The 144,179-nt window shown below is 37.7% G+C and overlaps 1 pseudogene; it reads right to left on the bottom strand.

Moving 5' to 3' along the window:
• Nucleotides 1–49,130: 49,130 nt before the first annotated feature.
• On the bottom strand, nucleotides 49,131–134,231 carry LOC100141023 (condensin-2 complex subunit D3-like; annotated as a pseudogene).
• Nucleotides 134,232–144,179: the final 9,948 nt, after the last annotated feature.

Genomic DNA, 144,179 nt, shown 5'->3' with positions numbered 1-144,179 from the left:
GAATTTATTTGCAGGGCAGCAGTAGAGAAATAGACACAGAGAATAGAATTATGGACATGGGGAGAGGGGAGGAGAGAGTGAGATGTATGGAGAGAGTAACATGGAAACTTGCATTGACATATGTAAAATAGATAGCCAACAGGAATTTGTTGTATGGCTCAGGAAACTCAAACAGGGTCTCTGTATCAACCTAGAGGAGTGGGATGGGGAGGGAGATGGGAGGGAGGTTCAAAAGGGAGGGGATATATGTATACCTATGGCATCCCACTCCAGTACTCTTGCCTGGAAAACCCCATGGATGGAAGAGCCTAGTAGGCTGCAGGTCCATGGAGTTGCTAAGAGTCGGACACGACTGAGCGACTTCACTTTCACTTTTCACTTTCATGCATTGGAGAAGGAAATGGCACCCCACTCCGGTACTCTTGCCTGGAGAATCCCAGGGACGGGGGAGCCTGGTGGGCTGCCATCTATGGGGTCCCACAGAGTCGGACCCGACTGAAGCGACTTAGCAGCAGTAGCAGCAGCATGGCTGATTTATGTTGAGTTTGGATAGAAAACACCAAAATTCTGTAAAGCAATTATCCTTCATTTACAAAATAAACTTTAAAAACTATATACCATAAAATTTGCCCATTTTAAATGTGCAATTAGATGATTTTTACTAAATTTAGCAACACTTTTTAGTAAATTTTGCACACACACACACAAACAAAATATTCCCAAAGTATTCAGTTTTAGAACACTCCATTAACCCAAATGCTGTTTATAATTAATCCTGCCTTGCCTCCCCATGCTAGGCAATTACTATCTATGTCTTTAGATTTGTCTTTTGCATACATTTAACATACATTTAATTGTACAGTGTATTTATTTCATGTTTGATTTCTTTTTTTTTTTTTTTTGACCTGATATCTCAGAGGTTTGTCCTTTGTCCATTAGCAGTATATACGACTATTCCATTTATTTTCATTGTCAAATAGTATTTCCTTATATAGAAATATGACATTATGTTTATCCAATCACCATTTGAATTATTTCCTTTTTTGTTGTTCTTTTTTTTTGCTATCTTGAAAATGATGCTATGATTATTGTAATTATTTTTACACAAATTTTTACATGGTGAAGTTTAAATTAGATTTTGGTAAAATAAATTAGGACTACAATGCTAAAACAATTTTTTAAATGAGGAATGTATATGATAAGGTATGATTTGTTCAGTTATTTATTAATGGGCTCGATGTCATCCTGGTGACTATGAAGTTAACTCAAACATTTTTATTAGCTATGCAACTTTGTGAGTAAAAAATGTGTTATTTTCTCAGAATCAAGAAAATGAATAAAATTTTTTTTCCTGAGGAGTTGTTTATAGAAGTTAAACAAACCTTAAGAAGCAATATTTTTTAAACTTTCCACACTCACCTTGTGAGAGTATTCATTTATCAACACCAGGAAGGCAGTACTCTCTATGTTACCTGATCCATCAAAACAAGGTGTGGAAGATAGAAGAGAAATAGAGAAATACATTTTCTTACTTCTGCTCTTTGAGCAAAAGGGAAGTTGAGGGGATAAATTAAGATGCTGAGATTTTTAATTATATGGATACATTTGTTATGGAAAACTATATATGTGAAAATATGTATTTCAGTTATAGCTTAAAATGTTATTCCATTTTTCTTATAACCTTTAGTCTTTTATGTGGAAAGCATCAACATTAAAAGTATACTTTGGCAAAACTAATACAATTATGTAAAGTTTAAAAATAAAATAAAATTGGAAGAATAAAAAAAAAAAAAGTATACTTTAAGTGAATGAAAGAGCATATAGAGCACAGTATTTTTTTTTCCATTTGGAAAATATTATTACATATTTATGTTGTTGTAGAATAAAAATAAACACACACAAACAATCTTCATGCTTCTGAAATATCACAGTGGACTATTGCAAAAAACATAAAATATTAATAACTTTTTTTTTTCAATTTCAGAGGTCATATTTGTTCTGGTCATTTATGAGGTTTTAAATTAATTGCTTTCCAGCTAATTTTCATAATGAAAGTGAAAGTGAAGTGGCACAGTCATGTCTGACTCTTTGCATCCCCATGGACTGCACAGTCCATAGAATTCTCCAGGCCAGAATACTGTAGTGGGTAGCCTTTCCCTTCTCCAAGGAATCTTCCCAACACCGGGATCAAACCCAGGTCTCCCGCATTGTAGGTGGATTTTTTATCAGCTAAACTACAAGGAAGCCCAATTTTCATAATAATCACTCTTAAAAAGGACTCAAAAAAAAAAAAAAAAAAAAGACTCAATTACATAGTAAACATTTAAGAACTCTTTCTTTGCAAATACATTTCATGACTTTAAATGTCACTCACTTTTTTAGCTGTAAAACATGGCATCTAAGACCTCAATAGCTGTGAAGATAGTGTGCTCATTTACTGCTCTGTATGGTTGTTTGGGCTTCCCAGGTAGCGTTAGAGTTGAAGAAACTGCCTACTAATGCAGGAAACATAAGAGAAATGAGTTCCATACCTGGGTCTGGAAGATCTCCTGGAGAAGGGCATGGCAATCCACTCCAGTATTCTTGCCTGGAGAATTCCATGGGCAGAGAAACCTGGAGGGCTACAGACTCAAACATGACTGAAGAGGCTTAGCATGCATGCATGCAGTTGTGTGCCCTCCATTTTACCTAGCTGGGCTTCCCTGGTGGCTCAGCCAGTAAAGAACCCTCCTGCAATGCAGGAAGATACCCTAGAAGAGGGCATGGCAACCCACTCTAGTATTTTTGCCTGGAGAAACTCCATGGACAGAGGAGCCTGGATGGCTACAGCCATGGGATCACACAGAGTCAGACATGACTGAACAACTAAGCACTTAGCTAAGAATTTAAAAAAATGTCTTTATGTAGATATTCCCTCCTATCCACAACTTCTACACTTATCTAGGAATACATGTGAACATAGTGTAAGAGTCTGGATTGAATATGTTTTAATGTGTGGAAGAATAATCTCCAAATATCAGTGGCTTAAAATAGCAAATGTTTCTTCCTGCTCTTTCTCGATGGCTTAGAATTCAGCTCTAGGCACTCATGGATCCTGGAAAAAATGTTCTGTCATATTGATTTCTGCTTTAGGTGCCCATAGAACTTCAAGTGAGAACTGGAAACATCCTCACTTCCAGTCACACTTCATGGTCATAACTTTGGTGGCCACATCCAAATTCGGAAGGTTGAGGAAGTTCAATCCTTCCTGTACGTAGAAATTAAGGGAAACTGAATACTAATAAATATCAGTACTTTTATTTATCCAAGTTGACAAATTTTACCTTTCTTATTTTCTAAAATTGGATTTGTGTGATAGTATTAAAAGAAAAAAAAAAAAAACAAACAATAAAAAGGAAGAACTTGATGATGTCCTGCTTGTCAAAATCATTTCCAGTAGTAAACAAAATTTAACAGTGCTGCCATTTGTAGCCACCTCATTAGCTAATTTCCTAGTTTTTCAACTTGGTCTTTAGTAGTTACTACAGGGTGACTGAAATTTATTAGCAAGTATGATGATCAAAGCACAAGGTGTATGTCAGCTATTTCTAATCATCCCTTTTGATTAGAATGGGTTTTGAAACAAACACAACATATGTTCTGAAAACCACTTGTTAAAAAGCATGAGGTATTCATTTAGTCCTTTATTCAGTCTTTCAGTAATAGATTAGTGAATATCTATTGTGGTAACTATATTGTATGATGTTGATAAAACAAAGATATGAAGAAGTCAGAGATTATCACCAATGGACTACATGAGTGAGGGAAAGGTTGGGATTATTTACATAATAATTCAATATTGAATGTAGTGTAATGGAGGCCAGAAGAGATATTCCTGAAGAAATATTTGATGATATCTAGTGTATCATGAGAAATTAACTGGAGAAAGAAGGTGGCAGGGAGATTTTCTTTGACACTTAGAAGGATAGACTATACATTTAATAAAAATGGAAAAAGCCATTGTGGATGGAAGATAGAGAGTAAAAAGGATTATGGAGCTTAAGTTCAGCTGAAAATGACTACAGTGAAATAGTGATTGGATTCCAAAGGACTTGGTAATAATTAACTGAGGGCTAAAAGCCAAGAATCACTTCTAGGTACAGTGGAAAGTGAATTGGTCTTAGATTCAAAAAGACTGTTCTATAATCTTCCAGCTCTTTTACTCTAGACAAATGTGCTCCTAGAGCCACAGTTTTCTCATTGACATGATTGTGATGATAACATTTACTTTATATGACTACTGTTAACATGACAGACAATGTCTTATGTGTCCAGTTCATTGCAGATTACTTTAATTTGAGATCTCCAAAATACAAACATCAAACTGGGATATGACTTACAAGAAATGTATGGAGGGAAACATTGGTGAAAGATAAAGAGGAGTGAGATAATAGAAAGAGCCTGCAAACTGTGATAATGTCTAACACATATGCAGGAGAGAGGGAAAAAAAAAAAAAAAAAGGAATTGAGTAGAAAGAATCTCGAGACTACAGTGCATTTCTAGGAAACATTCAGCCAGGTTGATGGTGGTCCTGGAGTCAAAGTTTTCCCATAAAGAGCCCATAACTTGCAGGAATAGACTTGTATTTGCATCTCCACAGTACTCAGTCAGTATGTGGGAGAAGACTATGAGAGCTGTGGTCTTAGCAAAAACATGATGGTGAATCCAGAGAGGCGGGTGCTTGGACATCAGTCAAGCATGCTACCGACAAGAGGTCTGATTTACATATTTTTCATGGCTGCCACTACTCACTCCTTGAATCATGTAGATTATATATACTCCACAAGTTTAGGCAATTGCTTCTATATGATTCCCATGAGTTTCTCTTTTTGAAGGAGAAGCCTTGAACAAGATCTGTAGTACAAAATACTCCCCTCTGCTAAAGTTGGCTGCAAGGCTTCAAAGTGAATGCAAAAAAAAAAAAAAAAACCTCAGCTATCTCCTTTGCAGATCTTGGTGGCTTACATGGTACTGTAACTCATTACTGAAGTGTCTGAGCTATTGGAAATGCCTTTTTTTTGGAATTCCTTGGCAATCCAGGGATTAGAACTCTACGCACTCTCACTGCCAAGGGCCTAAGTCTGGTCCCTGAGGGGTCAGAGAACTAAGACCCCACAAGCAGTGGGATGTATCTAAAACAAACAAACAAACAACAATAACAACAACAACAACAAAAAGAGTTTGATTCCCGAAAACAAAATGAAGAAGACCTAATGGGAAATACCTCAAAATTATCTTCTCAAAAATGTATTTTTCAAGCCAGTATTTCTGAACATGTCCTTTCACATTTCCAGTGGGGTAAGGGAATATGAGGAGGCACCCATGGGAATTATATGGATTGCATATTAATTTTTTCTTGTTTCCACTGTGTAAAATCATTCACACTTTCTCATTGTGATCAGGGTCCATTACTTTTGTTGTGATGATTAACTTTTCTTACTTGCTGGTCCCTGAACACGCGTACTCTAAAGTTCTTAGGCTATAGCCATAGAGAGTAGTCCACTGGAGCACTTGATGTGTCCCCTGGCAAGAGTACATTCTTCTGGGGACCAGGACTTTCAACCCTGTAAATTGTGAGTGCAAGAAGTACACACTTTTCCGTAGGTCATTTTGAGTGATGGTAAATGGAGTCACCTCTGGTTCCACTCATTGGTTTGTGGACCCACAATTTGTCTTGTGATTATCACCATAGGATGGTCCTTGAGTTTATACATAACACTGCATATTGAAAAATATCATCCCATTCTTTCAGAAAGTTGACTCTGAGTTGGCACTTTAGCTGTACAAGTCCAGTTTTCTAAAAAGTCAACCTTTTCTGGATGGTACAATACTTTATTCTATTGGTAGACCCCAGGACCCTATGTTTATGGATGCACTCACCTTTCTCAAGATGAAGCATTATCTGACCAGATGCTATGTTCTGTGTATTACATTCCTGTGGATCAGACATCTCATAATACCTCAAATAGTGCTGCTGGTTAAGGATCTGTAGGCAAGAAAGAGAAAGGCATTCAATATATGAAATAGTTGTCCATCCTCTGTATATGAACTGTTGGCCCTTCAGGTATAGAATGTATGCTATAATAGCTTTATTTTATGCCACCATGACCACTTTTCCCATGTGCTCATTGCGCCAGTCCAGACCAAAAAAGGGTGATGGCTCACTACTATTTATTGGTCAAGTCGTTTGCTGACTTAACAAAATGCCTCTTGTTTTCTGAGTGATTCTTGGTAGCCATCAATGTATGGTAAAATGCTTACTCTTTGTGCCCATTCCTAATGTCCATCCATATACTTCAGTTCCAAATATCTTTGTTGTCAATATTACATGCTTTTTACCTTCAGGCCCTGCTCTGATGACCATGCCATTGACCATTACCCAAGAATATATATCTATATCTTCATCTATATCTATATCATCTGTGGGCTTCCCTGGTGGCTCAGCTGGTAAAGAATCCACCTGCAGTGCTGGAAACCTGGATTTGGTCCCTGGGTTGGGAAAATCCCCTGGAGAATGGAATGGCTACCCACTCCAGTATTCTGGCAGGGAGAATTCCATGAACCATATATAGTTCATGGGGTCGCAGAGAGTCAGACACAACTGAGTGACTTTCACTTTTCACTTTTCACTTTCATAACATCTGTATATCTATCATGTCCCCATATTGGAGTACTTCCTGTTCTACATAAAGTATATGAACAATGCAATGCTTACAGCTCCACCTATTGGGAAAGTTGACATTCTCCATTATCTTTCAAGGTTACTTTTTTTTTTTTTTTTACATTCATATAGCAAGCTAAACTATCTGTAGATCAACTTTGTTCATTCCCCTCTCCTTTGGCTGTTTATAGTGGGGTACTACTTATTACACTAGTCTATACTTACTCTTCAGATCCTTCCACTTCTACAGAGACTAAAGCGCAAAATATATGTAGGTATGATATGTATTAGTAACTATGTGTCATTGACATCTTGAATCATGACATTAAGCTCCATCATATCTCTTTCTCCTTCCAGAACACTTCATGGTTTTGGATTTGCTACCTCAGTCAATGTGTGACAGAGTACAGGTTCAGAGATTTCTCTGTGGACTTTCATGCTATGATAGCTTTTACCACATAGGTCAAGAACAAAATGTTTAGGTTACTACCTTGCCAAGTGTATCAATTCCAATTATTCACTAAAGACTGGAAGAATATCCATTATATGGGTCCCTGGATGCATTGGGCCTAAACACCATGCTTTGTATGTCATGCCAAGGTGCCTGCCTAAACACCATGCTTTGTATGACATGCCAAGGTGCCTACCAATCATGCATCTAATAATACAGTAATGTAAATTTAAAAATTAAGAAATTTTATTAAATGAGTTGTGTGTATCTAAGTCGCTCAGTTTTATCCTACTCTTTGCGACCCCATGGCCTGTCGCCTGCCAGGGTCTTCTGTCCATGGTATTTCCCAGGCAAAAATTGAATGGATTGCCATTCCATTCTCCAGGAGATCTTCCCAACCCAGGGATGGAACCTGGGTCTCCTGCATTGCAGGCAGATTCTTTACCATCTGAGCCACCATGGGTAGCCCTAGTGGTAAAGAATCTGCCTGCCAATGCAGGAGATGTAAAAGATTCGTGTTTAGTTCCTGGTTGGGGAAGATCCCCTGGAGGAGGAAATGGCAACCCACTCTGTTACTCTTGCCTGGAAAATCCCATGAACAGAGGAACCTGGTGGGCTATGGTCCATGGGGTCACAGAGTTGGACACAACTGAAGTGACTTAGCAGGTAACAAATTATAGGCTCTCAAAACCTATTGGCTTTTTTCCTCTTTGAGCAGAAATTTATCTAATATGCCATTTCAACAGGAAGATAATTTGATGTGTGGGTCTTCAGGTATTATACTCTTTGTCCCTTAGTGTCTGACTATTCTCATTTTCTCACTGTAAAGTCACCTGGTTAAATGACCATAGGTCCCTTTGCGGGACACAGAGGGATTCTTGCAGTTGTGTTGCAGGGACTTTTCTTCTAAGGACCCAGATACTTCTTCAATCAGAGATTTTGACATAAAAATTGGGTCTGGTCTAGGTACTGAACAACAGATCATGTCTTTTCATTGACAGAACTGCCTTCATCCTCCTGATATTCTGTTCTTACTTTTTTTCTGGTTATAGATATTAAGGATCACAGTTGTTGACTGCCTATCTATTTTTTCCCCACTGACATCATGCTCTATTTTCCTGTTTCAAGACTTACCATGTGTCAATCTTCCTTGAATATCCTTCTACAAAGCTGATATTTAAGCTAACACAGAATTTTGGCTTTTGACAACTTACAGCTCTGAATTTTGTTACCTGGTTTCTTTTACTTTACAGCTATATTCATCTCCATCCGTATAATCATTGTTCTCTGGCTACTCTCATAACCTCAGGATTAGCTTACATAGTCACTGTTGACCTTCTTAATGTTGACAGTACTCCATTAATAAATGGATTATTGTAGTGCTGATGAACAGATTGTCTTCTGGGATCTCCTGTGAAAAATTATTTTCTGTGAGTCTGGCTTCACATGATAATCTATTAATATCTCACTATTTCTACTACTTTCAGTCCTCTATTTCTCTGTACCACTTGCCATGACAACTCAGGGGCTTATACTCCATTCAGTGTTGATCATCTATTTCTTCGCTTTTAAGAGCTACCCCAGCAGTGACTTTTCTCCAGCATCTTATCTGTTGAAGTCTGATGTCCCAAGAAAAAAAGTGTTTTCCAATCAATGACTTCTTAGGGACCCAGTCTTACATTCTGGTCCAAGTAATCAAGTATATTCTAAACTGGTCACAGAGATACTCTTGACTCAATATTTAGTCCCTGGCAGCTCTATTGGAATACAGTTTCTTCCTTTGCTTAACAGGCACTGAAAGTCCATAGCTGACTTTTCCTTCAATTTAACCTTAGCACTTAGGGACTCTAACCTAAGCACTTAGAGCACCTTAGCACTCTCCTCACTTGGAAACCAAGAGAGGAGATGGAGACAACTGAGCTGAATACTTATTGACTCTTGGAGACAGTCTTCCCTTGCATCTTCCAGCATGAGGGTGATGCTGGAAGAAGTGGGTTAAGCAAGTCTGTGAGCCTGAGGGTTAAAGATTTCTGTCTCCTATAAAATCTCATCCCCATATTACTAGGGTGCAGGTTTTAACAATAAGGGTCTGACTTTAGCATAATGAGCTACTTGAGCTGGAAATTGTCACACGAGCTCTGTTATTCTATCTGGACCTCAGTCTGCTGCTCAACTGTGTCTAATCATTCTAGGAGAAAATTGCCTCTTTGTAAGTGAATAAAAGATCCCCCATGACTTTCATATGTAGCTTTTACCTGTTTGGTAACAACCCTCAGTTTCTCATTATTTCTCCACAATGTGTTATCACAACTCAGCTCTAACCCTGAGATAACTACTATCGTTATAGACATTGTCCCCCCTCTTGTGATATTGTGATCAATAATAAGAAATATACATTTGGTCTTCATCCCAGTTCTTGGCTGAGTTCCTAAAACCTCTGGAATTCCCTAAGTGCTGAAAGCCTTGTAGGTGTCTTTTGTTATGTTATGAGGTGACCTTTGAACCCCACCTAAGGATGCAGACTGTTTGCCAAAGGAGGCAACCCTGTGATTAGAAGGTTGGAACCTTCAGTCTTAACCCCTTGACTTCCAAAGAGGAGAGAAGGGCTGGCGATTGAGTTTGAGCACCTGTGGCCAATTTTTTAATCAACCATGCCTATATAATTAAGCCTTCATAAAAACCCAAAAGGCTGGGGTTTGTAGAACTTCTGAGTTGGTGAACATGTGGAAACTTGGGGAGAGTCATGCTCTTGGAGAGAGAGGGCATGGAAGCTTTGAGGCCTTTTCCTATCCCCTGCCTTTTGCATCTCTTTCATCTGGCTGTTATCTAAGCAAGTGAAATATTTCTCTGTGTTCTGTGAGCCGCTCTGCTCTAGCAATTTAATCAAGCCAACGAGAGAGTGGGAATCCCAGTTTATAGCTGATTGGCCAGAAAAATAAGCTTGCATTTGCCATTGGTATGCTGGAGGTATTGTGGTGCTGAGCCCTTGACCTGTGGTGTGTGTTCAGTCATTCAGTCATATGTTCGACTCTTTATGATCCTATAGACTGTAGTCCACCAGGTCCCTCTTCTATGGGATTTTTCTAACAAGAATACTGGAGTGGGTTGCCATTTCTTTCTCCAGGTGAGCTTCTGACACAAAAACAAACTCGTGTCTCCTGCATTGCCAGGGGATTCTTCACCACTGAGCCACCAGGTAAGTCTGCAGAATCTGATACTATTTCTAGGTAGATAGTGTCAGAATTGGAGAAGGCGATGGCACCCCACTCCAGTACTCTTGCCTGGAAAATCCCATGGATGGAGGAGCCTGGTTGGCGGCAGTCCATGGGGTCGCTAGGAGTCAGACACGACTAAGAGACTTCACTTTCACTTTTCACTTTCATGCATTGGAGAAGGAAATGACAATCTACTCCATTGTTCTTGCCTTGAGAATCCCAGGGACAGGGGAGCCTGGTGGGCTGCCATCTATAGGGTCGCACAGGGTCGGACATGACTGAAGCAACTTAGCAGCAGCAGCAGCAGCAGCAGTGTCAGAATTGAGTGGAATTGTGAGACAGCCAGTTGGTGGCAGAGAATTGTTTTGTGGTGTGGGGTAACCCCTCCCCCACATCCACACACATTGGAAACTGGGGTCAGAACCCATTTACCCATGTATTTTTAAAATCTGACATCATTGTACCTAGGAGGCAATTCCCCTTGGGTATTCTTGGATATTCCTGGAATATCTTTGCAGGTCGCCAGCAGTGAACTCTTTAGTAATTAAAACATCACCAGTTGGGGTCTTGCCAGCTTTTTGTTATCCTGCCTGTTTTCTCAGATGGCTATTGGCAATGCCCTTTGTAGGGTTCCTCTGAGAAACATATGCAAAGACAGAATTAGACATATGAGTGAATGATTACAGGGAATGCAGGTTAAAAATAAAAAAGGAGAGAAATTAAGAAAGTGCAGAGAGCCCATAACTATAAAGATGTTGAAAAATAACAGGGAAAAGTAGGATGTTTGAAGATAAATAGTCTCAGACTTTCCAGAGCACATTCAAGAAAGTTTGTCAAGATCAGCTAGGAGTCCTAGAGCCAAAGTCACTCATCAGATAAGTCCTGCAATGCAAACCCATTTTTTTTTTTTTAATTGGTTTCACTGGATCTTCATGGCTGTTCATTGGCTTCCTCTAGTTGCTGTGAACGACATCTACTCTCTAGTTGCAGTGTGTGGGCTTCTCTTTGCAGTGGCTTCTCTTGTTGCAGAGCATGGGCTCTAGAGCACATGGATTCAGTAGTTGTGGCATGTGGTGTGCTGGCTTAGCTAGGCTGTGCTAACTTAGTTGTGCCAAGGCAGGTGGAATCTTCCTGGACCAGGGGTCATGTTCTCTGCCTTGGGAGGAGATTCTGAAACACTGGACTACTAGGGGAATCCTCAAAGCGTTGGTCTTCATTTGCACCCTCGGAGTGCTCATGCATTGGCTGCAAGGAGTGCACTACAGGCATTGCCTGGCAGTGGGTGTGGTGTAAATCTAGAGGGACAACAGATGGATTCCTCAGCAAAGTGGGGCATTTTCAAGTCTCCCCAGAGGCTTTCAATGCATAGTTGATAATAAGCTCTTAAGCATTCTCAGGTACAGCAATTTAGCAGGTCCTTAGAAAGCAAGATTAGCCTATTGAGTCATGGCTATATAGTAATTTAAGTAAGCTTCAATGGTAAAGTGGAGTTCGGCTTTTGACATATGTTTAATCAGTTCAATTGTTTCAAATATTTTGATCAAGAACCTATTCTTGACTATACACAAAATAGTAAGAAAACATTTAGTTTTATAAATATCCTACTGTTGAGTAAAAAATCACATAGGTCCTATAGCAAAATGATTCAATCAGCAAATGGGTACATATGTAATTAAGGTCAAATATCAAATAGTTTTTAGTGATACTTATTTAAATGAATAAAACAGAAATTAATATGAACACACATTTTTTCTTAGAAATATCACATATGCTATAGTAAAAATACATATTTCCATTAAAATAAATATAAATTTCTGGAGTTAATGGATCATATTTATTTTGCTTTATAATTGATAGTGATAGTGGATCCGTTCAGTTCAGTTCAGTTGCTCAGTCATGTCCGACTCTGCAACCCCATGAATCACAGCACGCCAGGCCTCCCTGTCCATCACCAACTCCCTGCATTCACTCAAACTCATGTCCATCGAGTCAGTGCTGCCATCCAACCATCTCATCCTCTGTTGTCCCATTCTCCTCCTGCCCCCAACCCCTCCCAGCATCAGAGTCTTTTCCAAAGAGTCAACTCTTCACATAAGGTGGCCAAAGTATTGGAGTTTCAGTTTTAGCATCAGTCCTTCCAATGAACACCAGGACTAATCTCCTTTAGAATGGACCAGTTGGATCTCCTTGAAGTCCAAGGGACTCACAAGAGTCTTCTTCTACAACACCACAGTTCAAAAGAATTAATTCTTCCGCATTCAGCTTTCTTCACATTCTAACTCTCACATCCATAATGTCTCTGCTTTTTTTTTTTAATTCATTTTATTTTAAATTTTATTTTATTTTTAAACTTTACAAAATTGTATTAGTTTTGCCAAATATCAAAATGAATCCACCACAGGTATACATATGTTCCCCATCCTGAACCCTCCTCCTTCCTCCCTCCCCATACCATCCCTCTGGGTCATCCCAGTGCACTAGCCCCAAGCATCCAGTATCGTGCATCGAACCTGGTCTGGCAACTCGTTTCATACATGATATTATACATATTTCAATGGCATTCTCCCAAATCTTCCCACCCTCTCCCTCTCCAGCAGAGTCCATAAGACTGTTCTATACATCAGTGTCTCTCTATCTAGATGGGTCATAACTTTCCTTCCAAGGAGTAAGCATCTTTTAATTTCATGGCTGCAATAACCATCTCCAGTGATTTTGGAGCCCAGAAAAATAAAGTCTAACACTGTTTCCACTGTTTCCCCACCTATTTCCCATGAAGTGATGGGACCAGATTCCATAATCTTCATTTTCTGAATGCTGAGCTTTCAGCCAACTTTTTCACTCTCCTCTTTCACTTTCATCAAGAGGCTTTTTAGTTCCTCTTCACTTTCTGCCATAAGGGTGGTGTCATCTGCATATCTGAGGTTATTGATATTTCTCCCAGGGATCTTGATTCCAGCTTGTGCTACTTCCAGCCCAGCATTTCTCATGATGTATTCTACATCTAAGTTAAATGTGCAGGGTGACAATATACAGCCTTGACATACTTCTTTTCCTATTTGGAACCAGTCTGTTGTTCCATGTCCAGTTCTAACTGTTGCTTCCTGACCTGCATATAGGTTTCTCAGAGGCAGGTCAGGTGATCTGGTATTCCAATCTCTTTCAAAATTTCCCACAGTTTATTGTGATCCACAAGGTCAAAGGCTTTGGCATAGTCAATAAAGCAGAAATAGATAGTTTTCTGGAACACTCTTGCTTTTTCGATGATCCAGCAGATGTTGGCAATTTGATCTCTTGTTCCTCTGCCTTTTCTAAAACCAGCTTGAACATCTGGCAGTTCACAATTCATGTACAGCTGAAGCCTGGCTCAGAGAATTTTGAGCTTTACTTTACTAGCATGTGAGATGAGTGCAATTGTGCAGTAGTTTGAGCATTCTTTGGTATTGCGTTTCTTTGGGATTGGAATGAAAACTGACCTTTTCCAGTCCTGTGGCCACTACTGAGTTTTCCAAATTTCCTGGCATATTGAGTGCAGCACTTTCACAACATCATCTTTCAGGATTTGAAATAGCTCAACTGGTATTCCATCACCTCCACTAGCTACTTGACTTCAAATTCCAGGATGGCTGGCTCTAGGTCAGTGATCACACCATCGTGATTATCTGGGTCATGAAGATCTTTTTTGTACAGTTCTTCTGTGTATTCTTGCCACCTCTTCTTAATATCTTCTGCTTCTGTTAGGGCCATACCATTTCTGTCCTTTATAGAGCCCATCTTTGCATGAATTGTTCCCTTGGTATCTCTAATTTTCTTGAAGAGATCTTTTGTCTTTCCCATTCTGTTGTTTTCCTTTATTTCTTTGCATTGATCACTGAGGAAGGCTTTCTTATCTCTCCTTCCTATTCTTTGAAACTCTGCATTCAGATGCTTATATCTTTCCTTTCCTCCTTTGCTTTTGCTTCCCTTCTTTTCACAGCTATTTGTAAGGCCTCCCCAGACAGCCATTTTGTTTTTTGCATTTCTTTTCCATGGGGATTATATTGATCCCTGTCTCCTGTACAATGTCACAAATCTCTATCCATAGTTCATCAGGCACTCTATCTATCAGAACTAGTCTCTTAAATCTATTTCTCACTTCCACTGTATAATCATAAGGGATTTGATTTAGGTCATACCTGAATGGTCTAGTGGTTTTCCCTACTTTTTTCAATTTAAATCTGAATTTGACAATAAGGAGTTCCTGATCTGAGCCACAGTCAGCTCCTGGTCTTGTTTTTGCTGACTGTATAGAGCTTCTCCCTCTTTGGCTGCAAAGAATATAATCCATCTGATTACGGTGTTGACTACCTGGTGATGTCCATGTGTAGAGTCTTCTCTTGTGTTGTTGGAAGATGGTGTTTGCTATGACCAGTGCGTTCTCTTGATAAAACTCTATTAGCCTTTGCCCTGCTTCATTCCTGACTTGATGGACGTGAGTCTCAGTGAACTCCGGGAGTTGGTGATGGACGGGGAGGCCTGGAGTGCTGCGATTCATGGGGTCGCAAAGAGTCGGACATGACTGAGCGACTGATCTGATCTGATCTGATCTACTTCATTCCGTATTCCAAGGCCAAATTTGCCTGTTACCCCAGGTGTTTCTTGACTTCCTACTTTTGCATTCCAGTCCCCTATAATGAAAAGGACATTTTTGGGGGGTTTTAGTTCTAAAAGGTCTTTTAGGTATTCATAGAGCTGCTTTTTTTTTTTTTTTTTTGGTGGGGGGGTGTCAAAAATACTGGAGTGGGTTGCCATTCCCTTCTCCAGGAGATCTTCTCATCCCAGGGGTTGAACCTGGGTCTCCCGCATTGTAGGCAGACACTTTACAGTCTGAGCCACCAGGGGAAGTCTGTCAGTGATAGTGGATAGTCATTAACTAATATGGCCCAGCTTTGAGGATAATTGTATAATAGAGACCAATGGGTTTCTTCCTAAGTGACTTGTGTGGACATTTTGGTCGGCTAATAAATGGACGGGTATGCTAATCATCCTGTGATTACTCAGAGGCTGTCCCTCCCTGGTTTAATTAAGGCATAATCACGACCATCATAAGTCACATATTCAGCACCATTATATATAGTTTGTATACTATAAAAGCTCCTAATCTAATCATTTCCTTTCCTCTCTGACATATTTCTTACAATTTTCCATAGTATAGCCATGTTTTTAAATTAGAATCTTATACTTAATCTAGTCTTGAACATATTGATACTTATAGTCTTGTGTGATGAAGACTAAAGTTCTTGACATTGTCTTCGTCTGATGAGGGCTTCTGCCTGTTTCTCTAAGTACATCTCACTCCTCTTTGTCTCTCCTTCCCTTTACATCATTCGCACTAGTCTTTCTGTGCCTATAAAATGTGCCATGTGCTGTTCTGTTAACATTTTCCACCTTCTCTGGTACCTTCATATAGTGCAGGGAGCATACTCATTTTTTGGAATCAATTTGTCTCTGGTCATTGCTGTCACTTTATCTCAATATTTTCTATAATACATTTAGGCTATAGTGAATCAAAAAGACTGAATCTTTTATTTCAATTATTGGGAAGCAATTTTAAAGTAGAAAGAAAATTAAGCATGGCAGGGGAAACTGTGGTTTTAATTTCTGCCTCTCCCTCTTTATAACTGTGTGACTGAATCCTTTGTTTTTTCAGTTGCACATTTGTTGAAAATAAAAGTTTATTTTGGGGGGTTCCAGAGTCCTGCAGATGGTGACTGCAGCCATGAAGTTAAAAGACACTTGCTGCTTGGAAGAAAAGCTTTGACCAACCTAGACAGCATATTAAAAAGCAGAGATGTTACTTTGCCTACAAAGGTCCGTCTAGTCAAAGCTATGGTTTTTCCAGTAGTCACATATGAATGTGAGAGTTGGACAATAGAGAAATCTGAGTGCCAAAGAATTGATGCTTTTGAAGTGTGGTGTTGGAGAAGACTCTTGAGAGTCCCTTGGACTGCAAGGATATCCATCCAATACATCCTAAACGAAATCAGTCCCGAATATTCATTGGAAGGACTGATGTTGAAGCTGAAACTCCAATACTTTGGCCACCTAATGGGAAGAACTGACTCACTGGAAAAGATCCTGATGTTGGGAAAGACTGAAGGTGAGAGGAGAAGGGGATGACAAAGGATGAGATGGTTGGATGGCACCACGGACTCGATGGACATGAGTTTGAACAAGCTCCAGGAGTAGGTGATGGACAGGGAAGCCTGGCGTGCTGCAGTCCATGGGGTCATAAGGAGCTGGACACAACTGGGCAACTGAACTGAAAAGTTTACAGAGTTGTAAAGGTTAAATAACATGCTTTATTTTAACATAATTTGTGAATTATTAATAGAGTTCAAAAAACTCTGGGTATCCTATTATCGAGGATGCTGAGTCACTTCAGTCGTGTCCGACTCTGTGTGACCCCATAGACGGCAGCCCAGCAGGCTCCCCGGTCCCTGAGATTCTCCAGGCAAGAACACTGGAGTGGGTTGCCATTTCCTTCTCCAATGCATGAAAGTGAAAAGTGAAAGTGAAAGTGAAGTCGTGTTCGACCCTCAGTGACCCCATGGAGGAGCCTACCAGACTCCTCCGTCCATGGGATTTTTCAGGCAAGAGTATTGGAGTGGGGTGCCATTGCCTTCTCCGATTATCCAGGATAGGACTGGCAAATGGTAAGCACATACTGAAATGATCTGAATGTTCCATTTAAGTGCACTCATGTATAAAAATGATCTTCCTGATTAAATGACAACAAATTTCACTTTGTTACATTTAAGGTATTCTTTAACCTATAAATTAGATGCCTACATGTACTATAGTTTCACTGCACAAATATTTAAAATACAATTCTTTAATTATATTCCATTCTAATATTTAAGAATTTCATTTTATTATAATGGATAAAAAACATAGGAATAATGAAGAGAATCTTAATTTTCCTATGACAAACATTCAGTATTTTGCTCTATTTCCTTCTGGTTATTTTCCTTTAATGCATATAAGTATATACAGTATTCATATATTATTGTGGAATTATTCTATGTATTTTGATCCACTATCTTAAAAAAAAGGATGAACCATATGGTATGAACCATATTGTTTCACCACCTTCTGAAGAAACTCAAATGCATTTCTTCTATGTCCTCTGATAGTTTGAGGATATTATGATTTTTCAAATAATATCACCTAATTATAGGGTATTTATCAGAGTATCATCCTCTCTAGCTGCTGCTATTGCATGAAACTTGTGCCTTTCATAATGTGGTCTGTTATTGAAAAGATTAAATCATCAATAGTCTCTTATGATTTCCTGATTATCTTACTTCCCCTTTGATGATGGCATACTGAATTTCCTGGAATTGCTCTACACGACAAAGATTGAACATTTTGAACTTGTATTGTGAAAAATGAAGCTCTTGTGTTCTATTCAAAAGTTCTTCAATTCAGTTATCAGAGTGTGTTCAGTCAGCTCAGAGGATCAGACATTTCATTTCCTCAGGGGATAACTTCCCCAGGATACTCAGGTGACCTGCTCTTTGTCTGAGGACTACCTAGCAAATTGGTTCCTGACATCATTTTGAAAATACCGTACTTTTTGCACCAAATCATGTTAAAGTCACTTGAGGGGAGCTAAGTCTTCTCACCTATTTCTGTACATCCTAAAGAAAGGTTCCTGTTCAGTTACTAAGTGGTCTACTCTGCAACCCTGTGGACTATAGCCCGCCTGGCTCCTCTGTCCATGGGATTTCCTAGACAAGAATACTGAAGTAGGATGCTATTTCCTCTTCCAGGAGGGTCTTGCTGACCCGGAGATTGAACCCACATGTCCTGCAATGGCAGGTAGATTCTTTACCAGTGAGCCACCAGGGAAGCCCATAAAGAAGGTGAAAGTGATAATTACTCAGTCTTGTTCAACTCTTTGTGACCCATGGACCATAATCTGTCAGGTTCCTCTTGTTCATGAAGTTTTTCAGGCAAGAATACTGGAGTCGGTTGTCATTCCCTTCTCCAGGGGATCTTCCAGACCCAGGGATCAAACCCGTGTTTCCTACATTACAGGCAAATTCTTTACCAGGAGGCTCCTGGTGGTTCAGACAGTAAAGAATGTTATGTTAATAGAAAAACAGGTTGTAAATCACAGGTCCTAAAAATTGGTATTCTGGACATGTCTTTTTCATTCAAAATATAAAGCCATTTTAAGACTAAGCTAAAACATGCTGGTATCTAGAATGAGTTGGGCCACCTTCTGCTTTCATTTATGTACATCTTGACTTCATCAGGAGTAATAGATACATAAGTAAAAACAAAATTTGGCCCAATGATTTTAAAGGCTGTGATCTTCCATCAAGAAGCAGAGTTAATTAACTCTTCCTGCCATCATCATACAGGCATCATTTTTGAAAAGATGTTTGCCTTCCTCAAAGATGTCCAAAGGAAGGGCCAGTTTATACACTACTAGCTCTCATTCCATGCTGACAGCCACTGACCTCATCTAGGTTTTAGGTTAAACACAGTGGATAGCTTTATATGCTAGTATCATGGGTGATTGCTCTAGGAATAATAAAACAAAGCCAGGATTTTGTGAATGCTGCCTGCATCTCACAGTGGGTAGTCAACCAACTGATATGAACATTGCCTTTATCACATGTAGCAACACTTAGTAGTTGAGCAAATAGGAAAGCAAAAATTTTATTTTTCCACTGTATGAGACCTACATTTGTAGCATTGATATTTGGTGTAGCCAAACCTTTTGAAAAAGGTGATGCCATCAAAAAAGTATGAACTGACTGGAAAAAATTAAACTTTAGGAAACAATGTGGTCCTGTCTTTCCTGCTTTAAACTTTTGAGAATCAATAACTTGTAAACTTAGGTTGTTGGTTTGAGCCAAGTGATCGCAATTTAAATATCCTAATTCCTAAAGCAATATTTACTGGGTTTTCTAACAGAACCCCTAAACATCATCTGGTTCTTGGCAAAACTATTGGGCGCAGTGGTCATAAAATATTTCTGGGAACTGCAATGACTGTATAAAATATCAATTAAAATCTGCAACAAGGAAATAATTTAGACTTTGATCTTTTGTGGGTTTTCTGTATATAAATTAAAAGCCATTATTTAATTTTGCTCCTTGAAACAACATTTAAAACACAGCTGTGAAATACAAAGTGCTTACCTTAGGAAACTTCACTCTCTGTGCATCTGAAATCCAAATTAGATCCACTTCATTGATTAAAAATATTGCTTCTAGTGATTTGCCAAAAACTGTGTTCTGAAATTTAAATTAGGTTACATATTTTGTAGCAGACTGCCATAATAATTTTCCAAAGCAATAAAATCAGTTATCAGAATTAATGATACATAAAATTCATTTTATGATTTTACTTACATTACCTTGCATCTCTCTTTTTTTCTATTTTCAAACAAACTCCTGTAACTCTCTAATGTGCATCTATACTACCCAACAACCCTGGCTGTGGCAGAGAGGACAATACAATTCAATGCAATTTTTTTTTTTATATGTACTGGTTTATGTTCAGAAATTGTATGATAAATATATAGAAAATAGACTGGGTAGCCTGCTCTTTCTATGAATGAGACCCCTCTAAAGTGGCAGTTACCCCTTAAGTGGGCTTCCCTGGGGCTGTCAGTGATGGAGTATCTGGCATTACCTGCTGAAGGAATGGAGAAGCTGCTACTTGAATAAACAAAGCAGGGGCACCTGTAGCTTAATGATTCTCTTCATACCACAGCAGAGGACATGGGTCTTCCTTCTCTCCTTGTTAGATCATGATGAAAAGTAAAATCTCTCTTACTTAAACTATTTAATCCATCATTCACTCTGTCATTTAACCAAACAGTCCCTGATTAAGCAGGTACAGAGAACATGCTGAGTGTAGGCACAGGGCCATGGATTAAAGTTGTAGAAACAGAACTGGTCTCTTCATGAAGCATGTCTTACAAAGAGACAGGCATATAATTCACAAGGCAGGAGTTGAGTTCTACAATAGTATAAATTAACGAGTCCACTTAAAATGTTTACTGAGGGTGTTCTTGAAGGCTCATGAAAGGGTAGGATTTAGTTGCTTGGTGGCTTTGTCATACAGTCATTGTTGTGAATGTATAACAGAAAAAAAAAATTACAGTTGATAATTGTTCTAAAATACCTTAACACATTCAACTTACTAAAGATACCATCTAGGTTAAGTGACTTGAGCTCTAGGATGAATAATGCTGAAGAAGCTGAAGTTGAACTATTCTTTGAAGACCTACAAGACCTTCTAGAGCTAACACTCCCCCAAAAATGTTCTTTTCATTATAGGGGACTGGAATGCAAAAGTAGGAAGTCAAGAAACACCTGGAGTAACAGGCAAATTTGGCCTTGGAGTACAGAATGAAGCAGGGCAAAGGCTAATAGAGTTTTGCAAAGAGAATGCACTGGTCATAGCAAATGCCCATTTCCAACAATGTAAGAGAAGACTCCACACATGGACATCAACAGATGGTCAGTACCAAAATCAGATTCAGTATATTCTTTGCAGCCAAAGATGGAGATGGTCTATACAGTCAGCAAAAACAAGACCAGGAGTTGACTGTGGCTTGGATTACAAAAACCTTATTGCCAAAATCAGACTTAAACTGAAGAAAGTAGGGAAAACCACTAGACCATTCAGGTATGACCTAAGTCAAATTCCTTACAATTATACAGTGGATGTGGGAAATAGATTTAAGGGACTAGATCTGATAGACTGCCTGATGAACTATGGATGGAAGTTTGTGACATTGTACAGGGGACAGGGATGAAAAACATCCCGAAGGAAAAGAAATACAAAAGAGCAAAATTGCTGTATGAGGAGGCCTTACAAATAGCTGTGACTAGAAAAGAAGCAAAAAGCAGGGGAGAAAAGGAAAGATATACTCATTTGAATACAGAGTTCCAAAGAATAGCAAGGAGAGATAAGAAAGCCTTCCTCAGTGATCAATGCAAAGAAATAGAGGAAAACAATAGAGTGGGAAAGACTACAGATCTCTTCAAGAAAGTTAGAGCTACCAAGGGAACATTTCAGGCAAAGATGGACTCAACAAAGGACAGAAATGGTATGGACTTAACAGAAGCAGAAAATATTAAGAATAGGTGGCAAGAATAAATAGTAGAACTACGCAAAAAAGATCTTCATGACCCAGAAAACCACGATGGTGTGATCACTCACCTAGAGCCAGACATCCTGGAATGTGAAGTCAAGTAGGCCTTAGGAAGCATCACTATGAACAAAGCTAGTGGAGGTGATGGAATTCCAGTTGAGATATTTCAAATCCTAAAAGATTATGCTGTGAAAGTGTTGCATTCAAAATGCCAGCAAATTTGGAAAACTCAGCAGTGGCCACAGGACTGGAAAAGGTGTTTTCATTCCAATCCCAAAGAAAGGAAGTGCTAAAGAATGTTCAAACTATCACACAATTGCACTCATTTCACACACCAGTAAAGTAATGCTCAAAATTCTCCAAGCCAGGCTTCAACAAAATTGTGAATTGTGAACTTATAGATGTTCAAGCTGGTTTTAGAAAAGGCAGAGGAACCAGAGATCAAATTGCCAACAAACACTGGATCATCAAAAAAGTAAGAGAGTTCCAGAAAAACATCTACTTTTGCTTTACATACTATGGCAAAGCCTTTGACTATGTGGATCACAACAAGCTGTGGAAAATTCTTCAAGAGATGGGAATACCAGACCACCTGACCTGCCTCCTGAGAAATCTGTATGCAGTTCAGGAAGCAACACTTAGAACTGGACATGAAACAACAGCCTGGTTCCAAATAGGAACCTTTTCCAATAGGAAAAGGAGTATGTCAAGGCTGTATATTGTCACCTTGTTTATTTAACTTTTTTGAAGAGTACATCATGAGAAATGCTGGGCTGGATGAAGCCCAAGCTGGAATCAAGATTGCCAGAAGAAATATCAATCACTTCAAACATGCAGATGACACCACCCTTATGGCAGAAAGTGAAGAAGAACTAAAGAGCCTCTTGCTGAAAGTGAAAGAAAAAAGAGTGGAAAATTTGACATAAAGCTCAACATTCAGAAAACTAAGATCATGGCATCTGGTCCCATCACTTCGTGGCAAATAGATGGGGAAACAGTGGAAACAGTGTCAGACTTTATTTTGGGGGGCTCCAAAATCATTGCAGATGGTAACTGAAGCCATGAAATTAAAAGGTGCTTGCTCTTTGGAAGACTATCTATGGCCAACCTTGACAGTTTATTGAAAAGAAGAGGCATTACTGTGCCAACAAAGGTTTGTCTCGTCAAGGCTATGGTTTTTCTGGTAGAAATGTATGGATGCTAGAGTTGGACTATAAAGAAAGCTGAGCGCCAAAGAATTGATGTTTTTGAACTGTGGTATTGGAGAAGACTCTTGAGAGTCCCTTGGACTGCAAGGAGATCCAACGAATCCATCCTAAAGGAAATCAGTCCTGAATATTTATTGGAAGGACTGATGTTGAAGCTGAACCTACAATACTTTGCCACCTTATGTGAGGAACTGACTCACTGGAAAAGACACTGATGCTGGGAAAGATTGAAGGCAAAAGGAGAAGGTACCGGCAGAGGATGAGAATGTTGGATAGCATCACCAACTCAATGGACATGTGTTTGAGTAAACTCTGGGATTTGGTGATGGACAGGGGGTCCTGGCGTGCTGCAGTCCATGGGGTCGCAAAGAGTTAGACACGACTGGGTGACTGAACTGAACTGAAGCTTCAGGATGTATAATTTTATTTTGCCTGAGTTGAGGAGCACAACATAAGTATCTGCAAAAGATCCAGGATTGTTGCTTATCTATCCTAAAGGAGAGCAGTTGATCAGCATATCTGCCTACAATTTCCATCCATTCTCTGCCACTGCCATGCTGACTGTTGAAGTACACTGTGTTGTGCTTAGTGGCTCAGTCATATCTTTGTTACCCCATGCACTGTAGCCTGCTAGGCTGTTCTTTCTATGGGGATTCTCCAGGCAAGAATTCTGGAGTTTGTTGCCATGCCATTCTCCAGGGGATCTTCCCAACCCAGGGATCTAACTCGGGTCTCCCAGACTGCAGACAGATTCTTTACCAAGTGAGATACCATGGAAGCACTAGTGTTCAAACATATCTCCCATTTCACCTGCTGTTCCTTTTAGCACTTTATCTCTCTGTGTAAACTCATCTCATTCTTTTTCAGTCCCTACAAAATTCTATAGAACAATACTTCTTACTTATATTATACCAGTAATATGGACACCCAAAGATTTTTGAAATACATATTCAGAGTGAGAATATATATATAGTGTATTCTCATCTTGCCCACCATATATAAATAAAATACTTTTACTTTTACTTGGTTGAAATAGTGAAAATCACTATGCATATTTTTAGCATTCTGGTGGAGAAGGTTTATTGTTGATTTCACTTTATTTTATTTAAACTTTTTGTTTTTTGTAATGGAGGCACAGTGCTATGGATTAAAGCTACCAAAACAGAGAGCTGGTCTTTGTTTTCATGGTGCATGTCTTACAAAGAGACATACATGTAATCCACAAGGCAGGAGTTGAGTTGTATAAGAGCACAAATTAGGAAGTTAATGTATGTGGTAGTCTCAGGTAGATAGCAAAGGGACTCAGCCCCTCATATATTTGTATCCATTCTCTCCCAAAATCCCTCCAATCTAGGCTGACAAGTAACATTGAGCAGAGTTCCCTGTGCTATATAATGTGTCCTTGATCAGTTCAGTTCAGTCGCTCAGTCGTGTCCGACTCTTTGCACCCCATGAACCACAGCATGCCAGGCCACCCTGTCCATCACCAACTCCCAGAGTTGACCTAAACCCATGTCCATCGAGTTGGTGATACCATCCAACCATCTCATCCTCTGTCGTCCTCTTCTCCTGCCCTCAATCCCTCCCAGCATCAGGGTCTTTTCAAATGAGTCAGCTTTTTGCATTGGGTGGCCAAAGGATTCACAGGATTATCTTTCAGGATTTGAAATAGCTCAACTGGAATTCCATCACCTCCACTAGCTTTGTTCATAGTGATGCTTCCTAAGGCCCATTTGACTTCACAGTCCAGGATGTCTGGCTCTAGGTGAGTGATCATACCATCATGATTATCTGGGTCATGAAGATCTTTTTTGTACAGTTCTTCTGTGTATTCTTGCCACCTCTTCTTAACATCTTCTGCTTCTGTTAGGTCCATACATTTTCTGTCCTTTATCAAGCCCATCTTTGCACGAAATATTCCCTTGGTATCTCTAATTTTCTTGAAGAGATCTCTAGTCTTTCCCATTCTGTTGTTTTCCTCTATTTCTTTGCATTGATTGCTGAGTAAGGCTTTCTTATCTCTCCTTGCTATTCTTTGGAAATCTGCATTCAAATGGGTATATCTTACCTTTCCTCCTTTGCTTTTTGCTTCTCTTCTTTTCACAGCTATTCCTAAGGCCTCTTCAGACAGCCATTTTGCTTTTTTGTATTTCTTTTTCTTGAGGATGGTTTTGACCCCTGTCTTCTGTATAATGTCACAAACCTCCATCCATAGTTCGTCAGGCACTTTATCAGATCTAGTCCCTTAAATCTATTTCTCACTTCCACTGTATAGTCATAAGGGATTTGATTTAGGTCATATCTGAATTGTCTAGTGGTTTTCTCCACTTTCTTCAATTTCAGTCTGAATTTGGCAATAAGGTTTTGATAATCCAAGCCACAGTCAGCTCCCAGTCTTGTTTTTGCTGACTGCATAGAGCTTTTCCATCTTTGGCTGCAAAGAATATAATCAATCTGACTTCATCGTCGATGTCATTGTTAGTTATCCATTTTAAACAGAGAAGTTTCTACCTGTCCAAATGGGCATGATATGAAAGTAGTGTGTGTTTACTACCATAAAATAGTTCATAGCAAATTGTGGGCAAAATACATTGAGATAAGATGAGCATCACGTATACAAGTGAATGAGTTTGTTGTTGTTGTTGTTTGTTTTTTTTAATCCCTCTCAGTATGTCACTAATTCCTCAGTTAAGACTATGATGTACCAAATATGTAATGGACAGTGTTTTCATGATACAAACCTGGATAGGAAACAGGGAATGACAGACTGACATTTCTACATATAGATTAACAGTTAATCTGATGGTCATGAAAATATTGCTTCTCTATGGAAGCAGAGAGAAGGATGGGTAAAATATATACCAAAACTATTAAACATTAAACACTAAAATGGAGGGTTTCTGAAGACACACTGAATGCTTCGTTATTTGAATATTTCAGGTTGGTAATGAGAGAATGGTGTAATTCACACATTCATTCAAGGAATAAATCCTGTATGATGTAAGTATGTAGAAAGTATTATTAAAGTTGCCTGATTCTACAATATGTATCTTTTTCTTTCTTTTTTTTTTCTTTTTTAACAGAATGAATCAGTTTCTATTAAGTCCTAGAGGGTAGAGGTCATGTCTGACACATCTATGGGGTCTTAGTATTTACCACTGTAATTGAAAGATTGGAAGGTATATGTTATTCATAGATGGATGAATGAATGAGATATTTCCAAAAACATTGTAGGTTAGAAATTCGGACATAATGAAGCTTCTAAATATGTTTAAAGAATGTTTGTTGCTTTTGGAACACATAGTCAAGGAGGATAATGTTTTTCTTTGTTCAAGCTCTGGTTGGGCAAATTATTAGAGATGTTTATAAACGAAATACGTCAGTTATTATTTTACTCATTAAATATCTTAATTGGAAACACATTAAAATTATATTTTGTAACAAAAACAAATTCAATAAGTTTTACTGATTTTCTCCTGAAATATTGTACGAGTCTTTAAATATTATACTCATGTTTTTTTTTTTTTTTTTTAATTGAAATGAATCCGCCACAGGTATACATGTGTTCCCCATCCTGAATCCGCCTCCCTCCTCCCTCCCCATACCATCCCTCTGGGTCGCTCCAGTGCACCATGTTTTGCTAGACTAAATAAATCTAGAATAACATGACTAATAAAATTTTTAAAAAAAATTGTTTTGTATTCAAATGCAGTGAAAATGAAGTACACAACAATTTTAATGAGCTGGAAATCTGTACAAAATAATAATTACTCTTGGTGGAAATGTTTTTCAATTAAGATTTTTATGTGTACCAATTCTAGAATATTAGCTGTGCATTTATTTACCTAGACATTTTGATATTAGGAGTTTAGAAAGTAATCTGATAAGTGAAAAAAGATATTTATTTGCTGAATTTTTAATGTTTCTCAATTTGTTTACCAAGGGAAAATTAAGTAAAGAAATAAAAACGTGCCCATTTAATGGACTGCTTTGAATTTATAAAAAATCAATCATTCTCTATATGCTGCAATAGAAAGATGTCCAACATATATTAAATGACATATATTAGAACCATAGAGCATCATTTAATTTCTGGTAAAAAAAACGAAGTAATTAACAATCATTTTTAATTTTTCATTTAGGGGAAGGATAGTTTTACCTTTTTTTTTTTTTAGTCTTAATTTTATTTTATTTTTAAACTTTACAATATTGTATTGGTTCTGCCATACATCGAAATGAATCCGCCACAGGCATACATGTGCTCCCCATCCTGAACCCTCCTCCCTCCTCCCTCCCCATACCATCCCTCTGGGTCGTCCTGGTGCACCAGCCCCAAGCATCCAGGATCGTGCATCAAATCTGGACTGGTGACTCGTTTCATATATGATATTATACATATTTCAGTGCCATTCTCCCAAATCATCTCACCCGCTCTCTCTCCCACAGAGTCCAAAAGACTGTTCTATACATCAGTGTCTCTTTTGCTGTCTCATATACAGGGTCATCGTTACCATCTTTCTAAATTCCATATATATGCGTTAGTATACTGTATTGGTGTTTTTCCTTCTGGCTTACTTCACTCTGTATAATAGGCTCCAGTTTCATCCACCTCATTAGAACTGATTCAAATGTATTCTTTTTAATGGCTGAGTAATACTCCATTGTGTATATGTACCACTGCTTTCTTATCCATTCATCTGCTGATGGACATCTAGGTTGCTTCCATGTCCTGGCTATTATAAACAGTGCTGCGATGAACATTGGGGTACACGTGTGTCTTTCAATTCTGGTTTCCTCAGTGTATATGCCCAGCAGTGGGATTGCTGGATCATAAGGCAGTTCTATTTCCAGTTTTTTAAGGAATTTCCACACTGTTCTCCATAGTGGCTATACTAGTTTGCATTCCCACCAACAGTGTAAGAGGGTTCCCTTTTCTCCAAACCCTCTCCAGCATTTATTACTTGTAGTCTTTTGGATCATAGCCATTCTGACTGGCGTGAAATGGTACCTCATAGTGGTTTTGATTTGCATTTCTCTGATAATGGGTGATGTTGAGCATCTTTTCATGTGTTTGTTAGCCATGTCTACCTTTAACATAAAAAGTATATTTCTCTTTTAGAACATATCAAAATTATAGATGTATTTAGAAATTTTATTATATCACCAGTTTCATAATGATTTTGATAAATACTCTGAAATTTTTTTCTAAATTTGGTTTGATTACTCAAGAAGAATTATATGAAGTATAAATTTATATGACATGTTAGGTAGTTAGAATAGGATTAAGGAGGCCAAAATGGAAGTGGCTAAAAGACAAAGAAAGGAAAAGCCCGCTAAAGTAGAACAAAGGAAAGGTCTGATGACCAGAGTGGGAAGCTCAGGTGAAACAAACATCCCTCTTGCCTAGCCCAATTTACATAGTGCAGGCTAAGGGGGAGCAGAAAAAAAAACATATAAAAAAATTGAGCCTCTGGCTTTCTTTGTGTCTTTTGGGTTGGCCCAACCTCACTCCTCGAGGATGGATTTTCCTTTGCTTACCAAATAAAGCTGAGCTGTGACACTGGGTCTGTCCCTCGCTTCAAATTTTTGTTGTGGCAAGACAGAACTGAGGAAATTACAAACTCTCCCAACATATATAGTGCCATTTCTCAGATTTAAACTGGCTGAAACAACCTCAGTTTGGCCCCTGCAAGGCAGAGGCCAAACACAGCAGAAGCCCAACTCTGTGAAAGCTCCCACAGTGGAAGCTGAACACGAAGAAAACCCAGCTCAGTGGAAATGACAGGAAGCACAGCATGATGGAAAGCAGGACAGCAAAAACAAACTCAGCAGAAAGCTCACACAGCTCAGTCTGAGATTCCAGGAAACCTCTGGTTGAGGTAGAAAGTCCTCACCCTTATGACTGGAAGGACATATGGCTAACAAAATCTTAATTCCTATATAATCTCTCATTCCTTGAACCCCCCACGAATAGGTGAGCAATAGTGGATGCACCAGGGTGTCCTGAAGGCTCTACATCTGCTGTGCCTTAGTAGTTGTTGCCCAAGAGGGTGGGGGTTCTTCTGGCCTTAATTTTCTTTGTGTCACAGATCAGGCCAATGGAAACTGTGAGCACAGGTCAGGTATTTAGCAGATTTCCTGGCAGGTTATGAAGGGGATTCCTTGGCACGTTTTTCCCTGCTGCTTTTCCCCCCTGTCCTTCAGCTCCCCTTTCCTGGGATTTGAGCCTGGCCAAAACCCATGGTGCCTGGTTTTAAGACATAATGAACTCAGGCTCTTGATTTCTCATTGCAAAATTTCAGTGAGAGACACAGAGATAGGTAAGAGGTGCATTTGTTTGGGTTTAGAGAGAAGCATACTCCACAGGGTGTGGGCCATCACAGAGGGTGAGTGCAGAGGCCAGGGAATATGCTGTGGTTAGTGTTTCCTAGCTGGATGATTTCATATGCTAATAAGTGGGAAGGTCATTTCAACAGTTGGGGAACCACCCACTTCTTGGTCTTTTGATAGTGCCTTAGAAAGATGATGCTATGAAAGTGCTGCACTCAATATGCCAGCAAATTTGGAAAACTCAGCAGTGGCCACAGGACTGGAAAAGGTCAGTTTTCATTCTAATCTCAAAGAAAGGCAATGTCAAAGAATGCTCAAACTACCACACAATTGCCTTCATCTCACACGCTAGTAAAGTAATGCTCAAAATTCTCCAAGCCAGGCTTCAGCAATACATGAACCATGAACTTCCAGATGTTCAAGTTGGTTTTAGAAAAGCCAGAGGAACCAGAGATCAAATTGCCAACATCTGCTGGATCATCGAAAAGCAAGAGAGTTCTGGAAAAACATCTATTTCTGCCTTATTGACTATGCCAAAGCCTTTGACTGTGTGGATCACAATAAACTGTGGAAAATTCTGAAAGAGATGGGAATACCAGACTACCTGACCTGCCTCTTAAGAAACAGCTATGCATGATATTTTACATGTTTCAATGCCATTGAAACGAGATGCCAGTCCAGGTTCAATGCACGATACTGGATGCTTGGGGCTGGTGCACTGGGACGACCCAGAGGGATGGTATGGGGAGGGAGGAGGGAGGAGGGTTCAGGATGGGGTACACATGTATACCTGTGGTGGATTCATTTTGATATTTGGCAAAACTAATACAATTATGTAAAATTTAAAAATAAAATAAAATTAATTAAAAAAATTAAAAAAAAAAAAAAAAGAAACAGCTATGCAGGTCAGGAAGCAACAGTTAGATCTGGACATGGAAAAACAGACTGGTTCCAAATAGGAAAAAGAGTACGTCAGGGCTGTATATTGTCACCCTGCTTATTTAATTTATATGCAGAGTACATCATGAGAAACGCTGGCCTGGAAGAAGCACAAGCTGGAATCAAGTTTGCCGGGAGACATATCAATAACCTCAAATATGCAGATGACACCACCCTTATGGCAGAAAGTGAAGAGGAACTAAAAAGCCTCTTGATGAAAGTGAAAGTGGAGAGTGAAAAAGTTGGCTTAAAGCTCAACATTCAGAAAACCAAGATCATGGCATCCGGTCCCATCATGGGAAATAGATGGAGAAACAGTGGAAACAATGGCTGACTTTATTTTGGGGGGTTCCAAATCACTGCAGATGGTGATTTTAGCCATGAAATTAAAAGATGCTTACTCCTTGGAAGGAAAGTTATGACCAACCTAGACAGCATATTAAAAAGCAGAGACATTACTTTGTCCACAAAGGTCTATCTAGTCAAGGCTATGGTTTTTCCAGTAGTCATGTATGGATGTGAGATATGGAATATAAAGAAAGCTGAGCAGCAACGAATTGATGCTTTTGAACAGCATCGTTTTTGAACAGTGGCATTGGAGAAGACTCTTGAGAGTCCCTTGGACTGCAAGGAGATCCAACCAGACCATCCTAAAGGAGATTAGCCCTGGGTGTTCATTGGAGGGACTGATATTGAAGCTGAGAGTCCAATACTTAGACCACCTGATGAGAAGAGATGACTCATTGGAAAAGATCCTGATTCTGGGAAGGATTAAGGACAGAAGGAGAAGGGGACGACGGAGGATGAGATGGTTGGATGGCATCACCGACTCAATGGACATGAGTTTAGATGAACTCCAGAAGTTGGTAATGGACAGGGAGGCCTGGCATGCTGTGGTTCATGGAGTCGCAAACAGTTGGAAACGACTGAGTGACTGAAATGAACTGAACTGAACTGAGCAGATTATAATCAGTTTTGTCAGATACTAATTGCATTGGAATTATGTGATAAGTATTTTAAAAAAAACAGTTTCCAGTTTGTATAATTAATATATTTTACTTTAAAAATAGTGAAATTTATAGACTGTTTACTAGATTTAGATTGAAGTCCTTATTACTCAATTAAAAGTAGAGTAAATTGAATTCACATTCTCACTAAAACCCTTATTAAGTGTGTCATCTCTTAGAGTAGTGGTATTCAAATTTCAGAAAAAAATTCCAAACCTTTTACTAAATACTTTTTAGTAAATTATTTTACTAAATATTTTAGTATTTTACTATTTTTCTCTATTTTATTATTTTACTATTATTAGTTACTAAATTGTTACTAACCACTACTCTAAAATATAAATATGTTAACTTGTATATGGGGTGACTATCCTTATATGGCATATGTTTTATAAACTTAATCAGAACACTCAGAAGTCTTTAAGAGGATATATTTTTATAAATATATTTCTAATCACAAGAAATTCAGCACATTCTTTTTTTTTTTCTCTAATTTTATTTTATTTTTAAACTTTACATAATTGTATTAGTTTTGCCAAATGTCAAAATGAATCCGCCACAGGTATACATGTGTTCCCCATCCCGAACCCTCCTCCCTCCTCCCTCCCCATACCATCCCTCTGGGCCGTCCCAGTGCACCAGCCCCAAGCATCCAGCATCGAGCACATTCTTAACTTAGAAATTAAACCACAAGATAGGGCACTGTTTATTTTTAAATATAAATCCCTTTTTCCAATAATCTGATATTTTCCATCTGTTGCCAATCTTTTATCAGATATAATTAAAATAATCATTTTGTCTCATGATATAGCAGATGAAAAGCTTTAACTGGGATATATTAAATGTCCTATCTGCTTTTTTCTCATTGTGTTTGAATCACTGGTGCTATTTTTAATAAGCTGTTTCCTTACAAGAATATTTTAAGACCCTTAGGTCGTTATTCATTTTCAAGATTTATGTAGCTTAAGCTAGCCGTTATAACATATAAATCATGTTAATCTGGCATATGTATACTGTACTTTGTCAAAACACAATGAGAGAAAAGAAGCTATAGATGGTACAATTTTCACCTACTACCTCATGGAACTTTACACTTCCTTAAGGATATAACCTATTCTGAGCATCACACATGACATTCTGGTAGATATGGTCTCAGAAAACGTGTCATTATCAGTCAAAATATTAAATGTTAGTAAAGCATATTGCCTTTTTATTTTTAAATTCAAAGTTTGTTTTAAATGCATACTTCTCATCTTTGATAAATGCTCTTTAGAGCATTGTTATGTAATTATTTTAAAGTATTAGTTGTCTATAGTAGAAAGAGGGCTCTATTGGTGGCTCAGAAGTAAAAATCCATCTGCCAATGCAGGAGACGCAGGTTTGATCCCTGAGTGGGGAAGATTCCCTGGAGAAGGAAATGGCTCCCCACTCCAATATTCCTGCCTAGGAAATCCCATGGACAGAAGAGTCTGGTGAGCTTCAGTTCATGGGGTCACAGAGTCAGACATGACTTAATGACTAAAATAGCAGCACTAGTAGTGGAAAGAAGTAATAAAAACATATTTGTACATTGAATATGTCTTTTAAAATATCTTGAAACACTGTATATCTGTAATCTATATTGTTAGTCACTCTGAAGAGTCAGGTCTTCTGCCTAAATAAACAATAATTAACAACATATATCCTGCCTTTAAAATTCTCAAAAGTCAGACATAAAGCATATAAGATATAAAAAGATTTTTGAAAGCAGGAGCATTTTCTAACAGTATTCTTTATGTTGTAATTAAGCAATACCTAAAATTACAAAAAAGTTATCAATAGTGGTGCCTTAGGTAGTCTGTTTTCAAAACAGAAAATGTGTCCTAAAAAAAAAAAGAAAAAAAGCAAATGTGTCCTATCCAAAAGGCTCACTTCTATTATTGCAATATATTTAGCAATATTCACTGATACATGTTTTATTTTAAAGATGTTATGTATTACCTTTTTTTGTATTACCTTTTATTATTAATATTTATCTCTATAATGAGAAAACCTTCTCCTTTGCAGGGGATGAGGTTTTTAGCAGGGGGATTTGTTAAGAACATGAGGGCATCATAATGTGAGCAAAAGGAGAGGGAAAAGGTACTTTCTATCAATGCTGGGTGCTTAATAAAAAATAGAGTTCCTTCAAAGGAAGAAAGTTGTCCTTTATCATAGGTATTGGGATAGTTGACCTCTTCTGAAGAGAAATAGTAAGCTATTTAAAATACTGTGGTCCTTAATAGTATTTTAATCAAACAGTGGTTTGATTGTATTATCTATTTCATTGGTCATGCCTCTGCAACCATTTATCAGTGAGTGCAAGGACTTGCCCTGCACCACTTTCTCAGAGAAATGAACTCCTTTTGTAGGAAGGCAAAGGGAAGAAATTCCTTGGTTGGCAATAGAAACTTATCATTATTATTAAAAGATAGTATTTGCTGGAAACAAAGTACAAAGTCCCTATAAAAGCCTAAATAAAATGGGCAACATTCTGGAAAATCTGTACCTAAGACCTCCAATTCCAATGTTGCTTCTGAAAGCCAGGTAAAAGGGGACCTAACAGGAGGAAATATCTCTGTCCAGATGTCCTTCTTAACAGGTGAAAATCTATTACTTGAGGTCCATTTGAGTCACATAGGACCCATTTCATTGCAAGAAAAGATACTTGACTTGAAGTATGTTAAATAATAGAAATTTGCATTTCCATGTTACAGGTAGTCCATGCTAGGAAATTCCAGACCTGATACAACACTTGAACAAATAAGTTCTCCATATTCACTTCTCTGGTCTATTTTTATTTATTAATTTTGGTTATAAGAAAACTGCAGTAGCCTCTGAGTACCATTTCTTTGTTTCAGTTATTGAAACAGAAAGATGGAAAGGATTGTTTATCTGTTTTGCTTGGAGAAGAAAGTCATGCCTGGAAGACCTACATCCACTTCCCATAATTAAATGCCAAGCATGTGTCATATGCTCACTCATATGCTAATTACTGGCAAGTGACAGAGCAAATATGTTTCATACCCTGGCACATGGAACATTGCCACCCCCAATGAAATAAGAGACAAGGAAGAAGTGGGCAGCATTAATTGAAGAGTAACTAATCCTAGCTCATTATTACCTAGCCCATTATTTTTGTCATTATTTTTTTTCTCCTTGGCTCTCTTTGTACCTTGGGATCAACAACAACAACAAAAATATCTCATGGGCTTTCATGCATTGTTTTACTAACCATCAGTTGAGTTTGGGTGCTGGACACTGCAAATATAAATCTTAATACGAGACAAGTCATAGTAGCAGATTCACCTTACCTAGTCTGGAAGACAAGATATAAATAGCAATGAAAGGTTTTCAGTATGAGGGATCTGAGTTTTAAAGCAGAGTAGATATTGTATATGTAAAGGTCAGGTGATGAGGAATGGCATTTACAGAGGGACGGGAACAAAATTATGAAGGATACAACCTACAAACAGTCGGTTTTGAGTACAGGGATTATAAGCAGGTTTGTGTTTCTGGAGAGTGTAGGTTAAAGCTAGAATTTGCTAGATATAAGGTGGTTGACTGCCTCTTTAAATTAACTTTGTAGAGTTATATATTAATAAGTGATTATGGACTGAATGTCTTGGTCCTTTCCAAAATTCATAAGTTGAAGCCCTTATGTGATCGTGATTGGAGATGGAATTTTAAGGAAGCAATTCAATTTATGTGAAGTCATGAAAATGGGGTTCTAATGACAGAATGAGTGCCCTTATAAAATGAGACTAAAGAGCTTGTGCTCTCTATTAAGGTACATCAAAAAGCCAGCCATGTGCAAGCCAGAAAAAGAGCTCTCACCAAGAACCAATTGGCCAGAATCTTGGTCTAGGATTCTCTACCATCTCTAGAGCTATGGTAAATAAATTTATATTTTATTTAAGCTACCCAATCCCTGGATTTTAAGACAACAGCCAGAGCTAAGACATAGATATACAAAATCATTGGGGTACTTAAATCACCCAGGTAAAATTGAAGAAACTAGTGACTCAACTGAGAGCAGAATCGTAGATAAGAAGCACAGGACAGAAGTTATTTAACATCAGCAAAAGTCTTTTAGGACACAAAAATGAAGGCAATCTAATGCCTGTTATAAACAGGAAAGCAAACTCTAGTTATCTAACCATCATATCAGGGATTCCCTGGTGGCTCAGCAGAAAAGAATCCACCTGCCATACAGGAGATGTGGAATTGATCCCTAGTCCAGGAAGATCCCCTAGAGAAGGAAATGGCAACTCACTCCAGTATTCTTGCCTGGGAAATTCCAAGGACAGAGGAGCCTGGCAAGCTACAATTCATGGGGTCACAAGAGTCCAACATGACTTAGCGACTAAACCACTACTACCAAGCATCATATCATGGTAAAGAATACTGAGGTCACTACCTTTGAGGACTAGTATTCCAAAGAAAGAAAAAGGCCATGCTGGCTTTCTGGATAATGTAGCAACAAAGACTAAGGGGGTGACAACATCTCCTGTCGAATATTGAGATATGTAAGTTGTGAAGAAAAAATGTCACTGAAAAAGATCTGCTGGGGAGACCTTGACCTCTGGGGACAGACAAGTTATAGTTAGAGCAACCAGGTGATGGGCAGGTACAGACAAGTAGTAAAGGTTTTGGGAAATTTGCTGGGGGGCCAGATGAGGGAGAATATGCCTCTCTTTTCAAGAATATTCTTAGGCAGTTATGACTAGATGGTAATGATCTTCTTGTGAGATTAATAGTGGTGTCTTGTGTATTTTTATCATGGTAATCCAAGTCTATGCCCCAGCCAGTAATGGGAAGAAGCTGAATTTGAATGGTACTATGGAGACCTACAAGACCTTTTAGAACTAACATGTGAAAAAGATATCCTTTTCATTATAGGGGACTGGAATCCAAAAGTAGGAAGTCAAGAAACACCTGGAGTAACAGGCATATTTGGCCTTGAAGTACAGAATGAAGAATGGGCAAATGCTAACGGAGTCTTGCCAAAGGAATGCACTGATCATAGCAAACAACCTCTACCAACAACACAAGAGAAGGCTCTACACATGGGCATCACCAGATGGTCAACACCAAAATTAGATTCATTATATTTTTTGCAGCCAACAATGGAGAAGCTCTACACAGTCTGCAAAAAACAAGACCAGAAGCTGACTGTGGCTCAGATCATGAACTCCTTATTGCCAAATTCAGACTTAAATTGAAGAAAGTAGGGAAAACCACTAGACTATTCAGATATGACCTAAATGAAATCCCTTACGATTGTACAGTGGAAGTGGGAAATAGATTTAAGGGCCTAGATCTGATAGAAACAGTGCCTGATGAACTGTGGATAGAGGTTCAAGACATTGTACAGGATACAGGTTTGAAGACCATCCCCAAGAAAAAGAAATGCAAGGAAGCAAAAGGGCTCTCTGAGGAGGCCTTACAAATAGCTGTGAAAAGAAGAGAGGCAAAAAGCAAAGGAGAAAAGGAAAGATATACCCATTTGAATACAGAGTTCCCAAGAAGAGCAAAGAGATAATGAAACCTTTGTCAGTGATCAATGCAAAGAAATAGAGGAAAATAATAGAATGGGCAAGACTAGAGATCTCTTCAACAAAGTTAGAGATACCAGGGGAACATTTCATGCAAAGATGGGCTCGATAAAGGACAGAAATAGTATGGACATAACACAAGCAGAAGATATTAAGAAGAGGTGACAAGAATACACAGAAGAACTGTACAAAAAACAGCTTAATGACCCAGATGAGCACGATGGTGTGATCACTCACCTAGAGCCAGACACCCTGGAATGCGAAGTCAAGTGGGCCTTAGGAAGAATCACTATGAACAAAGCTAGTGGACGTGATGGAATTCCAGTTGAGCTATTTCAAATCCTGAAAGATGATGCTGTGAAAGTGCTGCCCTCAATGCAGCACATTTGGAAAACTCACCAGTGGCCACAGGACTGGAAAGGTCAGTTTTCATTTCAATCCCAAAGAAAGGAAATGTCAAAGAATGCTCAAACTACTGCACTATTGCCCTCATCTTACACACTAGCAAAGTAATGCTCAAAATTCTCCAAGCCAGGCTTCAATAGTATGTGAACTGTGAAGTTCCAGATGTTCAAGCTGCTTTTAGAAAAGGCAGAGGAACCAGAGATCAAATTGCCAACATCCGCTGGATTATCAAAAAAGCAAGACAGTTTCAGAAAAAAATCTACATCTGCCTTATTGACTATGCCAAAGCCTTTGACTGTGTGGATCACAGAAAACTGTGGAAAATTCTGAAAGAGATGGGAATACCAGACCACCTGACCTGCCTCTGAGAAATCTGTATGCAGGTCAGGAAGCAACAGTTAAAACTGGACATGGAACAACAGACTTGTTCCAAATAGGAAAAGGAGTGTGTCAAGCCTTTATATTTTCACCCTGCTTATTTAGCTTATATTCAGAGTGCATAATGAGAAACCCTGGGCTAGATGAAACAAAAGCTGGAATCAAGATTGCTGTGAGAAATACCAATAACCTAAGATAAGCAGATGACACCACCCTTGTGGCAGAAAGTGAAGAAGGACTAAAGAGCCTCTTGCTGAAAGTGAAAAAGGATAGTGAAAAAGTTGGCTTTAAGCTCAACATTCAGGATACTAAGATCATGGCATCTGGTCCCATCACTTCATGGGAAATAGATGGGGAAACAGTGGAAACAGTGTCAGACTTTATTTTTTGGGGGCTCCAAAATCACTGCAGATGGTGACTGCAACCATGAAAATAAAAGACACTTACTCCTTGGAAGGAAAGTTGTAAACAGCCTAGACAGCATATTAAAAGCAGAGATATTACGTTGCCAATAAAGGTCTGCCTAGCAAGACTATGGTTTCTCCAGTAGTCATGTTTGGATGTGAGAGTTGGACTATAAAGAAAGCTGAATGCCAAAGAATTTCTGCTTTTGAACTGTGGTGTTGGAGAAGACTCTTGAGAGTCCCTTGGACTGCAATGAGATCCAACCAGTCTATCCTAAAGGAGATCAGTCCTGAGTGTTCATTGGAAGAAGTGATGTTGAAACTCCAATATTTTGGCCACCTGATGAGAAAAGCTGACTCACTGGAAAAGACTCAGATGCTGGGAAAGATTAAAGGCGGGAGGAGAAGGGGACGATGGACATGAGATGGTTGGATAGCATTACCAACTCAATGAATATGAGTTTGGGTAAACTCTGGGAGTTGGTGATGGACAGGGAGGCCTGTCGTGCTATAGGCCATGGGGTTTCAAAGAGTCAGACATGACTAAGCAACTGAAATGTATTGAAGATGTGTATGTGCAGGAAAAAGTTTATCATGCATAGAACAAAAGACTCAGTGGCCTCTCTTAATTCACATAGTTGGTGTTTCTAATCTACTGAATGGAAATTAAATGTATATATTTATTGTTACTTAAGTGTATTTACTGAAAGAGGAACTCCCCAGGTCAGTAGGTGCCCAATATTCTATTGGAGATCAGTGGAGAAATAACTCCAGAAAGAATGAAGGGATGGAGCCAAAGCAAAAACAATACCCAACTGTGGATGTGACTGGTGATAGAAGCAAGGTCCAATGCTGTAAAGAGCAATATTGTATAGGAACCTGGAATGTCAGATCCATGAATCAAGGAAAATTGGAAGTGGTCAAACAAGAGATGGCAAGAGTGAACGTCGACATTCTAGGAATCAGCGAACTCAAATGGACTGGAATGGGGGAATTTAACTCAGATGACCATTATATCTACTACTGTGGGCAGCAATCCCTCAGAAGAAATGGAGTGGCCATTATGGTCAACAAAAGAGTCCGAAATGCAGTAGTTGGATGCAATCTCAAAAACGACAGAATGATCTCTGTTTGTTTCCAAGGCAAACCATTCAATACCACAGTAATCCAAGCCTATGCCCCAACCAGCAATACTGAAGAAGATGAATTTGAACGGTTCTGTGAAGACCTTTTAGAACTAACACCCCCAAAAGATGTCCTTTTCATTATAGGGGACTGGAATGCAAAAGTAGGAAGTCAAGAAACACCTGGAGTAACAGGCAAATTTGGCCTTGGAATGAAATTTGGAATGAATTTGGAATGAATCAGGGCAAAAACTAATAGAGTTTTGCCAAGAAAATGCACTGGTGAGGGTGTGGAGAAAAGGGAACCCTCTTACACTGTTGGTGAGAATGCAAAATAGTACAGCCACTATGGAGAACAGTGTGGAGATTCCTTAAAAAACTGGAACTAGAACTGCCTTATGATCCAGCAATCCCACTGCTGGGCATACACACTGAGGAAACCAGAAGAGAAAGACACACGTGTACCCCAATGTTCATCGCAGCACTGTTTATAATAGCCAGGACATGGAAGCAACCTAGATGTCCATCAGCAGATGAATGGATAAGAAAGCTGTGGTACATATACACAATGGAGTATTACTCAGCCATTAAAAAGAATACATTTGAATCAGTTCTAATGAGGTGGATGAAACTGGAGCCTATTATACAGAGTGAAGTAAGCCAGAAAGAAAAACACCAATACAGTATACTAATGCATATATATGGAATTTAGAAAGATGCTAACAATAACCCTGTGTACGAGACAGCAAAAGAGACACTGATGTATAGAACAGTCTTATGGACTCTGTGGGAGAGGGAGAGGGTGAGATGATTTGGGAGAATGGCATTGAAACATGTATAATATCATGTATGAAATGAGTTGCCAGTCCAGGTTCGATGCACAATACTGGATGCTTGTGGCTAGTGCACTGGGATGACCCAGAGGGATGGTATGGGGAGGGAGGAGGGAGGAGGGTTCAGGATGTGGAACACATGTATACCTGTGGTGGATTCATTTTGATATTTGGCAAAACTAATACAATTTGTAAAGTTTAAAAATCAAATAAAATTTAAAAAAAGAAAAGAAAATGCACTGGTCATAGCAAGTACCCTCTTCCAAAAACACAAGAGAAGACTCTACACATGGACATCACCAGATGGTCAACACCAAAATCAGATTGGTTACATTCTTTGCAGCCAAAGATGGAAAAGCCCTATACAGTCAAGAAAAACAAGACCAGGAGCTGACTGTGGCTCAGATCACGAATTCCTTATTACCAAATTCAGACTGAAATTCAAGAAAGTAGGGAGAACCACTAGACCATTGAGGTATGACATAAATCAAGTCCCTTATGATTATACAATGGAAGTGAGAAATAGATTTAAGGGCCTAGATCTGATAGATAGAGTGCCTGATGAACTATGGACTGAGGTTCATGATAATGCATAGGAAACAGGAATCAAGACCGTCCCCACGGAAAAGAAATGCAAAAAAGCAAAATGGCTCTCTGGGGAACCTTACAAATGGCTATGAAAAGAAGAGAAGTGAAAAGCAAAGGAGAAAAGGAAAGATATAAGCATCTGAATTCAGAGTTCCAAAGAACAGCAAGAAGAGATAAGAAAGCCTTTCTCAGAGGTCAATGCAAAGAAATAGAGGAAAACAACAGAATGGGCAAGACTAGAGATCTCTTCAAGAAAATTAGAGATACAAAGGGAACATTTCATACAAAGAGGGCCTCGATAAAGGACAGAAATGGTATGTACCTAACAGAAGCAGAAGATATCAAAAAGAGGTGACAAGAATACACAGAAGAACTGTACAAAAAAGATCTTCACCACCCAGATAATCTCGATGGTGTGATCACTGACCTAGACACAGACATCCTGGAATGTGAAGTCGAGTGGGCCTTAGAAAGCATCAGTATGAACAAAGCTAGTGGAGATGATGGAATTCCAGTTGAGGTATTTCAAATTCTAAAAGATGATGCTGTGTAAGTGCTGCACTCAATATGCCAGCACATTTGGAAAACTCAGCAGTGGCCACAGGACTGGAAAAAGTCAGTTTTAATTCCAATCCCAAAGAAAGGCAATGCGAAAGAATGATCAAACTACCACACAATTGCACTCATCTCACATGCTAGTAAGGTAATGCTCAAAATTCTCCAAGCCAGGCTTCAGCAATGGGTGAACCATGAACTTCCAGATGTTCAAGCTGGTTCTAGAAAAGACAGAGAAACTAGAGTTCAAATTGCCAACATCCGCTGGATCATCAAGAAAGCAAGAGAGTTCAAAAAAAACACATCTATTTCTGCTTTATTGACTATGCCAAAGGCTTTAACTGTGTGGATCACAGTAAACTGTGGGAAATTCTGAAAGAGATGGGAATACCAGACCACCTGATCTGCCTCTTGAGAAATCTGCATGCAGGTCAGGAAGCAACAGTTAGAACTGGACATGGAAAAACAGACTTGTTCCAAATAGGAAAAGGAGTACATCAGGGCTGTATATTGTCATCCTGCTTATTTAACTTATATGCAGTGTACATCCTGAGAAACGCTGGGCTGGAAGAAACACAAGCTGGAATCAGGATTGCCGGGAGAAATATCAATAACCTCAGATATGCAGATGACACCACCCTTATGGCAGACAGTGAAGAGGAACTAAAAATCTCTTCATGAAAGTGAAAGTGGAGAGTGAAAAAGTTGGCTTAAAGCTCAATATTCAGAAAATGAAGATCATGGCATCTGGTCCCATCACTTCATGGGAAATAGATGGGGAAACAGTGGAAACAGTGTCAGACTTTATTTTTTGGGGCTCCAAAATCACTGCAGATGGTGACTGCAGCCATGAAAGTAAAAGACACTCCTTGGAAGGAAAGTTATGACCAACCTAGGTAGCATATTCAAAAGCAGAGATATCACTTTGCCAACAAAGGTCCGTCTAGTCAAGTCTATGGTTTTTCCTGTGGTCATGTATGGATGTGAGAGTTGGACTGTGAAGAAGGCTGCGTGCTGAAGAATTGATGCTTTTGAACTGTGGTGTTGGAGCAGACTCTTGAGAGTCCCTTGGATTGCAAGGAGATCCAACCAGTGTATCCTAAAAGAGATCAGTCCTGGGTGTTCTTTGGAAGGATAAAGCTTAAACTCCAGTACTTTGGCCACCTCAAATGAAGAGTTGACTCATTGGAAAAGACTCTGATGCTGGGAGGGATTGGGGGCAGGAGGAGAAGGGGATGACAGAGGAAGAGATGGCTGTATAGCATCACTGACTCGATGGACTTGAGAGTGAGTGAACTCCTGGAGTTGGTGAAGAACAGGGAGGCCTGGCGTGCTGCGATTCATGGGGTTGCAAAGAGTTGGACACAACTGAGTGACTGAACTGAACTAAATTGTTTTTAAACAATATTACCTTTAATTGAACATTTTTCTTAGGTTTCAGTTCATTTCAGTTCAGCTGCTCAGTCGTGTCCGACTCTTTGCAACCCCATGAATCACAGCACTCCAGGCCTCCCTGTCCATCACCAACTCCAGGAGTTCACCCAGACTCATGTCCATCGAGTCAGTGATGCCATCCAGCTATCTCATCCTCTATCATCCCCTTCTCCTCCTGCCCCCAATCCCTCCCAGCATCAGAGTCTTTTCCAATGAGTCAACTCTTCACATGAGGTGGCCAAAGTACTGGAATTTAGTTTTAGCATCATTCCTTCCAAAGAACACCCAGGGCTGATCTCCTCTAAAATGGACTGGTTGGATCTCCTTGCAGTTCAAGGGACCCTCCAGAGTATTCTCCAACACCACAAAAAAATAAATGTCACTATGTCCCACATATTATAGAACTCCAGGATGAATTTGAAACGTGTACCATAGATTTGAGATTCTAGTTGACTCAGTGGTAAAAAATCTGCCTGCCAATGCAGGAGATGCAGTTTCATTCCTGGATAAGGAATATCCCCTGGAGAAAGAAATCACAACCTACCCAAATATTCTTGCCTGGGAAATCCCATGGACAGAGGAGCCTGGTGGGCTACAGTCCCTGGGATTGCAAGAGAGTCAGATATGAGTTAGCAACTAAACAAGAATAAACCACTGATTTACTCCATAGAATTTGGAGAACAGGTGTTCTTTTCTAAGTACAGAATAAGTAGCTTGCAGTTCAGTTCAGTTGCTCAGTCATGTTCTACTCTTCTCAACCCCATGAACCTCAGCACACCAGGCCTCCCTGTCCATCACCAACTCCCGGACTCCACCCAAACCCATGTCCATCGAGTCGATGATACGATACAACCATCTCATTCTCTGTTGTCCCCTTCTCCTCCTGCCTTCAATCTTTCCCAGCATCAGGGTCTTTTCAAATGAGTCAGTTCTTTGCATCAGGTGGCCAAAGTTTTGGAGTTTCAGCTTCAACATCAGTTCTTTCAATGAACACCCAGGACTGATCTTTAGGATGGACTGGTTGGATATCCTTGCAGTCCAAAGGACTCTCAAGACTCTTCTCCAACACCACAGTTCAAAAGCATCAGTTCTTCGGTGCTCAGCTTTCTTTATAGTCCAACTCTCACATCCATACATGACTACTGGAAAAACCATACCCTTGACTAGACATGCCTCTGTGGACAAAATAATGTCTCTGTTTTTTAATATGCTGTCTAGGTTAGTCATAACTTTCCTTCCAACGACTAGGCGTTTTTTAATTTCATGGCTGCAATCACCATCTGCAGTGATTTTGGAGCCCCCAAAAAATAAAGTCAGCCACTGTTTCCCCATCTATTTGCCATGAAGTGTTGGGACCAGATGCCATGATCTTAGTTTTCTGAATGTTGAGCTTTAAGCCAACTTTTTCACTCTCCTCTTTCACTTTCGTCAAGAGGCTCTTTAGTTCTTCTTCACTTTCTGCCATAATGGTGGTGTCATCTGCATATCTGAGGTTATTGATATTTCTTCTGGCAATCTTGAATCCAGCTTGTACTTCTTCCAGCCCAACGTTTCTCATGATGTACTCTGCATATAAGCTAAATAAGCAGGGTGACAATATACAGCCTTGGTGTTGTATATTTTTGGGGGTTGGACAAATGTATGATAATATATATCCATCATTATAATATCACAAAGAGTAATTTCACTGACCTAAAACCTCTTAATATATATATATATTTTTTTTAACAAAATAATATGTTTATGCATTTTGTCTCATTAGTATGATTCCACTTTACTGTGTTTTCACTCTCCAAAAATAAAACAATTTAAAAGATTACCATGACTTTTCACAGTGGGTAGAGACACATTTAGAAGACCTTGTTGTGTGTCTCGCTATCATCGAAACGTTTCTTCCCCTACAGGAGTAGTTAACTCAAAAGAGGGAACAGATGGTAGGAGAGACATAAACAGAAAAGAATTTATTTGTGCAGGATTGCACCTGGGCAAATCATACCTTTGACCCTGTCTTGGAGAATAGGAGAAAGGAGTTCCAGGAAACATTTTCTCTTTTTCTTGTTTCCTGTCACAGCATTATTAATCATCTTTTAAACCCATAAATTAACTCCAGCGAGTCTTAGAAAGATGATCTTCATCTTGTAACTTAGCCCATGTAAATGTCACCAGATTAAAATCATGCTCATAATCACTCTATAAAATTATAAAGTCTGGGTCTTTACTCTGAAAGCCCTTTTCACTTGTCAAGGTGATAGGTGACCTGATTAATTAAAGTTAAGTCTTTAGGATAAAGGCTTCTGACTACCTTCATTGCTTTAAGCCTTGATTTAATAACTGTCAACTTTAAAAAATCAGTTTTATATATCAAACAAAAAGTTAGAGATACATATGGAAATAATATTAAAACTAGTAAAAAGTATATGTGATTGAATTGTAAAAATTAGAAATATTTTTTGAAATGTTGAATAAAAATCTGGCTAGTGTGAACCATATTTTTTATGTCAATTTATATTATGTCACAATAAGTTTCTGAGTCTAACAATAAATTAAAAATCAATAACATGGAAAACATTTTTCCCAAACAAGGGGAGAATTTGTTTTGTTTTTCTTTAAAGAAATGGCAATAATCTTTTATCATGTAAGACTCTCAACTGATGGATCAAGAAGACTTGAATCTGTTTAAGAAAACAAATTTTAAAGCTTTATGCATATTTTCAGGTTTTCTTTTAATATCCAAAATTTAAAATCATCTTATGTCTCTTTAATGACCCCTAAAACTGAAGGAGTAAACAGACGCGAGGAAATAATATGCTGTGTAAGCTGACTTTTGCAGCCACAAAATGGCTTGAACTCTTTTTTTTTTTTTTCTTTACTATGTTTTATAGAAATGCTTGTGGTAAAATAAGACGTGGCATTCTATTGGAGAAAACATATCAACATCAAGCTCTTTACTCACTCACCATGAGAATATTTGTTTGTTTATTCATTTGTTTTTGTTAATGTTGTGATTTCCTAGATAAACATATGGTATCCACTTCCTCTTTTTAAACTTTTAGTGTCTTTATTACATAGATGTGATCAAGGTCTTCCTGCAGAGAGCTTCTGAAAACTAAGCAAGAGAAGATGAAAATTTCATTGTTTTAATACTCCCTGCTTTTGACATTTTAAACAGGATTTGGTTAATACCTCTAGTTCACTTCCCATAAAGTTTAAAAAAAAATACTTTTCAAGATAGAATCCAGAATTATTTTGTTACAGCTGAAATAACAATTCATTTAACTGCCAATTTGAAGTCTGGTTATGTCAGAAAAGATAGATGATTAGGAAATATATATTAATCTAAAACAAACCCTATTTGAGGGCTAAATCCTAAGTAATCCATTATGTAGTAATCCATCTTGTACAGTTAGATTCTCCTTTCTCTGCAATTCCACAGAACTGGGCTAGCTTTTTTTCTCAGTATCATAGTTGTCCATTTGCCAGGCACCCTTCCCATTATACTGTTCCTCTAGGTCATGAGCTGTGTCTTATTCTTTGTAGACATTCCAGTGCCTGGATAGTGAATGATTGAATAAATAAAGGTATGAACACACAAGTAAATAACATCAGTAAGAAAGATTTGAAATATAACTTGGGGTACATGATTATTCAAATGTAAAATAATTTATGGAAAATGATAAATTTTAAAAAAGATATAAGTAGTGAAATGAATTTTGTATAATTTTTTTTTCTAAACACTGAGTTATGGGAGTTGAATTAATATTTATTGGACTATTTGTTAGGCTTCTTTGGATGATCTAACCAGGCAAGAAGGAATGGGGAAGGGAGTAATAATATAAGGATGACTCATTGGAAAAGACTGTGATGCTGGAAGGGATTGGGGGCAGGAGGAGAAAGGGATGACAGAGGATGAGATGGCTGGATGGCATCACTGACTCGATGGACTTGAATCTGAGTGAACTCCGGGAGTTGGTGATGGACAGGAAGGCCTGGCGTGCTGTGATTCATGGGGTCGCAAAGAGTCGGACAGGACTGAGCGACTGAACTGAACTGACCTAATCAAATTTTATTAATCAGGGTTGAATTTTAACCACAGAAACTTATCTAGCTTGTGCATTCAAATAAAGCTGAAAATCAGTTTTCTGCCATGTAAACTTTGGACTTTTTTTGTTTTTTTTTCACGCTTGCTGCTGCTGCTGCTAAGTCACTTCAGTCGTGTCCGACACTGTGCGACCCCATAGACGGCAGCCCACCAGGCTCCCCCGTCCCTGGAATTCTCCAGGCAAGAATACTGGAGTGGGTTGCCATTTCCTTCTCCAATGCATGAAAGTGAAAAGTGAAAGTAAAGTCGCTCAGTCCTGTCCGATTCTTGGCGACCCCATGGACTGCAGCCTACCAGGCTCCTCCCTCTAAGGGATTTTCCAGGCAAGAGTACTGGAGTGGGGTGCCATTGCCTTCTCCGTTTTTCATGCTTAACCTTAATCAATTCAAAGAAATAATGGTTGTGAATTGTGGTACTGGAGAAGATTCTTGGGAATCCCTTGGACAGCAAGGATATCAAACCAGTCAATCCTAAAAGAAATCAACCCTGAATATTCATTAGAAGGACTGATGCTGAAGCTTCATTTGAAGCTGAAGCTCCAATAGTTTGGCCACCTGATGCAAAGAGCACACTCATTGGGCAATAGAAGATGAGATAATTGGATGGCATCATGGACTCAATGGACATATATCTGAGCAAACTCTAGAGATAGTGAAGGAGAGGGAAGCCTGGAGTGCTGTAGTTCATGGAGTTTTAAAGAGTTGGACACAACTTAGTGACCAAACAACAACCACCTTTATTTACTTGAACAAACTTCAAAAAGTTTGCAAAATATAAATAACATTAGAAAAATATTAGGGCTTCCTAGATGGGTCAATGTATAAAGAATCTGCCTGCAATGCAGGAGATGCAGAAATATATTATATGTAGGATTTTAACATCAGATATAGAAAGCTAGGTACAGCTACCAAAAGCTGGATTTACAGAAGAGAAAGCTCAGGATTAGGATCAGAATAGAACTTAATAGAATAAGCCAAATAATTTTCAAATATTTAAATTTGTATTAAATGCATGAGGCATTTCTCTAGTATCTTATATCTTACAGTTCCAAACTAGGTATTGACCAGCCACACAGGTAAACAGATAGGTGGCCCTGGTTCTCCTGATGGAAGCTTCCAGGGAGAGGTGGTCACTTGCCTTTTTCTTGTAGGCCTCACAGTCCAACTTCCTGGGGACTGTCACATTCCACTGGGAAGTCTGGGATGGCTGTGTGGTCTGCAAGTCAGGCAGTGACAGACACAGAATGTTGTCCCCAGGTTTTGTCTGCCTCTGACTTCCCAGGGTGAGCCTACTGGACCAGGTTGGGAGGGTCTGGCCTCTGGGGGAAAAAGATGGACCCCAGTGAGAGACATAGCTGATTTCCTCTCAGAACATGACATTCTGGATGGTCTACTCAGGGGTCCTGATCCCTCGCTTCCTTTCGAGGTCAATAGCTCCTCTGGACTCCATCTCTAAGCCCTTTAAGGAGTCACATTGCCCAGCTTACCCAGGCTCTCAGGACACATGTCGAAGGTTTATAGCTCTACTCCCTAGCCACAAGACCAGCTGCATAACTCCCCAAATTTCTTGAAGGAATTCAGGATGATGTTGGTGCTCACTGACATGAGCCTGTCTTTGGGCACCAGGAACAGAAATGCAGTCACGTGGGTAGCATGGGCCCTGGATGTGGACGGATGATCCGCAGCAGTGACCATGGAGTCTTTCTTGGCCAGCAGGAGTTGACATTGTTTCCAAACTTGGAACAACCTACCTGACCTGTGCCTCCTTGGAACCTGAGGCCACCCTGTCTGCGGCTGCCTACCTCCCCAGCTCCTACTCCTAAGTCAGCTGCTCTTAGTAGCGCCTGGTGTCCTACTCAAGTTTTATGACCAGCTGCTTGTCAACTGTAAAAAAAAGCCCTTGATTTCATCTCAGTAATCCCACATTGCCTCCCTGAGGTAGTGCATGAGTTCTCAAAGCACTGGGATCTTGTTTTTCTCTAGGGCAGACTTCAGGGAGATGATAATTGGAATAATACTTTCTAGGAAATTCCTCCTTTGAACTTAAGACAAGCTCCTTCTGCACCTCCTACATGAACACTTTGGCTTGGGCCAGGTCCTCCTCCTCCACAAGCTGGTCCTTGTCTGGTTTAGCCCTCAATGTCTGCAACCTGATCTCCTTCAAACTGAGCACCTCAAATGTGTCTGAGAGGAGTTTGCTGTCTTCTGTGTCCACAGGAGGTCACTGTCAGTGAAGTATACCAGGATGTAGCTGAAGATTCTGGAAGTGATGTTGGACCCCTGCTCATCCGTGAAGTAGTGTTCCGGGAGAAACTTGTAGATTTTCATCTACTTTTCCTTGTCCATATTCCCCTTCAGGGAGAATAGCCACTTCTCTCTCTCCACCTGGGGGAGCCTAGTGAAAGTTTTGTGTTTCTCAAAGTTATTGAAGAGGAAAATGCACTCAATGAGGTGCTGGAAAAATATGTTTGGGTTCCTCTTCAGGAGCAATGGGCCAGACAGACTGCCCTGGTGCTGGTGACCTCTGGGTTCAGGTCTACTAGTGTGCTGATGAAACAGAGGAACAGGCAACACTTTCACTTCACCAAGTCCTCCTGCAGGGGTCGGGTGAACAAAAGTAGTGTCTGCTTCTGGAAGAAAGTGTTCAGGTCCTTCAGATGTGTGCGGATGTTGGGGATGTACTTGTTTCTTGGGGCTGTGTAGTGGACACAGAGGTCACATAAGATGATGTTGTTGAGAACATTCCTGCCTATGCCCACCTTCTAGTCCCTCTTTCAGGTTCATGCGAGTCATGCCCTCTGTGATCAGAGGACAAGCCATCATCACCTTGGGAAAGCTGTGGTTACAGCATGAGGACCTTGTCAAGAATAGTGTCCCCATCTTGGTGTGAGAGCTGGAGGTGGGCATAGACAGGAGCTCTCATTGTCCATCACAGCCAGGATAAACCCCTCCAGCCAGACCTTTTGTAGATGGACACACCAGGATTGGACCATCAGCAGTTCGGTAGAGATTGCAAAGTCTGCTTGTTGACAGACATGGTGATACCAAAACACTGATTATGCAGGACAGGCAGCTTCTCTCTCATACACAAGATAGCACAGTGTTCCAAGATGTTCACTAAGACCTGGACTGCAGATTTCCTGACGTTGGTCTTCTCATCACTAACCCTGTTCCTCAGCATCATCATGAAATCCTTTTCTGTTGAATTTTTCTGAGCACTCTTTTGGTGGCTCTCTACTCCTGAAACTGAAGGAGTGTTATCCAGAAATGCCTGCATGCTGTCCAATGGGGACGTGACAAAGGACTCTAGGCCGTGTGTGAAATTGGACACAGCCTTGCTGTGGACCATTGGGTCCTTGTCTATACAGTGGACAAACAAGATTTCCTGAACCAAGAACTTATGCTTCAGGAACTTCTCATGCTCAAGGGGAAGTGGGTCATCTACCTCTTATCAGGTAGTTCCAGAAGAGCCAAGGCAACATCTAGAGTGAAACCTGGAAAAGACATTAGCATCTGGTACTAATTCATAAATTCAGGCCATGAAAGAAGCATATTCCTCACAAGGAAGCTTGTTGAGCAGCTGGCCCAGAGGATGAGCCATATGGGTTTCAGTTCAGTTCAGTTCAGTTGCTCATTCATGTCCGACTCTTTGTGACCCCGTGGATCACAGCACACCAGGCTTCCCTGTCCATCACCAAGACCCAGAGCTTGCTCAAATTCACGTCCATCAAGTTGGTGATGCATTCCAACCATCTCATCCTCTTTTTTCCCCTTCTCCTCGTGCCTTTAATTGTTCTCCAGCATCAGGGTCTTTTCCAATGAGTCAGTTCTTCGTATCAGGTGGCCAAAGTATTGGAGTTTTAGCTTCAGGATTAGTCCTTCCAATGAATATTCAGGACTGATCTCCTTTAGGATGGACTGGTTGGATCTCCTTGCAGTCCAAGGGACTCTTAGGAGTCTTTTCCAACACCACAGTTCAAAAGCGTCAATTCTTTGGTGCTGAGCTTTCTTTATGGTCCAACTCTTACATCCATATATGATTACTGAAAAAACCAAAGCTTTGACTAGATGGACCTTTGTTGGCAATGTAGTGTCACTGCTTTTTAATATGCTGTCTGGATTGGTCTAGCTTTTCTTCCAAGGATCAAATGTCTTTTAATTCATAGTTGCAGTCACCATCTGCTATGATTTTGGAGCCCAAGGAAATAAAGTCTATCACTGTTTCTATTGTTTCCCCATCTATTTGCCATGAAGTGATGGGACCGGATGCCGTGATCTTAGTTTTTTGAATGTTGAGTTTTAAACCAGCTTTTTCACTCTCCTCTTTCACTTTCATCAAGAGGCTCTTTAGTTCCTCTTTGCTTTCTGCCATAAGGGTGGTGTCATGTGCATATCTGAGATTATTGATATTTCTCCCTGCAGTCTTGATTCCAACTTGTCCTTCATCCAGCCTGGCATTTCACATGAGGTTTTCTGCATAGAAGTTAAGTAACCTGGGTGACAATATACAGCCTTGGTGTACTCCTTTTCCTATTTGAAACCTGTCTGTTGTTCCATGTCCAGTTCTAACTGTTTCTTCTTAACCTGCATACAGATTTCTCAAGAGGCAGGTCAGGTGGTCTGGTATCCCCATCTCTCGAAGAATTTTACACAGTTTGTTGTGATCCACACAGTCAAAGGTCTTCGCCTAGTTAGTAAAGCAGAAGTAGGTATTTTTCTGGAACTCTCTTGCTTTTTCGATGATCCAATGGATGTTGGTGATTTGATTTCTTGTCTCTCTGCCTTTTCTAAATCCAGCTTGAACATCTGGAAGTTCTCAGCTCACACAGTTTTGAAGACTTGCTTGGAGAATTTTGAGCATTATTTTGCTAGTGTGTAAGATGAGTGCAATTGTCATAGGTTTGATATTCAGATTTATTGAACACCTTGCCACAGATGTGTTGTAGGACTGGATGTATATAGTTTCTTTTAGTTCACCCAGAACTTACAAGCTGGATGACCAGGTTTCTACTGCTGACAACTGGAGACATGATGGCAAGGGGGCTGTGATGGCAGTCTTTGCTCACTTGTCTCATTAATATTATGGAGACCATTTGATGGAAAACACATCTGAGAATCTTGTTTCCTTCTCTGTGAATAGGGAAGTAAAGCAAATACAACCCATGATAGGCCAGTTCTGGTATATATTTTGCTTCATGGAGATTTCCAGCTTGTATAACATGAAATTCATGAACAACTGGTTCAAAATTAGCTAATGCAACAAAGACTTTCTACACAATTATGTATACACTCTGGCTTCTCTTTTAGGGAGAACTTGGGAAGAAGTCTTGAAAGCTCTTCAAACATAAGAGGTGGCATTTAGAATTTGACAATGGTCTTCAGAAGAAGAAAAAAATCTCTTCATCTCCTTTGTCTCTTCATCCTCTTCTTTAGTAACCTCATCCATCTTTATCACCTCTTTCTTGCAGGGCTTCCCTCTTCTCTTCTTTGGATTGGCCTCAGTGTTTTTTGGTTGCTCTTTTTTCTTTTCTCATCTAAGCTGGATTCTTGAGCCCACTCTTTTTAGAATCTGAACATATTTATCAAACAGCAGTGGGTGGAAAACTTGATTGAATTACCCTGTCTGCTACTTCCAGAACAAGAAGATAAAGCCCAGCAGTGTGAAGGATGAATTCCTGCTGTTGAGCACTGTCATTTTTCTTAACCACCTTATGAATGAAGTGATTAAACATGGCCATCAGCATGTTGTGGGAAATTCTGTTCTCCCCAAAGAAGGCCCAAATGCTCTTATTCTAAGGAGACTGGCTTGCCTTTTTGGAAGTTTTTGGTCTTCTGCTTGTGTTCAAAAGGTGTTCTGTAGGATCTGTTCCATATGCAGATGGATTTCAGATGTATTTGTGGGGAAGGATGTGCTCTTCCTGTCTTATTCCTCTGCTATCTTGGAAGTTCTTCTGGACTGGTTTTTTCTAAAGTACTCTATTATTTTATGTAACAGGGTCACAAGGCAGCCTGCATTTGCTTATCTATTTCTTGCAAGATAACCAGAAACATGACCTTGTTCTTCCTTCTATTTAATTAACATTATAATTCTTAGTATAAAGGATAATATAACTTTCCTGAACCTATTATATTAAATATTCTTATGGTTGTAATCTGTCATTAAAGGATTACATTAGAAGATAGCTGGTAGGAAACACACTGAGAAAAAAAAGTTGTTTTTAACTAAATTCTAGAGAACCTCTGTTGCTGAAATTTGATCTTTGGAATACTGTAATAATATTACTATAGAATATGTTAGTATTGGAATACTAGGAATAGCAATTACTATGGAATACTGCACAGTAATTGTTAAAGTTTATTGAGCATAATCCAGGCATAGTTTTATGCTCTGTAATGACCAAAATGGGAAGGAAATCCAATAAAGAATGGATATATGTATATGTATAGTTGATTCACTTTGCTGTACAGCAAAAAATACAACAGTGTAAAGCAATTATACATCAATGAAAATATATATGTATAAACATATCATTTTTGATAAATTAATATAATGAAACATAGTTGTTATAAATTCATGGATGATGGAACTATTACTTTCATATCCTAGCTTTGCTACTTGCATATTATTTGGAGAAAATTGCTATGCTTTCTCAAAAATAATCCCAATTTATAAGATAATGCTAGTTTTTGCTCAAGTTTATTACATTGTCATAAGATATATTTCAGAAAAGGTACATAAAATGCCTATGGATCATGTGAAGGCATACAACCCACAATGCCTGGCTCAGAGTAAATGTTCTATGAATAGTATGTGTATACTCAGCCACTTAAATGTCTAGAGATTTTAAAACATTGGCCCAAATCATACATCTTATATGTTAAACTTTTAAACCATATCAGATAATAAAGTCCTCTTCTGTCTCTACAGACTGTTTTCCACTATTCTCCACAAGCTTCTGTAATATATGAATTTGAAAATTAGCAATCCTGAAAATGAAATTTAGGAAAGTTCTCTATCACTTAGTAACAGGGATTTTTCTAGCACCTCCTGTTATCACAGGTTATATCAATTCAGGTCAGTCACTCAGTGGTGTCTGACTCTAGGCAACGCCATGAATCGCAGCATGCCAGGCCTCCCTGTCCATCACCAACTCCTGGAGTTTACTCAAATTCATGTTCATCGAGTCAGTGATGTCATACAACCATCTCATCCTCTGTCACCCCCTTCTCCTCCTGCCCCCAATCCCTCCCAGCATCAGAGTCCTTTCCAATGAGTCAACTCTTTGCATGAGGTGGCCAAAGTACTGAAGTTTAAGCTTTAGCATCATTCCTTCCAAAGAAATCCCAGGGCTGATCTCCTTCAGAATGGACTGGTTGGATCTCCTTGCAGTCCGAGGGACTCTCAAGAGTCTTCTCCAACACCACAGTTCAAAAGCATCAATTCTTTGGCGCTCAGCCTTCTTCACAGTCCAACTGTCACATCCATACATGACTCCTGGAAAAACCATAGCCTTGAAAAGATGGACCTTTGTTGGCAAAATAATGTCTCTGCTTTTGAACACGCTGTCTAGGTTGATCATAAATTTCCTTCCAAGGAGTAAGTGTCTTTTAATTTCATGGCTTAAATCACTATCTGCAGTGATTTTGGAGCCCCAAGAAATAAAGTCTGATACTGTTTCCACTGTTTCCCCATCTATTTCCCATGAAGTGATGGGACCAGATGCCATAATCTTCATTTTCTGAATGCTGAGCTTTAAGCCAAATTTTTCACTCTACTCTTTCACTTCCATCAAGAGGCTTTTGAGTTCCTCTTCACTTTCTGCCATAAGGGTGGTATCATCTGCATATCTGAGGTTATTGATATTTCTCCAGGCAATCTGATTCTAGCTTCTGTTTCTTCCAGTCCAGCGTTTCTCATGATGTACTCTGCATATAAGTTAAATAAGCAGGGTGACAATATACAGCCTTGACGTACTCCTTTTCCTATTTGGAACTGGTCTGTTGTTCCATGTCCAGTTCCATGTCCTATATGCATGTCCATGACCTGCATATAGGTTTCTCAAGAGGCAGATCAGGTGGTCTGGTATTCCCATCTCTTTCAGAATTTTCCACAGTTTATTGTGATCCACACAGTCAAAGGCTTTGACATAGTCAATAAAGCAGAAATAGAGGTTTTTCTGGAACTCTCTTGTTTTTTTGATGATCCAGTGGATGTTGACAATTTGATCTCTGGTTCCTCTGCCTTTTCTAAAACTAGCTTGAACATCTGGAAGTTCATGGTTCACATATTGCTGAACCCTGGTGGAGAATTTTGAACATATACTTTACCACAGTTTTAGATGAGTGCAACTGTGCAGTAGTTTGAGCATTCCTTGGCATTGTCTTTCTTTGGGATTGGAATGAAAACTGACCTTTTCCAGTCCTGTAGGCACTGCTGAGTTTTCCAAGTTGCTGGCATATTGGGTGCAGCACTTTCACAGAATCATCTTTCAGGATGTGAAATAGCTCAACTGGAATTCCATCACCTCCACTAGCTTTGTTCATACTGATGCTTTCTAAGGCCCACTTGACTTCACATTCCAAGATGTCTGTCTCTAGGTGAGTGATCACACCATCCTAATTATCTGAGTTGTGAAGATCTTTTTTGTACAGTTCTGTGTATTCTTGCCACCTCTTAATATCTTCTGCATGTGTTAGGTCCATACCATTTCTGTCCTTTATCAAGCCCATCTTTGCATGAAATGTTCCCTTGGTATCTCTAATTTTCTTGAAGAGATCTCTAGTCATTCTGTTATTTTCCTCTATTTCTTTGCATTGATCACTGATGAAGGCTTTCTTATCTCTCCTTGATTTTCTTTGAAACTCTGCATTCAGATGCTTATATCTTTCCATTTCTCCTTTGCTTTTCAATTTTCTTCTTTCACAGCTATTTGTAAGGCCTCCCCAGACAGCCATTTTGCTTATTTGCATTTGTTTTTCTTGGAAATGGTCTTGATTCCTGTCTCCTGTACAATGTCATGAACCTCTGTCCATAGTTCATCAGGCACTCTATCTATCAGATCTAGTCCCTTAAATCTATTTCTCACTTCAACTGTATAATCATAAGGAATTTGATTTAGGTCATACCTGAATAGGAAAAGGAGTACATCATGACTGTATATTGTCATCCTGCTTACTTAACTTATATGCAGAGTACATCATGAGAAACACAGGACTGGAAGAAGGACAAGCTGGAATCAAGATTGCTGGGAGAAATATCAATAACCTCAGATATGCAGATGACATCACCCTTATGGAAGAAAGTGAAGAGGAACCAAAAAGCCTCTTGATGAAAGTGAACGAGGAGAGTGAAAAAGTTGGCTTAAAGCTCAACATTCAGGAAACTAAGATCATGGCTTCTGGTCCCATCACTTCATGGCAAATAGATGGGGAAACAGTGGAAACAGTGTCAGACTTTATCTTTTTGGGGGTTCCAAAATCACTGCAGATGGTGATTTCAGCCATGAAATTAAAAGACACTTACTCCCTGGAAGGAAAGTTATGACCAACCTAAATAACATGTTCAAAAGTAGAGACATTACTTTGCCAACAAAGGTCCATCTAGTCAAGGCTATGGTTTTACCAGTAGTCATGTATGGATGTGAATGTTGGACTGTGAAGAAAGCTGAGTGCTGAAGAATTGATGCTTTTGAACTGTGGTGTTGGAGAAGACCCTTGAGAGTCCCTTGAACTGCAAGGAGATCCAACCAGTCCATTCTGAAGGAGATCAGCCCTGGGATTTCTTTGGAAGGAATGATGCTAAAGCTGAAAGTCCAGTACTTTGGCCACCTCATGTGAAGAGTTGACTCATTGGAAAAGACTCTGATGCTGGGAGGGATTGGAGGCAGGAGGAGAAGGGGACAACAGAGGATGAGATGGCTAGATGGCATCACTGACTCAGTGAACTTTGGTTTGGCTTAACTCTGGGAGTTGGTGATGGACAGGGAGACCTGGCGTGCTGGAATTCATGGGGTTGAAAGAGTTGGACACGACTGAGCGACTGAACTGAACTAAACTGAACTGAACTGAATGGTCTAGTGGTTTTCCCTACTTTTTTCAATTTAAGTCTGTTTTGGCAATAAGGAGTTCATGGTCTGAGCCACAGTCAGCTCCTGGTTGTTTTTGCTGAGTGTATAGAGCTTCTCCATCTTTGGCTGCAAATAATATAATCAATCTGATTTTGGTGTTGACCATCTGGTGATGTCCATGGGTAGAGTCTTCTCTTGTGTTGTTGGAAGATGGTGCTTGCTATGAGCAGTGTGTTCTCTTGGCAAAACTCTATTAGCCTTTGCCCTGTTTCATTCCGTATTCCAAGGCCAAATTTGTGTGTTACCCTAGGTGTTTCTTGACTTCTTACTTTTGCATTCCTGTCCCCTATAATGAAAAGGATATCTTTTGGGGGTGTTAGTTCTAAAAGGTCTTGTAAGTTTTCATAGAACCATTCAACTTCAGCTTCTTCAGCATTACTGGTTGGGGCACAGGCTTGGGTTACGATATATTAAATGGTTTGCCTTGGAAATGAACAGAGATCATTCCGTCGTTTTTGAGATTGCATCCAAGTACTGCATTTTGGACTCTTTTGTCGACCATCATGGCCACTACATTGCTTCTAAGGGAATCCTGCCCACAGAAGTAGATATAATGGTCATCTGAGTTAAATTCACCCATTCCTTTCCATTTTAGTTCGCTGATTCCTAGAATGTTGATATTCACTCTTGCCATCTCCTGTTTGACCGCTTCCAATTTGCCTTGATTCATGGACCTAACATTCCAGGTTTCTATGCAATATTGCTCTTTACCTCATTGGATCTTGCTTCTATCACCATTCGCATCCACAACTGGGTATTGTTTTTGCTGTGGCTCCACCCCTTCACTCTTTCTGGAGTTATTTCTCCACTGATCTCCAGTAGCATATTGGGCACCTACCAACCTGGGAGTTCCTCTTTCAGTGTCTTATCATTTTGCCTTTTCATACTGTTCATGGGGTTCTCAAGGCAAGAATACTGAAGTGGTTTACTATTCCCTTCTCCAGTGGACCACACTCCGTCAGACCTCTCCACCATGACCTGCCCATCCAGTGGCCCCACAAAGCATGGCTTAGTTTCATTGAGTTAGACAAGGCTGTGGTCTGTGTGATCAGATTGACTAGTTTTCTGTGATTATGGTTTCAGTGTGTCTGCCCTTGATGCCCTCTCGCAACACCTACCGTCTTACTTAGGTTTCTCTTACCTCAGACATAGGGTATCTCTTCACGTCTGCTCCAGCAAAGCACAGCTGCTGCTCCTTACCTTGGATGAGGGGTATCTCCTCACGGCTGCCCCTTCTGACCTTGAACGTGGAGTAGCTCCTCCCTGCCCTTCTGCTCCTGTGCAGCTGCCACTCCTTGAACATGGGGTAGCTCCTCCTGTCTGGTCCTGCACCATCGCAGCCTGGCACTGTTGGCCTCCGCCCCTGACCTTGGGTGTTGAGTAGCTCCTCTTGGCCACCGTCCCTGGCCTCGGACGTGGGGTAGACCCTCTCATTATATAAGGTTAGATACAGGTTGCTGCTGCTGCTGCTAAGTTGCTTCAGTCGTGTCCGACTCTGTGCGACCCCATAGAGAGTAGCCCACCAGGCTCCCCCGTCCCTGGGATTCTCCAGGCAAGAATACTGGAGTGGGTTGCCATTTCCTTCTCCAATGCATGAAAGTGAAAAGTGAAAGTGAAATCGCTCAGTCGTGTCCGACTCTTAGCAACCCCATGGACTGTAGCCTACCAGGCTCCTCTGTCCATGGGATTTTTCCAGGCAAGACTACTGGAGTGGGGTGCCATTGCCTTCTCTGAGATACAGGTTATATAAGGTTATATACAGGTTATATAAGAATAATAAATAATATTTGTCTCTTATAAAGAATGAAAGTTCTCAGCAGTTTATATTCTCTAGTAGTTGCTTGCATGTTCTGCTTCTTTTATTTTTATGATTCTTAAATTATTATTATTGAGCAAGTAGGAAGGCAATTATCAAATGTAGTTTTGTCTTCTTAGAAGGAACACTTTAAAATGCTCCTCTTAAAAAAAAATTGCAATTTTAAATTCTCAGATGACTCATCCATTGTCTCTCTTACTTCTATTTAATAGGGGGAGGAGAGAGGTTTTATATTTTCTTCTTAGAGAATTTTTTCATTATTTTAATTTGAACGGTATTCCTGTGAACAAAATGTTGGAGTTTGGGATACGAGAAGGTAGAGAAACTATACCAAGTTCCCAGATTATAAACATCACCTATACAATAAAGGATATTAGATTCACTTGCTCAGACAGTAAAACATCTGCCTACACTGTGGGAGACCTGGGTTTGATCCCTGGGTGAGGGACATCCTCTGGAGAAGGAAATGGCAACCCACTCCAGTACTCTTGCCTGGAAATCCCATGGACTGAGGAGCCTGGTAGGCTACAGTCCATGGGGTCCCAAAGAGTCAGACACGACTGAGTGACTTCACATCATACAGTAAAGGAAAGGGAACACTGGTGTTACATATTAATCATTTCATATGTTCCATAGAAAAATATAGAATAATAACAACTGTATTTTCTATCCCAGGAGGTATTTCTGCATTGCTGCCAACATCTGCTGGAACATCAAAAAAGCATGAAAGTTCCAGAAAAACATCTATTTCTGCTTTATTTACTATGCCAAAGCCTTTGACTGTGTGGATCATAATAAACTGTGGAAAATTCTGAAAGACATGGGAATATGAGACCACCTGACCTGCCTCTTGAGAGACCTGTATGCAGGTCAGGAAGCAACAGTTAGAACTGGACATGGAACAACAGATTGGTTCTAAATAGGAAAAGGAGTATGTCAAGGCTGTATATTGTCACCCTGTTTATTTAACTTATATGCAGAGTACATCATGAGAAATGCTGGGCTGGAGGAAGTACAAGCTGGAATCAAGATTGCCGGGAGAAATATCATTAACTTCAGATATGCAGATGATACCACCCTTATGGAAGAAAGTGAAGAGGAGCTAAAAAGCCTGTTGATGAAGGTGAAGGAGAGTGAAAAAGGTGGCTTAAAGCTCAACATTCTGGAAACTAAGATCATGGCATCTGGTCCCATCACTTCATGGCAAATAGATAGGGAAACCGTGGAAACACTGTCAGACTTTCTTTTGGGGGGCTCCAAAATCACTGCAGATGGTGATTGCAGCCATGAAATTAAAAGACGCTTACTCCCTGGAAGGAAAGTTATGACTAACCTAGATAGCATGTTCAAAAGCAGAGACATTACTTTGCCAACAAAGGTCCATCTAGTTAACGGCTATGGTTTTTCCAGTGGTTATGTATGGATGTAAGAGTTGGAATGTGAAGAAAGCTGAGTGCCGAAGAATTGATGCTTTTGAACTGTGGTGTTGGAGAAGACTCTTGAGAGTCCCTTGGACTGCAAGGAGATCCAACCAGTCCATTCTAAAGGAGATCAGTCCTGGGTGTTCTTTGGAAGGAATGATACTAAAGCTGAAACTCCAATACTTTGGCCACCTCATGAGAAGAGTTGACTCACTGGAAAAGACTCTGATGCTGGGAGGGATTGGGGGCAGGAGGAGAAGGGGACAACAGAGAATAAGATGGCTTTATGGCATCACCGACTCGATGGACATGAGTCTGAGTGAACTCCAGGAGTTGATGACGGACAGGGAGGCCTGGTGTGCTGCAATTCATGGGGTCGCAAAAAGTCACACATGACTGAGCGACTGAACTGAACTGAATCAGAGTTAAGTTATGCAGTTAGTATATTCTTACTATTGCCTTTTGACCACCAATAAAACGGCTGTTTTAAATTTAAAGACTCAAAGAATTCAATTACCATATAAATAGTAAGAAGAAATAAAGCTTAATATACAGCTCATTTATTATTATAAGATAGACATTGATTCTATAATGCAGTGTAAGTCAAACAAACTAATCTTATTTACTAAAGCAATAGTGACTAGATTTACATTGTCAGATATGACATCTACAAACACAAGATAAAAGAAAGTACATATACAAAAACTGGAATTATAATCTAACATCAAGGGATTTTTCTTTAAAACATATTAGCTTGGATAATCAAGAGTTTTTTACTTCATCTTTAACATTTCTATTAGTATGAACTTACAAATAGATATACTTCAATGAAAAAATTTAAGAAGATAGGACAAATGAAAGAATAAATCAATTAACTATAATATTCAATTCCATTAATAATTTTCAGTAAATGATTTACAGTTTATTTAATATCACTGGGGCATAGTAAGGCCACAGGTTTTCTAATGTGTTTTTGTTGCTGACAGTCTGCTAAATGTTCTCAGAGATTTGCAAATTCCTAACTCATGGTCAACATTTTGTTGAAGTTTATTGTCTTATAACTGTAAGCAATTTTTTCTAATTCCATTTGTTTACACAAAGCCTAGCTGTCTGACTACAGAAGATACTCAAAATCTTCAGTCTATAATTTTTTATGTCTGAACACAATTATTCATCTTACAGAAATATGATGAATCTCCTAAATGCCTAAAATGTAACTAAGTAGCAAAGCAAGCCTGATGTCTGGGACCATGAAAACAGCTGGTTTTATACTGTTTTCTGCTACACTCTGTTCTTTCAGTTTTAAAGAATATGTTCATTTTGATATTTGGCAAAACTAATACAATTATGTAAAGTTTAAAAAAAAAAAAAAGAATCTTTTTAAGAGTCTATGGACTGTTCTGTTGGGATTGTCCCTGTGAACTTGAAGCAGTGAAATGGGGACACCATGAACATGGAATACACTGACACTTCTCTTATAAGTCTCTCATTTACCTTAAGATAGGGAATGGAATTTATATTATAGGTAGTGTCTGCTATTATACATGGGTTTCCCAGACAGTTTAGTGGTAAAGAATCCACCTGCCAGGCAGGAGACACAGGTTTGATCCCTGGACCAGGAAGACCCCCTGGAGAAGGAAATGCCTACCACTCTAGTATTCTTTGCCAGCAAAGGTATATCTAGTCAAAGTTATGTTTTTTTCCAGTAGTCATATATGGATGTGAGAGTTGGACCATAAAGAAGGCTGAGCACTGAAGAATTAATGCTTTTTAACTGTGGTGTTGAAGAAGACTCTTGAGAGTCCCTTGGACAGTGAGTAGATCAAACCAGTCAATCCTAAAGGAAATCCATCCTCAATATTCATTGGAAGGACTGATGCTAGAGCTCCATTACTTTGGCCACCTGGTGAAAAGAACTGACTCATGGAAAAGACCCTGATGCTGGAAAAAATCGAAGGCTGGAGGAGAAGGGGTTGACAGAGGATGAGATGGTTGGATGGCATCACCAACTCAATGGACATGAGTTTGAGCAAACTCTGGGAGATGGTGAAGAACAGAGAAGCCTGGCATGCTGCAGTCCATGGGGTGGCAAAGAGTCAGACATGACTGAGTGACTGAAAAATAACAATCAGTATTCTTGCTTGGGAAATGCTATGGGCAGAGGAGCCTGAAGAACTACAGTTCTTGGGGTCTCAAAGAGTTGGACACAATTTAGCAACTAAACAACACATTGTGCATGATTTTTAATGATAAGTAAATGGATACATAGAATTATTTAGACAGAAAATGAGATTTGTATGAGATCTTACCCCAAACCTTGAAGATAGGTATTTCTTTGCTGTATACTTTAAAATATATTAATATTAATTTTTAAGAATCTCAGATTAAGCATAGTTAATAGCATTATTTCCTTTTATATGAACGTCTAAAGGGAGCGCACATCGTTCAACCCCTTTCATGCATTGCTACATTTTAGGTAGGAGTTCTGGTTGATTGAACTATATAAAGAGAATTAAACAAAAAAGATTATACATGGATACTTTTGCTGGAAAAAAGTGTGGCACTTAAGTTGTTTCTATGATTCTTTTGAATTTTGCCAAATTTAGATGCTACAATATCAAAGATCACCACAGTCAGATTTCCACAGTCAGTTTAGTCACTCAGACATCTGACACTTTGCAGCCCCATGGACTGCAGCAGGCCAGCTTACCTGTCTATCACCAACTCCCAGAGCATGCTCAAACTCATGTCCATCAAATTGGTGATGCTATCCAACCATCTCATCCTCTGTTGTCTCTTTCTCCTCCTGCCTTCAATCTTTCCCAGAAACAGAGTCTTTTCCAGTGAGTCAGTTCTTCACATCAGGTGGTCAAATTACTGGAGTTTCAGCTTCAGCATCAGTCCTTTCAATGAATATTCAGGACTGATTTCCTTTAGGATTGACTGGTTGGATCTCCTTGCAGTCCAAGGGACTCTCAAGAGTCTTCTCCAACACCACAGTTCAAAAGCATCAATTCTTCGGCCCTCAGCCTTCTTTATGGTTCAACTCTCACATCCATACATGACACTGGAAAGAGCATAGCTTTGATTAGACATACCTTTGTTGGGAAAGTGATGTCTCTGCTTTTTAATATGCTGTCTAGGACTCAATGGACGTGAGTTTGAGTGAACTCCAGGAGTTGGTGATGGACAGGGAAACCTGGCGTGCTGCAATTCATGGGGTTGCAAAGAGTTGGACACGACTGAGAAACTAAACTGGACTGAACTGAACTGAAGGTTGGTCATAACTTTTCTTCTAGGGAACAAGCATCTTTTAATTTCATAGCTGCAGTCACCATCTGCAGCAATTTTGGAGCCCAAGAAAATAAAGTCTGTCATGGTTTCCATTGTTTCCCCATCTATTTGCCATAAAGTGATGAGACTGGATGCCATGATCTTAGTTTTTCGAATATTGAGCTTTAAGCCAACTTTTTCACTTTCCTCTTTCACTTTCCTCAAGAGGCTCTTTAGTTCTGCATTTTCTGCCATAAGGGAGGTGTCATATGCATATCTGATATATATTTCTCCTGGTAATCTTAATTCCAGCTTGTGCTCTATCCAGCCTGACATTTTGTATGATGTACTCTTCATGTAAGCTAAATAAGCAGGGTGACAATATACACCCTTGACATACTCCTTTTCCTATTTGGAACCAGTCTGTTGTTCCATGTCCTGTTCTAACTGTTGTTTCTTGACCTGCATACAAATTTCTCAAGAGGCAGGTCAGGTGGTCTGGTATTCCCATCTCTTGAAGAATTTTCCACAGTTTGTATCATAGTCTCTCTAGATTTTATTTCAACATTAAAAAATAGTGTTACCAAAAGTGGGGTCTGGTTTCTCACAGCTCTAAAGTCAATAAAGAGGCAAGACTCGTAGAAAGGAAAGGAAAGCAAGTTTGCTTTAACTTAACTTTAAAGGCTGGCAACAGAATGTGGGGGTCATTCCTGTCCAAAGGCTGACTTCCCCTACTGGCAATCAGCATTCAAGAGACTTTAGATGCAGAGGGAGGGGCTATATGCAGAAATGGCACAGTCAGCTCTCATAGTCATCTTAAAATTGGTCATGTTCTGATCTGATGAGCATCATATTGATTGTTTTTTTTTAATTTTATTTTATTTAACTTTACAATATTGTATTGGTTTTGCCATATATCAAAATGAATCTGCCACAGGTATACATGTGTTCCCCATCCTGAACCCTCCGCCCTCCTCCCTCCCCATACCATCCCTCTGGGTCATCCCAGTGCACTAGCCCCAAGCATCCAATATCGTGCATCGAACCTGGATTGGCGACTCATTTCATATATGATATTATACATATTTCAATGCCATTCTCCCAAATCATCCCACCCTCTCCCTCTCCCACAGAGTCCAAAAGACTGTTCTGTACATCAGTGTCTCTTTTGCTGTCTCGTATACAGGGTTATTGTTACCATCTTTCTAAATTCCATATGTATGCATTAGTATACTGTATTGGTGTTTTTCTTTCTGGCTTACTTCACTCTGTATAATGGGCTCCAGTTTCATCCACCTCATTAGAACTGATTCAAATGTATTCTTTTTAATGGCTGAGTAATACTCCATTGTGTATATGTACCACAATGTTTTTATCACAGTTAATCTTCAGTTCCAGGGTCAGTTTTTCCTTTTCTTTGAGGCCAGTTCTCAGAATTGTGGCAGCTTATATCATGGCTATAGTCTGGTCATCATGCAGTTAACTTCTTCACCTGCATAGGGGGAGGAGAGTGGATTCAGTATCTACATGACAGCTCAAATGTCCTGTAGACATGTTTATCTCAGTTGTGGCCTAGAAATGGAGGGGAGGACTAAGGAGCTATTGTTTAATGGGCAGAAATTTTCAGCTTTGGAAAATGAATGGTTAGGAAATGGTGGTGAAGTTTTCTAAAAAATGTGAGTGTACTTAATGCCAGTAAAGTGTACACACTTTTTTTTTTTAACATGGTAGGAAAAAATACTATATTTTCCTCTTAAGGCTGAGATAGAACAAAGTTCAAAGATAGAATTTTAAAATCTCATTCGTTAAGCTTGTACTATTTCTTTCATTATTGTGTAGAATTATCTGTATCTCTTTTGGGATCACTCTTTACATCCATTTTAGTTAACAAAAATCTTGTTATTTGACCCCATTATTTATCTGTGATGACTGAAAACTTTCAACTAATATTAACCAAATTGCAAGAGAGTTCCAGAAAAACATACTGTGTGGATCACAATAAACTGTGAAAATTCTGAAAGAGATGGGAATACCAGACCACCTGACCTGCCTCTTGAGAAATCTGTATGCAGATGAGGAAGAAACAGTTAGAACTGGACATGGAACAACAGACTGGTTACAAACAGGAAAAGGAGTATGTCAAGGCTGTATATTGTCACTCTGCTTATTTACCTTATATGCAGAGTACATTATGAGAAATGCTGGGCTGGATGAAGCACAAGCTGGAATCAAGATTGCGGGGAGAAATATCAATAACCTCAGATATGCAGATGACACCACACTTATGGTAGAAAGTGAAGAGGAACTAAAAAGCCTCTTGATGAAAGTGAAAGTGGAAAGTGAAAAAGTTGGCTTAAAGCTCAACATTCAGAAAACAAAGATCATGGCATTCAGTCCCATCACTTCATGGCAAATAGATGGGGAAACAGTGGATGACTTTATTTTGGGGGGCTCCAAAATTACTGTGGATGGTGATTGCAGCCATGAAATTAAAAAAATGTTTACTCCTTGGAAGGAAAGTTATAACCAACCTAGACAGCATACTAAAAAGCAGAGACATTACTTTGCCAACAAAGGTCCATCTAGTCAAGGCTATGGTTTTTCCAGTAGTCATTTATGGATGTGAGTATTGGACTATAAAGAAAGCTGAGCACCAAAGAATTGGTGCTTTTGAGCTGTAGTGTTGGAGAAGACTCCTGAGAGTCCCTTGGACTGCAAGGAGATCCAACCACTCCATCCTAAAGGAGATCAGTCCTGGGTATTCATTGGAAGGACTGATTTTGAAGCTGAAACTCCAATACTTTGGCCACCTGATGTGAAGAGCTGACTCATTGGAAAAGACCCTGATGCTGGGAAAGATTGATGGCAGGAGAAGGGGACGACGGAAGATGAGCTGGTTGGATGGCATCATCGACTCAATGGACATGAGTTTGGGTAAACTCTGGGAGTTGGTGATGGACAGGGAGGCCTGGAGTGCTGGGTTTCATGCGGTCGCAAAGAGTCAGACACAACTGAGCAACTGAACTGAACTGAAACAAATTGTAGCCAAAATTTAGAATATGCACAAAACCTGTAATGTTAAAATAGCAGCTAGATTAATTTATAAAGTAGTTCCTCAAAGGTACAAATATTTTCAAAGTCTTATTGATAGAAGGCTACAGAAAGAAAACATATTATTTCATTCATATATATATATGTTTTATCTCAACATTTTTATATAACAAAAATAATAGGCATATGAAACATTTTAAACTTTGACAATTTTTACTTTAATATTACAACTTGTTTAGATGCAGTTTTTATGTTCCTAATAATTGCATGTATTTACTTCATATTTTTCTAATTTCCTAAGTGATATGTTTATCAAGATCATGTGCTATACCAAAACTTGTGCTTGTGTTATTACAAAAATGATTTGTCTGAATTTTGAGCTTTCCAACTGAATTTATATTAATAATCCCTATAACACAAGATGTTTGATTTTAACCAGAGTGAAATTCCAAAAGATTTTTGATTCCATGAATTAGTTGAAAAAATTAAATCATTGTTGGAATTAATTTGGCTTCTTTTTTATTTGAAGACATAATATTAACAATTTGTAAGTTCTGTGTAAACTTCTGCTGTTGTAATGAAGCCTACCAATTAACATCTATGCATCACTTACAATATGTTCAAATCAATAATGTTACTGCAGGAGAATAGTTATTTAAGTGAAAAGTAATGTTTCATAAAGATACATATGAATCTAACTTCTATAATTGCACTTGGGAACAGGGCCTGGCCCAAGTGGCTCGCTTGGTAAAGAATACACCTGCCAGTGCAGGAAATGCAGCTTTGATCCCTTGATGAGGCCAATCCCCTGGGGAAGGAAGTGGCAACCCACTCCAGTATTCTTGCCTAGGAAGTCCCATGGACAGAGGAGCCTCCTGGTTATAGTCTATGGGATCCCAAAGGGTCAGATACAACTCAGCAGACATGGACACAACGGTATGTTCAGAGATGATGACTTAACTATCTAATTAGATGAAGCCCACCTACTTTATGGAGGATAATCTGCTTTACTCAAACTGATTTGAATGTTAATGTCATTCAAAAAGTTTACCTCCTTAGCAACATCCAGACCAGTGATTGACCATATATCTAAGCACAGTGGAGTTGTCAAGTTGATACATAACCCCAAGGTCATTGAATGAAGTAGAATTGCTGCAATGAATATAGAATGTATTTCCAAAAAGAATAATATGTTTATTTCTTGATATGACTGCCTCTTCAACCATGAAAGTAGTTTCAGTTTGAGAAAATGGGAGGCATGGGTCTTATTCTTTTGATTTAAGCAAGCTTTAGCAAAGTAGGTCTTGAGGGTCAAATTCCATTAGCCAGCTTTTTTGTAAATAAAGTTTTATTGGAACGGCCATTCACTTAAGCATTGTGCACAGCTGCTCTCATGCTACAAAGGCAGAGTCCAGTAGTTGTCATGCAGACTTGGTGGCCCAAAATCTAAACTTGTTACTACATTTTTATTTATAGAAAATTCTAATCATTGGTTTAGAATCAAAACATACATGTGTTACCCGAACATCCTAGAATTTTAATATGAAACAGATAAGATCCAGGAAAAGTAAAGCTATAATATTCATCACACTTTCCCTCTGTCAAACAATGGGGAATAACTTCAACTGGTGGTAAATTTGTGCTCTTTGTAATTTTGTGGTAATTATAGTGTGTGTTTGAATGAATTGGACATGAGAATGTCTTATTACCTTTAGAAATAGCAACCAAAGTTTTCAAGGGACTACTTTTGTATTTGAGATGTTATTGCTCGTTGCAAGAGCTTTACTAATATATATATATATATATATATATATATATATAATTTATATATATATAAATATATATATATATATATATATATTTTTTTTTTTCTTTGTAAGGCCAGAGTTACTACTCTCAATACTTGCAAAATGGACCCTTGGAACAAAAAAATGAATTATGTGAACTTAGTGGGTTATAAAGTGTGACCAGATAGGCTGTTAGGAAATTAACTCTCAACTAGTTTTCCAGTTGGAGGCTACTTATGCTTTTTAATCGCTAACTTGCCACATCCCACTATATTTTGCATACAGAATAATACATTCAATAATTTGGTTTCAAAGGCTAATGTGGTCATGAAAATTCAGTGTTTGTAGCCACTCAAGCTAATTGTTCCATTGAAAATATAATGAAGAAGCCATAAAGGAATTTCATAGATTTTTCAAAGTGCTGGAGCAATAAATGATCCCCCGTGGTTCCTCTTTGAAACATTATTTTCTGTGCTTCACAGCTCTTACTAACAGAATGAGAAATATCTGGAATGTATTTATGCATTAAAGGAATATGGACATTCCTGGCCAAGGCACAGATGGTAGAAATTAAAGTTCATTCCCTGGGATAGGATTCAGTATATGAATACAGAGATGCTGATAAATGATTTAAAAAGTTGAAGTTTACCATAGAGTGTGAAATCTTTCTAAGAAACATGTGAATCTATTAACAGTATTGCCAGGTGATTCTCCAAATGTGTTTTCATATATCTCTTTAAAATAGATTACATTTATTTTTAAGATATAAAATTTTTAGCTGGTACTTAACACCATTTAGAAAGTAATAAGCAAAGCATGTATGCCAATATGGATTAGGAAAAACTAAAATTGCTTACATTAAAATAAAAGATCATATTATATCTAGTACTTAAGCTAAACTGCTGTTGTTAAAGCCAAATATTAGCTCCCTCCATTAAATCAAGCCCACTGGTTTAGAAACATCCAGTCTGAATTCAGATCATCAGTATTTTGGTGACCATACTAAGGCTTAGGCATGAATTTTGTTGTTTTTTGTCATCAAAATTAATCTGCTAATTCTTACATAAAATAATGTAATATTTATAGTATATTTTAAAATGTCTTTTATAAGTATATTTTACTTGCCAACTATGTATTTAAAGCATTGGCTTTAGAAAGGAAAAAGAATGCAGAATTCTAGGATGACTGCCAATGACCAAAACCATTGAATAACCCTTGTTATTTTATGTAAGCAGAACCTCTGAATATGATGGAATATCACTTCCATGATTAAGTTATGTTATATGACACACAAAAAAGTAACCTGATATTTTGAGAGACGAGAGCAAATTAGTAAAAAGAATATAACATTAGGCAATTTTCTTAATCCAGAAGAAAAAATAAAGTAATAAAAATCCATAATTTACTCTTTTCATCAAATTATTATTTAATTTAGCTATATTTTATAAAATAAATTGTTGGTTTTAGATATTGATAAATAATGGAAAATGAAAAAATACATCATCCCAACTTTTGCTTCATTTTCAGTAAAAGTTTAAAAAGAATATCCTGAGGTTGCTGAAATTGCTTTAGAATTTTTCTTTTATTCTCAGTTATATATTTAGTTAGATTGGTTTCTCCTATGAGTGATGATAAAATAAAACATAGAAATTTTCACTGTAAAGTGTCAGATACTGTATCATTGCCATCAGTCCAACTTAGGTAAGACAAATAAGCAAACTCATAACACTTTATATGCATAATGTTCAAAATGTGCAAATATACCTTAAATATGACTAATTTCTTTTCATTTATGACATTTTAATTAATTTATTTTAATAGGAAAATAATTACTTTGCAATATCATGATGTTTTTTGCTGTACATAGACATGAATCAGCCACAGGTGCATTGCAGAATATCAAACAGTTGTGAATATACAACCATTTTCTCTATTGCCTATGTGCTTATTTTTAATTTTTATGATAAACTTTAATTTTATTTATTGAAATGTAACTTTAACAGTAAAATTTGGGGTTTATAATTTGTGTATATTTTTCTAAATTTCATTTTCTAGTTCTTAGTTTTTTTGCTCGTGTATGTGTCTTATAGTAGAATTAATCCAGGGCTTTTCTTCATGGATGAAGAAAATCTGGCTTTTCTTTATGGATGGTTTTAGAAGCAATATCCTAGACTTTTGTATAATTTTTTAAAAGTTATATGCAGAATATATTTATGTAATTTGAAAGTCATATCTGGATAGGACCCTTAAATACAGGATTGACTCAAGGACTGCAATAGGATTGAAGTGCTAATGGTGGTTCAGGCATCGATTTAGTTGTGAAAAGCAGGTAAGAATGAATGTACCAGTTGTACTTCATATTTATTACAAATAAGTACAATGAAGATAACTCAAGCATAGTTATCTATGCTTAAAAATAAATACTTTAAAATATATTCAAAAGCTATTTTGAATAAAATTTAAAGTGATGAGTATCTAAATAAACTGCTGAGTTGCACAGGAAGTTCTCTGAGCTCTCTCCTAAATGGCCATGTACAACATTTACAAGGAGAGATTCATACTTATCCATTAATGCCAAAAGTGGTATACAGCAATAAATCCAGAATATTCAATTACCTTTACTTGGGTTTTAAGAAAGCAGTGGAAAACATCAGTAGATTTGAGGATCACCAAAACACTGGCCTCTAAGGGACAAAAGATATTGGTAGAAAATTCTTGATGAACCTTACCGCCCTGGACCCCTAATAGTCCATGCAGAATAGGCATCAAGATGTCAGGAAAGGAAGCACTGGCTTTGTTGCTAGACATTAAAGATATGCATTTCCTAGAATGCCCTGAAGATTTAGATCTTCATTATTTGTTATTTTAACAAAAGCAACAGACAGTCTCAAAGAACACTGAAAAGCTTACCAAGCAAGAATTGTGCAGATAATAGCCCATGAAGATGGAAGTTGGGAGGTTAGAAATGCACAGCTTGCATTCTGTACCAAAGAGTGATAGCTGATATGAATTTTAGAAGTGAAAAAATTCTCTCCTTAGAAATGTGAGCTCAGATTTTGTATGTGAACCTGCAGCAGTTGGAAGCCCTAGAGCATTTTTGACTCCAGGAATGTTCTTCTCTCACTTTAACTGCCAGCTCCTGGTGGAATGAGACTTGGACTTTGCAGGTGAAGCTTAAGGACAAAACCAGGAATCACAGTCTGGGATATGTCAAAAATCAAATCAGATGACAAATGCCGAAGATAAGTCCTATCCATGGGAATATATGGCCAACAAGAGTCAAAGGAATGGACTAGAATTAAAAGTAGGGAATAAGAGAAAGAAATTATAATATTAATAAAAAATAACAATGACAATAATAATGCCTAGCATAAATTGATCACTTGTTCTAAGCATTGTCCTAAGCACTTTATGTATATTAATTCATTTAATTCTCTCCATTTACTTAAGAGATGGACTTTGTTATAACCAATCTTTTGTTTACAGATACAGAGACTAGATATAGTGAGGATAAAACTTGTTCTTATTCAGATAGAGAGCAGAAAAACTAATGTGAAATTGACTTAGAGATATTTACCCTGGTTACACTTGTGAAAGGATGCTGCTGCTGCTAAGTCGCTTCAGTCATGTCCGACTCTGTGTGACCCCATAGACGGCAGCCCACCAGGCTCCCCCATCCCTGGGATTCTCCAGGCAAGAACACTGGAGTAGGTTGCCATTTCCTTCTCCAATGCATAAAAGGGAAAAGTGAAAGTAAAGTTGCTCAGTCGTGTCGGACTCTTCGCGACCCCATGGACTGCAGCCTACCAGGCTCCTCCATCCATGGGATATGCCAAGCAAGAATACTGGAGTGGGGTGCCATTGCCTTCTCCGTGAAGGGATGCTAGGTTCATTTAAAAGATAAACAATGAAGCAGGTAGAGCAGCTATTTAGATTTAGTTTGTAAAAATGTGTGAACAGCATACTAAGTACTTCAGATTTCATTATGTTTCTCTGCTCAAGTAACTCCATAACTCCTTTTTAATAAGAAATAAAGAATTGTCTAATAATTAGAATTTTTAAAATCCATTAGCCACCACAAGAGTTCTTCATTACTACATTGTTGAACATGCTCATGCAGAGTCTAAAAGTCTGTCAAGGGTTGTTTTAGAATAGAATCCTACATTGTTTGAGATATTTTTAATTGTAACCTCCAAGTTAGAGACCTTAAGATCCATTCTGACCCAAGATACTTTTATTGTCTCTCAAACAAACAGATGTCCTGTAATTAAATATATGATATTAAAAAATTTTGAAACTATTATCCTGTATTGTAATATAACATGCTATGTGGGATTTTACTCAAAATTTAGAATAAAAATCACATGCTCAGATACCCTTCCAACCATCAATGTAATTTCAGTTTGCTTAAAGGAATCTTTGCATGAGAAAGGAATAATTACACTGAACTCCTATTATGTTTGTGTTAAAGAGATATGAGATGTAAACTCTGTTGTGCTTTCTCATTTTCTAATCCTGCCAGCTATTACTGATTATTTAAAGCCAATATATAACTTAAACATCTTTTCATCTCTAGTCATCAATGTGCCTTGGTATCTGTTTTTGAAACATTGTTAACATTCACTGAAATAGCAACCAGAATAGAGGAAGCATAAATTTAGGTTTGCCTGTTGGATAATAAGAAGACTCAGGTTAGACAGAGAGTGTTAGATATTGAATTTGGTTTTGAGTTTACTATGCCTGAAAGACAAAGAAGTAGGTGGTTTGGTTTTGTCTGAAGTTTTGTTGTTGTTGTTTTTTTCCATAGAAAATTATAAATAGTCTTCAATTCAGTTCAGTTCAGTTCAGTCACTCAGTCGTGTCTGACTCTTCTCGACCCCATGAATTGCAGCATGCCAGGCCTCCCTGTCCATCACCAACTCCCGGAGTTCACTCAGACTCACATCCATCGAGTCACTGATGCCATCCAGCCATCTCATCCTCTGTCGTCCCCTTCTCCTTGAGAGAATGTTAAATTTCAAGTGGAGTTACAGATTTGCAATGCATCCATGTATAGATGATAATTAAGAGAATAGGAGTGAGCTTTCCCAGAAAAAGAATACAGAATGATTTGAGGCCCTGGGAGAGAGAATAGGATATAGCACATTGTGGGGAAAGTGCTTAACATCGGCAGAGTCCTTCCTCAGTTGGAGAAGCAGATATGGTTTAGCTGTAACTATGGAATCTTGTTCCATAGTTAGAGAGATCAAATTGCCAACATCCGCTGGATCATGGAAAAAGCAACAGAGTTCCAGAAAAACATCTATTTCTGCTTTATTGACTATGCCAAAGCCTTTGACTGTGTGGATCACAATCAACTGTGGAAAATTCTGAAAGAGATGGGAATACCAGACCACCTGATCTGCCTCTTGAGAAACCTATATGCAGGTCAGGAAGCAACAGTTAGAACTGGACATGGAACAACAGACTGGTTCCAAATAGGAAAAGGAGTTCGTCAAGCCTGTATATTGTCACCCTGCTTATTTAACTTATATGCAGAGTACATCATGAGAAACGCTGGGCTGCAAGAAGCACAAGCTGGAATCAAGATTGCTGGGAGAAATATCAATAACATCAGATATGCAGATGACACCACCCTTATGGCAGAAAGTGAAGAGGAACTCAAAAGCTTCTTGATGAAAGTGAAAGATGAGAGTGAAAAAGTTGGCTTAAAGCTCAACATTCAGAAAACGAAGATCATGGCATCCGGTCCCATCACTTCATGGGAAATAGATGGGGAAACAGTGGAAACAGTGTCAGACTTTATTTTTCTGGGCTCCAAAATCACTGCAGATGGTGATTGCAGCCATGAAATTAAGGACGCTTACTCCTTGGAAGGAAAGTTATGACCAACTTATATAGCATGTTCAAAAGCAGAGACATTACTTTGCCAACAAAGTCTGTCTAGTCAAGGCTATGGTTTTTCCTGTGGTCATGTATGGATGTGAGAGTTGGACTGTGAAGAAGGCTGAGCACTGAAGAATTGATGCTTTTGAACTATGGTGTTGGAGAAGACTCTTGAGAGTCCCTTGGACTGCAAGGAGATCCAACCAGTCCATTCTGAAGGAGATCAGCCCTGGGATTTCTTTGGAAGGAAGGATGCTGAAGCTGAAACTCCAGTACTTTGGCCACCTCATGTGCAGAGTTGACTCATTGGAAAAGACTCTGATGCTGGGAGGGATTGGGGGCAGGAGGAGAAGGGGACAACAGAGGATGAGATGGCTGGATAGCATCACTGACTCAATGGACGTGAGTCTCAGGGAACTCCGGGAGTTGGTGATGTACAGGGAGGCCTGGCGTGCTGCGCTTCATGGGGTCGCAAAGAGTCGGACATGACTGAGCGACTGATCTGATCTGATCCGATGGAATCTTGAGAGTTAGGAGGTAAAGCTATTTCTCCTGTGTCTGGTCTTAGACTCACGGGATTTGAAGTTAAACAGACCCTGGTTAAATTTGAGTGTGACCATTTCAGTACACTCAATTTTATACTACCTACCTGTATATAAATCTACTATTCTTACCTGAGCAATTGTCTGTCCTCCTCAAAGAGTACATGCTCATCCTTGCCACTTTTCACATATACTCTCTGTTTTACACACAGGAACCAACAGACTGTTTTAAAATATAACAGATTTTGTTATTAATCTGGCTTAAATGCTTTTAATAAAGCTTGAAGTCCTCATGGTGAACAAGTTCTACATGATCTGCCCTCCCCCAGCCCCGCCCTCTTGCTGTATCAGCCACACTGTCCTCCTTTGCTGCTCCTTGCACCCTTGTACTATCCAAACGCAAGCCTGCCTCAGCACTTCTGCAGTTTGTTTTCTGGCAGTAATCTTCTTTCCCAGATGATTGCATCTCTCCTAGTTTTTATTAGGTTTGGCCTCATATGGGTACACACACACACATATATATATACATATATATATATATATGTATATATATATATATATATATATATGACAGCAGGCTCATTCATTGACCTGTAAAACATTTATCTGTTTAATTTTCTTGATGGTACTTATTGTCACTTAATATGGTACATATTTACTTGTTTAGACATTATCTGTCTTCTCCCACTGGAATGTAAACTCTTTGAAAGGATTAACATTGTCTGGTTTATTCATGACTATATCCCCTATGTCTAGAACAGGTCCTGTAAACACTCCATAAACATATATTGAATATGTAATAATAGCTAATGCTGATAAAGCATTAATTGTATTCCTGGCACAGTTTTACGTGTCACCTGTATATCAATTCATTTGATCCTTGCAATGAAGATAATATTGCCCGTATGTACCATTATTATTCCTGCTTAGAAATAGGGTCACTAATGCACAAAACAGTAAAGAAATGTGGTCAAAAACAAAAACAGTTAGGGGCTGAGCCAGGAATACTAACCAAGCAGCCTAGCTTTAGATTTTAAACTTGTCATGAAAGCAGTAGTGGGGATGGATAGATGGATATATCTTCTAAAAACAGTTATATAACATTGTATACCTTCTCTAAGCCTCAGTTTCCTTTCCTGTAAAATGGGAATACTTATAAAATTATCTACTTTATAATGTAAATGTCAGTTATTAACATTATGATGAAATTATGTATTAATAATAGCATATCAATTTACCTCTCCCAGACTGGGTTTTTCACATTTTATAAGTAATATTAGGCCAAAGGAACAGTAAATTTCTCCTGTTACCTGAGTAATGTCATTTTAAGAACATGGTCTCTTGAACCAGAATGCTGGGATTAAAATCTAAGTTCCAATGAGGTGGACAATAATGTTCATTTACAACTGGATATAGAAATGCTAGCTCTTACCTCTGGGGATGCCTGCATATCTGACCTTGACTTTTGGCTAATATCAGGGCAATGGAATTTATAATGGGCTTTTTATAAGGTGCGAAACTCCCATGGTGACACCCAGAGCTGGTTTGTTGGTTGGTATTTTTCACCTGACCTCTGTGGTTAGACTGCCGGGTTTGACTAGCTGGTCAGAGGGGCATGAAAAGACCCCATTTCTGGGGAACTTGTGTCCTGAGCTATTCTGAAGCCAGGAATCAGGACACACACCAAAAAACTGGTTTTTTAATGCAGAGACAAATCATGCCCATGTGTTCATAGGACCTTAGTGAGATTTTTCCTGGATGTCTCACACATTCTCAGTGCTTGTCTGTATACTCTCATTCTGTAACATTTAAATAAAACTTCATTGTGAGTATGCTCTGGGGAATTTGGTAAGTCCTTCCAAACATACAAATGTATGCAGTCTTCACAAATAACAATTGCCTGTGTTGTTGAACAACTTAAGTTTTTTCTCTGGTACTCAGTTTTTCCTCTACTAAACAGGGAAACATTATCTTACATACTGGGATGATAAAAGTTTAATTTAATTACATATACTTCTCATAAAAGTATGTAATACATAGTGAGAAATAAATGTTATTTTTATACACTTGATTCTTTCAAAGTCAAACGTTATACAATGGCTTGACTATGTGCTGATAGTAAAGATTATTTAAGGTCATATTTGCAATCTAATCTTGGCACTTCCAAAAGTACATTTGAATGTCATCATATAATTGTGTATTTTTGTTAACACTTAAAAATGTGGCGAAGCATCACATACACTTGACTACTATTCTTGACTTATCTATAACAACACAACATAATACCTAGGAGAAATGGACAATGTGAAAAATAACCAATTGTGAAAATGTCAACTGAGGAGTAATTTTCTTAGAAGCAATCTCATCTTTTAAATGCACTAAAAACAAAGAATTATAAAATAATGAATTGTTGAACTACCTCTTAAAATTTCATTTATTCAAACCCTGCCCAGTCACTTACCAGTTATGACTTAGGAGAGGGAGTTAACCTCTCTGTGGCTCAATTTTCTCCCTTATAAAAGTAAGAAAAGTAATAGAGCCAACTTCATAAATTGTTGTGAGAATTCAATGAGATAATCTATATAACAGTAAGTGCTCAATAGATACTCTACTTTATTTTCATTTAAAATTGATGATTTCAGGATTTCATAAGAGCAAAATTAAAAAGTTGCAATTTAGTGTGATAAAAAGCATTTATACTTTCTTAAATTTATTTATGTATTTAAAAAAGATACAGTAAGAAAGTACCTATTATATCATACTTATTATTTGATTATTTTATGTGTTTATTATGGGCCAGTAGTCTGATAGATGAAGGAATAAAATGTTGAAAGATAGTCACAATCCTTCCTCAGAGAATTTATAATAAATCAGTAACTTAAAGAGTGATAAGTATTATAATAAAAGAAATGCCATGTAGCAGTAGCATATGTAGAAACATATAAACTATTATTAATACCTTGGAGACTTCAGGAAATTAACCAGAGAAAATTTGTTCATTTGTGACCTGAAGGACAGGTAGACATTAATCCTGTGTCTTACAAAGTTAATAGCATTTATAGATATCCAGACACTTAATACAAGTTTGTTTATTTCATGGATTGGGTGAAGTCCAGAATGTCTGGAGAATAAATTAACAGCTAATAGTTTCATAGCTCAACAAAAAACAGTTGATACAATCTAATTAAAATAAGTCATTAAATCAAGGTTTGTCATTAATAAACATTTATATATCCCACCTTTTAAACTTCCTTTATGACTAAAGAAATTCCATTAGAAGTTATTTTACAGCAATTCTGGTAGCAAGTTCAGTTCAGTTCAGGTCACAGTCACGTCTGACTCTTTGCAACCCCATGGACTGCAACACGCTAGGCCTCTCTGTCAAACACCAACTCCCAGAGTTTACTCAAACTCATGTCCATCTAGTCAGGGATACCATACAACCATCACATCCTCTGTTGTCCCCGTTGCCTTCCACCTTCACTCTTTCCCAGCATTACGGACTTTTCCAATGAGTCAGTTCTTCGTGTCAGATGGCCAGAGTATTGGAGTTTCAGCTTCAACATCACTCCTTCCAATGAATATTCAGGAGTGATTTCCTTTAGGATGGACTGGTTGGATCTCCTTGAAGTCCAAGGGACTCTCAAGAGTCTCTCCAACACCACAGTTCAAAAGCATCAATTCTTTGGCACTCAGCTTTCTTTTTTCTTTTTTTTTTATAGTCCAACTCTCACATCCATACATGACTATTGGAAAAACTATAGCCTTGACTAGATGGACCTTTGTTAGAAAGTAATGTCTCTGCTTTTTAATATGCTGTCTAGGTTGCTCTTGGCTTTCCTTCCAAGGAGCAAACATCTTTTAATTTCATGGCTGAAGTCACCATCTGCAGTGATTTTGGAGCTCCCCAAAATAAAGTTTGTCACTGTTTTCATTGTTTCCCCATATATTTGCCATGAAGTGATGGGTCCAGGTGCCATGATCTTAGTTTTCTGAATGTTGAATTTTAAGCCAACTTTTTCACTCTCCTCTTTCACTTTCATCTGGAAGCTCTTTTGTTCTTTTTCACTTTCTGCCATAAGGGTGGTGTCATCTCCATATCTGAGGTTATTGATATTTTTTCCAGCAATCTTGATTCCAGCTTGTGCTTCTTCCAGCCCAGTGTTTATCATGATGTACTCTACATATAAGTTAAATAAGCAGGGTGACAATATACAGCCCTGACGTACTCCTTTTCCTATTTGGAACTAGCCTCTTGTTCCATGTCCAGTTCTAACTGTTGCTTCTTGACCTACATAAAGATTTCTCAACAGGCAGGTCAGGTGGTCTGGTATTCCCATCTCTTGAAGGATTTTCCACAGTTTGTTGTGATCCATGTAGTCAAAGGCTTTGGAATAGTCAATAAAGCAAAAGTAGATGTTTTTCTCGAACTCTCTTGCTTTTTCAATAATCCAACAGATGTTGGCAATTTGATCTTTGGTTCCTCTGCCTTTTCTAAATACAGCTTGAACATCTGTAAGGTCGTGGTTCATGGACTGTTGAATCCTGGTTTGGAGAATTTTGAGGATTACTTTGCTAAAGCGTGAGATGAGTGCAATTGTGCAGTAGTTTGTGCATTCTTTGGCATTGCCTTTCTTTGGGATTGGAATGAAAACTGACCTTTTCCAGTCCTGTGCCCACTGCTGAGTTTTCCATATTTGCTGGCATATTGAGTGCAGCACTTTCACAGCATCAACTTTTAGGATTTGAAATAGCTCAACTGGAGTTCCATCACCTTCACTAGCTTTGTTTGTAGTGATGCATCCTAAGACCCACTTGACTTCACATTCCAAGATGTCTGGCTCTAGGTGAGTGATCACACCATCTTAATTATCTGGGTCATGAAGATCTTTTTCTGTACAGTCTTCCATGTATTCTTGCCACCTCTTTTTAATCTCTTCTGCTTCTGTTAGATTGATACAATTTCTGTCCTTTATTGTGCCCATCTTTGCATGAAGTGTTCCCTTGATATCTCTAATTTTCTTGAAGAGGTCTCTAGTCTTTCCCATTCTATTGTTTCTTCTATTTCTTTGCATTGATCGCTGAAGAAAGCTTTCTTATCTCTTCTTGCTATTCTTTGGAACTCTGCATTCAGATGGGTATATCTTTTCCTTTTCTGATAGCAAGAGATTTTCTTAATTTTTCTTCGTATGACAGTGTCTTTCTCCTGCATTCCAAAAGAATATTTTCACTAGATAATTATGGGTTGCCCATCTTTTTCTTTCAGCATTTGAAAAATGTTATTTCCTTCCAAACTCTTGGCTTCTGATGAGCAATCCTCTGTTATTTAATTTGTTACTGCCCTGTAGATTATGTATCTTTTCTTGCTGGCTAGTTTAAGATTTTTCTTTTTCTTTGGTTTTAAAAAAATGATTCTTATTTTCTGGTTATTTATTTCTTTGAATTTATTTATTATGATCATTATTTTGATTGTACTAAGCTTCCTATATCTGTAGACTTAGGAGATTAACAAATCTAGAATGTCTTCAGACATTAACAGATCTACAAAGTTTTCAACCATTCTTTTTTCAATTTTTTCATTTGAATATTTCTCCTTTTTCTTTTCCTGGAACACTAATGGCTATGAATGATCTGTCAGAGTGTTGCTCAAGTTCTGATCTGGGCTGCTTCAAATTGCTTATGTAGACAAAGGTCCTGACCAAAGTGTCTTATATATCCTCAGTGTAGCTTTGAAGAAGATATAGATCAAGATTGATGCTTTTTACCAGTGCTAATCTAATTGTTCCAACACTTCCATTGAATTATGTTTGAAAATCAGCTGACAATATACAAGTAGGTCTAGTTCCTGTCTCTATTCTCTTCCATTGATCTATGAATTTATCACTTTAATAAAATTATGCTGCCTTCATTATTATAATTTTATAGATCCTTAAATTATATGTACTTCAACTCTTTTCTTCTTTTTCTAAACTGTTTTTACTATTCTAGTTCCTTCACTTCTTCACAAAATGTTTAGATTCACATTGACAATTTCTGCTAAAATATTGTTGATTACAGGTTTAAAACCTGCTGATATTGCAAAGAAATTGCATTTATTACAGAATTATTTTTGCATTTAATTTATGGGTTAATTAGAGGAGAATTGACATCTTTATAATGTTGAGCAATCTGATCCATGAACAAAGAATACTGCCCTACTTATTTAGTTCCTGCTTAATTTGCCATATACATGTTTTACAGTCTCAGTAAAAATTATGATTAGTGTTTCATACTTTTTGCAATGCTACTGTAATTTTAAAAATTCTAATTTTCAATTGTTCTTTTTTATCATAATTAATTATATACATTAATCTTGTATCTAGTATCCTTGATAATATAACACTACTTGATAATAGACTTTTTTGCAGATTCTTTAGAATGTGTTGCATAGAAAATCCTGTCAATTGTGAAGAAAAATAATTTTCTTCTCACTTTTTATTCTGTATTTTATTAAAATTTTCATACCTTATTGCACTGACTAGAACTTTCAGTGCAATATTTATGAAGACTCACATCATTATCCTGCTGCTAATATTAAAGGGAACATAGTGTTTCATCCTAAAGGTCAGGTTAATTATACATTCTTCAAGGACACTATTTATCAGGTTGAAAATGTTCACATTAATTCCTACCCCCTTATAGATTATTTCAATGATAAATTGATGTTGAATTTTGTCAAATGCATCAGTTGAAATTATAATATTTTTTTCATCTCCAGTCTGTGCTTTGAGCTACATTGATTGATTTTCAGATGTTGAACAACTTTAAGTTAACAGAGCAGACTCCACCTTTTCACCGTATAGTATCAGCTTTCCCTTGCACTGCTCTGCATATCCTTAATATAACCTTGTTGAAGAAGTACATAAATATTTATATTTATCTATATTTACTAATATTTTGTGGACGTTTTTGCATTTATGTCCATGAAAGTTATTCTGCAGTTTTATTATAACTCCTTTCTTTGGTTGGAAATCAGGATAATTCTTACCTTAAAAAAATCAGTTGGGCATGTGTTCCTACCTCCTTCTCTAATGTAAAAAAGGGATTGTTTCTTAAATACTATATAGAATTAATGAGCAAGATTATTTAGGTCTAGAACTTTCTTTGTGGGAAAGTTTTTAAATATAAATTTAATTCATTTAAAATGAGACAATTTGGATTATTCTTTAATTTCTATTGATGCTTTCTATAATTCAAGTAACTTATACATTCATACACATTGTCAAACATTTTAACATGTTTCTTTTTAATCTCCCCTTAGTTTTTCTTTAATATCTGCAAAATCTTTATTGATGGACCAATTTTATTCCCAGTATTGGTAATTTATTTTTTTTAACATTTTGAAGTAATAGTAGATTTACAGAAGAGTCACAGGAGAGTTCCTGTGTATTCTTTACCCATCTTCCCCTAAAGCTAACATTTTACATAACTATCGCATAGGAAATGGCTACCCTGTGCAGCATTCTTATCTGGGCAATTCCATGGACGGAGGAGCCTGGCAGGCTACAGTCCACGATGTTGCAAAGAATCGGACATGATTGAGTGTGCACACACACAGCATGGTTATCAAAACTGAGGAACTGACATTGGAAAAATACTACTAACTAAAATGCTATCTGTACTTAAATATATCTTTTATGATTCCAGGGTCTAATCCATAGTCTCACTTGGCATTTAGTTGTCATGTCTCCTTGATCTCCTCCCATCTATGGCAGCTTCTCAATCTTTGTGTTTCATGACCTTGGCACATTTGAAGTGTCTTTGTCAGTTATTTTATATAATATCTCTAAATTTGACTTGTCTGATATTTCTTATGCTTATTTTGAGCTAATGCATTTTTGGTAAGAATATCACAAAAGTGATATGCTCTTTCTTGGTGATTTGTATCAGAGGTACATGTTATCAATATGAAAAGGAGCCTGGCAGGCTACAGTCCATGGGGCAGCAAAGAGTAAGACATAACTGAGCACAGCCAGAACAGTGATGTTGTAATTTCTATAAATTTGTGTCAAAGAATGTATCTTCTCCATTAACTTGCCCCTCCCTCAGTGTTAACCTGTTGCTTTTTGTTACTTAGTGCTTGCCAGTATGCTTTTGGAGAAAGTATCCTTACCTCATGTGTAGGACTTTTTGTGTTTCCTCCTGTCTTCCCCATGAGACTCAATTTTTGAATCTGTAGTGGGTTTTGTGTGGGAAAAAGTGTGTTCCCCTAGAAAAAATAGATTTCTAATAATATTGATATAGGATCCTGAGCTCTAGAATATTTCTTGATACTCCCCTAAGTTTTTAGGGTTTCTTTTATCCTTCTCCAACTCATAATCAAATTTCACTTGCATCTGGCAACAGCAGAATCTGTTGCTCTTCTCTCTGGTGAAGGCTTTTCCTCAGTATGAGAAGTGAATGCACAAAGAGGGTAGAGTTTAGAATCTTTCCAGCACCAGCAGTAAATTTCTTCCTGCAGGCATTGAGGGACAGAGATTCTCTTTGGGTTCATTCACTACTATAGTCTTTCTTATAAGCTTCTAATGAAGATTTGTGACAAGGATCCTGCAACTGACTATGATTTACCTCTTTTTGGGGGCTCCACGGGGTCCTATGGGCTTCCCTGGTAGCTCAGCTTGTAAAGAGCTGGTAAAGGTGTTAAAGAATCCACCTGCAAAGCTGGAGACCTCGGTTCAATTCCTGAATCTGCAAGATCTACTGGAGAAGGGATAGGCTACCTACTCCAGTATTCCTGGGCTTCCTTGGTATCTCAACTGACAAAGAATCTGCCCACAATGTGGGAGACTTGGGTTCAATCCCTGAGTTGGGAAGATTCCCCGGAGAAGGGAACAGCTATCCACTCCAGTATTCTGGCCTAAAGAATTCCATGGACTGTGTAGTACATGGGGTCACAAAGAGTCAGACACAACTAAGCTACTTTCACTTTCACTAGGGGTCCTATACTGTCACTGCAGATCACATGCATTCTTTTCACATTTCTTTACATTAGTTCTGTTTAGTCTTATTCACTTAGTATCAGTCATGTCTTCCTCTTAAGTTCTCTCACATGTAAATCAGTCCCTGGCATCCCTTCTGTCTCCTCAGAGACATATATCTCTCCAAATTTATATTTTTTGTAGCCATTTCTCATTTATTGAGTGAGATTTTTCTTCCAGCTTTTTCATTCCAAAAGGAAAGGAGATCTTTATTTTTTTAATTTAAATGTGGTTATAATTGAAAATACCTAATAGCCTAATTTTGATCTTCTTAAAACAAATATATAATAGAATTTTGATGTTTTGATTTCCCCAGAACTTTTGCTAATGCAGCTAAGATGCAACAAATCAATGTTTCCAAGAGAAGTTTTTACAAGATAAACTTGTTTAAACCTACTTAAAAGAATTACCTCTAATCATGATAAATTTTTCCGCATGCTTAGAGTTCCAAGAACTTAAGATCTTTGTCATTTATTTTCCCATTAACCAGTTCACTCTATGGGCAGAATATTCTGGGCATTGATAGCTCAGTCTCTCCTCTTTCTCTTACTATCTTTGCACTAATAGAAATCATGGATTGTCTTCTACTTCTCCATATTACAAATGTAACTAGCCAGACTACATATATGGAGACCAATTCTTTGGCTTGATATTGTTAGTAATTCAATAGATGTAATTCCTTAATTCCTTGAATTCAGTTATAAGGCCCATTTGTATTCCATACTAACTGCATTCTCTAATCCAATTGCTATAAAAAATAGTGGTCATATTTTATTCCTTACCTAATTAGTTATTCTTTTAAACATTTTTAATACTTTTTGAGCCTCAACAGGGAAGAGGTGCTCTGTTGGGGACACCAATATCTTTTGCATGACTGTAGACTTTGTAGAGTAGGAAAACACAAAGTATATAGAAGTGACTTTTTGTGGAATCTAGCTATGTGTCTTTGGACCTTATAGGATTTGAGTGGAGCTTTGATTTTAATGATTTCTAGTGCCTGACAAGTTTTAAGCCTTGGGCTTTATGGTATTTTGAATTTGGTGGTGAGTCCTGTTTATGGAAGAAGCTTTGTTCATGGTTCAATGGCTATGTTTAGAAAAGTAAAGAGGTAGGAAAATGTAAACAAATCTTGGGGAAGGTGTTGGGAATGCAAACATGTAAAGGTAAATGAGTTTATGTGAGCAAAGGCAAATGCAAAAGGAAAAGAGGGATGAGTGGCTGCTTTGGGGGCTGGAAGAGAATCTCATATATACTGCAGGGTACAGAAATCAAAATAGGTGGGCACAGATCCAGAGATAATTCAATTATAAGAAAAGTAGACGGGTGACCTCTCCAACACCAGGTAGCCGAGAGAGTAGTCACAATTCCAAGGGCATGTATGCAGGCTCAGGTAGTGAAATTTGCAAGCTGTTGCTAATTTGCAATACAGGTGCAGTATCTCCTAGGAATGTTTGGCTGAAGCAAAGATTTGACGGTAAGAAAATGGATATTTTCAGTCTTTTTAAGCATTTATGTGCAGAATAATTTCAATTGCAGTTAAAATGCAAGGCATCTGAGCATGCTTGTTCTATGGAGCACAGGGGAATTTCCAGCTTTAAATTGTTAGAGCTAGGCTTATGTAGACATGACTAAGTACACTGAATCAAATTCCATTCTGCGTTCTGGGCCATAGAGGATTCTGTGGAGGGATATAGAGACTTGTCCACAAGCTTGAGAATGAGAATTACTCTATGAAATTATTACAGTGTAGTGTAAGGTGAGAGTATTATAGTAAGTGGGTATGCAGATACTGCTTGTGCCCAGAAGGATTATTCCTGAACAACTTATAGAATTGAAAATGGAGGAAAACAGCATTTTGAGGAGCACATAACTAACGTTTGGTCCATTCCAGTTCACCTCACACTTAATTTCTGCCCACTGTGGCCTAGGCTTCAGCAACATAGCAGTTTCAGATCAAAAATATGGTGAGTATGATTCTCCAGTCAAAACAAATGCGGGGACCTTGCCTAGGAGGCAGATTTCATAGAATGGCTGGCTCCTAGATATGGCAAATATGTTGCAACAAAATTAAGTTCTTGTTGGAATTTTTCCTAATTGAATGTTAATGAATCCATCATGGATTCCAGACAACTGGCACAAACTTCCTGGTGTTCCAGACTGCCCACTGTTTCTTTTTTTTTTTTTTTTCCAGTAAAGCCGAACAATACATTTCTGTACATTCTCCTTCAGTTCAGTTCAGTTGCTCAGTCATGTCTGACTCTTTGCGACTCCATGAATCACAGCACTCCAGGCCTTCCTGTCCATCACCAACTCCCGCAGTTCACCCAGACTCACGTCCATCAAGTCAGTGATGCCATCCAGCCATCTCATCCTCTGTCGTCCCCTTCTCCTCCTGCCTCCAATCCCTCCCAGCATCAGAGTCTTTTCCAATGAGTCAACTCTTCGCATGAGGTGGCCAAAGCACTGGAGTTTCAGCTTTAGCATCAGTCCTTCCAAAGAAATCCCAGGGCTGATCTCCTTCAGAATGGACTGGTTGGATCTCCTTGCAGTCCAAGGGACTCTCAAGAGTCTTCTCCAACACCACAGTTCAAAAGCATCAATTCTTTGGCGCTCAGCCTTCTTCACAGTCCAACTCTCACATCCATATATGACCACAGGAAAAACCATAGTCTTGACTAGACAGACCTTTGTTGGCAAAGTAATGTCTCTGCTTTTCAATATGCTGTCTAGGTTGGTCATCACTCCTTCACTTGAGTACAAATAAAACTCAGTCTTGGACGATAGTGATTCTGTGTACTCAGTCCCTGAGTGTTTAGCATTAGTGCGACTTTGTTTCCCAAATATATAGCTAATGCTTTGAAGATCTTGTTTCTTAATCTTTTATTCTCTTTAAAATATGAATGATTCCACTGGGTAAATGTATGATAATTTGTTTATCTATTGACCAGGTCGTAGATGTTTGGGTTATTTACAGTTTGTGGTTATGTGTTGCTAAAAGCAAGAAACAGCGTGGATGCATCTTAAAAGGGAAATAAAATAGACATAAAGTCCACATACCTTATCATTTTACTCATATAAAATTCTGGAAAGTCTAATGATAGAAAGCAGCTGACCAATTGCCAGGATCCAGGAGTTAACCAGAAAGTGTTACAAGGGAGATTTTGGGAGTGATAAAAATGTTATATATCATGATTGCAGTAGTGGTTTCAGGGCTGTGCACATTTGAAAAGTGCAGTAACTTGTACACTTGGCAATTTAAAAGTATGGACACATTTGCACATTTAAAATTGAACCAATAAATTCAGAGACTCTATAGAAACTTTAACAATCAACAGACAAAACAGCATAGGCTGCAATTGCAGAAAGAAAATAAACTTTGAGAAGAAACTTGAATTCAATAGGAAAAAAAGTCGGGGAGAATAGTTTTAGATTTAAACTTAAGGTTTTGGTCTTTGAACTTCTAAGTATGAAAGGAAAGAAAAATATTTTGAACTTAAAATGTTTTATTGTTTTAAAATTCAAGAAAACTAATATTTAATCTTAATTTCTCACAGAGAGTTTGTTACTCAGAAAGGATGTAATATAATCAAGTTTGGCCAAAATACTGATACCTAATTAAGATAGGTTCCAAATAGGAAAAGGAGTACGTCAAGGCTGTATATTGTCACCCTGCTTATTTAACTTATATGCAGAGAACATCATGAGAAGCGCTGGGCCGGAAGAAACACAAGCTGGAATCAAGATTGCCGGGAGAAATATCAATAATCTCAGATATGCAGATGACACCACCCTTATGGCAGAAAGTGAAGAGGAACTCAAAAGCTTCTTGATGAAAATGAAAGTGGAGAGTGAAAAAGTTGGTTTAAAGCTCAACATTCAGAAAACGAAGATCATGGCATCTGGTTCCATCACTTCATGGCAAATAGATGGAGAAACAGTGGAAACAGTGTCAGACTTTATTTTTCTGGGCTCCAAAATCACTGCAGATGGTGACTGCAGCCATGAAATTAAAAGACACTTACTCCTTGGAAGGAAAGTTATGACCAACCTAGAAAGCATATTCAAAAGCAGAGACATTACTTTGCCAACAAAGGTCCGTCTAGTCAAGGCTATAGTTTTTCCAGTGGTCATGTATGGATGTGAAAATTGGACTGTGAAAAAGCTGAGTGCAGAAGAATTGATGCTTTTGAACTGTGGTTTTGGAGAAGACTCTTGAGAGTCCCTTGGATTGCAAGGAGATCCAACCAGTCCATCCTAAAGGAGATCAGTCCTGGGTATTCTTTGGAAGGACTGATGCTAAAGCTGAAACTCGAATACTTTGGCCGCCTCATGCGAAGAGCTGACTCATTGAAAAAGACTCTGATGCTGGGAGGGATTGGGGGCTGGAGGAGAAGGGGACGACAGAGGATGAGATAGCTGGATGGCATCACCGACTCGATGGACATGAGTTTGGGTGAACTCCGGGTGTTGGTGATAGACAGGGAGGCCTGGCGTGCTGCAATTCATGGGGTCGCAAAGAGTCGGACATGACTGAGTGACTAAACTGAACTGAACTGAAGCTATATTCATAATTTTCTTTTTTTAAACATGATTTTAGTTTAGAAGATATACTGGCCTCTCAAAGTAGTTGGGTAGCTTTTCTTATATCTCATACTCTCTTTAAGAGTTTGGATAAGATTAGGATGAGCTGTTCTTGAGATTTGGATGGACCCTGACTATAAACCACTTATATTATAACATATTCTATTAAAAAGTACCTAGAAAAAGACTGAGAGTCAGTTATTTAGAATAACGTACTCATCCAACCTACCAAATTCCCCACTTCCCCCCCGACAATTGTATTTTTGATTTTGAGAATATGTTTGGCTTATTATAGCTATTTTCTAAAGATGCCACAGTCATAATTTTGCTTTATGCTATGTACTATGAGTTCCATTTTTATTTAATTGCTGGTGATGAAGTTTATACTATTTCTAAGGTTCTTGGTTTGGAGGGTTTTCTCTGTCTTTGCTGGGTTATATTATTTTTACATTTAACCACATTTTTTTTTAAATTATGAAGAAACGATGACATTAATAACATTACAAGGTTTAAACAAGAAAAAAATCCTTCAACATGTATCACTGAATAAAAATTAAAGCCTGTAAATTGCTGACTTCTTTTTTTTTAATTTTTATTGGAGTATATTGATTTACAAAGTTGTATTAGTTTCTGCTATACAACACAGTGAGTCAATTATGAAATCAAATTATGAAAATGAAAGTGCTAGTAGCTCAGTCATCTCTGACTCCTTGTGACCCTGTGGACTTTAGCCAGCCAGCCTCCTCTGTCCATGAAATTCTCCAGGCAAGAATACTGGAGTGGGTTGCCATTCCCTTCTCCAGGGGATCTTCCCAACCCAGGGATCAAACCTGTGTCTCCTGTATTGGGAGGCAGATTCTCTACCATCTGAGCCACTAGGGGAAGAGTTACATAGCAGGAATAAGTTGTACACATGCATGCATATACTCTTTTTTAGAGTATATGGCCCACATAGGCTCATATAGGCCCTATAATGGCCCATATAGGCCATTGCATAGTACTGAGTAGAGTTCCCTGTGCTATACAGAGGTTCTCATTAGTTATCTTATACACACACACACACACACACACACACACACACACACACGTGTGTAAATGTCAGTCTCCCAATTTATTCCACATTCCTTCCCTTCATCTTTCCCCTCTGGTATGCTGTGTTCTTAATTTAGCTTAAGATGTCTATTTAGAGCTTCTGTGTAACCTTTTTTTGCTTGAACAATTAGAGCAGACAAACACGTTTTTTGCCCTTATGTTACTAGCACTTTTGTTTCATATATTTTGCTACTACTTATTATGTATTTAGAATTTAATTTACTTTCTGACATTAACATCATGACAACTGCTTTCTTTTTATTTGCATTTTTTTCTAGATCTCATCCATTCTTTTACAGCCAAACCTTGCAAATCACTTGAGTTTAGGCAAGTCTCTTTGTACACAATATACAGTTGAATTTTATAACCCTGTATAGTTGGATTTAATTTTATAACTCTGAGTGGGAAGTTATTACATTTACATATATTGACTTGGCACATAATTTTGGTTTTATTTTGTAATCTTATTTGCTTTTCTGTTTTTTTTTTTAATGTTTTACTAGCAGTTTCCTTTGTCTTCTAGCTTGTACTTTATGATCTGTATTATTGTTTCAATTCTGTTTTCTTTTGATAATCTGGAAATTATAGAATACTTTTCATTCTATTAGCATATTTTTCTTTGTATGTTTATATCTATCCTTAATCTATATTTCTTGATTTATAGACCTCAGACACCAAGCTAAGGGTAGTGACCCTCTTTATAAAAACTAAACAAAAAATTACTTATGCCTTGTTCTATCATCATTCCTAAATCAGTTTTTATGTCTGAGATTTTGCCTCAGGTATTTTTAAGATAAATCATAATAACTTTTACAATTGACAGTGAATTTTTCACAAGTTGCAACACAACTCAATAGCCATAATTATCAAGTTAATACAATTCTATGTTTATAGCTAGATTTAATGCTACCGTTACTACTTTGATACTGTTGTGTTCTGATTTTTATAGTTTTTATTTCCATTAATTGTTCAGTAATTTAGAGGGTGACATGAAGTAGATTTTGTTTGGAAATTATATAGACTATATGCTTCCACAGAGTGGTTGGGGACTTTATTTTTACTAAAACTATTTGGATGTTTGACATCTGGTGCTTATTTATTAAAATAGTTATTAATAATCTAGTGACTCTTTCCTTTCAAACACATTTTTAGGTGTTGAGTATACAGCACTGCATGAGCAGTCAAAAAGACAAAGATTTAAAACAATTCTTGATATGTGATTCCATGCTAGTAGATTAGTCATGGGACTGGTTGATACAGACTGAGATTAGCTGGAATTGGCTCCAAGGTGCAGTTTGGTCCCTTGTCTGCCTGCATGTTTGTTATCTTCTCTGGACCGTTGAGTGAATTGAGGATTGGAATATACCAGTGAGAGGCATGGACACTTCGGGCACAGAGGATCTTCTTGTGGGGTTGGAAGAAGCTCAAAAGAAGGAGGAGGAAACATGCGATGTCTCTTAAGGCTAAGCTTTCAGAGAAGGCAATGGCAACCCACTCCAATACTTTTGCCTGGACAATCCCACTGACGGAGGAGCCTGGTAGGCTGCAGTCCATGGGGTCGCTAGGAGTCAGGCAGGACTGAGCAACTTCACTTTCACTTTTCACTTTTCACTTTCATGCATTGGAGAAGGAAATGGCAACCCACTCCAGTATTCTTGCCTGGAGAATCCCAGGGACGTGGGAGCCTGGTGGGCTTCCCTCTATGGGGTGGCACAGGGTCAGACATGACTGAAGCAACTTAGCAGCAGCAGCAGCAGTGGTTATATGCTGCCTTTCCTCACATATCTGTGGTCAAGCAAGTTTTATGGTTAAGTCCATCATAAAGAGTCTATTTTGAATGCAAGGAGGAGTGGGGAACTGGGATCAATAATTCAAGTTGAACTGTGTCAATTTTTTATATTTTTCCATGTAATGAATGCAAATATTTTCATTAATGATTCAAGATTTCCTTTACTTCACTGAACATTTACTTTTTTTTTTTTTTTTTTAAGACTTTGAATATTTCCTCTTTCATTGCCTTTGTTCTTCTTTTGGGGTAAACTAGAATCCCACTGTTTCAGATCTCCTTTGTCTGTCCTCTACTTATTGTGTTCTTTATATGAACTGATCCTCTCAGCCCTTTTCTTTCACGTTATATATGATTTTTGTGAACCTGTCTTCCATGAAACTGATTTAGCTTTTTACATTACTGTTCTTTCCTTTCTGCTTCATTTCCACCCTATGGTATCTAATTGAGTTATTTTTCCTTAATTTATTGCCTTTGTGTACCTGGCCCAATCTTATCTTTTTCTTCCTTCAGTAGAGTTCTTATTTTTTATAGCTTAGAGTATGAATGGAAATCTATTTTCCAATTTTTCCTCATTTATTTATTTTTGTATAAAATCTGTTTACTGCATTTTATTTACATGTATCCTTTTCTTTTGTTTGGATGATTAAATTTGGACATAATACTTAGTTTTCCCATGATATCCCTTTCTCTATCTGTATCCTATTCCTACTCCTAGGACAAATTATAACTATGTACCAAAGTATCTTAGTTATATTTTGGCTGAACTGCTCAGTTGTATATTAAATTGCCCATTTTGATGTTCGTTTTGAGGTCTAATTATCCTAAAAAAATTACTATGAAAAAATGGATTTTTTTATTATGCTTTAAACCTGCTTGTCCCTCTAAGCTACCCATATCATTAAATGGTAGCCTTGTCAATTCAGATGTCAAGCATCCTCTTTTAATTGGGATTAAGCAGTAGTTTATCTGGAACATACTCTTCTAAATTTGTAGTATAAGATTATGATCATTTCCTAGCATTTTAGCATATATAAAGATCTTTTAGCCTCTTTTTTGATAAATTATGTTGTTTTCAGGGATGGGAAATCTTAATTATTCTTCCTTTTTTCCAGAAGTACTAGCTTTTAATAATTATGAGGACAGCTATCACTCAAAGTAACTCCTTTTGGGGGAGAAAGTAGTTTTTTTTTTAAAATGGAAACAATGAGGTTTTCCATAAATCATTATTCTAATGTTTTCAGAATTAATAAAATTATCAATTTACAAAAAATAAACCCTGTCTGTCAAAAACCTCATGTCTAAGAAAAATTCACACTGGTTTGTTTTTGCCTGCTCCAGCAATGTTACTATGAGGTTCTCAGCTTATATTGGAGAAGGCAAGATCAAAGTAGCAGACTTCTTGTTTAAAAAGAAATGCTATTTAAAAAAACAGAGAATCTGTAATATGCTAAAACCTAATTTCATATGATGCTTATATTAGTTTCCTGTGGTTACTGGTACAAATTAAAGTAAACTGAAGGCTTAAAACAACAGAAGTTTACTTTTTATTTATTTTTAGCAATTCTGGAGGCTTCTGAATGTGTGTGTGTGTGCGCGCGCGTGTGCGTGTGTACAAAATCTCCCTTTACTTCCTTCTTAGAAAGAAAGAAAGTGAAGTCGCTCAGTTGTTTTTGACTCTTTGCGACCTCATGGACTGTAGCCTACTAGGCTTCTCCATCCATGGGATTTTCCAGGCAAGAATATTGGAGTGGGTTGCTATTTCTTTCTCCGAGAGATCTTCGCAACCCAGGGATGAACCCAGGTCTCCCACATTGTAGGCAGGCGCTTTACAGTCTGAGCCACCAGGGAAGTCTGGAAGTCTAGAGGCCAGAAGTCTGAAATCAACTCTGGGTTAATATCAAGGCGTCAGCAGGGCTCTTGCTGTAGAATGTAGGCAAGAATCTATTCCTTGCCTCTTTTAGCCTCTGGTGGCTGCTGAAATTCCTTGTTTTGCGGGAATTCCTTGTTTCTGACTTCCCTCTTAAAAGACATGTGGTGGCTCAGATGGTAAAGTGTCTGCCTGCAATGAGGGAGGCCCAGGTTCGATCCCCGGGTTGGGAAGATCCCCTGGAGAAGGAAATGGCAACCCACTCCAGTACTCTTGCCTAGAAAATTCCATGGATGGAGGAGCCTGGTGGGCTACAGTCCATGGGGTCGCAAAGAATCGGACATGACTGAGAGACTTCATTTTCACTTTCACTTTCAAATACATTTAGGATCCATCCTTATAATTCTGGATGTCTCAAGATCCTATTAATTACATTTGCAATTACCTTTTAATTTATTGTGTAACGTTTTTAGGTTCCAGGGAATAGGACCTGATATCTGTTGTTCAGTTGCTCAGTCATGTTAGACTCCTTGCGACCCCGGGGACTAGAGCACTCCAGGCTTCCCTGTCTTTCACCACCCTACAGAGTTTGCTCAAGCTCACATCCATTGAGTCGATGATGCCATCCAACCATCTCATCCTCTGTTGCCATCTTTCTCTCCTGCCCTCACTTTTTCCCAGCATCAGGGTCTTTTCCAATGAGTCAGCTCTTCGCATCAGGTGGCCAGAGTATTGGAGCTTCAGCTTCAGTCCTTCCAATGAATATTCAGGGTTGATTTCCTTTAGGATTGATATCTGTAGGGAAATGTTTTTTTCAGCCTACCACAATGCTGTCGCATATCCTGTCTCTATTCTGCTTTTAACTAAAACAAATTCTTCTGGAATTCACCTTCCTTCGGTCCTCTTTGTTTCTCCCAAATGTTAGCTGCTTTTATTCTCTGTCCTTTGGGTTTTTAGTCCATTGGAGGGAAACCATCAGCTTTCCTTAAATCCCTCCTTAAAAGTACTCTCATCCATATTAAACCACGCACACTTCATGTTATTTATAAATGTACTTTTAGCATAAAATAATTTCAAATAAGTTTTAAACCTATTTTGCTGGATAAAAAATGCAAGCATCTCATTTCATATAGAAATAATGCTTACTGTATGTGATAGTTTCTTTAAGTAGCCCATGCCAAATTTTATAAACATTTTATTATTAATATCTTTTACTCTTATTATCTAATTTTCTTTGTAAATAATTTTTTCCTTGGCCATAATGACATTATGAATGTGTAGATTTGTGTGTGTTTATTTTCAACCGATTTAAATGGGTTTAGAAATGGAGAAATGTAGCTTGTACCAATGAGAATACAAAAAAAAAGTCATAAGTTTTGATCACAAAAGAATATATTTCTTTTTGTAAAAAAAAAAAAAAAAATCCAGTTGTATTGATATATAACTGACATGTGACATTGTAATAGTCCAAGGTGTGAAAAACAATATTAGCATAAATTGTGATATATTCACCACAATAAGTTTCAGTTCAGTTCAGTTCAGTTCAGTCACTTAGTCCAGTGCGACTCTTTGTGACCCCATGAATCGCAGCACGCCAGGCCTCCCTGTCCATCACCAACTCCTGGAGTTCACTCAGACTCACATCCATCGAGTCAGTGATGCCATCCAGCCATCTCATCCTCTGTCGTCCCCTTCTCCTCCTGCCCCCAATCCCTCCCAGCATCAGAGACTTTTCCAATGAGTCAACTCTTCACATGAGGTGGCCAAAGTACTGGAGTTTCAGCTTTAGCATCATTCCTTCCAAAGAAATCCCAGGGCTGATCTTCTTCAGAATGGACTGCTTGGATCTCCCTGCAGTCCAAGGGACTCTCCAGAGCTTCTTTTCCAACACCACAGTTCAAAAGCATCAATTCTTCGGCGCTCAGCCTTCTTCACAGTCCAACTCTCACATCCATACATGACCACAGGAAAAACCATAGCCTTGACTAGACGAACCTTTGTTGGCAAAGTAATGTCTGTGCTTTTGAACATGCTATCTAGGTTGGTCATAACTTTACTTCCAAGGAGTAAGCGTCTTTTAATTTCATGGCTGCAGTCACCATCTGCAGTGATTTTGGACCCCCAAAAAATAAAGTCTGACACTGTTTCCACTGTTTCTCCATCTATTTCCCATGAAGTGATGGGACTGGATGCCATGATCTTTGTTTTCTGAATGTTGAGCTTTAAGCCAACTTTTTCACTCTCCACTTTCACTTTCATCAAGAGGCTTTTAGTTCCTCTTCACTTTCTGCCATAAGGGTGGTGTCATCTGCATATCTGAGGTTATTGACATTTCTTCCGGTAATGTTGACTCCAGCTTGTGCTTCTTCCAGTCCAGCGTTTCTCATGATGTACTCTGCATATAAGTTAAATAAGCAGGTTGACAATATACAGCCTTGACGAACTCCTTTTCCTATTTGGAACCAGTCTGTTCCATGTCCAGTTCTAACTGTTGCTTCCTGACCTGCATACAGATTTCTCAAGAGGCAGGTCAGATGGTCTGGTACTCCCATTTCTTTCAGAATTTCCCACAGTTTACTGTGATCCACACAGTCAAAGGTTTTGGCATAGTCAATAAAGCAGAAATAGATGTTTTTCTGGAACTCTCTTGCTTTTCCATGATCCAGCAGATGTTGGCAATTTGATCTCTGGTTCTTCTGCCTTTTCTAAAACCAGCTGGAACATCAGGAAGTTCAGGGTTCATATATTGCTGAAGCCTGGCTTGGAGAATTTTGAGCATTACTTTACTAGCGTGTGAGATGAGTGCAATTGTGCAGTAGTTTGAGCATTCTTTGGCATTGCCTTTCTTTGGAATAAATTTAGTTAACATCAATTACCTTGTAGTTAAGCATTTTTTCTTGTCATGAGAACTTTTAAGGTCTACACTCTTAACAGCTTTCAAATATACAATACACTGTTATTAACTATAATCATTATGCTGTATATTACACATGCAAAATTTAATTATCTTATAATTGGAAATTTTCACCCTTTTATAAAAGGGACAAAAATCCCACAAACCCATAGATACAGAGAATAGAACAGACTGACATTTGCCAAAAGTAGGGGTAGAGAATAGTAGAAATGGATGAAAATAGTCAAAAGGTAAAAAGTACATTTCTGACATAGAGGTTTTTATTAATATTATTTGAGAGACATGGCCTGGAATTGCTAAATACATAATAACTGATAATGCTAGCTTTTTAGCTTAAATATCACAATTTCTAGGTTGAGTCACTGAGACTGTAGAGCAAGCATGAAAGACCAGTAGCTTGCATTTGGAGATAACTTTTAATGTATGCATTTTTAATGGTAACACTTATTGGATTCTAAGTGCAAATCATAGAATTAATTAGCAACCTTAAGATTTGCAACAAACTGAAGAGAGAGTTAATATGCTTACTAAATTGATACAATTCCTTTGTATTAGGTCCATGACTGTCTTTGACTCTTAGGTCTATACATTTTTACTAGCTTGCAATTGTCTAGTCCAAATACATATATTTTCATTATTTATCAGTAGGCTAAGAAGTGAACTAAGAAACAATGAAAGCACTGAACCCAAGGCCACATCTGTTCACTGCCACCAATTAGAGTTGCATTAAAATAATCCTTTTTTTTTGCTATAATGATAACTGAGTTTTATTAAAAATAATAAACTCCCAGCTATTAAATCTGTAAAAAGCAGAAATGGCTCTGCTGGCAACCAGAGCAGCACATTCTCAACCACATACCAATAATGCTTACAGAATACAAGAAATGATCCAGCTAGACTATTCTGTGAGCTGAACTGAACTTCAGGCCACAACACTGCCACACTGCTAACAGGCTTGACTGCTGATCCCCCAGCCATGATAACTCTCCTCCTGACAGTGTGCTATCAAGAAGTTGCCCCACTACCTTGGAAACTTGTCATCAATTCCAGCCCAAGTAGAAATTCTGGTAAAAGCCAGCAAGCCCTTCTAACTCACATCCTCCCATATGTGATACTCCATATTTGCTCTGAGGTATGTCTCCCGTGCTGCAGCAAGCCCACTAAACATCTTCATTATTATTACTGTCTACTGATGTGTTTCATGGGGCATTTGATCAGTGCGATTTAACCATGATCACTTGAAAGTTCAACCATCTTCTTTAACATATTCTTCACAACTGTATTTTCATTGGCATATCTACTACCAAACTTCTGCATCACTTTAAACACCCTTGCATAGTCATTTTTGTTATTCATACATATTTACATATGTCCACCCTCCTCCTCCTAATCCTCCTCCATCAAAGCACAAGATGCCCTCACCTTTGAAGTTAGGTATGTCCCTATTACTTTCTACGTTTAATGAGTCAAGGGTGTGTATCTGGCACAGAAACTGCAAAAATTAATCATACCTACTCTTCCTTCTGTCTAGTTGATTTTAAAAGCATATATTGAAGTGGATCCTCTCTTACTCCACAACCCAGAGTAACTATAATGAGAAGACATTCTTTGCCCCTCCAGGCTTGTTCTAGATACACAGCATAAATAAAAATAATGTTTAACATGTTTAGCAACTGGGGAATTCCTTGGCAGTCCAGTGTTTAAAACTCCTTGCTTCTAATACAGAGGGCACAGGTTCTGTCCCTGGTCAGGCAACTAAGACCCCGCAACCTGTGGTACAGCCAAAAAAAAGAAAAAAATAATTAAAAATAAATTAAAAAACAGGGTTAGCAGCTGGGAATTTTGAATATTGTTAAACCAATATACCAACTAACTTTCTGTGACTGATACAATGCACAGTTGTATTCGTGAATGACTTTTGGCTGCAATGTTATAAAATTCCTAGACAATTCAGAACTGTGATTTGTAATTGAATTTCATTTGTATATCATTAATAGGTACCTTTATTTATGTTAAGAATTATTTCTAATGATTCAGAAATTTATATATTTGTCAAAGTGTAGACTGTTGTTAAAAATGCATTTTGTTCAATTACTTCTACAGTATTCCAGAGTCATATACGCTAAGAATTATTTGAAGTCTATTTTCAAACTTCAGAATTTTATTTTTTGTAATTACTTATTTTTTTTAATTTTATTTTATTTTTAAACTTTACAATTTTGTATTAGTTTTGCCAAATATTGAAATGAATCTGCCACAGGTATACCTGTGTTCCCCATCCTGAACCGTCCTCCCTCCTCCCTCCCCATACCCTCCCTCTGGGTCGTCCCAGTGCACCAGCCCCAAGCATCCAGTATCGTGCATCGAACCTGGGCTGGCGACTCGTTTCATACATGATATTATACATGTTTCAATGCCATTCTCCCAAATCTCCCCACCCTCTCCCTCTCCCACAGAGTCCATAAGACTGATCTATATATCAGTGTCTCTTTTGCTGTCTCGTACACAGGGTTATTGTTACCATCTTTCTAAATTCCATATATATGCGTCAGTATACTGTATTGGTGTTTTTCTTTCTGGCTTACTTCACTCTGTATAATAGGTTCCTGTTTCATCCATCTCATTAGAACTGATTCAAATGTATTCTTTTTAATGGCTGAGTAATACTCCATTGTGTATATGTACCACAGCTTTCTTATCCATTCATCTGCTGATGGGCATCTAGGTTGCTTCCATGTCCTGGCTATTATAAACAGTGCTGCGATGAACACTGGGGTACACGTGTCTCTTTCCCTTCTGGTTTCCTCAGTGTGTATGCCCAGCAGTGGGATTGCTGGATCATTAGGCAGTTCTATTTCCAGTTTTTTAAGGAATCTCCATAGTGGCTGTACTAGTTTGCATTCCCACCAACAGTGTAGGAGAGTTCCCTTTTCTCCACACCCTCTCCAGCATTTATTGCTTGTAGACTTTTGGATCACAGCCATTCTGACTGGCATGAAATGGTACCTCATAGTGGTTTTGATTTGCATTTCTCTGATAATGAGTGATGTTGAGCATCTTTGAATGGAAGTTATTTAGTTAGATGACAGTTTTAACATAGCAGATAAATTAGGGAAGGAAATCTCTTTAAATATTTGTTGTAACTAAACCAACCATTGGGCTTTCCTGGTGGCTCAGTGGTAAAGAATCCACCTGTATTGCAGGCAGTATGGGGAAGATTCCCTGAAGAAGGAAATGGCAACCCACTCCAATATTCTTGCCTAGAAAATGCCATAGCTACAGTCCATGGAGTCACAAAGAGTCAGACACAACTAAATGACTAAACAACAGCAAACCTACTGTAGCGTCTATAGGATAATCTTCAGTAGGGGGGCATGTTCATTATGTGCTGGTGCAATATACCAAAGAGAGAGAACTGGGTTTATAAATATTTTTTTTTAGTTTTAGAAATATCCTCCTATGACATTAAGGAAGCACTTTATTTATAAGCTGCTTTTTGCTAACAAACTGAACTACAAGGCACAAATCACCAGCTGGATCCTCTGAGAGACAGGTTGCTCACAGTGAAAACATAGGCTGCCTCTGTCCCCTGTGCTCTTACACAACTGAACTCCACTTCCTTGGAAGTATGGGCACTTACTAAAAAAGAGGGGAATGGCACTAGTTTAAGTCTTCAGATTAAGTAACCTCAAGGAAAAGCAGTGGCACCCCAGAACAGATTTCACTCTGAGCCTAAGACAGAGGTTCTGAAACCACTGATACTTGCAGATTTATTGTCTAGTCAGACATTTACTGCTTCCCAAGACATTCTTCTTGGGACTTCTCTGTTACCTCTACATTGATAGACATCTAGAAAAAATTAAATCTCTTATTTCCAGTTACATACCAGTATCTCCAGGAGTAAATTTCTGGTTGTATTTATGTTTGAGGTTTTTTTTGTCTCTTTGTTTAGGATGTTTTAGGAAAGAACAAAATCATCAGACAGAGAATCTCAGGGGTGCAGTGCAAATCCTACCAGGCTAAAGACCTTCCTTGCCTCCCAAAACAAAGCACTCTGTTCTCCCTGACCTATGTTAGACTCTCAGGGCTATGATTATGTTAAAAAGAACAAAACAAAACAAAACAAAACACCTCTCAGTGCCATAGCCTGTATCTATCTAATACCTAACATTTCAATCCTGGTAATGCAGACTTGCCATAAAATACACGTCCAAACTTTTGAGGTCTTATTCTCTTGTTTATCCTGTGCCTTAGTCAAATAGAACCTCTTAGCCCTTCCTCACACATTCTTTGCATTACAGCCTGTGTACATTTGCTTATGCTTTATCTTCTGTTTGATTCACTTCCCCTGTCCTACAAGATCGGACTCAGTTTTTCTCTGATGAGTCAGTGTCTTCTTTCCTTTTATAAAACTTTATTCAAGCTAAAGAAAAAATTCAACCATTTTTTTCACACCCCCCCCCCACCTCTGGCAACCACTAATTTGTTCTCTATATCTTATGAGCTTGATCAATATATGGGCTTGACACACACACACACATGTGTATGTGTGTGTGTGTGTGTGTGTGTATATATATATATATATACACACATACACATGCATAATTCCACATACAAGAGATGCTATGCAGTAATTGTCTTTGACTTATTTCACTTAGCATAATCCCCTCAAAGTTCAACCATGTTGTCATAAATGGCAATATTTCATTATCATTTTGTGGCTGAATATGATTTCTTTTTTTTTTCACTGCTGAATGATATTCTGTTATACACATATATATACTACAATTGTTTTATGAGCCCATTTAAAAACACTTATGTTGTTTCTATATTTTGACCACTGTAAATAATGTTGGAGTGAACATAAATATCTTTTAAAATTCTTGTTTCCATTTTATTTTTCCAAATAAATACCCGAAGTGGACCTGCCAGATCATCAGATACTTCTATTTTCAGATTTTAGAAAAGTATTTATTTCATTATTTATTTGCTTGGGTAAATAAGCTGCACTGGGTTTTAGTTGCGGCACACATGGGATCTTCATTCTTTGCTGTGACATGCGGAATCTTTTAATGATGGAATGCAAAATCTTTGTTGAGAAACTGGACCACTTAACTGTGGCTTGTAGGATCTAGTTCCCTGATCAGGGATCAAACCCTGTCCCCCTGTATTGGGAGCATAGAGTCTTAGCCACTTAACCACCAGGAAAGTTTAAATTTTCATGCTATTTTCATTAGTGACTGCACAAACTTATATTTCCAACAACAGTGCACAAGGATTCTCTTGTCTCTACATCCTTGCCAGTATTTGTTATTACTTGTCTTTTTTTTTTTTTAATATAAATGTATTTATTTTACTAGCAAGTGTGAGATGAGATATTCTTGGGGTTTTGATTTGCATTTCCCTGATTAGTGATGCTGACCATCTTTTCATGAACTTGTTGGCCATTCTTTTGCCTTTTTTTGGAAAAAAGTCTATTCCTCAGACACTCTGCCCATTTATTAATCAGATTGTTTGCTCTGCTACTGAGTTGTATAAGTTCTTTATGCATCTAAGATATTAGTCTTTATCAGGTATATAATTTGCAAATATTTTCTCCCATTTAGTAGATTGCCTTTTTATTCTGTTGCTGGCTTCCTTTGCTGTGCAGAAGCTTATTATTTTGATGTAGTTCCACTTGTTTATTTTTGCTTTTGCTTGTGATGTCAGATTCCAAAAGTCATTGCCAAAACCTGTGTCTAGAAGCTTACCACCTGAGTTTCCTTCTAGGATTTTCATGGTTTCAGGCCATCTATTCCAATCTTTAATTTGTTTTGAGTTAATTTTTGTGTATGGTGTAATATAATGGTTCAGTTTCATTCTTTTGCATGTACCTCTTCAGTTTTTCCAGCACCATTTATTAAAAGACTATCCTTTCTCCATTGTATATTCTTGGCTCCTTTGTTGTAAATTAGTTGACCATTCATGTGTGGGTTTATTTCTAAACTACTTATTCTAGTCCATTGATCTATGTATTTGTTTTTACGCCAGTACTACATTGCTTTAACTACTATAGTAATTTGATACAGTTTTAAATTAGAGAGTATCCTGCTTTCAGTTTTGTTTTTATTTCTCTAGACTGATTTGGCTATTCAAAGTCTTGTATGGTTCCATATGATTTAGTACTACTTACTCTATTTCTGTGAAAAATGTCATTGGAATTTTGGTTATATTTGATCTTTATATTGCTTAAGTAGTGTGGCCATTTTAACAATATGGATTCTTCCAGTCAACGAACATGGAATATATTTCCATTTGTGATTTTTCAATTTCTTTCATTAATGTTCTCTAGTTTTCTATATATAGCTCTTTCACCTCATTGGTTAAATTTATTTCTAGGTATCTTATTCTTTTTAATGCAATTGTAAATAAGACTATTTCAATTTATCTTTATGAAAATGTATTACCACTATATAGAAATGCAACAGATTGTTGTACATTGGTATCTTGCAACTTTAATGAATTTGTTGATTAGTTCTAACAGTTTTCTGATGGAGTCTTTAGGCTCTTTTATATATAATGTCATCTGCAAATAGTGACAGTTTACTTTTCCCTTTCCAATTTGGATGCTTCTATTTCTCACTTTTGCCTAATTGTTCTGGCTGGGATTTCCAATACTATGTTGAATAAAAATGGTGAGAGTGGGAACCTTTGTCTTGTTCTTGATATTAGAAGAAATGCTTTCAGATTTCACCACTGAATACAATGTAGCTAGTGGGCTTGTCACCTATGGCCTTTGTTTTGTTGAGGTATGTGCCTCTACACCCACTTTGTTGAGAATCTATATAATAAATGGATATTGAATTTTGCAAAATGCATTTTCTGCATCTATTGAAATGATCTTCTTATTTTTATTATTCATTTCATCAATGTGGTATATAACATTTATTGATTTGGAGATGTTGAACCATTCTTACATTCTTGGAATTAATTCTACCCTGGTCATGATATAGGATCCTTTTAGTGAGTTGTTGAACATTTTAATTTTAAATATGTTTATTTTAAATTATTATACTTGTAAATTGAGAAAAATAGTGGCAATTTAAAAATTATGTTTTTTTATACTTCTGTTTAGTTCATATAGTTACTTAGAGTGACTCTGTGTGTTAATTTATATTGCCTATAGCTTATAGGAATTTATACTTGTATTAATTGATTTATTTGGTTATACTATAGGCACAAAGGATAAATTAGTAAAAAAATTTGGATGAAAATCTCTGTCCTTGTATAGTTTACATTTGTAGTGGGGAGAGACATAAAGAAATAAGCAAATATATAGTAAAATCAAATAATGAAGAGAATAGAAGGTTGGAAACAGTACAGCTTAAAATAGTAGCACTAGGAGTGTAAAACAAAAGGTAACATTTGAATAACAATCTAAAGGAAGTGACTGAGCATGCAATTGTAATAACTTTTAGTTTTATTCTAAGTGTTATAAAAAGACATTAGCAGATTTTGAAAGAGAAGGATGACATAAGGTGCCTTATGCTGTATCAGTTTCACATTGGCTGCTCAATAAATATTACTAAATAAGTAATATTTAAACATACTTGTTGATAATGTATTCATAGTTAAATGATATAAAAATATTCCCTTGGCCACTTAAGTCCAATATTTAACTTACCTTTTTTATTAAACTAAACATTTCAGTAACTCACCACATATTTTAATCAATTACCAAGACTTCCTAAATACTAAATGTTTGCAAGAAACATCCTATTTTAAATATCAGTTATCTCTGGCTCACTAATCTCTATCACTTTAATAAGTCACCAGCAAACCTTGAATTGATTAACACCATTTATTCCCTGAAATGATTTTTTCTAATTCAGAACATAGTGCTATGTTCTTAATTTTATTAAGGATATAGGAAAATGTCCCACTTGAAAAGAATTTGTGAGGTTTTTTCAAAATTATAATTAAAAATTTAAGCGGTCCAGGATGTGGGTACATACCACAATCTCATGATGTAGTTGTATAAATTAGATTGTGGAGGGGGGGGAATAAATAAAACAACAGATAAGAATACTGTGGGAAATTCTGAAAGAGATGGGAATACCAGACCACCTGACCTGCCTCTTGAGAAACCTATATACAGGTCAGGAAGCAACAGTTAGAACTGGACGTGGAACAACAGACTGGTTCCAAATAGGAAAAGGAGTACGTCAAGGCTGTATATGGTCACCCTGCTTATTTAACTTATATACAGAGTACATCATGAGAAACGCTGGACTGGAAGAAACACAAGCTGGAATCAAGATTGCCGGGAGAAATATCAATAACCTCAGATATGCAGATGACACCACCCTTATGTCAGAAAGTGAAGAGGAACTCAAAAGTCTCTTGATGAAAGTGAAAGTGGAGAGTGAAAAAGTTGGCTTAAAGCTCAACATTCAGAAAACCAAGATCATGGCATCCAGTCCCATCACTTCATTGGAAATATATGGGGTAACACTGGAAACAGTGGCTGACTTTATTTTTCTGGGCTCCAAAATCACTGCAGATGATGACTGCAGCCATGAAATTAAAAGACGCTTACTCCTTGGAAGTAAAGTTATGACCAACCTAGATAGCATATTCAAAAGCAGAGACATTACTTTGCCAACAAAGGTCTGTCTAGTCAAGGCTATGGTTTTTCCTGTGGTCATGTATGGATGTGAGAGTTGGACTGTGAAGAAGGCTGAGCACCGAAGAATTGATGCTTTTGAACTGTGGTGTTGAAGAAGACTCTTGAGAGTCCCTTGGACTGCAAGGAGATCCAACCAGTCCATTCTGAAGGAGATCAGCCCTGGGATTTCTTTGGAAGGAATGATGCTAAAGCTGAAACTCCAGTACTTTGGCCACCTCATGGGAAGAGTTGACTCATTGGAAAAGACTCTGATGCTGGGAGGGATTGGGGGCAGGAGGAGAAGGGGATGACCGAGGATGGGATGACTGGATGGCATCACTGACTCAATGGATGTAAGTCTGAGTGAACTCTGGGAGTTGGTGATGGACAGGGAGGTCTGGCGTGCTGTAGTTCATGGGGTTGCAAAGAGTCAGATACGACTGAGCAACTGATCTGATCTGAATGAACCATGGATAGGGGGTTGAAATTTAAGGTAGAAGGGCCATGAAAGACCTTATTTTAAGAGTGACATTTGAATGAAAATCTGGGAAAGTAAGAGAACGGTCAAGCAAATATAAATGAAAAGAGAAATCAAGGCAAAAAAAGTAGTAAATTCACTCAAGAAAGCACCTTCCTGGAATGTTGGAGAAACTTTGAGATAGCCAGTGAATTAGAAATAAAGTTAAGAGAAGGGAGGTAGAAGCCATATGAGGCCTCACCCATTATTAAATAGTTAATGGGAATAAACAATCTGGGAATTTACAAGTTTTTGGCTTTTACTATATACAGAAAGTCATTCATTATTTTTGGCAGAAGATTGACAATACTTGCCTTATACCTAGATGAGATTACTGTTGCTTCTCTATGAAGAACAGACAAAGCTGAAGATGGTTTAGCTCATATAGCAGAGTATCTAAATTTTTAAAATTGAAGTATAATAGACATATAAATTCACATAAGATTAAAGTGTACAACATGTTGGTTTGCTACATTTAAATATTGCAATATGATATCACCATAGAATCAGCTAATACCCTTGTCATTCTCATAATTATCATTTCTTTTTTGTAGTGAAAACTTTTCAAATCTAGTTTCTTAGCAACTTTTAAGTATGTAATAAGGATTATTAACTATAGTCATATTGTTGTTTATTAGATCCCTAGAACTTACTCATCTTTAACTGCAAGTTTGTATCCTTTAGCCTACATCTAAGATTAAACAAATAAATGACTAGCTTTGACAGCTAAGTCACAAATAGGATTTTGACTGATGCCACTTCAAAATTTCTTCCTCTATTCTGAAAAATAGCTGACAGACTGTTTGAAACCAAAGCCAATATTTCAGAAATTGTGTGTTGGTGATCTAAATGACAGATTTAGCATGTAGATTTATTTTGTTTGGCATATAACTATTGGGAGCCAACATTTAAAAATTGGAAGTATCCATGTAAAATATGGCTTTGCAGATTATCTGGAAATGTCAGACACTCTGGTGACATTAGACCCAGTATCAACAATAGGAGCTGGTTAGTGTCTGCCTTTACACAAAGCCGTAGACTTTCTGATTTTCAACAGTTGTTACCAGACAGTACTGAAGCTTTAATAACCAAAGCTAATGGTAAGTTGCATTACATTATCACATCTGCTCTACTGTTTTTCTTACAATACAGAAATATTCTGCTATAAACTTCTCCCTGAAAAATGACAAAAATATAGGAAGAAAGTTGCCACCTTGATTTTTATTTTCTTAATCTATGAGTATTTAAGCTTGTGACTTTTGACTTTTACATATGATGTAAAAGTTTAATTATCCCATATAGGAAAATAATTAGACAACACATTCAATTGAGTTATATTTTGATATTAGAAAACAAAAAAATTTATTGCCAACAGAGGCACATTCTAAGATATTCTTCATTAAATTCTGAAACTGGTAATGAGGAAAATTGTTATGGGTCTAAAGGTCTCTTCACTTTTCTGAAATTGTTTCATTTCATAGCTCATAGCTCTGCTGTAAGACAAAAATTCATTATTTTTCTACATTTTGCTTAATTATATACACATTTTAAGTTCTAATGTGACTTTAATGTGTATAGAAAGAGAAATATCCACAAAGATTAGTATATTTTGAAATATACTATTGGTTTGATGTTTCTTATAATATTATAAGTATTATAATACTTAATTACCCATAGAAATAATATATATATATCTACATTTATTTCTATGTATTTAATAAATACACCTTTGCAGCCACAGATGTAGAATCTCTATGCCTTCAGCAAAAACAAGACCAGGAGCTGACTGTGGCTAAGATCATGAACTCCTTATTGCAAAATTCAGATTTAAATTGAAGAAAGTAGGGAAAACCACCAGATCATTCAGGTATGACCTAAATCAAATCCCTTATGGTTATACAGTAGAAATGACAATAGAATCAAGGTATTAGATCTGATAGACAGAGTGCCTAAAGAACTATGGACTGAGGTTTGTGACATTGTACAGGAGGTAGTGATCAGGACCATCCCCAAGAAAAAGAAATGCAAAAAGGCAAAATGTTTGTCTGAAGAGGCCTTACAAATAGCTGAGAAAAGAAGAGAAGCTAAAGGCAAAGGAGAAAAGGAAAGCTATACGCATTTTAATGCAGAGTTCCAAGGAATAGCAAGGAGAGATAAGAAAGCCTTCCTCACTGATCAATGCAAAGAAATAGAGGAAAACAATAGAATGGGAAAGACTAGAGATCTCTTCAAGAAAATTAGAGATACCAAGGGAACATTTCATGCAAAGCTGGGCATAATAAAGGACAGAAATGGTATGGGCCTAAGAGAAGCAGAAGATATAAAGAAGAGGTGGCAAGAATACACAGAACTGTACAAAAAAGATCTTCATGATCCAGATAACCACGATGGTGTGATCACCCACCTAGAGCCAGATATCCTGGAGTCTGAAGTCAAGTAGGCCTTAGGAAACATGACTATGAACAAAACTAGTAGAGGTGATGGAATTCCAGTTAAGCTATTTCAAATCCAAAAGATGATGCTGTGAAAGTGCTGCACTAATAAGCCAGCAACTTTGGAAAACACAGCAGTGGTAACTGCTGAACGGGAAAAGGTCAGTTTTCATTCCAGTCCCAAAGAAAGACAATGCCAAAGAATCTTCAAACTACTGCACAATTGCACTAATGTCACACAGTAGCAAAGTAATGCTCAAAATTCTGTGAGCCAGGCTTCAATACTACATGAATGGTGAACTTCCAGATGTTCAAGCTGGATTTAATAAAGACAGAAGAACCAGAGATCAAACTGCCAACATCATTTGGATCATAGGAAAAGCAAGAGAATTCCAGAAAAACATCTACTTCTGCTTTATTGACTATGCAAAACCCTTTGACTGTGTGGATCACAACAAACTATGGAAAATTCTTAAAGAGATGGGAATACCAGACCATCTGACCTGCCTTTTGTGTAATCTGTAGGCAGGTCAAGAAGCAACAGTTAGAACTGGATATGGAACAACAGACTGGTTCCAAATAGGAAAAGGAGTACATCAAGGCTGTATATTGTCACCCTGCATATTTAACTTCTATGCAGAGTACATCATGTGAAATGCCAGGCTGGATGAAGCACAAGCTAGAATCAAGATTGTCAGGAGAAATATCAATAATAACCTCAGATATGCAGATGACACCACCCTTATGGCAAAAAGTGAAGAAGAACTAAAGAGCCCTTTGATGAAATTGAAAGAACAGAGTGAAAAATTTGGCTTAAAGCTCAACATTCAGAAAACGAAGATCATGGCATCCGGTCCCATCACTTCATGGCAAATAGACGTGGAAACAATGGAAATAGTGACAGACTTTATTTTTGGGGGGCTCCAAAATCACTGCAGATGATGACTACAAGCTATGAAATTAAAAGACACTTGTCCCATGGAAGAAAAGCTATAATCAACCTAGACACCATATTTAAAAGCAGAGACATTACTTTGCCAGCAATAGTCCATCTAGTCAAAGCTATAGTTTTTTCAGTAGTCATGTATGGATGTGAGAGCTGAACTATAAAGAAATTGAGTGCTGAAGAACTGATGCTTTTTAACTGAAGACTCTTGAGAGTCCCTTGGACTGCAAAGAGACCCAATCAATCAATCCTAAAGGAAATCAGTCCTGAATACTCATTGGAAGGACTAATGCCGAAGCTGAAACTCGAAAAATTTGGCCACCTGATGCAGAGAACTGACTCACTAGAAAAGACCCCGATGCTGGGAAAGATTGAAAGACTGAGGAGAAGGGGACGACATAGGATGGGATAGTTGCATGGTATCATTGACTCGATGGACATGAGTTTGAATAATCTCAGGGAGCTGGTGATGGACAAGAAAGCCTGGCATGCTTTAGTCCATGGGTTCACAAAGTGTTGGGCATCACTGAGCGACTGAACTGAACTGATTTAATAAATATGAATGATATCATATCGATTAATTGAAAACATAATGAAGAATAAATAGTCTCTTAAATAGTAAGGATGGTACTTTGGAGTAGTTACGTTCCTAAGAGAAGCCAAGGCATAATGGTTATTACATATTTAAGAGGAAGATAACTAGAACTCAAAAAACTGAAGTATGAAAGAAGAATCTTATTAAACACAATATATCAAAGTGATTAGAATAAGAGCCCTGGATCTCATTTGAGGGAGGTATATGTTTATGTCCTGGATCTGGCTCCGTATTGAATAATTTGAAATTATGCTTTCTGTGCCCAATTTTCCTCATTTATTAAATGAAAACAATAGTACCAATCTCAAAGTCTTGCTGTAAAGATTAAAGAAAACATTTAATAGTTGTATTCTTGCTTCGGTATCCTCTTCTCTACAGTTCAGTAGTTGAATATCTTAAATATTATTTTAGATTCAATTACATTTATTCTTTTGTACAATTTATTTCATTTGAGATTCCATCCAGTGGTCCTGGTTATTGAAAAAATAGAAAATGGTAAGTACGATAGAATATTAAAATTTTTGCCATAAAAATCTAGACCTTTTTTTGAAATGTTACATTGAAGCAAAACAGTTATATCATTAATTGGTAGAGGATTTATTTTTTTTCACAACTGACACAACTAATATTCATGAATCTAGTATCTGAAAATCCAAACTTAAAAATATAAGTCATGAAAATAGGGAACAATTCTTTGGTGAGTTTTGTCAAAGAGTTCTGGATAGAATGATTTTTTTTTAAATGTGAATTCATTTCAATCTTCTATCCAACACTGAGTTTCCAATGTTTATATCACAAATGACTTATATAACATCAGAAAATCTTTTAGGGTTCAGGCTATAAAATAGAATGTATGCCTTGAATCCCGTACAAATTGGCAAGGTTCAGTTAGCTTGGATTTGTATTTGGCTACGTGACATTAGGAAAATTACTTATTTTCTCTATGCCTATTTCCCCCTCCTCCAAAGTAAAAAGGTGAAATTAGTATAATTTCTTAGATATATTTTCATATAAAATGAGATAAATCATTGAATCAGTTTCCACAGCTAGTGATACAAAGAGTTTAGTAAAATATGGTGATTTTTGTAACTACATAAACACAGAAAACACAAAGGAGCTATAAGGAGATGGTGTTATGAGTCAAATTGTATTCCTCCCAAATTCATATTTGACATCTAAACCCCCAGAACCTCAGAATGTGACCTCATTTGGACATGAAGTAATTGCAGATGTAATTGGTTAAGATGAGGTCATACTGGAATAGAGTGGATCTGTAATCCAATATGACTACTGTCCTTATTCAAAGGAGAAATTTAGAGACCGACACATAGACAAGGAGAAGATCCTATGACAATGAAAGCAGAGGTTTTGTTAATGCAGCAGCAGCAAAGGAACAACAATATTGCCAGCAAAACATTATAAGCTAGGAGAAAGTTTAAAACTTGTTTCTCCCTCATAGCCCTCACAAGGGGCAACTCCACTTACACCTCGATTTCATGTTTCAAGTCTCTAGAACTGTGAGACAGTTGATTTGTGCTGTTTAATCCACACTTTGTGGTATTTTATTATGGCAGTCCTAGAAAATTAACACAGATGGTAAATAGTAGTTATCTCTAAATCGAGAAATGATGAAAAATTTTAATTTTCTAATGTGTCATTTTGTTAAACTTTCTAATATCAATATATAGTACTTTTTATAACCAATATATGATAAAAGTTATACATCTATTTTATTTCATAATTTAGAAAATTAATAGTAAAATATGCTGATTATACTTTATATAGGACAACCATGTGAATTACTGTTTTGATAATATTTACCACACCCATAAGGCCTTACCTGTTTGATTTGAACTAAAATGAGTTAGAATTATGCTATTGGTACTAAACATAAAATCATGAAGAATTTGGGGAACTAAGAGACCCTACAAAGAATGACAGTTCAAATGCCACAATAGTCATTGTCATGGCTCAAAGCAGGATCTTGTAAAGCAAAATATGAGACTTTTTTTTTTTCTTGTTTTTCTTTCATGTGCCTGGTTAACACATTAGCCTTAAGATGGGCTCATTTTGATTTCTTAAGTATCGGAAAGCGCCTGATTAAGAGAGGGCGGAAATCAGATTTTTCCAATACAAGTGAAGTTAGCAGGAATTTTGTCTTAGTATAGACTCTTAAAAAGAGGGAGAGGGAACCAAAGTCATTATGTGAATGGGAAAGTCAGAAAAGAGTGTAATGGGATAACACAGGAAACTTACATAATATTCTCACTTACACAGATTTTTTTTAAATCCCTCGGTCTGCTGCTGGGCTGCTGCTAAGTCACTCAGTTGTGTCCGACTCTGTGCGACCCCATAGATGGCAGCCTACCAGGCTCCCCCGTCCCTGGGATTCTCCAGGCAAGAACACTGGAGTGGGTTGCCATTTCCTTCTCCAATGCATGAAAGTGAAAAGTGAAAGTGAAGTCGCTCAGTCGTGTCCGACCCTCAGCGACCCCATGGACTGCAGCCCACCAGGCTCCTTCGTCCATGGGATTTTCCAGGCAAGAGTACTGGAGTGGGATAATAGGCAATGTGGCAGACACAGGAATCACTCCAAATAAATATATATTACAGAATACTAGTCAAGTTCTGCATGCTACATAGTAGGTACACATTTCTTTATCTATTTTATATATAGTAGTCTGTATCTGTTGATCACAAGTGCCAGATGTATCCCTACCCCTCCTTTCCACTTTGGTAATCCTGTTTGTTTTTTATATCAAATTTCTCTTTAAGTATATCAATCAAATATTTATACAACCAGTTAACATTTTTCATTTTCTATACTTGAAGAAAATACTTAGTAAAGGTCATAATCATCCCTCTTTAAATATTATTCACTTTAATGTTTTTGAAGTTTAACAAGTCATCACTGTTCCTAACTTGTGTTTGCATCGTTTAATCATAAAACATTATACATTTCTTTTACTTAGAGTTGTTGTTAAACATCCCAAAAGCTCTTTGGAAGGGTCTCTGATGCCTCTTACAAGCTCTGTTTTGTTTATTTGCCCCTTTGGAGAACCTCCAGCTGACACCTGACTGCAGAGCCTTCTATACTGGTTTTGTTTATTCTGAAGGAAATCAATATTGTAAAGGTTACATTACTTGGCCCTCATTTTCACATTACTTTAAAGCAAAGAAAGGAACTGGGAAATTTTAGGTTTAGGATTAAGGCCCTTTACCAAGCATCTTGCAAGCAAAATCTTTGTTCAGTCTTACTGTCCAGATACTTCAGTGGTAATTGCAACAAACAGAGCTAAAATTTCCTCCCAACAGCCTTGTCTTAGCTGCTGAAATGGACAAATTCATGTTATGAACAATGCGACTGATTATGAAATTAAATAGAATTAAATAAAATGATTAATTCAGGGATTGTAAGTAATCACCATAAGAGGCAGAAAAAGGTGAAGCTAAGAAGAGAAAGAGGAGAAATTTTAAAGACCTTGAAGCTCCTTTTTGAACAAATATATTGATAAGATCATCATGGCCTCTTTACAAGTCTTCATTTTCTGAATTTTAAAAAGTTCCTTCAACTGCAAAGTTGAGTATATACTGTTATAAATGGTGAAATGGTGTGTTACTATTACTGGGAGCTATAACATTTTCCTGACCTCCTGAAAGAAGGCCATCTTGTCCTGGAGCACTTGAAGCACTAGAATTTCATCTTTTGTCTATTATTATAACATGAATCACAGAGATAGAACATCAATTATAATTAGGCAATGCATTTTAGAGCAGAATTTTTCCATCCATCTACACCCTTTGCTTTGGTAATGGCAGTGCTTTGCCTGCATATTGGCTCAAGTTTGTATATTACTTTGCAGGTTAGTTTCAGCTCACAATTCACTAAGAGGAACCAACTACTTCTTAAAGAAATGAAAGAAGCAAATCACTAATCATGGGCTCTTTCCACCTGCTGGTATCTGATTACTTATTAATTCAGTGGTCAGGGCTGAATGGTCTGTAACTTAGAAAGTCCTCTAGTCGTGCTTGTCTCCATGCTAGCCAGGGTTCAGATTACTTCTTTATTGCATTTAGCATAGAGCAAACTGCTTCCAGTTATTTTATTTGTTTTTATCTCCTCATTACCCATAAACCTCAAAGATTAGAAGCACAATGCCTTATTACACACTATATCACCGGAACATTCTTTCTCCCAAAAGGGAAATATTTGCTGTTGTTAAAATGCATCCTCAGGGCTCTATAAGACTAAATATCTCACAGAAAACTCTAAAGTTCTATTATGTACATGATAAACTCCCAAGGAAAATGTGCAGAGTGGAGATGATTATTGGTTACTGATTCTTCACATATCATTTTCATTTCATAAATATATCCAAAAGAACATAGTCTTGCAGTTTGAAAAATATAGTACATTAAAACATATTAAATCAGCAGAAGAAATTATTGATGTATATGAATCACCCGGAATGAGAGTTTAGTATTAGACTTAAATAGACTCATCCAGATAGGATATTATTATCATTACAACAAGAATAATAAATTATCTGTTAGCTTTAATGACAAGGAAATGTGGTATTATAATTAATCAAACATTTGGATTAATGCTATGGTGCCTATCATAGTTTTATGCAAATATGGCATGTTAAAAGTATTATTAAAATCATGCTGCAAAGAATTTAATAGATAATGAGTAAGATAATATTGAGGTGTTCACATTATCATAATTCTAAATAAATGCTGACTAATAGAGTTTTGATGACTATAAGACTGAATGAAATAAAAGTAAAGGAAATATCTACATGTCCCAATGCTAAGCACTGAAATTTCAAAACCAAGGTTAAATCAGCCACCCCTCAGGGTCCAGTAAAAGTCATTTATTCACTCTTTTATCACATACTTATTGAACATCAAAAATGAGACACTCAGTTGAGTAAGGGCTATAAGTACTTTAGAGGACAAGACATAGTCAAGTCCTCAAGAAACAAAAAGTCTCAAGGGCAATTTAAGCAGGTAAGCATACAACCTACGATATAAATGACCTTTCTCAGAGCCTGCAATAATCTAGATTCATGGAGCCAGTAAAGGGAAAAGTTGAAGACCATTTCAGACAGCCAAACAGTAAGGACAGTGGACTAGAATAGAAGAAGCATGGCCAGAGGAAAAAATGAGGTTTTAGAATTAAAGCAGATTTCAGATTATAAAAGGTCATTGTCATAAATTATGAGTATTTATTTTCATCCTAAAATATAACATAATTAGATAAAAATTAGCTGAATTTCATTGGATCAATATCATATTATGGACATTGAGAAAATACTTGTTTCAGGCCTTGTAATATCACACAGAAAATTAATAATTAAGCAAAAAAAAAAAAAAAGAAGCCAGTTGTATTTTAATGGGAGACGGAGAGGGTGGGACAATTTGGGGCAATGGCACTGAAACATGTATAATATCATATAAGAAATGAATTGCCAGTCCAGGTTCGATACAGGGTACTTGGGGCTCGTGCACTGGGATGACTCGGAAGGATGGTATGGGGAGGGAGGTGGGAGGGGGGTTCAGGATGTGGAACACGTGTACGCCTGTGGGAGATTCATGTTGATGTGTGGCAGAACCAATACAATATTGTAAAGTCAAAAAATATTAAAAAATTAATAAATAAATTAATTAATTAAAAAAAAACCTAAAAAAAAAAAAAACACAAAAAGCATTTTGTTAGTTCTGATGGTGTGGGTGGATAAGGAGAAGATGGTTCCAGTCCCTAATTTCAGACTACAGCTATTTGAATAGCCTTCTAGAGCAGCTACACAGTAATATGAAATTTATCAAGGGCACTCTAGCAAAACTTAATTTATTACCATTAAAGGCTGTGGGGAAACATTATGATAATGAAATTATTAGGACAGAAATTAGAATGTGGACTACAGGGTTTATAGGTATGACTTGGTTTACTTCATTCCATGACTTATTCATAAATTATTTATATGAATTTATAGGAAAAGTGAAAGTGTTAGTCACTCAGTCTTGTCTGACTCTTTGCAACCCCATGGACTGTAGCCTGCCAGGCTCCCCTGTCCATGAAATTTTCTAGGCAAGAATACTGGAATAGTTATCCATTCTTTTCTCCAAGGAATCTTTCTACCCAGGGATCAAGCCCAGGTCTCCTGCATTGCAGGCAGATTCTTTACTGTCTAAGCCACCAGGGAAACCCCATAAATGTATATATGTATGACTATAATTTATGATTAAATTATGGAATGTTATATATACATATATGTGTATATAAAATAAATGTTCAGTAGTTACTATGCCAGGTAATTTTGTGGTCGCTAGGGACACTATGGAATGATGAATAACACAGACTAGGCCATATCTCTGCCTTTGGGGAATTTACACTTTTTTGTATTATAAGCTTTTTACTGTGAGCCTCAGTTTAGAATTATATGAAGTTGCAAAACATGTTCAGTTTGGGTAAACTTGCCAACAGTAGGGTGTGTGTAAGATTATGGGGAGATTTTATAGCAAACACAATGAAGGGATGGTCTATGAAATACAGTTTGAATGAATATTTTGTTTTTAGACTTCAAACCGTGTTTCACTATATTGAAACTTCAGCTTGTATTTACATTTTGAAACTTGTAATCAAAAGAGAAATATTAAGTTTTATTTAAAAGTAAGGATTCTTACACTTTTCCTAAACTGACCATACTGGGCCTATTTGATCTTGTGGAACCTCCATAATGTTTCTGGATAGTATTTGTACCTCTTGAGTTGGGGTAGGGGAAGGGATGCCCACTTTGAAAGAGTCTCACATGTGAAAAATTCATTTGATATGGCAAATTTTATGGGATTTTATCTTTTAAAGACTTTAATTTTGGTTCCACAGAAAACTTAAGAGGAAAATTTAAATAACTCCCATATACTCCCTACTCTCACACATGCATGGCTCCCCCCATCAACAACATTACAATTTTTTGTGAACCTATGTTGATGTATCATAACCACTCAAAGTCTATATTTATATGATACTTCACTCTTGGTGTTGTACGTTCTATGAGTTTGAATAAATATATAATAACATGTAGCCATTATTACAATGGGTCTTCCATGGTGTTTCATGTGATAAATAACCTGCCTGCAATGCAGGAGATCCAGGTTCAATCCCTGGGTTGGGAAGATACCCTCTAGAAGGGAATGGCAAGCCATTCCATGTTCTTGCTTGGAGAATTCCATGGACAGAGGAGCCTGGAGGGCTACAGTCAATCCATGGGTCACTAAGAGTTGGACACAACGAGGCAACTTCAGCAATATGAGAACCATGAACTGCCAGATGTTCAAACTGGTTTTGGAAAAGGCAGAGGAACCAGAGATCAAATTCACAACATCTACTGGATCATCAAAAAAGCAAGAGAGTTCCAGAAAAACATCTATTTCTGCTTTATTGACTATGCCAAACCTTTGACTGTGTGGATCACAATAAACTGTGGACAATTCTGAAAGAGATGAGAATACCAGATCACCTGACCTGCCTCTTGAGAAACCTATATGCAGGTCAGGAAGCAACAGTTAGAACTGGACATGGAACAACAGACTGGTTCCAAATAGAAAAGGAGTTCGTCAAGGCTGTATATTGTCACCCTGCTTATTTAACTTATATGCAGAGTACATCATGAGAAACGCTGGACTGGAAGAAACACAAGCTGGAATCAAGATTGCTGGGAAAAATATCAATAACCTCAGATATGCAGATGACACCACCCTTATGGCAGAAAGTGAAGAGGAACTAAAATGTCTCTTGATGAAAGTGAAAAAGGAGAGTGAAAAAGTTGGCTTAAAGCTCAACATTTGGAAAACGAAGATCATGGCATCTGGCCCCATCACTTCATGGGAAATAGATGGGGAAACAGTGGAAACAGTGTCAGACTTTATTTTTTTGGGCTCCAAAATCACTGCAGATGGTGACTGCAGACATGAAATTAAAAGACGCTTACTCCTTGGAAGGAAAGTTATGACCAACCTAGATAGCATATTGAAAAGCAGAGACATTACTTTGCCAACAAAGGTCCGTCTAGACAAGGCTATGGTTTTTCCTGTGGTCATGTATGGATATGAGAGTTGGACTGTGAAGAAAGATGAGCACCGAAGAATTGATGCTTTTGAACTGTGATGTTGGAGAAGACTCTTGAGAGTCCCTTAGACTGCAAGGAGATCCAACCAGTCCATCATAAAGGAGATCAGTCCTGGGTGTTCTTTGGAAGGAATGATGTTAAAATTGAAACTCCAATACTTTGGCCACCTCATGCAAAGAGTTAACTCATTGGAAAAGACTCTGATGCTGGGAGGGATTGGGGGCAGGAGGAGAAGGGGACAACAGAGGATGAGATGGCTGGATGGCATCACTTATTCGATGGATGTGAATTTGAGTGAACTCCTGTAGTTGGTAATGGACAGGGAGGCCTGGCTTGCTGCAGTTCATGGGGTCGAAAAGAGTGGGACACGACAGCGACTGAACTGAAGCAACTAATGCTTACTTATTAGAATAGCATAGAGAGTATTTTCACTATCCTAAAGTACTCTGGGCTCCACCTATTCATTCCACTCCCTCTCAAATCCCAGAAAGCATTGATCTTTCTATCTCTTCATAATTTTGCCTTTTCCTGAATGTCATGAAATTGAAATCATATAACCCGCCAACAAGATTTCCCTTTCTCTACATCTTTGGCAATATTTGTTACTTAGTCTTTTTGAAAATAGTTATTCTAATAGGTGTGAGGTGATATCTTATAGTTTCAATTTGCATTTCTCTGAAGATTAGTGATATTGCACTGGTTTTTTATGTAACTTCAGAGAGGGCAATGGCAAGCCCATTCCAGTACTCTTGCCTGAACAATCCCATGGACAGAGGAGCCTAGTAGGCTCCAGTCCATGGGGTTGCTAGGAGTCGGACACAACTGAGCAACTTCACTTTTATTTTTCACTTTCATGCATTGGATAAGGAAAGAGCAAACTACTCTAGTGTTCTTGCCTAGAGATGCCCAAGGACAGGGGAGCCTGGTGGGCTGCCATCTATGGGGTCGCACAGAGTTAGACACGACTGAAGTGACTTAGCAGCAGCAGTTTGTGTAACTGTTTATCCTCTGTATATCTTCTTTAGAAAAATGTCTATTTGTAAAAAGAAAGTATTAGTCGTGTCTGACTTTTTACCACCCCAAGGCCTGTAGCTTACCATTTTCCTCTGTTCATGGCATTATCCAGGCAAAGATTCTAGAGTGGAGCCGTTCCCTTAGCCAGGGGATCTTCTGGCCAGTGATCAAACCCAGGTATCCTGCATTGCAGGCAGATTCTTTACCATCTGAGCCAGCAGGGAAGCCATGTGTATGTTTTTTTTTTGGAAACATGTCTATTTAGACATACCTAATTAAAGATTACGGAGAAGGCGCTGGCACCCCATTGCAGTACTCTTGCCTGGAAAATCCCGTGGATGGAGAAGCCTGGTAGGCTGCAGTCCATGGGGTCGCGAAGAGTCAGACACAACTGAGCGAATTCACTTTTACTTTTCACTTCATGCATTGGAGAAGGAAATGGCAACCCATTCCAGTGTTCTTGCCTGGAGAATCCCAGGGACGGTGGAGCCTGGTGATCTGCCATCTATGGGGTCGCACAGAGTCGGACACGACTGAAATGACTTAGCAGCAGCAGCAGCAGCAAATAGAAGATTGCAGAGAAGGCAATGGCATCCCACTCCAGTATTCTTGCCTGGAGAATCCCATGGATGGAGGAGCCTGGTAGGCTATAGTCCATGGGGTCGCTAAGAGTCGGATATGACTGAGTGACTTCAATTTCACTTTTCACTTTCATGCATTGGAGAAGGAAATGGCAACCCACTCCAGTATTCTTGCCTGGAGAATCCCAGGGACAGAGGTGCCTGTTGTCTATGGGGTCTCACAGAGTTGGGCAGGACTTATGTGACTTAGCAGTAGCAGTAGCAAATAGAAGACTGAGCATCTTCGGTGGCTCAGCAGTAAAGAATCCACCAGCAGGAGACACAGGTTCAATCCCTGGGTCAGGAAGTTTCCCTGGAAAAATGTATGACTACCCACTCCAGTATTCTTGCCTGGAGAATCTCTGGATAGAGGAGCCTGGTGGGCAACAGTCCCTGGGGTCACAAAGAGTTGGACACAACTGAAGTGACTCAGCACACACACATGCAAATAGAAGAATCAGTTTAGATCTTCTGCTCATTTTTTAATTGGATCTTTTCCCTGCTATTGAGTTGTGAAAGTTATCTACATGTATATTGGACATTAATCCTCATCAGATATGCAAATTACCAGTATTGTCTCCCATTTAGTAAGTTACATTTCATTTTGTTGATAGTTTCTTTGCTGTGAAGAAACTTTTAAGTGTGGCATAGTCTCACTTGTTTACTTTTGCTTTTGTTGCCTTTGCTTTGGGTGTCAAGTCCAAAATTATTCATGAAGACAAATGTCAAGGAGCTTACTGCATGTTTTCTTTTAAGAGTTCTATAGTTTCAGATTTTACATTTAAGTTGTTAATCCATTTTTAGTTAATTGCTGTGTATGTTATATTATAGTATTATAATTTCTTTCTTTTGCATATGGCCGTCCAGTTTTTCCAACACCATTTATTCAAGAGATTGTATTTTGTCATTGTATATCCTTGACTCTCCTGTCATAAATATATTGACCATATATGTTAGGTTTATTTCTTGGCTCTCTCTTCTGTTCTATTAATCTATCTGCTTTTATGCCAATATCTAATGTTTTGATTATTAGTATAGGGAATGTAATGCCACCAGCTTTGTTCTTTCTTCTCCAGATTCCTGTAGCTATTTGGGTTTGTTTGTAGTTCTAAACAAATTTTAGGACTGTTAAATTTCTGTAAAAAAATTGTTATCGAAATTTTGATAGAGATTGCATTGAATCTTTAGATTGCTTTGAGTAGTATGGGCATTGTAACACTATTAATTTTTCTGATCCATGTACACAAAGTATCTTTCCATTTATTTGTGTATTTTGTAATATTGAGTTTTTCAGTTTTTTGCTGCTGCATACACAATTTAGAATTAGTTTGTAGATAACTACAAAATAACTTGCTTGGGTTTTGATTGATATTGAACTAATTTGTGGATCTAGTTGAGAGGAACCGATATCTTTAAAATATTGAGTCTTTTTATCCATAAGAATGGATTATCTTTCTATTTATTTAGTTTCTCATCAAGGTTTTGCATTTTTTTTTCTCATAGACATCTTTTACATACCTGTTTTTAGATCTATACATTTTATTTTTTCATTCAAGTGGGTGGTAATTTAAATGATATTGTGTTTCCTTCGTATTTCATTTTCTAATTGCTGGTATATGGAAATGTGACTTCAGGATATTAGTCTTGTCTCCTGCAAATTTGCTATAATCTACTAGTAGTTCAAGGAAGGTTTCCATTGATTTCTTTGGATTTTCTGCATAGATGATCATGTCATCTATGAACAGACAGTTTCATTTCTTTCCAATCTGTATACTTCTTGTTTTCTTTTCTAGTCTTACTGCATTAGCTAGAACTTCCAGTACAATGTTGAAAAAGAGTAGTGATAAAGGACATCCCTGACTTGTTCCTGGTCATAGTAGCAGAGCTTTAAGGTTCTCATCATTAAATATGATATTAACTGTAGGTTTCTATAGGCCTTCTTTATCAACTTGAGGAAGTTTTCCTCTATTCCTAGTCTGAGAATTTTTATTATGAATATCTGTTGGATTTTGTCAAACACTTTTCTTATTGCATGTATGAGTGAGATCAATTTGACATTTTTTTAGTCTGTTGTAATGAAGGATTATTTTAATTGGTTTTTGAATTTTGAACTACCCTTGCATATAGGATAATCCACTTGGTTCTGATGTACAATTCTTTTTGTATATTATAAGATGTGATTTGCTAACATTTTGTTGAACATTTTTGCAATTATGTTCATGAGAGATATTGGTCTGCAGTTTTTTTCTTTTCCCCTTGTAACTGTGGTGTTGGAGAAGACTCTTGAGAGTCCCTTGGACTGCAAGGAGATCCAACCAGTCCATTCTGAAGGAGGTTAGCCCTGGGATTTCTTTGGAAGGACTGATGCTAAAGCTGAAACTCCAGTGCTTTGGCCACCTCATGCGAAGAGTTGACTCATTGGAAAAGTCTCTGATGCTGGGAAGGATTAGGGGCAGGAGGAGAAGGGGACGACGGAGGATGAGATGGCTGGATGGCATCACTGACTCGATGGACGTGAGTTTGAGTGAACTCCGGGAGTTGGTGATGGACAGGGAGGCCTGGCATGCTGCGATTCATGGGGTTGCAAAGAGTTGGACACGACTGAGCTACTGAACTGAACTGAATGTTTTTATTAGATTTTGGTATTTGGGTAATTCTGGTCTCATAGAATGAGTTAAGAAATATTCCCTCTGCTTTTATCTGCAGAAAAACATTGTGATGAATTGTTGATATTTTTCCTGAAATGTTTTATAGAATTTACTGGTGGACACACACATATGTCTCTGTTTTGGAAGGTTATCAGTACTGATTGAATCCCTTTAATATATATATATATATATATATATATATATATATATATAGGCCTATTTTATTGTGTTCTTGTGTTCGTGTTTTGTGCATCTGTGCATGCATGCTCAGTCTCTTCAGTCATATCCAATTCTTTGTGACCCCATGGACTGTAGCCTGTCAGGATCCTCTCTGCATAGGATTCACCAGGCAAGAATGCTGGAGTGGGTTGCCATGTACTCCTTCAGGGGATCTTCCCAACCCGGGATGGAACTCATATCTATTATGTCTCCTGCATTGGCAGGCAGGTTCTTTACCTTTAATGCCACCTGGGAAACCCTTCTGCAGCTTGTGTCTTTCAAATAATTACTCCATTTCATCTAGGTTGTTGAATTTATGGGTATAAAGTTGTTCATAGTATTCTTTTACTAGTCTTTTAATGCCCATGACAGCATGGAAGCATTAGGTAGCTCAGTGATGTCCAACTCTATCTGACTCCATGGACTGTAGTCTACCAGGCTCCTCTATCCATGGAATTCTCCAGGCAAGAATACTGGAGTGGATAGCCATTTCCTTCTCCAAGGGATTTTTCCGTCCCAGGGATCAAACTTGGGTCTTCTGCATTGCAGGCAGATTCTTTACTGTCTGAGCCACCAGGAAAGCCCTAGATCTGTAATAATGTCCCCTCTTTCATTTCTGATATTAATAAATTGTATCTTTTCCTTTGGTTGGATAGCCTGGCTAGAGGCTTACCAGTGTCATTGATATATTCAAGGACTCAGCTTTTGCATTTGTTGATTTTCTCTATCGATTTATCATTTTCAAATGTATTGATTGTTGCTCTAATTATTTCTCTGTTTACTGTGGATTAAATTGGTTGCTCTTTGTCTAGTTTCCTAAGGTAGACTCTTAGAATATTGATTTTAAAACTTTTCTTTGTTAATATATTCATTCCATGCTATGAATTTCTCTTTAATATGCTTTCCCTGTGGTAGTTTTTGTTTTAATGCCATACATAATTTATATTTCACTCCATAGTATACCTTTTAATGAAAACATAATCTAGAATAATCAATACAGTAATTGATACAACACTCCTTTCTGTGGATTCAGGTATTGTTAGCATGCCTTATGCTGCATAACCTTAAGGATATAAACATTTAAGGTAAGAAACAAACTGGTAAATTAATAGTTTTCAAGGAAAACAATTGTGGTTGGAAATATGACCTGGAAGGCAAGACCACTTCCTCAGGTTACAAAAATTCTGTTGCCTCTCAACAGTTACCTGTTGCTTTAATGCTGTTTCTAAACTGTTATTGACTGTGTGGATCACAATAAACTGTGGAAAATTCTGAAAGAGATGGGAATACCAGACCACCTGACCTGCCTCTTGAGAAACCTATACACAGGTCAGGAAGCAACAGGTAGAATTGGACATGGAACAACAGACTGGTTATAAATAGGAAAAGGAGTATGTCAAGGCTGTATATCGTCACCCTGCTTATTTAACTTATATGCAGAGTACATCATTAGAAACCCTGGGCTCGAAGAAGCACAAGCTGGAATCAAGATTGCTGGGAAAAATATCAATAACCTCAGATATGCAGATAACACCACCTTTATGGCAGAAAGTGAAGAGGAACTAAAAAGCCTCTTGAAGAAAGTGAAAGAGGAGAGGGGAAAAGTTGGCTTAAAGCTCAACATTCAGAAAACCAAGATCATGGCATCTGGTCCCATCACTTCATGAGAAATAGATGGGGAAACAGTGGAAAGTGTCAGACTTTATTTTTTGGGGCTCCAAAATCACTGCAGATGGTGACTGCAGCCATGAAGTTAAAACTTAGTCCTTGTAAGGAAAGTTATGACCAACCTAGATAGCATGTTCAAAAGCAGAGACATTACTTTGCCAACAAAGGTTCATCTGGTCAAGGCTATGGTTTTTCCTGTGGTCATGTATGGATGTGAGAGTTGGACTGTGAAGAAAGTTGGCACCGAAGAATTGATGCTTTTGAACTGTGGTACTGGAGAAGATTCTTGAGAATTCCTTGGACTGCAAGGAGATCCAACCAGTCCATCCTAAAGGAGATCAGTCCTCGGTGTTCATTGGAAGGAATGATGCTAAAGCTGAAATTCCAGTACTTTGGCCACCTCATGCGAAGAGTTGATTCATTGGAAAAGACCCTGATGCTGGGAGGGATTGGGGGAAGGAGGAGAAGGGGACAACAGAGGATGAGATGGCTGAATGGCATCACCGACACAATAGACATGGTTTTGGGTAAACTCCAGGAGTTGGTGATGGACAGGGAGGCCTGGCATGCTGCGATTCATGGGGTCGCAAAGAGTTGGACACGACTGAGCGACTGAACTGAACTGAAGTAAATAATAGAACTAATAGTCCAGGGAATTCTCAAGATTGAAAGAAGTGTTTGCTATATTAAATCAAGCTCAGACTTTAAAAGTTGTTCACAGAACATTATGTATATTTTGCACATCTAACTTTCTTGATGCTATGTAGTCTATGGCAGTAGAAGGGATTGGCATAATAGCAGTATTGAAAAATTTGAAATTGAACCTTCTTGAGTGAACACATTTTTTAAGAAGTCGTTTTTTAAAATATCTATTGCTAGTAAATGGTTTTCAGTTTACCTGAAAATGTGTTTGTTTTCCCTTTAATATTGATAGTTTTCCTAAGTATATGATTCTATATTGACAAATATTTTCTCTTGTCACTTTGATTTTATGAAGTAATATTTTCTTTGCTGTTAAAAACAATCCTGTCTAATAACCAATTCTTTGTATGCAATCTGTCTTTTCTATTAGGCTGCTTTTTGATCTTTGTCTTTGATATACTTTAGATATAAATTTCTTTGTCATGTGCATAGAATATGATGCCTTTCATGAGATGGAGGACTTATATTTTTCATCAGTCTTGGTGAATTCTAAATGTATTTTTAAGTATAGCCTTCCCATTGTCTTCTTTATTCTTTTCTGGAACTCAGATGAGATGTCTTGTACACCTTTTTGTGTTACCGACTGCGTCTTTTCTCAATTTCAAATTTTTCTCTTTCTTTGCACTGAATCATAATTTAAGACCAATCCAGTAAGTGTTTCTACACTTGCTTTTGATTTGCTCTTTAAGCTATCCTAAGATTGTATTTTATTTTGTTCTGTGTTTCTTTCATGGCAATACCTTTAATTACCAGAAGTTTAACTTAGCTTATTTTTAAGTATGCAGTAATATTCTAAAATTCTGTCATTTTTATTTCTCACTCATTTAAAAATTTTGTATGGATTCTTTTTAAAACCTCCTATATCATTATTTTGGGCTTCTCTGTTAGCTCAGACAGTAAAGAATCTGCCTGCAGTGCAGAAGACCCAGGTTCAATCCTTAGGTCAGGGAGATCCCCTGGAGAAAGTAATGGCAATCCACTCTAGTATTCTTGTATGGAGAATTCAATGGACAAACCATAGAGTCACAAAGAGTTGGACATGACTGAGTGACTAATACTTTCACACTTTCCTATAATTATTTTATAATCTATATATAATATTTCCAATCCTGGATTATTTGGGTATAAATTTGTTTTGAACTATCCTGGCTAACTCATGCTTATGGTAGTCTTCTCGTGGCACTTGGTACTATGCTTTTTAATAAACTCAGATTTATTGGTACTTAATCTGGATCACAAAGATTTGGACATGACTGAGCACACACACATAATCTAAATGAATTATGGGACATCTGTGTTGAGAGATGCCTTCTATAAGGGTCCAAGAACCAAAATTCTATGTTCTGTAAAGTCATTCTCATCTACACACTTATGTTTCAACAATTATGAAGAAATGAGAAAAGTTATGGCTTCCGTATTCAATAGCAACCTAGATTTAGCTTGTCTTGTTTATTGTTTTGTTATTTTTAGATAACTTCCTTGTTTTTGTGAGTTCAAAATGTTTAAAAATATTTTATATAATTTACCTAGCATTTATATATTTTATTGATTATATTTATAAAATATATATTAAAAATACCTATGTTTTATTGATTTTATATTCTAGAATATACTATGACATTTACTGGAGTAGTTTTCATTAATATTGAAATTTTCTCAAAATTTATCCTTAGTAATTCTTACCTATACTACTACTACTACTACTAAGTCACTTCAGTCATGTCGGACTCTGTGCGACCCCACAGATGGCAGCCCATCAGGCTCTGCCTTCCCTGGGATTCTCCAGGCAAGAACACTGGAGTGGGTTGCCATTTCCTTCTCCAATGCATGAAAGTGAAAAGTGAAAGTAAAGTCGCTCAGTCGTGTTCGACTCTTCGTAACCCCATGGACTGCAGCCTACCAGGCTCCTCTGTCCATGGGATTTTCCAGGCAAGAGTACTGGAGTCGGTTGCCATTGCCTTCTCCAATTCTTATCTATCAGATCAGATCAGTCACTCAGTTGTGTCCGACTCTTTGGGACCCCATGAATCGCAGCACACCAGGCCTCCCTGTCTATCACCAACTCCCGGAGTTCACTCAGACTCACGTCCATGGAGTCAGTGATGCCATCCAGCCATCTCATCCTCTGTCGTCCCCTTCTCCTCCTGCCCCCAGTCCCTCCCAGAATCAGAGTCTTTTCCAGTGAGTCAACTTTTCACGTGAGGTAAAACAAATATTGACTCATAGGTTAAATTTAACTTAATCAAATTAATCCTACCTTTTTATTTAATGAAATGTTGGTTTTAGTACTTAATCAAGTATTAGGAATCAAAAGTCTTAAATTAAATTTTAGAAATCAGTGTAAGATTTTCACTACTGACACAATGGACACATTATAATGGTACATAGACATTTTTACATAGTTGCAAGTATTTTCATATATATATTTGCAATTAAAAAGACTATCTTTCTAAATTTGTGTGAATTTATTCATTTAAAAATTGAAATCTCCAATGAGATTTGAATACATATCAAAATGTTCCTTTAACGAGTACTTTAAGCCTTCAGCAGTGTAATGCAGAAAGACAGCAAGGGAATGTTATTTGGTAGCAATGGTCAGAATATTAGTTACTTCCTGAGTGCTTAGACAAGCTGGAAGAATCCCAAGCTGGTTCCTACTTAAATTATAAAAGGCAAGCATGGCAAGACCCTCACTATTAACACATCTTTGTAACTTATACTAACTTATATTAAAGTCTACCTTACAAGAAGGATGGAAAAGTGGGTTTTTTTCAGACACGTATCTGTGCCCATGAAAAAAAAAAAAAAAAATTGAAAGGATGTATCTAAATTCTTAAATATATTTGTTGAATGGAAATTCTTTTGAGATTCGTTTTCTACTTGTAAATGGATTTTTTAAAATTATTTTCAAAAAATTATTCCTTGTAATATAGCTAGATTTATCTCTATACTTTTTTCATGAAATATATCATACACTATTTTGAGAACACATTGTTACAAAAGGTTCTTAAATATACTGTTAATATATTATGAGCAAGAAGCATGTAAGGCATTCTCCCAATTTTCTTCATTATTGATGTAATATTAAGAGTTCTAGACATAATTCAATGCCAATAAAATAATACCATACTATAAATATAAAAATTCATAAAGAATTAATTATAACATTGAATAGAAAAGTTTTCAAAAATTGTTTTATTGTCATCTTAAGCATCACTAGAACTCATTCTAAGTGAGTTACTATTCTTGAATTTTTTTTCAAATAGTTTATGGTCATGAAGCTCATTAACAGAGACTAGGCAGATTAAAATTTAAGTGTCATGGTGAGTTATCTCAGCACCTGAAGTTGTATGCAAAACTACTATCCAGAATGTCAAAATAAAAGCCAATGTCTTCTGTTTTCCTCAACAGGGACATTTAAGCAAGACAGTTCTGTGTTCCTTGCTATGTTAATGACCCTATCCCCCAAGTAGCATAGGCCAGTGGCCTCCCCCCATAATTATGAGATCAATAGATAGTCCTCATACCACCAACAGTCTCCAGAGAAGCAGTATAATCCAAGTTAGTGATACATATAGGAATATATACCCAAGTTTTGCATTGATATGATTTATAGGTCTTTTCCTCTCTCTCATTATATATCATGTCCTAAAATGTCTATATTTTCCCCAAACATATGATCTTCTTCTGATATAGATATCTCAGACAACCACAGTGTCTTATATTATCCATATTGCACAGTTCTTTTAAGACTAACCTTTGAAGACTCAGTAAGTGTTGACCATAAAATATTTCTGATATCAACATGTAAAATTTTACCCTTCTTGTTACAATGTGGTGTTGTTGCCATTTTAATATTTTTACAACCAATTGACATTTTTTTAATATATTGCTCAATTCTTCAAGGCATATATATTGGGCACTTTTTTTCTATAATTTCCATAAATTTATTTTTGTCTGCAAATTATAATTTTTTGTATTTTAATTTTATAACCCTAGTTTCTTATGAGTATGTATATATGTGTATAAAAGAAATAAATAAGTCATGCATATCATTAAAATATTTGTAATGAATTAAATAACTTACTCTGCTAATATTACAAACTAAATAATAGATTTTTTTAAACACTTTATGTTCTTTGTGTTTGGAGATTGTTAGATACTAGCAAAACAAAAAGCCACATGAGTTGCACAGATGTTTTCATAATGTAAAATATTTAATTTTATTCAATGTCAATTTTTTTCTTGATGTTCAGTCACTCAGTCATGCATGACTCTTTGCAAACCCATGGACTTCAGCATACCAGACTTCCTTTAGCATTACCTTACACAAATTTTTAATCCTAGATAAAATTGGGACTAATATGTAACTTTATATTACTAATGAATTTTAATTTTAAATGCAGTATAAATAAAAGAATGATTAAAATTTTAAAATTGCTAATGCTTGTAGATAATACATGTATGACCTCAACAAAGTCACATAGAAAGCTCAATTGTACAGACCTATAGTATATATGTATTCAAGTAGTATGTTACTACTGTTGTTGTTTAGTCACTAAATTGTGTCTAACTCCATGGACTGTAGCTTGCCAGGCTCCTCTGGCAATGGAATTTCCCAGGCAAGAATACTGGAATGGGATGTCATTGCCTTCTCTAGGGGCTCTTCCTGACCCAGGGATTAAGGCTGCGTCTCCTGCATTGGCAGGTGGATTCTATGCTTCTGAGCCACCAGGGAAGCTATGTCACTCAGTTCCGTTCAGTAGCTAAGTCGTGTCTGACTCTTTGCGACCCCATAAACTACAGCACGCCAGGCCTCCCTGTCCATCACTACCTCCCGGAGTTCACTCAAATTCACATCCATCAAGTCGGTGATGCCATCCAGCCATCTCATCCTCTGTCGTCCCCTTTACCTCCTGTCCCCAATCCCTTCCAGCTTCAGAGTCTTTTCCAATGAGTCAACTCTTCGCATGAGGTGGTCAAAGGGATGGAATTTCAGCTTTAGCATCATTCCTTCCAAAGAACACCTAGGACTGATCTCCTTTAGAATGGACTGGTTGGATCTCCTTGCTGTCCAGGGAACACCACAGTTCAAAAGCATCAATTCTTCGACGCTCAGCTTTCTTCACAGTCCAACTCTCACATCCATACATGACCACTGGAAAAACCATAGCCTTGACTAGATGGACCTTTGTTGGCAGAGTAATGTCTCTGCTTTTGAATATGCTGTCTAGGTTGGTCATAATTTTCCTTCCTAGGAGTAAGCATCTTTTTAATTTCATGACTGCAATCACCATCTGCAGTGACTTTGGAGCCCACAAAAATAAAGTCTGACGCTGTTTCCACTGTTTCCCCATCTATTTCCCATGAAGTGATGGGACCAGATGCCATGATCTTGGTTTTCTGAATCTTGAGCTTTAAGCCAACTTTTTCACTCTCCACTTTCACTTTCATCGAGAGGCTTTTTAGTTCCTCTTCACTTTCTGCCATAAGAGTGGTGTCATCTGCATATCTGAGGTTATTGATATTTCTCCCGGCAATCTTAATTCCAGCTTGTGCTTCCTCCAGCCCATTGTTTCTCATGATGTACTCTGCATATAAGTTAAATAAGCAGGGTTTATGAACTCCTTTTCCTATTTGGAACCAGACTGTTGTCCCATGTCCAGTCCTAATTGTTGCTTCCTGACCTGCATATAGGTTTCTCAAGAGACAGGTCAGGTGGTCTGATATTCCCATCTCTTTCAGAATTTTCCGCAGTTTATTGTGATCCACACAGTCAAAGGCTTTGGCATAGTCAATAAAGCAGAAATAAATGTTTTTCTGGAATTATCTTGCTTTTTCCATGATCCAGTAGATGTTGGCAATTTGATCTCTGGTTCCTCTGCCTTCTCGAAAACCAGCTTGAACATCAGGAAGTTCACATTTCACATATTGCTGAAGCCTGGCTTGGAGAATTTTGAGCATTACTTTACTAGCGTGTGAGATGAGTGCAATTGTGCGGTAGTTTGAGCATTCTTGGCATTGCCTTTCTTTGGGATTGGAATGAAAATTGACCTTTTCCAGTCCTGTGGCCACTGCTGAGTTTTTCAAATTTGCTGGCAAATTTGAATGCAGCACTTTCACAGCATCATCATTCAGGATTTGGAATAGCTCAACTGGAATTCCATCACCTCCTCTAGCTTTGTTCGTAGTAATGCTTTCTAAGGCCCACTTGACTTCACATTCCAGGATGTCTGGCTCTAGGTGAGTGAGTGATCACACCATGATAATTATCTGGGTTGTGAATATCTTTTTTGTACAGTTTTTCTGTGTATTCTTGACACCTCTTCTTAATATCTTCTGCTTCTGTTAGGTCCATACCATTTCTGTCTTTTATCGAGCCCATCTTTGCATGAAATGTTCCCTTGGTATCTCTAATTTTCTTGAAGAGATCTCTAGTCTTTCCCATTCTGTTGTTTTCCTCTATTTCATTACATTCATCATTGAGGAAGCCTTTCTTATCTCCTTGCTGTTCTTTGGAACTCTGAATTCAGATGCTTATATCTTTCCTTTTCTCCTTTGCTTTTCGCTTCTCTTCTTTTAACAGCTATTTGTCAGGCCTCCCCAGACAGCCATTTTGCTTTTTTGCATTTCTTTTTCATGGGGATGGTCTTGATCCCTGTCTTCTATACATTGTCACGAACCTCCATCCATAGTTCATCAGGCTCTCTATCAGATCTAGTCCCTTAAATCTGTTTCTCACTTCCACTGTATAGTCATAAGGGATATGATTTAGGTCATACCTGAATGGTCTAGTGGTTTCTCCACTTTTTTCAATTTAAGTCTGAATTTGGCAATAAGGAGTTCATGATCTGAGCCACAGTCAGCTCCTGGTCGTGTTTTTGCTGACTGTATAGAGTTTCTCCATCTTTGACTGTAAATAATATAATCAATCTGATTTTGATGTTGACCATCTGGTGATGTCCATGTGTAGAGTCTTCTCTTGTGTTGTTGGTAGAGGGTGTTTGCTATGACCAGTGCATTTTCTTGGCAAAATTCTATTAGTCTTTGCCCTGCTTCATTCCGTATTCCAAGGCTAAATTTGCCTGTTATTCCAGGTCTTTCTTGACTTCCTACTTTTGCATTCCTGTCCCCTATAATGAAAAGGACACCTTTTTTGTGTGTTAGTTCTAAAAGGTCTTGTAGTTCTTCATAGAACCGCTCAACTTCAGCTTCTTCAGAGTTACTGATTGGGGCATAGACTTGGATTACTGTGATATTGAATGGTTTGCCTTGGAAACGAACAGAGATCATCCTGTCGTTTTTGAGATTGCATTCAAATACTGCATTTTGGACTCTTTTGTTGACCATGATGGCTACTCCATGTCTTCTGAGGGATTCCTGTCCACAGTAGTGGATATAATGGTCATCTGAGTTAATTTCACACATTCCAGTCCATTTTAGTTCACTGATTCCTAGAATGTCGATGTTCACTCTTGCCACCTCCTGTTTGACCACTTCCAATTTGCCTTGATTCATGGACCTAACATTCCAGGTTTCTATGCAATATTGCTCTTTACAGCATTGGACCTTCCTTGTATCACCAGTCACATCCACAGCTGGGTATTCTTTTTGCTTTGGCTCCATCCCTTCATTCTTTCTGGAGTTATTTTTCCACTGATCTCCAGTAGCATATTGGGCATCTACAGACCTGGGGAGTTCCTCTTTCAGTATCCTATCATTTTGCCTTTTCATACTGTTCATGGGGTTCTCAAGGCAAGAATACTAAAGTGGTTTGCCATTCCCTTCTGTAGTGGACAACATTCTGTTAGACCTCTCCACCATGACCTGCCCGTCTTGTGTGACCCCACAGTCACGGCCTAGTTTCATTGAGTAGACAAGGCTGTTGTCCGTGTGATCAGATTGACTAGTTTTCTGTGATTATGGTTTCAGCGTGTCTGTCCTCTATTGCCCTCTCACAACACCTACCATCTTATTGGGTTTCTTTTATCTTGGACAAGTGATATCTCCTCACTGCTGCCCCTCCTGACCTTGAACGTGGAGTAGCTCCTCTCCGCCCTCCTGCACCCGTGCACCGCTGCTCCTTGAACGTGGGGTAACTTCTCCCGGCTGCCGCTCCTGAATTCGGACCTGGGTTAGCTCCTCCCGGCCGCCACCCCTGACCTCACACGTGGTGTATCTCTTCCCGGCTGCTGCCACTGACCTCAGATGTGGGGTAGCTCCACGCGACCGCTCCTGCGCTATCGCAACCTGGCACTCTGGGCCGCCACCCCTGACCTCGGACTTGGGTAGCTCCTCTCGGCCTCTTCCCAGCCCCGACCTTAGATGAGAGATACCTATATGGTCCTATAGGAAATCAACTCTGTTGGCAACTTGATCTTGGACTTCCAGCCTCCAGATCTATGAGACAACATTTTTCCATCATTTAAGACACCCAGCTTGTGACATTTTGCAACATTTTGCCATGCCACTCAGTTCAGTTCAGTACAGTTGCTCATTCGTGTCTGACTCTTTGCGACCCCATGAAGGGGGTCGCCAGGCCTCCCTGTCCATCATCAACTCCAGGAGTTCACCCAAACCCACGTCCATCGAGTCAGTGATGCCATCCAGCCATCTTGTCCTCTGTTGTCCCTTTTTCCTCCTGCCCCCAATCCTTCCCAGCATCAGAGTCTTTTCCAATGAGTCAACTTTTCGCATGAGGGGGCCAAAGTACTGGAGTTTCAGCTTTAGCATTACTACTTCCAAAGAACACCCAGGACTGATTTCCTTTATAATGGACTGGTTGGATCTCCTTGCAGTTCATGGGACTCTCAAGAGTCTTCTTCAATACCACAGTTCAAAAGCATCAATTCTTCAGTGCTCAGCTTTCTTCACAGTCCAACTCTCACATCCATACATGACCACAGGAAAAACCATAGCCTTGACTAGACAGACTTTGTTGGCAAAGTAATGTCTCTGCTTTTGAATATGCTATCTAGGTTGGTCATTACTTTCCTTCCAAGGAGTAAGTGTCTTTTAATTTCATGACTGCAATTACCATCTGCAGTGATTTTGCAGCCCAAAAAATAAAGTCTGCCACTGTTTCCACTGTTTCCCCATCTATTTCCCATGAAGTGATGGCACCGGATGCCATAATCTTAGTTTTCTGAATGTTGAGCTTTAAGCCAACTTTTTCACTCTCCACTTTCACTTTCATCAAGAGGCTTTTGAGTTCCTCTTCACTTTCTGCCATAAGGGTGGTGTCATCTGTATATCTGAGGTTATTGATATTTCTCCCAGCAATCTTGATTCCAGCTTGTGTTTCTTCCAGTCCAGCGTTTCTCATGATGTTCTCTGCATATAAGTTAAATAAGCAGGGTGACAATATACAGCCTTGATGTACTCTTTTTCCTATTTGGAACCAGTCTGGTGTTCCATGTCCTGTTCTAACTGTTACTTCCTGACCTGCACATAGGTTTCTCAAGAGACAGGTCAGGTGGTCTGGTATTCCCATCCCTTCCAGAATTTTCCACAGTTTATTGTGATCTACACAGTCAAAGGCTTTGGCATAGTCAATAAAGCAGAAATATATGTTTTTCTGGAACTCTTGCTTTTTTGATGATCCAGCAGATGTTGGCAATATGATCTCTAGTTCACTGCTGAGTTTTCCAAATTTGCTACACTAAAAATCAATAATTTTGAACCTGGCATTTCAGAAAACATAGATTAATGGATATCATACAGTAAACAACTCTACAGTGGATTTTTTAATGAAGAAACCTAAAGTTTCATAGATGTTGAGTGTTAGGAACCTTATATTCAAGGAAGTGTTTAATTTTTCACATAAGGGAATGAGGAAGCTAGTCTGACACTAGCCTCCCAATCTTTAAGATTTTACATAATATAAAGCAATATAGCAAGGTGATTAAAAGCAAGAATGACAGAATTTGAATATGTAGCTTTTATTTCACATGCTTTGCTGTGCTTAGTTGCTCAGTCTTGTCTGACTCTTTGCAACCCCATTGACTGTAGCCCACTAGGCTCCTCTGTCCATGGAGATTCTCCAGGCAAGAATACTGTAATAGCCTCCTCCTGGGAATCTTTCTAACCAGGTCTCCCACATTGCAGATGGATTCTTAACCATCTGAACCATCAGGGAAGCCCTTATATCACATGTGAAAGAGAGAAATATACTAAACTTGTCTATTTCATTTTTTTCCTATGCTAATATATGAAAATATGCCAATATCTGTTTACATTCTTTGATAATTAAATATTAGCAAATGCAAAGAACTCTATAGCACAGTGCACACTCATCAAATAAGAGCTATTGTATGAGTTTTACAGAGTATCAGGGGCATGTTTCTGCTGGATGGTCTTTCTGTTCATTATTTCAATACTTTGTTTTATCTTGTTTCTATGGTTGTGGTTTTTTTTTAAACAGCAGTATGTTAGGTAATGTTTTACTGGTAGACACAATTTCCAGTCTCACCTTGAAAGCATGCTCACTTGGTAGTGATCTGCATGCTTTCTGATGTGCATCTAGGCACTTCTAGCAATTACAGAGCTTGCATTTTTTATGACATTGTACCATAAATTTATATCCCAAACCAGAACTGTTTGTGCTGATGATCTTCGTGAGTGACTAGTTTTACATGTAAAGCATTTGGTCAAACACAGATGTATCCTTGCTGTTTGCCATGATAAATGACGTTTTATTCTATTCTATAACTTCTCACAAAAGATGGAATCTTTTTAGAGTTCATACTGTTCATGGGGTTCTCAAGGCAAGAATATTGTGGCCTCCTTTCTCCTAGACTTTTTGCTGTAAATTTCTTGGTTACAAGGATTGATAAGTGTCCCTAGATACCTGAATATCAGTGTAAGCTTACTTGTCTAGCTTCATGCTTGCTGTTTATGTTTTGACCTTAGGATATTTACTTAGCTTTTTTAAAGTCTGTTATATATTTAAAATAATTTTTACACATATTTTATCAAGTGTTTCAACATGTGTGGCAGGAGACTAAACATTGCAAGAAATAGCAATTATGATTGATTTTTTTGAGTGGTATACAAAAGTGACTGAGCACAAGTAAAGATAAGATGGCCAATTTGAAAGCTTTTGAAGTAGTTATAATGAAAGAGAAGAATGATTAGGACTAGTTTCAACAACAATGAGTAAATGTGGTCAAAACAGGATACATTTGGAAGTAGAGTCTAATAGGAGTCATTGAAGGATTAGTTATGGATTGAGGGAATCATAGAGGAAAATGTGCTTTCTAAGAGTTAAACCTGAAAAACAAGGAAAATGGAAGTATAGTTAATTACCTGGGGAAAAATGAGAGCAGCACAAAAGTCCCTAAGAGTGAGGCTGGAGATACACTAAAGATTTGCTGTAGAATTCATCAGATTTGATGACAGAAGGGTGATGTGTGTAGCAGAGAGGGAGATGGCTTATACATGATGTTCTAGGTTGAGGAAATTTCCAATGATTAATATAATTAAAGTGGCAAGGGGAGAAGGTATGCAAAGAGTGCTGATACAAATTCAGTTTTTGGCATATGTATGGGACAATTATATATATAAAGGATTTCATCTTCAGGATAAAGTTCTGAGCCAGAGATAAAAATTTTGAAGGCATATTTACATTAATTATCTAAGTTTCTGAGACATGATATGTAAACTTTTTGGAACTTATTGGATAACTTTTACAAAGTCAGGAGCATTTATGAAAATATTAAATGAAATTATACCACAATATTGGGGAGATTCCAAGAGTCTATTCATACTTTGGATTTGTTTTACTTGCAATGTAGCTTTTATTTATAACTTCTGTTCTTTGCAATAATGAAATCCATTAATATGTATTTGAGGTTTTAAAATTTGACTTTAAATGCTACTCTCCTGTGGCAGATAAACTGATTGAAATTAAGGCCCAGAAAATTATTTTATTACTCTGTAGTTTAGATGCTTACTTTCAATTTCTTGTATTATGTAACTTTGCTTCCAGGCTGAAATCTGCAAACAACTACAACACTGTGACTGAATTGGCCAAAACACAGGAATTTGTTTTAATGATCCCCATATTTTCAAATTCATCACTTGAAGTATAGGACCCTCTCCAGAGAGCAGAATCAATAAACCTTGAAGAATGCATATGGAACATTATTTAAACTAAGAGCTGAAGGGAAGCTCACAGATGCAAAGGAGCACTGAGGGTGAACTGCAGGAATCTACTAGGGACAACAGGCATATGAATGAAACATGTATCCACAGGATGGTAACTGTGGTATAATGAGAAAAGTGAGAAGAGAAAGAGCAGGGAAAATAGTTACTTACAGAACAGTAAGGGCCCTGTGTAAGTGCGAGTTCACAAAACTGATGTATTCACCTATTCATTTAAGAAATTGATTGGGACTTCCTGGAGCTGTGCTTGATTCCAGCAGTACAGAATAGAATAAAATTTTGAAAGGAATACTGATCATTGTGATATTATTTATATACTCTAAGTAGCATTCAGTATTGCCATGGGAAGCCTTGGGAAGAACATTTGACACCAATCAGTAGGTTAGGAAAGGTATTCATCCCACTGGGAGTTTAACCTTTCAGGGATATCTTGGAGTTAGAAAATGGAAAAGGAAAACCTTCAAAGGAGAGAGAAAAGCATATGCAAAGGCATGAAGGCAAGAAACAAGCAGTGTCCTTGAGATATGGTGCCTCCAGTGTGTCTATGGTACAGGTCAGAGAGGATATGAAAGTGATGAGCCTGGAAGTGTTTTAAAGGGCTGAGATATAAAGGAGTTTGTGTGTTATCCTCAGGAGTTTGCATCTTAATTTGAAGGGGATGGAGAGGCACTGAATTCTTAGAAGCACAGAATGAAGTAAGAGACATGCACTTTGATAACAAGGCAGAAGATAACATGAAGAAAGGTGAAATCCATTTTGGACTCATAAATGACTGTAGTATTTAAGAAGCAGTGGTAAAAAATGAGGTGTAAGTAGAATTTGCAAATAATCCAACTACTAAACATTAAAATCCCCAAAATCTTTGAAATTCACTCACAGGTGTTTTATATGAAGATAGTTTTTCTAAGAAAATGCACAAATATTACCTACAAAATAAAATAACAAAGAATAATTAAATATAAATATCATGTACAGTGTTTGCTTAGCTTATTCAATGCATAGCTGTAGCAACAAATGTCTAATGGACATTAACTTTCAAGAATGTTACCAATCTGTTCTATACATGTCTGCTCCTCTGTTAACTGTCTGAAAGAGAGACACCAATACATAATACGTTTCAAAGACTAATAGGATGAATAAGACATTCTCAAACTTAGCTTTAAACATTTCAAAATCTTATAGTTTTCATAATCATTTAATATTTGCCTTTTTTTCTCAAGAAACTTTTAATAGATGTGACATGCTCATTAACTTTAAACTATTGCATGATAATAATGACCGTTACAAAGTAATCAAAATGAAGTCAGGAACATCATGACTTTAATCCCTTCACTGTTATTCTTTTTGTATCACCAGTGCTAAGCAAATTTCCTTGTGCTGCCATTAAATTAAACATTTTATTTGTTCATCTATTCAATTATCACATTAATAAATATTTCTTGAAGGTTTTAGTGATGTGAGTTACTGAGCTAGGAATCAAGGATATGAAGACAGTCTAAAGAATTAAGTGGATAAATAGGAGCAGGTCCTACAAGAAACTTATGACAAGATGCAATTAATGAAGTGATATACTTTAAATCCATATCAATATATAAAGCCATAAAAAGCCTTATGTTAACTTGATTGGTTGGTAAGATAAGGGTCAGCAAATTATCTTTGGTTAAGGTTAGTGTGGCTGCACTAAAATAAAATATGAATTAAACTGGTAAATGCAGTGAAAAAATATCCCACGAAATATTTACTAGAATTTATAATGTAGAAGTTGGGAAACCTTATCCTTTTCAAACGTGTGATTATATATATGTTTTGCTTTTACCATTCCAGTGGCAGTGTGAAGGATGCATTTGAAGGTAACAAAAATACAAAAAAGTTAGGACAGTACTGTATGAGTCCAAACTAGAAAGAATAAGTTCTACTGAGAGTAGCAAAGAGGGTACAAGATCCAGGGATGCAAAACTGGTCAAATCTAAAAAAATATAAAGGTGGTTCATTGTAACAATGGAGGAAAGTAGTTACATGAGGTTAAAGAACAGGATTATAGGAGTAATGGAATGAAAGAGCCAGAAGTAAAAATGATGGTTATGAACAATTATTTGCCAATATATTTTAAATACTTGATAAAATGGATACATTCCTAGGAAAATGCCAGAACAAAAATGATAGAAGAGGTATTTGAATAGTTATCCATCAATTTTAGAATCTGTTGCTACTGCTGCTGCTGCTAAGTCGCTTCAGTCGTGTCCGACTCTGTGCGACCCCATAGACGGCAGCCCACCAGGCTCCCCTGTCCCTGGGATTCTCCAGGCAAGAACACTGGAGTGGGTTGCGATTTCCTTCTCCAATGCATGAAAGTGAAAAGTGAAAGTGAAGTCGCTTCAGTCGTGTCCGACTCTGTGCGACCCCATAGACGGCAGCCCACCAGGCTCACCCATCCCTGGGATTCTCCAGGCAAGAACACTGGAGTGGGTTGCCATTTCCTTCTCCAATGCATGAAAGTGAAAAGTGAAAGTGAAGTCGCTCAGTCGTGTCCAACTCTTAGTGACCCCATGGACTGCAGCCCACCAGGCTCCTCCATCCCTGGGATTTTCTAGGCAAGAGTACTGGAGTGGGGTGCCATTGCCTTCTCCGTTAGAATCTGAGTCTGTAATTTTAAAATATTTTCACAAATAAACTTTTACATCTATGTGGTTTCACTCATAAAATTTAACAAATGTTGAAATTGATAAATTCTACTAAACTATGAACATCTCCTAAGGAATAAAAAAGTCAGAGCATTCCACAACTCACTTTATGAGGCTTAAATAACCTTGATACAAAAACCAGATAAGGATATTATAAGAAAATAAAATTTTAAAGAAACATAATTCATGAATATAGATGCAAAAACTTAGAGTATATTATCAGTATAAATCCAGGGTTTTATAAAAAAGGATAGTAAAGAAAATCACTATCATTTAAAATAGGAATAAGTTCACTTCATAGAATTGTCATCTAAATACATAGTTAAGAGAGTGAAATGCAATTTGCTCAATTGCAGAAGGTATTTTCAAATCATATAACCTATAAAAGTCTTGTATCTAACTTATATAAATTATTAAAGCAATAAAAAAATCAAGAACCTAATTTTAAGAAGTCTAAGAAAGAATTCCTTGGCAGTCTAGGGGTTAAGTCTCTGCTTCCACTACAGGGGAGCCAGGTTCAATCTGTGGTCAGAGATCTCACATGCCACATGGTGTGGCCAAAAAAAAAGTAATAAACTTTTCTTCCCAAGTGGCTCAATGGTAAGGAATCTGTCTGCCAATGCAGGAGACACAGGAGATGGGGTTCAACCCCTGGGTTGGGAAGATCCCCTGGAGAAGGGAATGACAACCCACTCAAGTGTTCTTGCCTGGAAAATCCCAAGGACAGAGGATCCTGATGGGTTGCAATCCATGGGGTCACAAAGAGTCGGACATGAGTAAGCACGGCAAGGGAGACATAAAGAATCAGTTTATGGTTAAATTATTTTAATTAGCTTATAAATACAGAAAGGTGCTAAATTCTTATGTAATTACAGAAATGCCAATGTATACTCAGCTGAATGACCGATAGTAAGAAAAAAGAAGGAAAAGTAAAAATCTGACAAACTGATGGTGGAAATACAGAGCAGTGGGAGCCCCCATATACTATTTGAAGGAATATAAATTGTTAAAATTTCCTTTTGAAAATTATTTGGTATTATCGACAAACATTTGCAGGTTGCTAACACTGAATCTGCAAAGACTGTATGAGACAGGAATTCCATTTCTACATATATACCCAATTGATATTCATGGGTATGTGCATCAAGACTCTTAGAGCTGTCATGGGAATGCTAAAATAGACCAGAAAACAACTAAAATACCTACTAAGAGTAGATTAGATAGATTGCTGTAAATAAATGCAATGGAATGCTATAGAGCAATGAAAACAAAGGAATTATAAACAGTTTAACATTTTATACATATTTGGTGAGCAAAAGAATACAGATAGAAAATGGTACATGCTGGAGGTTACATTTACATTAGCTCCAAAATACTGGCCAAATAATACTATAGCTTTTAGTGTGGTACTGAGATGGGCAAGAAAGCTATTACCCAATATCAAGATAATATATGTCTCTTGGGGACAGCCAGAGGATGTAGAAAATGAAAGTGATAATGAAATATCTTTGGGGAGGTGGCAATTTTCTTTTTTCTTTGGATCATTAGGTTGTACACTTTTTCTGTGTATTTTCTCTGTGCTACATATTGTAATGAAAAATGATACAAGCTACTGCTGAATGATAAATTCTCATTGGTTTAGTTCTGTTTATTTCAAATAAGTTTATCTTACTCAAAATGACCCTATGTGTAGAGTTATGTAATTCAACTCCTCAGAAATGTGTTTTCTAATGATGGGAAAGACTGATATTGATAGTTACTATATGGTTTTACTTTGAGAGGTAAATGAGAAAATGATGGTTAAAAGGATCTGAAGTAGCAGATTTTCCTTATGTGTCAAATTTCTAATGTCAAATTATTTTCTAATCTAATTATATCATGTCAAACAAACTTACTCTTATCTTCATTCTCTTTTCTTTATTTCTTCTCCACTTCAATAATGATAGAAGTCTGTCAATTTATTATCAAAATATCTAAAGTCTCCTTCAACTTTCTTACTCTTTCTACTATGATTCCTTTGATATTAATTCAATAATGAGAGGTGGCTGGAAAATAGCATCATATTGAAGAGAAATTACTGATGTGGAAGTTGAAGGATTTAATAATTAGGAAAGTTCAATGGAAAAGCCTTTAAATGAGTGAAGGAAGGAAGTGGTGTTTATTATATGTTTAATATCAGAAACATGCTATGTGGAAAATTTAATAAATTGTGGATATAGTTAATTTGTTATGATCATTTGGATCATATAACAGGAGGGAATGCTCAGGAATGTGATAGGATATTAAGTGATAGGATATTCAGATTTAAAGAAGGATATTTGAACTACATATTTATACAATAATATTTATTAAAACACTTTATGTAAATTAGACGAATGAGAAGAACAGTGGGGTTAAAAATTAACCCAATGGCATACAATTTGAAATAGTGATTGAAATAAGCATGAGCAAAGAAACCTCGTTGTTGTTCAGTCACTTAGTCGTGTTCAACTTTTCGCCACAACATGAACTGCAGCACACCAGGCTTCCTTGTTTTTCACCACCTAGCAGAGCTTGCTCAAACTCATGTCCATTGAGTCAGTGATCCCATCCAACAATCTCATCCTCTGTCATCCCTCTCTCCTTCTGCCTTCAGTCTTTCTCACCATCAGGGTTTTTTGCTAATGAGACAGCTCTTTGCATCAGGTGTCCAAAGTATTGGAGCTTCAGCTTCAGCATCCATCCTTCCAGTGAATATTCAGGATTGATTTCCTTTAGGATTGACTGGTTTGATCTCTTTGCAGTCCAAGGGACTCTCAAGAGTCTTCTCCCACATCACAGTTCAAAAGCATCAATTTTTCAGTGTTCAGCCTTTTTTATGGTCTTACTCTCACATCCATACATGACTACTGAAAAAAAGTAGCTTTGATTAGACAGACTTTTGTTGGCAAAATAATGTCTCTGCTTTTTAATATGCTGTCTATTTTGATCATAGCTTTTCTTGCAAGGAGCAAGTGTCTTTTAATTTCATGGCTGCAGTCATCATCTGCAGTGATTTTGGAGCCCAAGAAAATAAAGTTTCTCACTGTTTCCATTGTTTCCCATCTATTTGCCATGAAGTGATGGGACTAGATGCCATGATCTTCATTTTTTTTGAATGTTGAGCTTTAAGCCAACTTTTTCACTCTCCTCTTTCACTTTCATCAAGAGGCTCTTTAGCTCCTCTTTGCTTCTTGCCATAAGGGTGGTGTCATCTTCATATCTGAGATTGTTGCTATTTCTCCCAGCAATCTTGACTCCAGCTTGTGCTTCATCCAGCCTGGCATTTCACATGATGTACTCTGCATATAAGTTAAATGAGCAGGGTGACAATATACAGCCTTGACATACCTCCTGTCCAAATGTAGAACCAGTCCATTGTTCCATGTCTGGTTCTAATTGATTCTTTTTTACCTGCATACAGATTTCTCAGGAGACAGGTAAGGTGGACTGGTATTGCCATCACTGTAAGAATTTTCTACAGTTTGTTGTGATCCAGACAGTCAAAGGTTTTAGCATAGTCAATGAAGCAGAGGTAGATGTCTTTCTGGAATTCTCTTTCTTATTCTATGATCCAACACATATTTGCAATTTGATCTCTGGTTCCTCTGCCTTTTCTAAATACATCTTGAACATCTGCAAGTTCTTGGTTCACATACTGTTGAAGCCTGGCTAGGAGAATTTTGAGCATTACTTTGCTAGTGTGTGAAAGAGTGCAATTGTGATGTAGTTTGAACATTCTTTGGCATTGCCTTTCTTTGGGATTGGAACAAAAACCTACACAGCAACAAAAGAAGCACACATTTCAGATACACACAACAGTATAGATGAATTTTAATGGTATTGTGATAGAAACTAAGTATAGTGAGAACAGGCAAAATCATAGTGAGAGAAAGCAGATTAGTAATTGCTATGTACTGGCATATGTGTTAATGGCAAAGTGTCAGGAGGAAGCTGTTGAGGTGATGAAAGTATTCTACATTATGAGTATGGTGGTGTTTACATACTATGATTTCTATAGTAAAAGGATAATAAAATTATATTTTTATGATGGCTGAATTTTGTTGTATGTATCTGTCATCAGTTGGTCTGTATTCCCCAAAATGAGATGTTGAAGTCCCAGTCCCTGGCACCTGTGAATTTGATATTATTTGGTGATAGGATCTTTATTTGCAGATGTAATCAAGTTAAAATGAGATACAATATTAAAGTCCTGTCTAAATCCAATGACCAATATCCTTATAAAAGGCCATGTGAAGGCAGAGGTACAGAGTCAGGGAGAATGTCACTCAGAGACTGGAGCGATACAGCTGTGAACCAAGGAGTGTCAAAGATAGCTGGTAATTGCAAGAAGATAGAAGAGAATCATTATAATTTTATTTATTTTAAAACCTCAAGAAGGAACCAATCTTGCTGATGTATTGACTTTAAGCTTCTAGCTTCCAGAACTATGAGAAAATAAAGTTAAGTAAGCCACCCCATTTGCAGTCATTTGTTACAGGAATCCTAGAAAACTAAAATAGTATATTTTACCACAGTAAAAGCTCCCTTTTGGAAGATAGCATAAGGGAATATTTTGAATAATATATGCAAATTGTATTGGTGAAGTGACAAGTCAGTATTATAAGTAAAAAAAGAAAAATGCTTGGATAATGATAGTTATTAACTTAAAGTAAAAAAGATTGAATGACACATGACTGTCTTTAACTGATTTTAAAGTTGTGTACAAAATTGCTTTGTGTTTTAAATTAAATCCTAGGTTGTATATTAGTTAGCATTACCTAACTGATGTAATAACTAGGCCCCAAATGTGTTATATGTTTGCTCGGATGATAATACTGGGCAGGTGAAAAAGCTGGCAGTGATCCAGCTTGATGTAGCTCTGCCACATTCAACAGTTTGTTTCCTACATCTCCTGTGGAGAAACACAGAAGAACACAGGTGGGATGGTTTTATGAGCCAAAGCTGGAATAGGTGCCAATCACTTCCACACATATTTCCTTGGCTGGCACACAGTCATATGGCTTAACCTAACTGCCAAGGAACCTAGTAAATTTGTTTAGCTGTGTACTAGCTCTTGAAGAAATATCGCTTCAGTTTGAAATGAGCAAAAATTGAATTTTCTCAGCTAAAGAATTTCTGTGAAAGTTCATTACGACCATACCACTTTAGATCAGGCTATAGCTGTAATATTATAATTGGTCTTCATGTAGCTATTCACTTCTCCACCTCAATCCAATGTGGACTTCTTAAAATTTGAGCCTCTTCTTGCCATGTCTCAGTTTAATACTCTTCGGCAGAGAGCCAGTGTTGATTTAAGTGAAAAAAATAGAGTCTAAGAATTCAAGCAGGATCTGAGTTCTGCTTATATTCGCAAACTTAGTTCTGGTCCTCTATATTTTGTTCTCAAACCAATTTTAGACCTCTCACAACACCTAAAATATCATACTTCAGTGTCTAAAACCCATCATGCTTACTCTTACCTGGAGTGTTCATATATCTGAAATATTTGCTGAACAATATCAGTCCTGGGTGTTCTTCGGAAGGAATGATGCTAAAGCTGAAACTCCCGTACTTTGGCCACCTCATGCGAAGAGTTGACTCA

Source organism: Bos taurus, chromosome 6 (genome assembly GCF_002263795.3).
Source record: "Bos taurus isolate L1 Dominette 01449 registration number 42190680 breed Hereford chromosome 6, ARS-UCD2.0, whole genome shotgun sequence".
Classification (NCBI taxonomy): domain Eukaryota; kingdom Metazoa; phylum Chordata; class Mammalia; order Artiodactyla; family Bovidae; genus Bos; species Bos taurus.
Note: the sequence above shows the minus strand (reverse complement) of the source record. Positions and strands in the feature narration are given on the sequence as shown.